A 141,997-nucleotide genomic window follows, 5' to 3' on the forward strand; every position below is an offset into this window, starting at 1 on the left:
AACTGATTTGTGTAGTTTTGAAAGTTTAAAGGTTCACCACTCACACCTGATACATAATTCCAGCTGTCCATCTGTTGTTCGGGGCATGTTTGTTGTATTTCTTTTTTCATTGAATAACGCACCAAATGTTTTTAATGGGTCACAGGACTGAACTCGAATCTAGATAACCCCTCTCTTACTTACAGGTTCATGCGGCCAGAGTATGTGTAAAGGTTTGGTGCTGAAATAATACAATATATGTCCCAAACCTGAAAATAATGTTCACCAATAATGGGGACTTCACATGCTACGGGCACTAGGTTTACCCCATACCCAGACAAATGCTGACTTATGAACTGTCCAGATTTCCATTTTATCTCAGTAAGTCTTAAACAAGACTTGGCAGAGATCATGTTGGTATATGTTATGCCAGTTAGCCAGATTAATAGTAACAGTAACAGAAGGAGTTCTTTATTAGCATCTGACAACTCTTTCAGTCTTTTTGTTGTTCCTCCAGCAGCATTAAAAAAGTGTAATTGGCGCTAAATTCAAATTATGCTTTGCCTCTCTTTTTTTATGTAAGCTTCAAATAATCTGCAAATCATTGTTTTTCACAGCATCCTAACTTGTTAACTAAAATGTATATAGCTGTATATATCTCTGATGTAATAAAAAAAAAATTCCGTTTATTTAAGTCAGACAAACCCTGAACATCACATAATTTTATGTCACGTGTAAATCTCGGCTCAGTCTTTCATTCCATAGAGCCTGATTCTCGGCCTTTCACTTAAACCTTCAGTTAGAGAACGCTTTTAGTCCTTAAAGGCGAGAATATCGAGCTTTGCATTAGTCGTCCGAGCATACACACACATACATGCACATATCCCAGAGCGCTGTTGGTGTTAAAAGGTACTAAATTAATGGTGTGCTTAATAATGGCGACCGAGGCGCTGTCCGTGGTGCTAAAATTACTGCCGGTGTAATCTCAGCAGTGCGGCGAACAGCACCGCGGACAGCGCCTGGTGTTTGTGGGGCAGCGGGTGTGCAGCAACACTTTTAGGAGGTGTGACGACTGGAGCCTTCTAGCGACTGTGAGTTTTATCTCTGGACTTTTCATTTAGCTGTTGGTGTTTTTAAAAGTCGCAGTCAAAGGCAGATGATGGCTTCCGTGCCCGTTTTTTTCGATGGCTACTTTTGTGCGCCGCTTTCCTGCTTCACATTAAATAAAAGTACACCGATGACTCCCCAGCAGATGGTGCCAGTGGGTAGTTTATCTAATCAGCTCTTCCCGGACACATTTCAATAGGTGGCGCTCGAACCTCGCGTTCACGTTTGAGTTGTTTACATCTGTGTCGTGGAGGTGACGTTATTTGTTGTCCTGGGTTGTGCACGCAGACGGTGATGCGTACACGCGTGCACGCTTGATGAGCTTGGTTTGTTTATAGCTTTCGTGACCTTCGCTGTCCCTCAAAGACACAGAGGCTACCAGCATGGGACAGTGTCAGTGGGTTTGAAGGTATAATGACACGCACACACACACACACGGTGTCGGCATGACGCCACTCATTTGTTTGTGAAAAGGGTTAAAGGAACAGCTCCCCCAAAAATTAAATATATCCGTTTTCCCTCACACTGTGTCCTGTGGTCCTGTTTAACCATCTAGACTGGATTGATGGCAGCAGCCCAGTTTCTCTGCCCTTTCTTGAACAAAATCACGTGATGCTACAAGTGTCAAAATTACATTTGAGCACATGCTTTTAAAAAAAGCACTGCACGAGTGAACTATATAAATAATTAAATAATAAAATAAACATCAAAAGAAGACAGATGCAATTTGGGTGATGATGTGTGTGTGTGTGGGGGGGGGGGGGGGGGGGGTGAAAAAGCTATTTTAGCCATGTTGTTGCAATTAATAGCACTGCCACTAGGCTGGGATTAGACTTTAGACTGACTCGTGTAACTGTAAATAGTTGTCTGTAAAAAAAAAAAAAAAAAAGAGAATATCGAGTCTGCGTTTGAAAAGGTCAGATTCTGGGATTTGTTTATTTATTCATGGATGTACGTATTTATTTAATGAAACATGGCACACACACACACACTTCACCATATTACCATTTGCAGTTTCACTTGACCAGAGGGAAATAACCTAAACAGAAATATTTAATGTTCCCTCACTCTCGGCCCTGATGTTGTTTCCCCCTCCACAGCAGGTCACCCCGCTTTCAGAATGGCGGCCTCTCCTGCCTAGTAACAGTATCCAACACCACTGTCCTCCCGTCTCTATGGCAACAGAGAGCCACCCCTTTCCTGTCCTCCTTCCCATTGATCCAAGTTGAGCCAAGGTGTGTGCGTGTGTGTCTATGTGTGTGTGGTTGAGTCCTGGATGACCGTGACCCTTGCATCACCCGTGCTTTTCCCCCATCAGTGAACTTGAAGTATGGCCGATTTGGCATTTCTTGAAAACCAAACTTTTGAACTTCTGAAAGGAGGCAAAAAACAATCACAAAACTAAACAAAACGATGATAAACACCATTTAAAAACGCCGATATCCACCCCTGAGATCCACGGCTCAGTGCTGCAGACTGACTTATTATTATAAGCAAAGAGAGCTGCTTCCTCCCAGATATATTTGACTGGTAAACAAACACACCGCTCTCCCTTCAAACTGTTCACACAACCCAGCTCGCAAGTGTGCGTCAGAGCGTATGGCGAGCTGAGATGAGAGGCGCTTTCAAACGCGGCTTCAGAGGCACTCGTTTCTAACCCCTGTCCATCTCCACTGATGTCAGCGCTGTAGGCAAAATCACGCTCCACTCAGATCCGCACTGATCAAAAAACAGAAAGAAAAAAGAAAAGAAAACAAATGCGTCCCCAGGAGGATAAGCTGCACCGAAATGATTCAGGGCCCTGCGTGGTTTGGTTTGGCTCTGCGCGTCCAGTGGCATCGCCTTAAAGGTGGACGAGGCCGAAATGTCACCTGCATGTCAGATTGACATCTTTGTGTCCCATTTCACCTTAAGGGAGGGAAGGAAGGGGGCATTGTTGCTCTGTGAGCAGCGGGGCCTGTCCACGTTGTTTTTCACTCGGCTGAACAACAGCCTGGCGGTAGCTTACGCGCTTGTGCCAGCAGCAGGAGGACGCTCTGTGTCTGAGCTCATGAATGATTAAAAGACGGCTATTTCGCGGCTGCAGCTAAAATTGGGAGTTAGCCCTGCCTTAGCTATAATTAGAAAGCAGATGGAAAGCGTTCATTAGCGCATAGGACGGTTTAGACGTTTTCAGGTGACCATGCCCCGTGTGTGTGTGTGTGTGTGTGTGTGTGAGTGAGAGAGAGAGAGAGAGAGTAGAGGGGGTCTGCGTTGGGGAGGTAATGTAAGCGCGTATCCCGAAACTTCCCCCACCCCCGCACCCCGTCTGCCGTCAAGGTCAGACGGAGGCGCATCCTTTTGCGTCAAGAACCCGGTGGGGAGAAATTAAACTCCAAATCAATCGCCCTTGAGCCGAAGGCGAGCACGCGGATACGCCCGCGTGCCACTGAGTCTCGTTTGTTTTGTGAACGTGTGAAAAAAAAGAAAGAAAAAGCAGCCGAGCGTGGCTCTTCTCTGCTCTTCTGCTCATCTGTCCATCCTGGCGCGTGCGTGCCAGGAGCAGATCACGGGCCATTGCCGTAATTGCACAGCGAGCGATATACGGAAGAGAAGGGGGGGAGGAGCAGGAGGAGGGGGCATTCTGAACCCGATGAAGCGCCCTTGGCTGCACGGCAGAAATTCAAGAATGACCGAAATAGGCGAAGCTCGAGCAAAGCGGAAAGAAGAGGAGAAGACGCTGATTACTGACGCGCGCCCGGGCACGCTGCCGGCAGCGCCTCGTCTGTCACTCAAGAGGGAGAGGAAAGGAAAGAGAGGAGGAGATGGCTGAATGGGAGGAGAGTCACAGTCCCACTCCCTCCTCCCCCTCCTCCCCCTCCCCTCCCTTCCTCCTTATTTTCATTCATGGCACAATCAGTGACACATGCCTACACATATCTCCCCCATGCAGTGCCTGGCTCGCTCTCTCTCCGTCAAAAGACCGCTCTGTCTCTCCCCTTTACACACAAGCACACACACACACACACCGCACACACCTTAGCATAGGAGAACACCCCTCCCCTTTTTTTTCATTTGTTATCTAATTTTCTCATAAACACCAAAACACACTGCAGCGCCCCCCCCCCCCCCCCCCCCCCATCTCTTCCTATCACAGTCTTTCACACTGGGATTTTGGTCATCTCTTTTCATACGTGAGTAAACACAGAGAGTATGTCTCTGTCCCCCATTCTCTCTCGCTCTCTCTTACACACACACACACATATTCCAGATAATAACAAACGACAACAAACACATCCAACCCAAACAGGATAAACAAAAAAAGAAGGACACAACAAAACAAACACAGACACGGGCAACTGCACACTGAAAATTGCATATTAAATTCTCTCTCCTTCCCTTCTGCACACACACACGCACACATACACCCATACACGCACGGTTGTCTTTCCAGACACACATGCAGCTTCCTCGCCACCCACTCAGAGAGAGAGAAAAGTGAGGAAGGGTGGGAGCGAAGGGAGGGAGGGAGGAGAGGAGAGGAGGAGGGTGAGCGAACCTGAGAGAGAAGGCTTTGAAGCTGCCGCTCACCCTTTCTCTCTCCTGCCGAGTACCTCAGAGTGCAAGAGAGAGAGAGAAGCAGGTGGTCCCACAGCTCAACCACTCCTCTCCTTCCTCCCATCAGCACATCAGCAATCTCTCTCTCCCTCTCTCTTTCGCTAGTCCTGAAACACAAACACACACACAGGGCGATAGCAATCACCCCACACTCACACACACACTCACACACTCACACACACACACACCCATCTGCTCTCCCTTGCGCACACATTTCTGAGTGGTGACTGTCAGACAAGCTCCTGGACTCCCCAGCAGAGGCTGCAGGACCACGCACCCCAGTGTCCCTCCAACCTCCCTCCAATGCTCACCATTGACCCCCCCCCCCCCCCCCCCCCCAAAAAAAAGCTAATTCCATTATACATTCCCGACTGGTAGGAAGAGGGCCGTCTTCTAATTGCTTTCTTATCCCCCTGAGTCCCCCTCACTCTATCCTCCACCACCACCACCACCACCCCCCCCTCCTCTTCTTGGCCCGCCCCTCGCCCTACGTGCACTCGACATGGCAGCAGACAAGCAGAGGAGGGAGGCGAGCTAGAGAGCAGGAGAGAGGGAGAGCAGGAGAGAGAGAGAGAGAGAGAGGCAGGCAGGCTGCTGCTATCAGGGAATACTGGTGCCATTTTCAGCATCGCAGGCTAAAAGGATTGAGCCTCGCCGCTGTACGCTTGGCTCGGCTCAGCTCAGCTCACCTCAGCTCAGACCAGCTGAACAAGAGGGGGACTGGAAGGGCCAACAAAAGAAGGAAAGAACGGCTGACCCCTAACACAGGTACCACGCTTCTCCCTGACATTTGCATCTCTTCTAAGGCAGGATACAAGTTGAAGCGCAGCACAGTGCAGATGGAAGTGTGAGCAAGGTGTATTGGCCAAGGGGGTGTGTTTGTGTCTGTTTGTGTCTGTTTTGTCGATGTGTACATCTGTGTGTGCCTGTGTGTGTGTGTGTGCCTGTGCATGCTGAATAGAGGACAGCAGGGTCTCTCGTGGGACTGCGTTCTATTTTCATTTGCTGGGTGGTTTTTTTTTTTTTTTTTTTGGGGGGGGGGGGGGGGGGGGTTCAGAGAGGAAGAACATTTGCCTCCCACATAAACACACACTCCCAACACCTGCTTCAACCCTGTTTTCCACCAGCATCTGTCCAAACAACAGGCACCAAAAAAAAAAAAATTAAAGCCATATCTGCCTGCAAAACACATGGATAACAAGCCGCGGAGGCATGAGCTGCAACCTCTCTTTCTGTTTGTCTGGGGTTTGTTTGTTTTTTTTCCTCCCTTCCAAGCTCCGTTCAGCATCCTGCGCCTTAGGATGTGTTACGTAGTCTTCTAACAGGACGCTATGTCAGAGCAGCGATGTGTCATAGCACGCTGTTTACTCTGCCTATTGCATAAGGACAAATCTGAAATACACACATCAATATTAATCTTATGAAACCAGTGATGAGGTCAGATTGTAAAATGTGTTTAGTTTGGCATACAGATAAATTTTTCTAGATCGTTGTATTTTGTTTGTGTGTCTGCATGGAGTTTAGGCACAGCGTGTTAAAGCTCATATGCTATTTTTAGTATGGCATTGCCTATTTCCTGGCTCTGGATTCATGCTGTACGGTACATATGCACACTGATCTATATGTGAGTGCCGCACGTCCAACATGCTGCATAGCTCATTTCTGAGGTGCCTTTACTACAGCGTGTCATTAAAAGATGCACCGAGACTGCAGTGTCACTGCTGACTGAAAGTGATGCTGCCGACAGCTTCGTTCACCCCGAGGAGAGGGAGAGATGGGATGAGGTGGACAGAGAGTGTGCGAGGGAGGGAGGGAGGGAAGAGTGCTGAGGGAGAAGGTGTGACAGAGAGAGAGAGAGAGAGAGAGAGAGAGGGAGAGTAAATAAAGCGAGGGGGGAGGTGGAGAAAGATACGGCAATGTGTGTGTGTGTGTGTGTGTGTGTGTGTGTGTGTGTGTGTGTGTGCGTGTGCGTATAGGTCCGTTTGTGTTTATGTGCTGGGATAGGACGAGAGGGAGGGAGAGAGTGCGCACAGCGGGGGAGGAGGGGTAACGACACGATAACGCAGAGAGGGTGTAGAGAGGTGTCAGGGAGAGAAAACAGAGGTGAGATGGAAAACAGCAGTGGCGTGTGTGTTTGTGTGTGTGTCAGGAAATATAGTGACAATATGCACACAAGAGGAAGAATAAGAGAATGATAGAGCGGGAGAGGGGAAGTGATAAGAGAAGGAGTAAAATATATGAATGGAAGATGAGGCCGATCCCCTATAGCGATGCAGCGGCTTGATTGTCGTCAAGCGCGTAAACAGTGTGCGTGTGCAGAAATGAATTTTTTCCACGTAAAAAAAGTACAACAGCAATGAATGCACCATATATCTACAGTTACAAATCTCTTTTCCAGCAATACGTCTATAGGATTCTGAATGTGTGTGTAAAAGAAAAACTTAAGTCAAGAACTGCCCCACTGCTTTGCCAAAACATGGCAAGGCACTTTCCCTCAAACACACAATCACTGCTAAATAGACGGCAGGCTGTTGCACGCAATATGCAGAAACACACGCGAAAGCACACAAATCGTCTGCTCTCCTTCTCCTGTGACTCTTTCTCCTTCACACACAGACTATACACTGGCTTTCCTGCATGATGCAACACAATGAAAGGAAGCTGATTATCATGGAGATTGGGAGTCATGTGGAGAGCAGGTTTCTGTGTGTGTTTGTGTGTTTGCGCGTGTGCGTAGGTGTGTGCATGATGGCCTGTAAAGGGCATACTGAAATTGGCAACTCATTGTTGTGGTGAAATGAAAGGTGAAAGCTTCCCTCTGTTCTGTGTCCCTCTTGCTTTCTCCTCCTCAGCCCTCCACCCCCTGCCTGTCTCTCAGTCTCAGACCAACACAAATATGTGAGGTCAAAGAGAGGAGAGGAGACAGAATGGGTAACAGAAGCACAGATTAAAGGTACATACCAAGGACGACAAGACACCATCCTTGTTAAAGACTTAAAACACCCAGCGGTTGTCTTTCTCTTCTCAAAGTTTCTTCTCCTTAACTTTTAATCTTTCTATCTCGGCATTGATCCGTCGCTTTGTTTACATCGGATGTCTCAATTACTCCATAACACCATTTTTAACTAGGCTGTTTCGGTGTGCACGTGTGTCTCTGTGAGTTTCCAAGCAACACACTATAAGCCCCAAGTGCCCGTCTAATTGCCCCGGAGGCTCATGGTTATTTACTGTGAGGGGTTATTAGGCAGAGAAAGAGAGAGTCGGGGAGAGAGAGAGTGTTTGTCCCTCATTAAAGAGAAGAGGCACAAACACAAGCAGGGCTGTAGCAAGCAGCCAGACCACAGCACCATCATCAGCTAACGAATGTGGACACTCCACCTATGATTCATAGCATGTCATTTGTATTCATACTGAGTGACAATTTCTGTTTTCTCATATGAAGCAGCCGTAAATCTTCCCGTAACCTTCCCATTGCTGTCATGATTTCTGTCAATTATCGTCAATGATTTCTCAAACACGATGTCCTCTGTCAAGGTCTGCAGTAACTGTGTGTTTCAGCAGCACCTCAGCAGCTTGGCGTGAGCACACTGCACACAGATGTTGTGCGCAGGGATGAAATTACCGGCTAAAGGTCGCAAAAAATGAGCTGCAGGTCCCTACCTACTCTATCTCTCATATGCATTGCCTGTGCCATAGCGGGAATAGCTTGTGCCACTGTGTCACAAGCTATTCACCACACTGCAAGAACCGCAGGGTTCACTGTTCAACATTCAGGTTTCAGACCAGGTTTACTTATAATGTAGTCGCACATTAAATAACCGCACCACAAATCGCATGTTTATGAAAATTATTACACTACCTGGTGGCGAGTTGTTTGCTATTTTTTAATCTGAAACTTCAAAGCATGAAATCATGCTTGTCCTTTTGTACACCTGATTTGATCCCCCACGGGCTCTCTAACACATGAAGCACACACGCAGAAACACACATGTGCTCATGAAAGTATAGACACACAGTGTGCGACACGACGCCGCTCTGAAATCCTAATACAAGTTCAAACCCAGGCGTACGTTTCCTCTCATCACGTCTGCTTCTGCACTTACACACAAGCCTGAAAAACTCTGCCTGCGTGGACATCATTAGACCTTACACAAACACACAAACACACACTGTGTATTTCCAGGAGCTCAGTTTGAGTGCAGTGTGATGGGGTGGGTACATGCTGTTCCAGTGAACATTATACGACGGCTGCTAACCTAGATCTGATTACACACAGAAGCTCGCTATATTCACAACTCTGTGTGTGTGTGTGTGTGTCTGTATGTATGTGTGACTTACACTTGGGCCTAATGGAGTTTGCAGGTAATATGTTTTTATTGGAGCAGCAGCTAGGACAGTGTCGGTGTAGTGTGTTTGTCGAGCGATGGCTGATGTATTTCTCTCCACGAGAGTGAGGAGCATCAAGAGATAGAGATGGAGAGGGAGGAAGTTGGGGGTGGGGGTGGAGGTGTGTGTGGGTGGGGGGTGGGGGGTAGCAAGAGGTTACCGCAGGAAGAGAAGACAGGGGTTGTGATGAGAGAGAGGGAGAGAGATGGCAAGGAGGAGGGGGAAAGGAAAGGCTCATCTGTATGCTGCTTACTGTGAGCTGCTTGTTTGATCTGGAGGGAGTACTTAGTGCTGGATGGTGGGATGCTGCAGAGTAGGGAAGGCAAAAATAAGGTTCCTGCAAATGCGTGTGTGTGTGTGCATGAGAGAGCAATTGAGAGAGAGAGAGAGGAAGAGAGAGAGAGAGAGAGAGAGCGTGTAATTACGTGTGAGGTGTTGGGTGCAGCACTTTGCTCATTAAAAGGATCTGGCTGCTGTCCAGCTCCGCGCAGTTTATCAACTGTCCTTCATGTCTCTCATCCTCCTCCTCCCCTCTCTCTCCTTTCCTTTGCTCTCCTTCCTTCCCTATCCATTTCTTTCCTGCTCTTCTCTTGCCCCTTTAGCTTTCTTCCTCTCCCTTCTCTGCACTTCATCCTCCTCTTCCAGGATTACTGCAACAAAACGCTGCTTTGCAATGGTGCTGATAGCCTGGGGGGGGGGGGGGGGGGGGGGGGGGGGTGTCTTTCATCACTGATGGATGTTTGTGCCTCATTAGAGATGAATAAAAGTGTCGGTGGAGCATCAGAAATGAAGACATTTACACATATAGCGTGAGAAACATATATAAATGTAGGGAAAAGCGTTTCGTAACAAAGGTGAGACCGACAGCTTGTTAGCACAATACACCCATGGGGTGACTGCTAAACATTCAAATTCACATTCAAGAAAGAATCAGCCGTCTGCTGCAGTGAGAAATAAAACACTCTTGTGCGTTGGTGAACACCACAGACAGGCGCCGCCTTCTGTATGTGCCCCACTAATGGTAAAGAAATGCATAATCAGGGCTTTCTCTCAGCATCAGCGAGGGTAGGGGTGATTCTGCTCGCGAATACAATGACTTCACTCACGCCTTCCTTTCTGCAAGCATATGGAGAATGATATATATGCTTGTTATTATTAAAGTTTTTGGGTGAGTTTGCAATTGTGGGACTAAGTTTTCTTTGCCTGCACAGCTGTTCAGCCCTGTGTGTCCAGCAAGCAAGGCCTCAGTTTTGGCTGGAATGTATATTGTGTGTGTCTGTGTGTGCGTGCAGGTAAACGAGTGCTGCTGCTGTTCAGCTAAGACGCGTAATGAAAAATAGAAGAATCAAATCAGGCAAATAAAAGATGACAATAATGCTGGAAAGAGTAAAAAAAGCGAAAGAGGCAGATGGAGAAAACAAGAAAAGAGGGAAACAATTGAAGAGTGATGGTAAAGCAGAGATCAGGGAGACGTAGGAACAGAGAAAGACAGATTAGGGAACGGTAAAATGAAATGATAACCATAACGCAATATGGAACACTTGAGCAAAATGGAGAAACGGCTACAAGTCAGGCGGGGAGATCGGTCGCGTGTGTTATGCGAGAAGGAGGAAGAAAGCGCATGAGATGGGACCGGGCGATTGTCAAGTATTGTAGCGGAACCAGAAACTGTCACCCGTTTCTCTCCTGTGTTCTGATCAAGGAGCAAGAGACACACTTTGAAAAGTTTTCTACCCACCTACCCCCTTCCTGCGTCTTCAAACAGCTGCTGGAGTTACATAACAGCGAGGTGAGAAAGAACGAGAAGCGTGAGAGAGAGAAAGGGGAAGAAATGACTTACAACGCAAAACTCACACATGCTTACCTAACAGCCCGAATTAGGATTTATTTGTCACACGAACACAATTCTTTTCCCTTTACTGTTTTGACAGTGATGTTTCTGAAGTATCTTTGCTAAATTTGTGACAATGACAATTAAGAAAGACAAGGGTAGAGAAAGAAAAGGTATAGGAGAGAGGTGGATGTGTCTGTGAGCATACTGCAACTTGAGTATATGAACAGAGTGTATTTAGGTTAAGTTGAATGTATCAGTGATGCCTGTTGTTGTTGGTAAATGTGGGTTAGAACACAGAAGATTCTCTGGGGTGAGAACTTAAGATACAGCGCACCATCAGTCTGACAGAACTTCATTTCCCAACATTCAGTATAACAGACAGCATGAATATGAACACATGCAGACACAGAACCTAAAACATTACTTTGGAGACATATTCCTGGATAGCTGTGAGATGGGTAACATGAGTAAAATTCTTCATTATCTTAAAGAAATAAGAAATAAAAGCAGCACATTTAAAGTGTCTCAAAGTGAAAATAAACAAAACAGATCATTTTTCTTGCAATTCTTGCCTCTATATGATGATAATGATAATGGATTATATGGTCATCTCACCTGTGTGTGCACAGGGGCCCAACCCACCTGCTGCTCCAATCCTTTTGTTTATGTGAGGCAGCCAATCAGAGGAAAGCTAGCTTAAATATACGTTGGTCCTAAAGAGAGATGAGTGAAAATGGCTTAAATAGCACCGATTCACCCATTAAAAGGTGAATAAGAATTATTTTGAGTTGTGAATCCTGCCGAGCTACTTTTGTAGAGTACTCATAGTCATAGCGTTTCACACTTGTATTTTATTGCTAAACCTCTTCAGTTCACCACATGCCATGAAACAAATAACCATGTGTGGCTGAGGAATGCAAGTTGAAGTGCCTGCATTCATCTACTCAACAGGGTTAGGTTCAGCGGGCTACATCACTTAGGTGCAAAAGCATGCTTCCCACACATATAGTACATATACTTATGTTTCAGCGATGTTGGGCCTGTCTGACCGATTACAGCACAGCAAATTGCAAACGCAGGTAAAAAACAATGCTGCGGCTCCTCTCCAGCGCCCGTTGAGTACATCAGCCATGCCCCGCATTCAGTGCTGTTGCCAGGTTGCATGCTTGTTTGCTTACACGCACGTGTGCGTGGCTGCATGTGCCTGTATGTTTTGCTTGACTGCCTCTGTACTATGAACACAAAGTGAGTTCTCTGCCTGTGAATTAGCCTCCATAGCAACCAGTGCCACACAGTCAGCCAGCCATCCAGCCAGCCAGGCGGTGCAGTGAATGAACGCCATTCTGCTTGCGCGATCAGAAAATGGGTACAGGCCTGGTGCCAGATCTGGGTAAAGCGGGCACGTCGGTATGCCGATGTGCAGAGACAATGGGCCGTTGCTCTGGTGATGGGAAGGGCTGGTCGGGTAACAATGAGCACTGGTATGTGGATGACAAACAATGTCAACAGCAACTTTCAGCCACTTTGTTTGTTTTCCTACTGTTTCTCTTTTTGTCCACCGCTATTTTTTGTTTGTTGCTTAGCATCTACCTACCTTTCATCCCCTGATCTCTCCCTGTTTGCTTTCCTCCTCTCTTCTTTCTCTTCTGTCTGTGTCTCTATGAGAAAGAGGTTGCGGCATTGCGGAGGTGGGTGTTGAGCGGGGGCATAGGAGAGTTTTTTGTTTGGTTTTGTTTTTTTATCAGTATGTTATTGTCAGAGCCGTCCCATCACCTTGGATACACACACACACATATATGCGCTCACAAATACAGACACGTGAACACACACACACACGCATCTTAGACGTCAAACACACGTCAGATGCTAATAACTGACAGTCAAGCTCAGAAGCGAGCCCAACAGTACACAACTCACATGGCAAGCTGTGCTAAATTGACCAAACTGTTCCAGACAAAGATCTAAGTATAAACAAAACAATCATGGCACACACGTCACACATACGCTTTATGCTGGCTTCTGATCTAGATGGTAGCCACGTCCCAAGGTGCGCTGTTCAACCACCAGACAGGATGAGGGTGAGCAGGGGCATAGTTGGGACCTAGCTAATTGCTGATGTTCTCATGCAGAGAAAACATGAGGGAGATGCTAATGACCTCTCACTCAGATGTGTATCGACTGGCCCAGGCGTAGCCATGGTAGCCAGCCAGAACACATACACATATACACACACAAAACGCAAAATTACCTGAGGCTCAGATGAGGGATAAGTGTAAGCCAAATTTTTGAAATTAAATTATAATTTGATATCATCAATTATCTGACTTGTTAGGATGTCTTACTGCTACGTCGAGCTAAACATAATGAGTGCTGAGAATGGAGCGACTTCGCTGTACTGCACATTGATATTGCTTTTTATTATTCCTACCATTTTGGAGATTAAAAAAAACCTGTTTATTGAGCCCAAAAAAGGATATAAAGAGAGAGAAGAAGGGAAGGAGAGTGTGAGAGTGAAGGCTGCTGAACAGCCGACGCACCTGGTACAGGATAAGAATAGTAATCAATCATGCACATGCACACGCAGATGCAAACATGTACAGAGCACAGCTGGGCTGCAAAAAAGCCATCTGTATTACCACAATATAACACTCAGTGTGTACGTACTGTGTGTGTCTCCGTGTGCATGTATACGTGTGCATGCAAGAAAAATCTAGATCAGCCACCTATTCGCTCAACCATGTCTGTCTTTACGATGGAGAAACACACTTGCACAAGCCGGGATTAACATGCATGCTCACTAATATATGCAGACACCCCCCACCCCTCACACACACACCTTCACACAGAGACTCATGCGGAAGCACTGACTTTCACCTGCAGCCATAGGCTACATAGCAATGCATACTAAAAAGACCAGGATAGAAGAGGGGCAAAGTGCAAATAGAGAGATGGATGAGACAAGTAGGGGTGGGGAGGCTGAAGGATGGATGGGTGAAAGAGGGGAGGCTGGTGACGGGGGTTTGTAGAGCCGGGGAGATCTGTAATGAGATCTCGGTGAGTCAGACAGGATGCTAAACTCTTATTCTGACTGGATAACCAACAAAGCCAAAGCGGGAATGCATTAGAAAGCATTAGCCTAGCTGGCTAATAGCAAAATCTGTGTCAATGGTATTAGAATGAAGTAACATCCATGGAATCACTCTCAAAAGCATTGATCTTCTTCTTTTTTCTAAAAAAAAAACCAAAACAACGAGCACAGGCATCCGGGCGGTGGATTCAGCTAAGGCTGGCAACAATTCACAGCTACCTAAGCAGTTTTCCCCTCAGCATTAAATTAGAATAGCTTAGCGTTGACCCACTGTTGCTTTTAGCGCGTTAGCTTGTATCAGAGTGTGAGTCATAAGCTTTGCTGGGAGAAGCCACAGCACAAATTTAAACATCAGAGCAGTCAACAAACCCTGGGCTATCTCCGTGGCCATATTTATTCATGCGGTGTGACACCCATGAACATGCACATGCACGCACGCACACACAAAAACGCACACATAATGAAGGCACATGCTGAGCTTGGGTACAAACTAGAGCAAAAATAAGCAAATGCATCAGATTTATGTAGGAGAAAGACGGCAGTATTAAACATTTTTCTCACTGTCAACAAATCCTGCATAAAAGGCCGACACAGAGAATAACTTGGTCCAAAAGGCGAGCGTTTTCTGTGCACCCAACACCAGAGAGCTACGGCGGTAAGAAACTATTAAAAGCGCATAAATGAGCCACTGTGTTGCATCGGGTGACACTTTACTTCATTATGACAAACTCCAGGCTAGTTTATTTTGAGCGAGTCTTTCATATACTGTCCTGCTGCAATGAATATTAATGCGTATTAATCCGCAGCGGAAAATAGACCCGTGATAAATGCAATCTTTACTTCCAACTGGGAGATATTGTCGAAAAGCTACACTGCCCGGCAGTTTCAGGAAATTATCTTTGCCTTTCTTAGAGAATAAAACATTATAATTGTGAGCAGCTTCAAAAATTTACATTAGCTGAAAAAAAAGTCCTGCCCTTTCTTATCCTTTAGGACAAGTTAGTAATTCAGAAGTGGCAGTAAGTTATTCTCTCTTTTTCCATGTTTTTCCTCTCTCTCTTCCTCCTTTGAAATTTCTCTCCATCCCTCTTTGTACCTCCCTCTCTTCTCCGTAACTGCTCCATCTTTCAATAAAGCATTCTGCTTTGCAGCTTCCTCCCTCCTTTGAGTTATCCCCATCTCACTCTCTTTATCTTCTCTCAGAGCCTCCATCTTTCACTGTTTCTCCCTGCCTCTTCCGCTAGCCATCTTTCTCTCCCCGGCTCCCCTTTCTTTAACCTTTTATGCTCTCCTCTTACTCCTCTCCCCCTCTTTTCACTCTCTTTCTCTCGCAGCGTGTGTGTCAGCTCCCTGTTCCAGTCTTTCCATCACCCCCCCCCACCCCCCACCCCCCCCACGCTCCATCAACATCCTATACACCACACCTCCTCCCTTCTCACTCCTGCCTCTTTCTCTTTCCTCCTTCCGCCTTTTTCCATCTTCAGCACACATCTGCTAGTCTAACACCAATCGTCTCCCTTTTCAGCATGCTATCCTCACACCCATTACACTCTTCCCTTCTCCACCCCTCTATCTCACTTTCGGGTTATGACGTGTGATTGCATATTCCTGCCTCATTCAAGCAGCCACATGCTCGCACATAGGCGCACGCACCTTCATCCTCGTTAATATATTCAGTGTGTATAATGTCATCGTCAAGGTTAACAGCTGAGGTGCAGTGGTAAGAGGAGCCAAGGGTTACTGGCAATGTAGGAGCCACATTGTTGTTATGGGGTACTCTTACTGATTAATGAGTTTCACAGCTCAATAATCAGCAACATCTAAGTATTTTAGGGTAGAAATTATGTAATCCAACGACCTTTCATATACATCATCAAGGAATGCATTGAAGGATAATTGAAGATCCTCTAATCAAATGGTAATTATTGTCATAAATGTTTGGAACTGAAGGCAATCAGAGAATTTCATGCTGTTTTAGCCTCAGCCCCCATCCTCCATCCCCTCATTTATGTTCATTAATATGAAGGACTGCCATTGTTCCATGGATAATTCATTGACATGCATGGCGGCAGCGTCCCCGTGTTTGTTTGTGTGTGCGTGCGTGTGTGTGTACATTCACCGCGGCGGGCGAACAGATGCAAAAGGCATGACAAGAAAATAACCTTCCATCCTTCGTCTCTCGCGTTGACGAGACGCCTCTATTGCGCTCTTACCACGCCACCCCACACCCCACGCCCCTCTATTTTTATCGTTTTTGCACGGTCCCTCCGTCTCTTGCGCTCGCTCTTTTGCTGTCTGACTCTCACTCTTTCAGCCTCTCTGTCCTTGGGTGTCTGCAGCCAGCTGTGTTTTCAGGCCATTAGTGCCCCCCCCCCCTCCCTTCCATCCATTTTCCCCATCACCGATTCCTCCAGCAGACCTCACCCTCCTCCTGCCCCCCCTCCATCTCACTCTCCCTCTTCCTTTCTCCTCCTCCTCCTCTTCCTTTCGCACTCCTCTGTCCCCATGACCACTGGGGCTCCATTGTCAAAGCAACTGCTGATAACAGCCTCGTGTTTGGCCCAGCGTTCTGTTATGCCACTGCACCAAAATATCAGATGTCTGCGCACATCCTCATCTGTAAACATCCACAAGATACATATGAATGTGTGCTTGTAACAGGAAAAAAAATACTCAATAAACGCCTGCACCAGCAAACGCACGCATTATTTTTATACACGCATGGCTGTTGCAACATTCACACACCCGCATACAACAACAAATCTACCCAGTCAGCACCTTCCCCTTTATGTAAACATCTTGTTGTGCTGCTAGCCTCTTGCGGTTGTTTCCCGTTATGAAAAGTTATTGCGCTGCATAGTGCCATTTACTTTTCTACACCCACCCTAACTCACTCATCATAATAAAAACGTGATTAATCTACTTTCCTGGTGGCTTGCTGATGCTTAGAGAGTCTGGCCTTCGAACGCACAGCGGAACAGAGGGAGCGAGAGAGAGCAGGTTGTCTTTGAGAAAGTGGGCCACGGATATTGCGTCCCCGGTGGATCTGTGCGGTCAGCAGAAGAGGGCTGGCCCAAGTCACTCGTGATGCGGATGATGATTACTGTTTCATCTTCTTTTCCAAGTGGCTTGAAATTAGTGCAGAATCCCAGTACCGTCGATTCCTGGATCACCAAAGTAGGGCTGGGGTTAAAGAAGAAGGGCGTTAGTCTAGAATAGACATTACATGACACTATGACACATAACGCAGCTGACTCATGAGGCTTATATCACTAGTTTCCTATCTTTCTAACTTGAAGTCAGTTACAGATAAAGCTAGATCTATTTGCTCAGGCTGCTAATAATAGTCAAAGCAATACGAATGTTCCAACCAAGTAAATATAGCCAGGTAGAGCACACATATAAAAAGATTTACAGCATCACATCAAAATATACCATGCATCAGTAAAAAAAAAAAATCTCAAACCAGATTGGATCGTCCTTTTCTGACTGAAGACAATCAAGGCACTTCTTTTTTGGCCTATAATCATTATAAATGAATTTGTACTACCATATTTCTGCTATGCCACTGTGTCTGTGTGTGTGTGAATGTTTGGTGTGTGTATGTGAGACACAGACACACACACGGAATTCATTTTCGGTTCCCTTTAACCACTAGAGGACAATAAAAATGGGTCGTCGTAAAAGAGGGGGGCATGCACACACTCACACAAATATACAAGATGATGGCCCGTTGCATCATCTGCATCTCGTCTTCCTGTCGGCTAACACTCCCTCCTCCTCCTCCTCCTCGTCCTGCTCCTTCTCCTCAGTCTGTCCTTCCTCCCATCCATTATGCGCACCCCCCCACACACACACACACACACCCCACCACCACTCTATTGATTGAGCCATTCAATTTCCGGCCGTAATTCAACTACACTGTTGCACTTGAATATGTAAATGAGCCCATGGGGGTTGCTGGTGCTGTTGTTGTCATGGAAACCTCTCATCAAACGCGCATGAGAGACACGTGCGCACTCCCGCACGCACAACGGCTTCCTTCGGGGGTTAGGAAGGAGAGACAAGGTGAAATGAGCGTGTGCGCGTGCTGTGCTCCTGTGAAACCGAAACTTTGACAGAGGCTGAAATGACCTCACCGCACCCTTGCTTGTGTGTGTGTGTGTGTGTGTGTGTGTGTGTGTGTGTGTGTGTGTGTGTGTGTGTGTTGGTAGGAATCCTGGATGTATCTGTAGCCTTGCGCTTTTTAAGACCACCCCCCCACACACACACACACACACACATACACACACCCACCATCATCTCCTTCACCTCCCTTTAAATTCCCAGCCCTATCTCCCTCTCTCTCGCTCGCTCCCCCCTCCCACCATGTTAGTGCAGCCCTCTAATCGCACTGACAGGAGAACAGCGCTCTGTGTGGCTTCTGCCACCATGCATGCACTGAAACACACACAGGGAGCATAAACACATGCAGAATTAATACATCCTCCGTGTTTTCTCTTTCTAGCTCATGCACGCCACCGAAAACTTCCAGACACGAACAACCGCGGTGCGCATCACTCACAGCCTCTCGTTTAGTCTCGTGTGTCATTAACGTGCTCCTCTCCCTCTGTGCTGCTTCCTGCTCCCGTGTGGTAGCTTTTGGGACGTTTTTGGGTCACGGGGATGCCACGCTGCTCTCAGTGGGGTTTTTTTATGTGTGTGTGCGGGGGGTCAGGGAGATTCAGGGACAGTCTGTGATCATTGCAATATATCTTTGCATTGGTTATTGTGTGTTTGAGGCATATGTCTGTGTTTTTGTGCATGCAAGACATGGGAGGAATTAATTTTAAAGCCCCTGAAAAACACCCACAAGTTTTTGTTTGACACGGAATAAAACATTCAGATTTAACCAGCAGTGCAGCCAAAGCTGAGCAAACAATACACTTCAAACACTTCTGTGGCTGCTGCACTAAAGTATGTGTCATCACCTTTTTCTAGATTAGCTAAGCCCACTTTAAGCTGGCAAAAAAAGGAAAAACAAAACTTGTGTTTTGTTTTTCTTTTGGTTGTTTTTTTCCGTAGGTTTGAAGTGTGTGTTTTTTCCTCCCTCCAAATTAGTATAACAGAATGAAGGCAGCTGTTCAATTCATCACTGCAAAGCTCCCTACAGATAAATTATTAATGCAAGTCACCCAAGCAAGGGCATTTATCCGAGCAATAATAAGGCATTTGATGATGTGGTCGGGGTTAAAGTGTTCAGCTGGCAGTTGAGCCGCATCCTTGTCATGAACAATGACACTTCAATTTGGCAATGAATCAAGAGGGAAGCATTTTCTTACCCCTGGAAAAAAAAATACAAATCCAACAAATGTCTCCCACAGTGGTTTTGTTTGAACTCAATTTTGGTGGAAAGTGGAAGACCTAGTGGGCATATATGAGTGAGGGCTTGCTCGTGTGTTCACAGGCATGTACATGTGTGCGTATGCATGTGTGTGCACACTGCTAGGCAAATGAGCTTGTCAGTATGCGGCGCAGGCCTCTCTCTGGTGGCAGGCAGATGACAGTGCAGTGATTGGGCTGATTTCACTGAGGACGTGAGGGGAAATCTGAAGGCTGCCTCAGGGCTCAGGTGCTTATCACCTCCCCGCACACTGACGCGCACATGCGCACATGCGCACACGCTCGTGCACAGATTCGGACGCGTGCACATACACACAGCTACCTTTTACAGCCGTCTCTATAGACAGACGCGCACATACAGATGCATGGACAGACGCATGAAACCAGAGACATGGACAAGTGCTCACCTGGGTGATACACACATGTATGTACTTAAATGCACTCTGTCTCTTCTACTTTATTACAAAGTTAATTATCGAAATCTCTTGCGAGAGTGCTGCACCATACCGTCTGTGTGTCTGACCACCCAGTGCTAGCAACACATCACACACACACACACACACACACACACATCTGCAGGATTCTGTGCAAGAGAGAGCAATAATTATAGCCCAGGGCAGGTGGGAAAGGGGAAATTAGAGTTTGTGTGAAGGTCTGCATGCACTTCCTAAGACAATAATTGACAATTTATTACTGCACACGTGGCAGTTGGCATTTTACAATGGATTTTTCTTTCTTCTTTTTTTTCTTTTTCAAAGGAATGGCTTTTTAGATTTATTTGCATGTCTGTTGATATCATTATCTGATAATTACCTTTCAAATATTTTTTGTCATAGAAACAGATTGTCTTTTGACTGTTTTAGTCCCTCTCTAGTCAACGGTTGCAGTTCAGTAGTGAACTGCTTGGTTTTGGTCATTTTGATCATCATGTTGTGCCCAAGCTTAAATCCCGAGCATCATATGAGTCAGTGTGTGTTTTGCGTTTCACGTTTCTATATAGTTTGTTCAATAAGACTCACTCTCCTTCCCTTCTTCTGCTCTTGAATAAACTTCAAGAGCAGCTGTAGACATAAAGCGCTCATTTACACATTTAGAAAGGCCCTTTGCTAAACAGTATCATTCGATCTGAGTCAGAGTCTTGTTGGTTTAATTAATTTTTAGATCTGAACACAGCATAATCCAGCTTGGTTAGCACTTTTGTCTCACAGCAAGAAGGTGCTGGGTTTGAATCCAGGCTCTCTGTGCAGAGTTTTTTCCCTCCTGCTAATATGGCTTCCTCCTACAGTCCAGAGACATGCATGTCGGTTAATATGTGGTTTTAAAATGGTCATAGGTTTGAACAGTTGTCCGTCACTGTGTGCTAGACCTCTGATAGATTGGTGACCTGTCCAGGCTATAGCCTTCCTCTCACCCTATGACAGTTAGGATAGGCTCCTAACTGTTGTGGGATCTCAATGAATTGGGTAAGTGGAAGAAAATGGATGGTTGAACACAGCAATAAGACGAGGGTCTTGATCTTGTTACATATGAAATCTGCATCGGTTCATTTTATGATGTAATCTGCATGCTTGGAGCTCTTCTAGTCAAGCGTATTCTGCACACCGAGAAACAGATTAGCAAAATTAACAGCTGCCAGCAGCAAGCTGGAGAATGAATTGAGGTCTGACCTGGACAAGCAATGGAGTACGCTGCTTCCTCCATATGTTAGACCTTATTTGTGTATTTATTCCTCTTCCCTCCCCCCCAGTCCCTAAGAGTGAACACCGCTGCGTGGCTTTAGGTGATGCATTATGGTGCGTTTGAAGTCATTTCTGGTGCAATGCAAAAACTACTGCTGAGAGTGCACTAGCAGCTGAAGTTATTATCTCTCAGATTAAATGCCGTGCCGCTCTAAACTGGGTATGCGCTATAATTCATGTAGCATTGCCAAGATAACGCGAGGACTTGCAAAGCTAGTAGCATTAAACATTACACAGTGTCCTCCTTCTCTGTCACCTGAGTGATTTTAGTGCTTTGGCGGATTGTGTGCAACTATATCTGTTGACTGGGGGTTGTTTTTCATTCAGCTCCAAAAGCCATTCAGTAATGGTAACTTGTCCAAACCAATGCAACAATGCCATTTTACTTCAGTTCACAGAGGTGCAGCAATTTTCAATGAATTACCTTTGATAGTTCACAAAAGATTGAAATGGGAAGTGTGAACGAGGGTTAAGGGGAAAAAAGTACTCACAAATGACAAAAGATAAATTGAGGGTAAGGGACTGTGAGAGGTTCAAGTCTTTGGTCTCACTCCACTTGGTTAAAAAAAAGTGTCTCAATAGCTGCTGTCAAAGAGAAAGAGATGTTAGACAGCCTTTCTATTTTCAGTTTGTCTGTCTGTGTGTTCGGCTGTCTTTCTGCTTGTCTGTCCATGTGCATGTTTGTCTCTACGTCCGTCCTTCTGTCTGCTTCTCTCCGTATATTTGTCTTTCTCCAAACTCACAAATCTGTCTGCAGCAGGAAAGACTGTAAATTAAACATCTAAGATTTTCTCTCTCTCTGTCCTTGGCTGTTATCCCTTTGCTCTGTTCCTCTCACCCTCCTCCCCTGTCTTATGCGCTCAATCGGCCCTCCCTGGCTCGCCCCCGACTGTATTTCTTCTCCTTCCTTTCATCTCTGTCCTTCCCTGCTCTTCTCTCTGGGCATGATAGAGAGAGAGAGAGAGCGAAACAGAGAGCAAGTAAGGGATGGAGCATGGAGGCGGAGGACTGGGGTGGGTGGAGATCATAGAGGCGATGAGGCCGTGTGGAGCGGATGGATAGACAGATGCATTGATAAGGGCTGCCGACTCCACAGCGCACTTGCTGCATATCCAATCTCTCTCACCCTGTCTCTCTCTCTCTCATCTCTCTTTTTCATTTCAGGACTAATGCTCCCCTAGCCTTCAAATGTCAGTTCAGTATGGCAACCTATTAGATGGTTAGCCAGAGTGGCTGACAGCTCTCTCCCTCCCTCCCATTCTCTCTTGGCTTCTCGCACACATTCAGGACAGAATTATTGTCTGAGGTTTTTGCAGTCTTTCAGAGCTGGCAAGAAAGACATGAGACAGACAGATACTGAGGGAGTATTTGCATCTCAGCCGCTACTCCACCTCCCCGCTGCTGGAGTACATTTCCTCATATAGGTCATTGTATTTAAAGCTATCATAATGAACATTAAATACCAGCCAGTGACGACATGACTACTTCCTTGTGAAAGAAAATGGTTGTCAACCCACCAGTTTCCTTCAGCTTTATGTTTGAAAGCTTATCGCTGTAGTTTTAAAGCCTCAACTTTACTGTTGTCACTCCCATGTCTTGCATGCACAAAAACACAGACATATGCCTCAAGCACACAATAACCAATGCAAAGATATATCGCAATTGTCACTTTCATCGTTCTAGCTGCCAAAAACTTATTAGGAACGGTTTTAGTTAATATGACTCTTTTGATATACAGCGCTCCAGCCAGGATCTGTTTGGCCAGAAGTGGGAAGAGCCACAGCAAGAATCCCCAAACACAGCGGGCATCAATGACCACAGACATGGCACTGATTAAGTCAGGCACAGTATGACTTAATCAGCCAGCCTACAGACCAACTGTAGCAACGTAACGTAAACGTTACATGTGGAGAAGGGTGTCTGCTCTGCCATCAGCTGATGTGTGACGGCATTAAGATCAGTTTCCTGTCTCGAAATTGTGTTTCTTTTCTTTGTCCTTATAATTTGCTACATTTTAAAGGAAAAACAGACATGTAATGGTGAACTTTTGCTTTGGATCATTTAAGTACACCCAGTTCATAAAATTACAAATGAATAAATGATAAGAGTAACTGATATTTTCACTTGTGTAAAAATGTAGCATCTGAATACTCTTCTGAGCCATCGCAGCCTCACTGTGAAAGCAAGTTTCAGCAAAAGAAAGGTAGAGTGAGCAAGAGAGAGAGAAAGCGAGCGTGTGCAAGAAAGAGAGAGAAATATATAAATAAACCAAAAAAGAGAGACAGAGGAGAGGCATGAAACAGAGGATTAGGGGCTTAGTTAGCCTGCATGAAATCCCCTTTTCCTCTCGCGCCCTACAAAGGGAAGAAGGCAATTGGCCACATTATACAAAAAGAGAAGGCGAGGGAGGCGTGTGGGGGGATTGAGGAGGGAGATGAAAGGGGGGGGGGGGGGGGGGGGCAAAAAAAAGCTTTCTGAATACTTTGCTGTTTTTCACATCTCCAGTCTTTCCACAGTGCCACTCAGCATGGCTGCCACCCCACCTGTGACATCACATATAGCAATACAGGAGGTTTTTTTAGGTTTGCCGTTTTTTGGCAAGGTGAGGAGGTGGGGGGTGTGACATTGGCCTTGAAACCTGCTATGGTCTTGCCTCCAGGACAGACAACCAGGCGACTCAGTAAGAGAAAGAGAGAGAGTGATCACAGTGAGAATGAGGGAGAGCTGGGAGAGCAGGGGGGGACACGGTTGCCATGGTGACTTGCTGAAAGATGCGAGCACGCTTGTTTATCTGTGGGCCGGGCGAGCAAGCACGGCGGGCCCTCTAACCGAGCAGATGTGTGTGCGCGCGCGCGTTTGTGTGTGCATGTGTTTATCAGCATGTGGGTGAGGATGCTCACGTGCAGACACACTCCAAGACCCATAAACTGACCCTTCCACAGCTTTCTTTGTAAACAAACCTGCACGGACAAACACACAAACACAGCCTCACTTAATAGAAGCCCACCTTACCAGCTCGGTATTATTGAGCCAACAGGAGTGGGCTGATAGAAGCTAATTGGCCTGGTGTGAGCCGAGACTGAAGATAAGAGGAGGGACAGAAACAGACTGAAGGGATAATACACAGGGTGATAGACAGAGAAGGACAGAAAATGAGAGACAAAGCAAAAAAAAAGGATGAGAGGATGTAATGGAGTGGGCAAAAAAAAGAAGAGGAAAACAGCAGATGCATAAGACACATTAGAGCAAAACTGAATGAGTATAAAAAAGAGGTTTGGGAGTTTTCAGATAATGGAAACAATGAAGATAATGAGGGAAAACAAATGAGAAATGATTATGAGAATGAGAGAGAGTAAATGTGACGTGATGAGACGTCTTATGATGTGATGAGATTCAATGCGACGTGTGCAAGCGGGGGCATGCTTCCATGCTAGCAGAGAGCAGCCCCAGTCCCATAGGGCAGACACTGCAGGCGTCGTAGTACGTCAAATGTCACAGACCAGACATTAAGCTGCAAGGCTGCATGACCACTGGTTTTACACGCATACACACACACACAAATGCACAAACATCGTCATATGCAGATTCCGCCACAGAGATATGGAGACTGCTTAAATATTTGTGAAATCTGAGGTCATCACACAGAGGTAAAAGCTGCAGACTGTGAATAGGCATAGCTGCACACAGGGTCACATGCATTTGCACATAATGTTCTCATGGGCTCTGTGACACTATTTGTGTCATCTTGAGGTTGATGTGATGTTGTGAACACGCACAGTGTGTTGAGCTTGCCCCATTACCTGCGACAGATAGACTTATAAGGCACTGTGTTAGCTGGTATGCCATGTGCTGGCAGCTTAATTTGCACAGAGGTATAAAAAATACTTGTGTAGGTGTGACTGTGTCCCTATTTATTCTTTGTGAGGTGAGTGCCAGAGTCACCCTCCTTAAAATAACAAGCTACCCCTTTCCCTTAGGACAGCAGACAGCCATCCATGCAAGCTGCCTGATCCCAAACCGCCCTAGTTCACTGCTCGATCCATCTCCGGCTTCTCCCTCTTCTCTTCTCTCCATGTGCCTTTGTCTCACTGTCCATGAATCACACACACATAGTCAGTGATGGCCTCATAAGCTAAGTTTCTCTTGGTGACTTTTTTGTTTTTCTCTCGCCTTGTGCAACGTTGTGAGTGGAACAAACACATAAAAGTAAGGCCGGTGTAACCCACAACTCTGGCTGAAATTCTAAAACATGCAGAAGGTGCACTGTTTTTAAGATAAGAGATACACACACGCACATATCCTAACAAGGCAGACCACCTTCACCTCCAGCTATGCTTAATGAGCTCTCCCCCGGCTAACTGGCCAAGAAGAAGCAACGGTCAGCTGCCCAAATCTATCCAGCTTGCTCTAATTTTTTATCAGACTCTGCACTTGAGTGGCTGAGCTCTCGGCTCTGTCTCACTAGCTGTGCGGGATAGGCTGGGACAGAATAGGCCTCGTTCACTCAATTAATAGCGCTCTGTGTGTATGAAATGAAGCTGAAATGCATGCAGTGCCAAAACTGGAAAGAGTAGATAAATAAAGCGGCAAATGGTTTTAAGGACTTAGCAGTGTCTAATTTGCCACTAAAATGTGTTTTTATTGCATTTAAATAATGATTATAAACACATTTGTGGAGATATTCCACAGAAGATGGCGGGGAAAAAAATATAGAAGGGGCAAAATCTCATTATACCCCCAGATGAATGTGTGTCTGTTGCAGCGTGAGTGTGCGAGAAAGCAAGCGTATAAATTCTTCATGCGCCTGTCTTCCTTGACCTGTATGTTACTAGATTGGGGAATGTATGTGAATGCCTGTGTTTGAAGGTGTGTATGCTTCCTAACTGCTTGTGTTTGTGTGTGTGTGTAGATGCAGATATGAGGCAGTCTGCAGGCTGCAGGGCTGTATGGAAATTAGGAGATACACTGCTGCGAAGCAGGTGATGGAGGAGGGAGGGGGAGGACAGGGATGAGGGAGTGAAAGGAAGGAAGAAGAGGAGAGTGGTGCAAGGGGGTCGGATAATGAGGACTCTGATGAGAGGGAAGGAGAGCCCTGAATAGAGATGTCTCAGTGTTGGAGAGAAGTTTAAAAAAAATGGGAGCATGAGAGAGGGAGCGAAAGGATGCAGGGGTTATGAATGGACAGGGAAATGTGAAACAGCTGCCACTAGTGGTGGATTGTGGAAGTAAATAATTGATGTAGGAGGGGGGGAGTAAAAAGGAGGGAGGAGATGAAAGGAGGATATGAAAGTGAACAACAGACAGAAAAGTGGTTTGGTCTGAGGTGGAAGGGAAAAAAGGAGCGGGTAGGTAAAATAATAAAAGAGACAGACTGTGATAAAATGTGGTCTCAATAAGACAAATGGACCACATGAGACAAAAGGGATATGAGAAATTAGAGGAGGAAGGCAGGTAGAGGCTCAGCTATTAAAAAGATGTGAGGATGAGAGGGCTGGGCAGAGTGGTCACAGGCATTAAATGAGAGGGAAAAAGAAAAAAAAAGGCAGCACGCTGGGGAGACAGAGCTAAAGACGAAGCAATTTATCCAAAACAGAGAAAACGAGAGATGGGGGAAAGAGCGTGAGCGGAGAGATAAAAAACTGAGAAAGGATGAAAGAGGAGGAGGAGGAGGAGGAAGGGGAGGCCAAGAGACTGATACAGAGAGAGGAGGGACAGAGACGCTGGCAGTAGGAGGACACGGGTGCAGGCGTGGAGACTGTGGCATGCAGCTCAAGTTGGCATGGACTCTATCACTCAGTCTCAGGCCTGGGCACGGGGCCCTCAGTGGCACAAAAACACACACGCAAACACACACAGACACGCACGCATAGATGTACACGCACAAGCAGATCAAACACAAGGACGTTCGCGTTTTCCTGAGTCTCTTTATTATACACACACACACACACACGCTCACAGCAGACAGAGACAGAGAGAAAAACACTGAGCTCAGACACAGCCTGATGCACACATGCACTCAATTAGTCTCAGCCACACACACACACACACACACACACACATTTACACACGGAGGAAAAAGATGGATGGATGAGCGTGTGCATGAAGGTGTGTGTATGTGTGTGTGTGTCTAATTGTGCCACCGCTTGCAGAGCAGAATGAGGGATGGTGTCTCAGAGCTGCTGCTGCCGCTAATAGCCACTGACTAAAGGTGACAGGCTCTCTCTCGCCTTCTGCCTCACTTTTCCTCCGGTCTCTCTCTCTCCCTCTCTCTCTCGCTTTCCTCCTGTTCTCCATCCAATCAGCAGTCAGCACATCTGTCCTTCCCGCTTTTCCTCAACCCAATTCGGCACATCCTCTCCCCTTTGTTTCTCCCTCATCCTCTATCTCATATGCCTTCTTTGCCCTTTTACCTCAAGCCCACCCCCTCCTCACACACACGCACACACACACACACACACACACCCTGCTTTCATCTCCACTCTTTACCCCCTGCCACCTTTCATCACTTTCTCTCGCCCCCTCCCCACCTCTGTCCTAACCACCCGGTCCTGATAATACACAGGAGATGGCTCACGCATGAATGATCGCATTGGGGTGCGTGCACCGCACAAACACAAACATTTAAAGACCGTTATCAGCGAGGCAAGGTTTGTGTATGCAGCGGGATGGGTGCTGTATTTTGTATGTGCGCATGTATTCGGTCTGATAATGTGCACTTGTGTCGTAGGAAAGTTATTATTCCTGGTGTGCTGCAGCATTTCAGGCCTGGGTGGAAAGATCAAACAAAGAGCAGAGGACGAACGCACACTAACATAGATACACACAAATACACACAAACATACATACACATCTACGCCTGTACCCCTCCTATCTCCTGCTGCCTTTTCATATCCCCGGCTTCTGCAGTTGCCTCACGTCTGGACTCTGTCTACAGAGAGACGAGAGACAAGAGAGAGCACTGTTCTGCTTTCTATCTCCACCAGGTTATTAGACGCATGCAATTAGCGAGCTCGATCAGGATAAATACGCCTGTTTGTGTGTGTGGGTGTGTTCGGAAGTGTGTGTGTGTGCACGTTTAGAGGGCAGCTGGAGTGTTTGTGTGCAATCAGGGACAGATTGTATGGGATGCATCTGGGTTGGCCTGATGTGGAGACAAGGAGGGGGAGGGATGGAGGTTGTTAATACGATAGTGGCTGCTGGGTGTCTGTGTGTGTGCACGTTTTGCGCCTGTTTGAACAGGTTTCTGTCGTCCCGAGTCGTACTTGTTTATCTGTTTTTAACGTCTGAATATAAAGAATTCTGTACACTTTTCTCTCAGTTTATCTCTAGCATTAAAGACACGAGGACGTCCTGCTGTATTTTTAGTGTCCCTGTACATATTTAACGTGTATGTGTGTGCACATTTGAAGGGGAGTGGCCTGTCATGGCACGTCCTTCCTAGAGGGAAAGAGCTGGCCCCGCAGGGCGTACAAAAAGGGGGGCTTTACTTCACAGCCAATCAGTTTATCTCTGCTGAGGGAACCAGCCATTGCCACCACAGCAACAACAACACCAAGCCAGGCTGCTGCAGGGGATGGATGGGCGATGTGTACAAGCTCCTCTGCTATATTTATCTATCAGTTATCGCTCGGTTGCTTTGTTTTTTCTCCTTCTTTTTCGTCTCGCTTAGCCCACGTTTCATCCAATCTTTTACCAGTTATCTGCTCTGTTTTACCATCTTGAGTCTTTCTGTCTCTCGGCCTGATATTTCACGTTAATGGGGTCTTTGCGGGAGCTCTCTAAGGTGTGACCTAAAGGGCGAGAACAGAATTGAAAGAAAGAGGGTAAAAAAAATGAGGGAACGAGAGAGAGAGAGAGGGAGAGGTTGCGCTTGCAGTTTCCCACTGAAAGGGCTCTTTTTCATTTCTTTTAATCAGCAGCGGCCTGCCTGCATATCTCACCTCTCCTCCTCTTTTTTTCTCTCGCGCACAAATCCCCTTTCTCTTTAGCTCATATGTATGCAAATAAGGCATCCTATGCAAATGAGACAGGTAGGGATGGGCAGCAAAGAGGGGAAAGAAATGGGCAGGGGATGAAAAGAGGAAGCAGTGAAGGATAGAGAAGGGGCGAAAAGAGGAAGTGATCGCTGCTCGCATGCTCCGATCAGGCACTGATAAATCTGGCTTTAACACACGAGGACAAACATTTCCGCACTTTACAAGTTCGTAGATTGAATGCAGAGGAGCTCTAACAGCTTAAAGTTCTTACATTGTTTACAGTATAACTTTGAGGCTTAAAATGTAATTGATGCATTTATGATCAAGTCTTTAAAACATCACAAAACCTCAAGCAGCCTTGTTGTTAGATGCACTGCTTTTAAAAAAAATATATCCCCACGTTTTCCACAAGCCCCGCTTATTCTGCTGACAAATAAGATGTGGCTGCTTATACCTCCTCCTCCTTTCCACCTCCTCCTCCTCCCTCCATATGCATTTGTTTTCTCTTTCTTTTTACTGAAAAGAATAAACATCTTGGAAGGGATTTTTCCATCAGCTCGTCTCTCTTTCCACCATCTGCCATTGCGAGAAACTCAGAATGCTTCAGTTCTCCGCTTCTTTTTTTTTTTTTTGCTGGAAGAGGAGCAACTCTTTCTTGGAGTAAAGTGGGCCAGCACATTTTCTGTGAAATTCAACCCCGTTGCACACATTGGAAAATGCAGCCAATCTTCTCAGCAGTTTGTTTATCAGCGGTACACTAATGTCCCAGAATTAACATTTGTTAACGGTTTATTGATGTTGAAATGCTGCACAGAGTGAGACGCCTGACTGTCAAAACACACTGATACTAGATGGCAGAAGCAGTTTTGTCTTGGGTGTTTACATGGGTCTACGTTAAGGCGACCAGATCTGTGTTGCAAGGAAGGAAAACTTGGCAGTTACTGGCTGTAGATTAGTTGCTGGGTGGAGCAGGTGATATAGATTTATTGATGTTGACATTTGGACCAGAATCTGGAGCCGGTAGGTTGAGGAGAAACCTTTGAATGTGCATAAAGGTGTGAACAGAAGGTGTTGAAGGGAAATGTCTGGAAAGCCCAATAAAAGTCCAACAAAAAGGAAAACTGAAAGTCATTGAAATAACAGTGAGCGAATGAAATCAACTGGGGAATGAGTGAGGACATGGCTGGAGAAGCGAACAGGTGGAGACACAAGACAAATAGACAAATGGATGGCTAAATACTCGTGAGGACCTAAAATGTAAACAAGGAGCAGGGCCCTATTCCAAGAAGCGTGTTCAACAAACTCATAGTTGTTAGCTGAACCTGCTTCCTGGAATAGGGCCCAGGTGAAACCAATGTGAGCGGGGAAGACAATCCCAAAGGAGGGGAAAAATACAAAGACAGGAAGTGGCAGGGTGGAATTAACAAAAATAAAACAGGAAATTGCTAAAACAACAATCGTAAACACAAACAAAGAGGCACAGACAAGAAAACACAGGAGATGCAAATGGAAACTTTGACCAAATCCACGTAAACAAATTCTCTTTGTCTCAATGTCAAACCACCACCTATCAAATTGCCCACATTCAGAGGTGATAAAGCAACCAGACACCACCCTCTGTGCAGATGTACATGGGGGGGGGGGCCTTCTGCTGAGGGACTTGGGAAGATGCAATGGCCTCATTTGCTTTTCACGCTTTACTGGCGTGGTGAGTCTGCGTAGGTTCACTCGAATTTGCAAGTTTACGCATTCGCTGTCTGTGAATCCTCACGAGCCGAATGCAGGTTCCTAAAGGTTTCAAAATGTGCGTGTTTATAACTGACAGAGAGCGAGAGGCTGATGCTCAGCGTGTGTGTGTTCAAGTGTTTCCAAAGCAGTGCGCATAGCTGCCGCTGTATCCCCTCACCAAACTGCTTTGTGGCAGAGTGTCAGCTCAGCTCCCAAACACACACACATACCACTAACACACTCATACCACTGTCTTGTGAGCTTAATGCAAAAGATTTAAGCTACTTAACATATGCATTTTGATGGATCATTACTAAAGTTCATATTTGGAGTCCATGAGTCAAACAGAAGCTCTGGGAAAGGATGCAGTGCAAAGCAAGCAGGCAAAATGAGCATAGAGTGTGGATACATGCAGGTCGAGGAAACTAAGATGAGCAACACTGAAGTCTGCAGAGATTAATTTCTGTCATTCACTTGCTTTCAATGTTTTCTACCTTAGGCTTCATTAATTCTGTGTCCGTGGCTCTCTTTTTTTCCACTCTCTTCCTCCTTTCCACAGAGCAGCATCCCTTCACACCCTCTAACTCAGTCAGCTACACTTAGTCCCAAATCCCCCTTCTTTCTGCAGGAGGGATGAAGTCATGCACCGCAGGCATAGTGCAGATCCCTCCTCGCTCGCTGTGCCCTCCCCATGCCTGCCACTCAGTCAAAAAGCATATGGGCACGTTGTTGTGCCAATGCCCCTCCCAGAACACCTGACTCTGTCTAGTCACGCATGGCGGGCACTGCACACACACACTTGCAGAGAGGACAGACACACCTGCTTGCGCACAAAAAACACACACCACCATCCTTGCATGACGGGCATATCCTTGATTGTCCCCCGATGTTCCCCACTGCGAACCTCGCCACCAGCTGTGGCTAATACGCACAGTGAAGACACCCTTCAGCGTAGTGCTCCGAGACCTGACATAAACTGTGACACGTGTAGTTACTCTCTCTTTTGTTCCAGGCCTGGACTTAACTGCACAGATGACACCAACAAGCTTAAAGGTTTTAATTCCCACTGGCGAGAGCTAGGCTGAGGAATATATGCGCTCTCTGGCATCGTTAGGTAGTTAAGATAAAAGCGTTCACCGCGTAGCGTATGCTCAGTTCCCTGGTCCTGCATTAGCGCTGCAGTATTTACTTAATAATTTCATCCTGGGATATTGCAGCAGCAGTAGCAGCAGTTAATCTACAAAATGGGGCCTCTATGATGGCTAATTTGGTTGAAGTCAGCCCCACTCGCCACCTGCGTGTGGATTAGAGGAAAAGATCGGCCTTAAAACACCGTAACAGCACTAAGAATGATCAATGGCGCTGTCACAGTTTGATGTTTCATGCATGGCCGCGCTCTTTACTGTTTTCAATGAAAATTAATCTCTTTCTGCATGTTCTGTCTTATCGCTTTAGCATTCTAAATTGGTTAGCGTTGCATATTTTTTTAGCACATGTTCTACCTGACCGTCATGGTTCTTAGCTTATGAGGCATTCTTGGAAATGCATCTACAGAGCAAATTAGAAAGCGCGCGAGACGTCAACCTCGCCAGTCATTAGTGAGTCATGTCTTCATTTCTCTGTCCTCTGTGACCTCAACTGTTGCTGCCGCTGTCCAGGCAGGCTGTATAGCTGCTGCTGCTGATAAGCGTATGTGAACTGTAAATGTGGCACGTTGGAGCTGTTTTAGGATTTCATGTCAGTATTTTTTGCTTGCCAGCGGATCAGTGATGCCATCCACAGAAAGACGCGCGCGCACATATATATGCACACACAGACTCTTGTGCATGCATACACACACAAGCTGAGAGTCAGGCTTGGAAAAGAGGCAGGTAGGAAAATGGTGGTAATTATCGTTAGTTCTTTGTGATTAACCAAGTGACACACACATGCACACGCATGCACTGCTGTGCTGCCCTCTGCTGTGTGGCACAAAATGGCGGTGTGTGTGTGTGTGTCCTAGCAGAGGCTGCGTCTGTAAGAGAGAGATGGGAATGAGGCCAGGCAGAGGAGAATGCGAGGACTTGGCTCGCAACAACTTTGTGTGTCTGTGTGAGTGTGTGTGTGTGTGAGATAACATTCAGGTGTGAGAGGGAACATTAACTAGCTCAGAGAGAGAGGTCCCAGCTGACTGCTCCATTTACAGCCCTGGTGTCACGCACACACGCACACACACACACACACACACACACACATAAACAGCACAGGCATAGATGTTTGCTCATATAAATACACAAAATCTGATGACAGAGGCGATACAGGAGACAGAATCAGGGGGAGTGTAAGAGTTTTTTTCTCCTACAGGTAGTGTGACCTTCACTCCAACTCTCCTTGCCTTCATCTGTCCATCCCTCCCTCTCTCCACGTAGCCCCGTAATTCAGCGCTCAGTTGCGTGGCAGGTAATTTGTGCGCTATTGGAGATTAAAGTTTAATTAGTGAGCGAGGAGTCATTTGGGTCTAACTTGAGTGGAATAAGACAGCAGTGTGTGCTCGCGCATGTGTGTGTGTGTCTGTGTGTCCCTCCTCATTCGCTCACCCTAACACTTCAAGGCTCATCACCAAGAGAGAAAGCGTGAGTGGGAGTAGAGGATCCAATTCCTCCTTTCATCAACGAAGAACAAAGGAAGGAGTCTTCCCCTCTTCTCTTCATCTCCTCTTCCTCCTCCTCTCTTCTTCCTTTCTCTCTCTTTCTCTCTCTCTCTTTTCCTCCCTCCCCACTCCCATGCTCAGTTGGCAGAGTTCCACAGCCATATTCACACTTCCCTGGTCCCTGGCGAGACACTCTCGCACACACACACGCGCACACACATCACCTCTACTGCCACCATCACACTGCGCCACATGCGGGGAAAGAAAGGAAGGAAGGAAGGGAACGAGAAAGACGAGGGCCCAACTTTGTCTCTCTCCATCTATCTCCGAGAAATGACCGATAGATCTGTCACCTGGAGTGAGAGGCGTATCACCTGAGACGTCGTGGCCAGATCACTTCTTTTCTTTTCTTTTCCAGCCTCTTTCTCTTTTCCCATCATTCAGTCTGCCATAGTCTGCTGCTGGTCTCTGCCTCAATATGTTTTAGCATCCTGCAATCTGTTTTTGTCTGTCTCTCTCCCCCACAAAGTGCTTAAACTTTGTCATCTGTCTCTCTGTTTTGCTCTTTACTATTCCTGGCCCTAATCATATGGGCAGCGAAGATGCCATATGGTCACAGACTAACATGGATGCACGTGCGCGCCGCACACTCGGGTGTCTTAAGAGCTCTCTTTGCTAATGACGCAGGAGTCTGCCTCCTTGTACCGCTGTTATTCCACTATCCTAATGCAAATCAATAGGCAGCACGGCCCCGCGATAACAATCTCTCCTCCCTGCGTCTCTCCATCCCCCTCGTCACTCCACCCGTGCCCTCCTCCCTCACATCCTCCCTCACATCTGCCTTGATCTTGCAGCTTCAATCTATCTCTCCCTCCCACTCTTCCTCTCCCTTGTCTCTATGCCCTCAGTCTCACATCCTCTTCCCTCACCACTCCACTTCCTTCTTTACATCGCTCCTTCTGATTCTTCACCATGCGCACCTTTTCCTCTCTCCCACTTTCGCACTGTGTCGCTTCTCCTCAACTCTGCGCCTCCATTCACATCACCCCACTTTCCCCCCCTTCACGCCACACAGCTGTCTTTTTACTTCCCCCTCTTATACTCTCGTATCATATTCCCCCTTCTTTCACTGCCTTGCTCCCATTTTCCTCACCTTTCCCCCTGCTGCTCTTCCATTTCTTCCAATATCTCCTCATTTGTGCTTTGCTCTCCCATATATTTGGGCTGCAGTGCTTCCCTCATCTCACTCTCTCTCTCTAACGATCCCTTCTCCTCTACCTCAATGCTTCTTCTTTTCTCTGCCCTATTGGATCAAAGTCTTCTCCTCGCTCTCTGCTTTGTATCCTCCTCTCATTTCACGTATCTGCAATCGCTTTATCGGTGGCTATCCTGCTTTTAGTGTCGGCCTGTCTGTGTCTGCAGATGGAGGGAAGTATTCCCCAGTCTGGCTCTCAGGTAACAGCTGAGAGAAGGGGAAAGCAGAAGGAAAAGGAGAGCCGGTCATCAAGGACACCTTTTGGGAATTACGAGGCACAAGTACAGACATGGGTATAAAAAAATCAAATGAAATCATAAAAAATGATCCAGTAGAATGAATTCTGCCCTGTGAAACTTGAAGATGAGAGTAGATATAGATAGATATAGACAAACACACAGTCACATGCATGCACGCACATCTAGAACCCCTAGAAAGCCTGTGTCAGCCTTTAATTTCCTATTGAGCAGGCAGAGGGAGAGATGTGAGACAAAGATACTCTGTGAAAGCAACAAAACCTGGTTCCTATGAGGTGTTTTGTCCCCTGTCACCAGCACTGTATTAGGTGAAGATGGAGCAGTAGATGTGACAAACCTCACCGATAAATTAAGCTTGCAAAGCAATAACGCAACTTATTGATCATATTAAGGCAGTTCAAAGCCCTCAGTGTCACATAAATTCACTGACATTTTTTAATTGGCGCAAAATGAGAACCTCTTCTTTTTCAACCTTTCTTCAGTAACAAACTAATCTGGTAGTATTTGTCAGTACAAGCACAGAGACCGATATTACAAATGAAAATTGCACGTACCTAATTAGGCTCATTTTAAGCACAATTTGCCAAGATGAGATACAAACAGATGCATAACCTGAAGCTAAACAGGAAGGTAGACTGGCTTGCGCAACATAATATTGGTGGTTCACATCCTCCAAGTCATTATGAGGATTAAATCCTGATTTTAAGCCTGCTTGTATGGCATTTCTTCTGAAATTACGAATGCAGGAACAAGTCAAAGAATTGGCTCACCACTGAAAGCTCTCAAATATCATCCCCACATCACTCAAAAATAAAAATGAGTTACTGCTTAATACTTTACATAAAATCGAGGCGACTGCGCACAAAAAGACACTCACTCCTCTGCACTCAGTAACCCAAAGAGCAGTCAGCCCAAGTCTAAACTCAGACAAGGTCACGCACACACAACACAGGCAGGCAAATGCACACAGACACGAAAAGCACCAGCAGCAGCTGCACTGTAGCTAAAGGGCGAGAGCAGGGACAGATAGAGGACAATGGAGGACAGGGTACAACTTGGAGGTTACAGAGACAAGGAGAACAGAGAGGAAGCGTGTGTGTGTGTTTGCATGTGTGTGTGTGCTAGAGAGAGACAGCAGGAGTGACACAGCATCATCAATTAGATGAACCGAAGTGGCACAAAGAGGGAGCAGGTGCAAATCAGTGTGTGTGTGTCTGCATGTGTGAGACCAAGTGAATTTGCGTACATTTACACATGTGTGAGTGAGCGCATGTGTAAATGAGCGGAGGGACCAAAGACATGGGAGTGGAACGCATCACGAGCCCCAACCGGGATGTCACACCAGACCTGCTCCAACTCAGTTCCCTCTGCTTCAGTGGAGCACTCCACCCCATTACCTGGAAAGGACGGATGTGTGTGTGTGTGTGTGTGCGTACGTGTGTGTGTAAGTGTATGTGCGTCTGTGGCAGAAAGATGTGCTTTGATGGGCCAAACCAAAATGGGTCACTGCAAAATATGAGCCGTTTCACATCTGTTTTTCAACCTCAGAAAGCAGCACATTCGCTTGAAGCGAAGGTACGTTACCTCCCTGCGCCTGCTTTTTGGGCGAGCCAAAGTGGATTTCAGCTCTCGTATATGAGAACTTACCCGACGCGCTCGTTCTTGATTGCTTTGCTTTTGTCCTCTTCTCCCGTGTATCATCTTTCTCCTGCATCGTTTCTTTCCCCTGCTCCACAATCCTCCCTTGCTGGAGGATTCTGATGGAATACCAAGTAGCTCTGCGGCCCACTTTACAGGACCCTAACTCCCTTGTGTGTGTTGTGAGTGCGTGAGAGGGAAAGGGAGATGGAGAAAGAGAAACCTGTAGACAGAAAAGCAGAGAAGTGTGTGGGCATGGGTGAGGTTACCTGCACTGTGGGAGCATGAATCCACATAGTGCTTCTTTCTCTTTATTCCTTTTATTCTGTGGCTCTATCTCTCACTCAATCTGCACCCAGCAAGGTCATTTAGAGTCCACCAGACACAGACGCATATGTGCACATACACACACACACACACACACGCTGCAGGAATATTGCAGTCAATCAAGCCTGATCATTAAGCTCTATCCCTCTTTTACACACGAATGTATTCATGCTAAGCGCTTGCACATATTAGTAAAGAGTTCCGCAAGCCAACATTGACTTTCGTTTGTTGTCTCCCACCTACACACTGACAATGACTCGCTCACACAAGAGCACAAAAACACCAGGACACGGGTAACGAGCAATCAGGTTTATTTTTCCTGATTCTTGTCACAGGGCCTCGTATCCAAGACAACCTTTGCACCAAAAACACACAGCCTACAAATGCGTGCTTGATTGCATGTGTGTGAATGTCGCCCTCTTTCGCTCATCCCTCTCTCCTTCTCCACTCGGACTCGTCTCATCACCCCGTTACCATGTCAACAAAGCCAGGTTTAGTCCTTCAAAGGGCAACGCACGGCAGCTGCCCAACGGAGGTGACCGTGCTGAAAGACAGAGCGAAAGAAAAGATAGATGATAGGAAAAAGAGATAAAGGAGAGTTGTGCAGAGGAGCAGGAAAAGGGAGGGTTCGATGATTTTTGGGTCAAGGCTATAAAAAAAAGAAGAAGATATTAAAAGAAATAGGTGTCCAGGACTTATCCTTTCACAGCCTGCATGCTCATTTTCAGCCTATTGTTCAGCAGGGAAGTGAAGCAGTTTATTAATAATGAACAAAGTGATATAAAAAGAAGTAGCAAAGTCAAATCGGGGTTGATTTGCGAAAGAGCTCACAGAGCTGACTAAATGCTGCTGGTTTGAGTCTGAATCGTGTCGAATTGAGCACACGGGACTCTCTTTGTTTTTCCTCTCTGTGAGGGATAAAACAATCAATATGTAGTTATCAAAGTGCAAAACAAGGAAATCTCTGCACAACTTGTCAAAGTATCACATACAAACTGGGAGCCCTCTACTTTTCCAGGATGCGATTAAAAGCGAAAGGCCGTCAGGTTATGGCTGCAAATAGAAAATAAATGAAGACCCTGTAAAGATATCAGTGCACATGTGCCTATGGCGTGTGAATATGGTGAAATGTCGGCGTCATAGTCTTTAATATCTGATCACATAATATTGTATTGTTTTTATTGAAAAAAATGCACAAAACTAACATGTGACTAATCTGTGTCTGAGTGTCCTGATTTTCACTGCTGTGTACGCACTCACAAGGATTGCCTGTGTGATTGCCTCATGCCACTCAAGGTTTTCACTTCTCTGATTGGCTCTGTGGTTACTATGGTGACTGCAATCCCTATTGTTGTTGTTTATGGCCTAACACGTCCCACTGTTTAGTTGTTCCTGTCAAAAAGGTCATTGGCAATCACCATCTTTTCGGCCAAATAAGGGAAATAGATTGACACAGATGCACATTTGGGCACCGTCCAACTGCTAATGAGTAGAACGTCTTTGTTTTCATGCCACAGACAGAGAGACAGAGGAAGAGAGAAAGAATGATATTTTATAGGCTAGTGGGATAACCTCTGCACTCTGCCTTAAGAGCCAGATAGGGATTCTGAGCCTAAACCTCCCAGTAGATTGCTGTGGTGGCTGATGCATTTCTCTCTCGCTTGCAGACAGACACATCTGCCTCGCTTTGTCTCTCTGACCTTTATTTATTCTTTCCCGCTGAACCTGAAGCGGTGTGCGTGTGTGTGTCTGCATTTCTGCAGTCAAGAGTTTCTGCTTCGATTCTTCCAGTTCCAGGCATTTAAGTAACTTCTGTGAAGAGTGTGTGCGCTTGCTGTTCACGAGTTCACGTGCGCATGCAGACATTTGTGTCTAGAGTCATGTCTGCAAATGCCGATGAGTCATCCCCAAACCCCAGAGACAAGACGACATCTCGCACACGCATGAACTCCAATTGCATCAAATGTAGACCTCAGATTAGCTGGATTCCTACGTGGAATCAAAGTCATCTCCAAGATCAACCTAAACAAGACTCACATTTAGATGATATGGAGGCATTTCAGCCTTAAAACGTTGCTGGATATGAAATTGGTTAAACAGGGAATTTGGTGACAGACTAGTTAGGCAGAGCAGTCCAAGATGGGAAGAGCAGTTCCTAATCAGTCTGATGCGTTTTCACAAGAACACTTAGATGACATCTAACAGTTTTTCTTTATTTAAATGATCTGTATTTCCATTGTTTTGACATAAAATGCCACAAAATTTCTGGATCTACATCTGGATCCGAACCAACCGTCAAAGTTACTCACGTAACTCACAATTCGTCCTACAGCACATGTAATACTAGATTTTTCTACAGTGAATACTCCAGTTTCAATAAAGACCAAAAAAAAAATGCCATAACACATGAAAGAACCACATCTGTAAAAAACTCAAATCTGCCTCTATTGGCTGTGTTATCTCTGGCTCCCCCTCCTGGCTGAAACTTAAATTTGGGTTTGACGTGAACATAAACTCTACACTGTTAATTAGGAGCTTTCTCCTTGCTTCCTCTAAATCGGCCCTTCAAATTAGTCTCAAACAGGCCTCAAACACTATCTATCCATCAGTCTGCCCGTCTGTCTATAAGTGTCAGTTGCAGGTCTCCGCCCCCTTCTATGTCTTCTCCAATAATCTATGTGACTGGCTGCGGGTGAACCCCTGTGACCTCCAGCTGTGTGTCATGACAGTGGGCCACAGACAAATGTCAGAGCAGATATTGGCTTCTTCCATCTTCTAAGCGTCTCCTTTGGGAAGGAACCCACCCACACTGTCTGGCCAGACGCTGCGCAGGAGAGGAGGAGAGGAGGAGAGAAGCTGTCACTCAGACTGACCACCTGTCCAGTGTGTTGAACCTGAGGTGATCGAGTTAAAGGGCAGAGCATCCACAGAGAGAGGGGGAGGGCACGCACAGGAAATCTGAAGAGGCCAAGTGATAGTTTGAGGCATCTGAACGCTCTGCGTCGTACTGAAGTGTGTGTAATTAGGGAGGGGATTGCGGCGTACTGATTGGGAGCAGCAGCCGAGTGGGTTGCTGTGTTATTTTGGAGCGTGCTGTGTTAAGCAGGGTGTTAAAGGCAGATGTGTTAGACATGTGTGTGTGTGTGTGTGTGTGTCTATAGTGCAGCGAAGGGAGGAAGGGGGTGCAGGGAGCATGGCATGTTTGGGTTATTTTCAAATGCGTTGTCAGATTGTCGAGGAGCATGTGAGCCGAGCTTTGGCGTGCGTGGTGCTAGGTTGCGTTGTGATGATTCCGGTGGTGGTGGTGAAGTGTGACTTTTTGTGAATATCTGTGATGAGATGCGTGTATATGTTTGTCTGCGTGTGAGTGTGTGTGTGTGTGTGTGTGTGTGTGCGTTTCCTCCCAGGCCGCTCCACCTCCCGAGCAAACTGCCTCTGCATGCATAATTAACTGAGATGACTGGGGAGGTAAACACACAGGGAGACGTCCCATCCCTCCACTCTTTATGCCGCCATTTTTTTTGTATGCGTGTGTGTGTGTGTGTGTGTGCCTGTGTGTGTTTGTTTGTGTCAAACAGACAGAGTGCAAGGAAAAGATTTGAAGCAGAAGTGCTTCAGAGTCACAGTTGATGGAACGAGAGAGAGAGAGCTGTCTGTATCTCCCTTTGTGTGTGTGTGTGTGTGTGTATGTGTGTGTGTGTTTGTGTGTGTGTGTGTGTGTATGTGTGTGCGTGCGTGCGTGCAACAGAGAAAGGAGATAAATCCCATCTCAAGCTGCCTCTGAAGATGATGCGATGAAAGCGAGGGAGAGAGAGGATAAAAAACGAATGAAGGCTGTAACCAGTCACAGCTCTGCACATTATGAACCATCCAGCGGAAAAATCCGATTCAGCCATCTCTCCCTCCCTCTCGCTCTTTCCCTTCTGTCTTTCCATCCTGAATGTGTTTTATTTGGAGACCGACGCATTCTAATACTCGAGATGGGACACTCCTGCTGTGTACGTCCTTTTAATGCATATGGAAAGTCATACTCAAGGTGACTTCATGGTTTACAAATCTACAGTAACACACCAAAAAAAAAGAGAAGGCCTTGAGGGAAGCTTTCTCGATAAGAAGTGGAGAAGTGCTCCGTGGTAATCAATCACTTGTAGCAGCTCATGTTTGTGTGTGAAGCTGAGCATTTGGCTAATTATGGACCTGCATAGTAAGTTTCCACACATCTACAATTTTGCATGCATTGGACCCCGGTGTGTATGTGCATCTGTGTGTTTGTGTGTGATGTTTGCTGGAGCTCATATTTCCCAGGAGCCCAGGTTGTAAAGCCCACTCAGTCAATCATCGCTCCTCCTCTGTCCTCTGCATCCTCATCCTCAAACTTATCATTCTATCACTCTTTTCCTGCTTTTGCATCCCCCACACTCAATTCCCCCCCCCACCCCCACCCCACCCCCCGATTTTGCTCGGTCTCGTTGTCTTTCCCCTCTTGCTGCCATTCTCCTCTCTATTCAATGCGCGCGAGAGAAAAACAAAGAGAGAGAAAGAGAGAAAAGGAGAAGAAAGAAGGGAGAGATGATGGAATAATGGAGGAGATGAGCACCTTCCCAGCACAGATAACATTGTGTTGAGAAACGCAAGAAGACAGTCTATTTAATAAGAAGGAAGAGAGAGCAAAAGAATTTGCATGCCTCTCCGTGTGTGTGTGTGTGAGGGACAGCGGGCAGTACGTGTGTTTGCTTCACCTTCATCCTCCTTTCTCTGCGCTCAAGCACCAGCAAAATCAATGTTAGCACTACCTCACTAAACAGACGCAGGTGGACTGATAGACAGCTAAACCAGGAAGATTTGGTGATCTCAGCATGCGTCCTTCATTCGCTCTCCTCTCTGACCCCTACCGAGGCTGTGGCATAGCGCAACCATAAATACAGCAGTCGGCCAACTCCACAGTGCCAGGGTTCTCTGTGGAAGATGGCTATGAAAGGAGGAGGCGCAGCACAGAGGTGGAGGAGAGACGTGCCTGGAATGTAGACACTGGCATATGCACGAGTGCATTTGGGTACAAGAGAAAAGACTGATGGAGGTGAAGTAAATTGATTGGGGAAGGCATTCCTTTGGTTTATTTGCTTCTTAGTGTGAGAGAGAAACACACACATGCACACATTTGGTTAAAAGTCCAATTAATCCTTATTGAGAGTGGACTGTTGAGGAGACGAACAGAGACAGACAGACATCAAATGCAGTGTGTTTGAGGCCATCTTATTCACTGTGCTTGGTAGGCTTGGTCCTTGTCCTCTACAAGCATGTTATATAGGTCATTGTGTAAACAAGTGTCCTACTCACACACAAACACACATACACACCACCTCAGGTGAAGCCACAGTAGGCTGCAGGCAGAGAAGAAGGTAGGACAAAGAATCTCAACGGGAATCTGCATCTGTGTGCATTTGTGTTTGTGTATAATTAAGCAGTACCAACATCTGTACACCTACACTGTACAGCACAAACCTACGCCAATAAAATCACTCACAAACATGCAAGAATGTACGCAACATTCGCACACAGCTTTCTCCTATCACACGCGCACACACTCCGTGTTTCTGTGATGAATAATGCTACTGTGCATCTGGTGGGATGCACCACTGTCCCCGGGGTGGGTTGAATGCAGGGATATTGTGCTGAAGCTCCCCAACAAACACACATATACACTCAAATACATACACACACGTTCACAGAGGCTCAGTGCTCTGTCTCCAGGTGACGCTTTTCCTTTTTTAGATCAAGAGCAAGAACACTTTCCACCCCTCCTTCCTCTTTTATATGAATGCAGGAAAGCACCTCCCCTCCTCGAAAAAAAAACAAAACCACAAAACAATCACCCCCCTGCACCTCTCCATCACATGCACACATACACACATTACAGGCAAACATCCCCTCATTCGCTCAGATATACCATACTCCTTCTGGTGTACTGAGAGCATGCACACCAACACAGAGTGTAGCACTTCCTGCTTCCCCTTGGAGAAAATTGGAGTTTGCATCTGTGCGGGAGAAAGCAGGGAGAGGAGAGGCGGGGAGAAAAAGAGGGCTTGGATGTACCTTTCATGAAATGCTGCATCAAAAACAAGCCAGAAAATATTGCTTCACAATGCTTGTTTATGTAAGAAACTGTAGTTTCTGGAAGAGCTTGAGGAAAATAAGGAGAAGAAGAAGTTTGTGGATCGTGTTTTGAGACCTGAAACGGTTACAAATAATCTCCTAAAAACGTTAAACACACATTGTTATTATCCCGCCTACCTGCAGTCTGTGAACATGTGCCTGGCTTCGCTTATGCACGCCTGCATCTTCACCCACACCCGTACAAACATTATTTATTTATATGATAAATAAATAGCTGATTTCAAAAGTTCAGTGCGACACCTTTCATCGTGAAAAGACTGAAAAAAGATCCAGGAGACACACAGATACATGCACATTTCTTCACGTATGAACAACAGTTAGCAGCTGGTAGTATTCTAAGAAATCTACAACACAGTTCTTGTTGTGTAATCATCAGTGATGGGAATAACGGCATTACAAGTAACGGCATTACTAACGGCGTTTCTTTTTTCAGTAATGAGTAATCTAACTAATTACTATTCCTATCGTTACAACGCCGTTACCGTTACTAACAAGAAAATGCGTCCGTTATTATTTTTCAACAAACAGGTGCTTACCGCACCTTATATCAGTTGCACGGAAGTAATCTGGACGCTACAGCTTTAAGCAGCTGCGCGCGCTCCCGCGGACCAATCACTTTCTGGTAGACAAATCACTTTTAGCCCCACTTTTGGCAAGGGGGAAAACAATCGCACCTCCAGTGCTGCTGTTTGACTGTGGAAGAATATAGTAGTCATGGTAAGCCAATAACATGACCACTTCAAGATGACAAAGCAACAAGGTGATCTATATCAGTTTTTAAATTGTGTCGATAGGCCAGGTAAAACCAGAGTCATGATAAACAATATACCCGCGTTTTTTCCTCAATATTGTCATTAAGTTTGCTGTCTAAGGACAGCGCTAGCAAGCACTCTCTGCTTATGACCAAAAAATAAAACAAAACAAAACAAAAAAAACGCCCGTTCGTGTTGGTGGAAAAATGCACCATGCCGACCAATCAAAAAATGATATGGCCACATGACATTTGGTTTAGGGAAGAGGGGGGAGTTTTAGGAGTGACAGCGAGAGAGAGCAAGAAAGAGCAGAAACAGAGAGAGAGCGAGTTTTGAGATGTGAGAGATTTGTGACGTTTAGCGTGTTTGGAGTGTGTAGTTCATGTGTTGTCTTGTGTAGTTAGTGTGTAGTGTTGTGAATAGTTTTGTGTTGCGTGTCAGAACAATGAGGTGACTGCTGTCTCCAGGTAGAAAACAGGAGTGATGCACCTGCTGCTGTCAGACCTGCAGGTATCAGGCTGTGATGTTCTCCTTTATAGTGGACAGAAATTATTTTTTTGGAGTGGCACAAATAATTTGTGTGGCATCTTATTGAATGCAGAACAGCTGATTGTTATGTTTGAAATGGGTATAAAAAAAAGAGTAAAAGGTAAATGGCTGCAAATAACTTGTGCATATGATTTTAAAATTCACAATTTATATTTGCATTTAAGGTTATGAAATATGATTCATTGAACATGTTTGTGGTTGTTTCAGTGAAAATATCACTTTTTCTACTCGGATTTGATGTTTTTGTCTGATTTTAGATCAATTGTGTTAATACAGTATATCAAAATGAAAACATAACTGTAAATTCAGACACGTGAGGTTGTGCTGAAAAGAATGATACCAAACAAGGCAAAGTAAATAGTTTTTAAAGGTGAAATGTCAAGGTAAAATCAAAAGTGGTTAAAATGGCCAAATATACCCTGGACCCCAGAGGCAAGTAACGCAATAGTTACTTTTCAAGTAATTAATTACTTTTAGAATCTGGTAACTCAGTTACTAACTCAGTTACTTTTTTGAAGAAGTAACTAGTAACTATAATTACTTGTCCAACACTGGTAATCATGTTATGGTGATGAAGTGAATATATTTAAGGAGTGAACGGTGCATGTACCTGTGTCTGTGTGTCTGAATGTTTGTGAGCCGGAGTACAAAAACTGTCATCATTAGTTTCTCATAGAAAGGGAGAACTTTCCTTTGACTCCAGGTGAAAGTAAAAATAGATTTAGACACTGAATATCAAAGGAGAAGATGCAGAATAGTTGAACTCCAGGCTCAGCAGCACTAACCCTCATCATTTCTTCTTTTTCTCACTTTTCCCTCTCTCCCTGCCTCCAGAACCCCCAACCCCCCCTTTCCCCTTTCCCGTCTCACCTCACCTCCCCCTCCCTGCTCTGGCTACAGACGGAGAACGTTATGCAGTCCTTCCGTGAGCGCAGCGGTGGTTACCACAGCAACCAACCCTGCTACCAGCAGGAGCCCCATGAATTATCCCGCCTGGAGACCTACCGGCAACACCCGCATCATCCCCATCCACAACACCCGCACCCAGGACCCGGTCCACATCCAGGCCCAGGCCCGGGGCACACCAGGTCAGGCTACGAGGCACATTCCTTGGCAAACCCGACAACCATGCCGACAACTGGAGGACCAGGAATTGGAGGCGGACCTAAGGACTGTTACAGCCAGCAAGCCTACGCTGGTTACCCAGGAAATGGCGGAGGAAATGGGAGTGGAAATGGGGGCTCAGCACCCTCACAAGCAAAGAAATCATTCAGAGGAAGCAAAGTGCCCCCACCGAATCCCAGTCAGCACCTGCAGGGTCCCGGGGGCTACAGTAATCACATGGGCCCAGGAACTTATTCAGCCCAATATATGAGTGAAGGCCACCTCCAGCAGAAGTGGGAGGACCCAGCCCAGTTAGCACAGTATGAGCAGGAAATGGTAGGACGTTTGGAGTCTAGTGGTACTCCTGCACCTAGTTCCTCCCAGTACATGGAGCAGAATATGCTGGGCCACTCCCAGACCCAGTGCCACCAGCCCTCTACCCCTGTCTATACCAGCCCCCACCACCAGCCCCATCCTCCCAACCCTTCCCCTTCACCTCTCATGTATCCCCAGAGTCACCTACACTATCCGCAGCACTCACCCTCTCCATCTACATACATGGAAAAGTGCAGCCCTATGCCCCACTGTTACAAAGGGTACAACTTGCCTCCAGGTTCTCAGTATGGCAGACAAATGAGCAGCCATGGCAATCTGAAGCAGGGGGCCTACAGGTCGAGCCAAAACAGTTACGGATATCAGCAGCCTCCCTCCAGAGGTTACGAGCAGCAGCCCATGACCAACCCCCAGGAACCCCATCCAAAATACCAACATTATAGCCAAGCCCAACAAAACTACTGTCTCTCAGAGTTGCCTGTCAGGTCCCCAGAACAGTATTATCAGACTTGTAGCCCCTCCTCGAGCCACTCCCCAGCCCGATCTGTGGGGCGTTCCCCTTCATACAGTTCCACCCCTTCACCGTTAATGACCAATCCAGAGTCATTCCAGTATAGCCAGCCACCTATGACCCCTGGAGCAGCCTCCTCCTCTTCATCATCTTCAGCTGGCATGCAGGAACAAGCCAGTGCCAACACTATGTTAATGCCCCCACGCTCACACCCCTCACCCAGCATACCGCACAGCTATTCCACAACACCGCAGGTCCCCACGATGAAAGAACGCTTCTCAGAGAAGCTATTGTCAAACCCCAGCTTGTGGAGTCTGAATGCTCTCACCTCTCAGGTGGAGAGCATATCTAATAATGTACAGCAGCTCCTGCTTTCAGAGGCCCTGGTTGCAAACAAAAAAGGCAGTAAGCGCAGCAGTGGCGGGAGCAACAGCAGTGCTGGAAGTGCAGTATCCTCCAAAAAGGGTGAGGAATACAAAAGTCCTCCATATCCAGACAGTGGTGGCAGTGTGGGTGGGGGACCTATACAGGATGCTTACTGTACCCCACAGCATCAACCACTGCCCATGGAAATCCATGAGGGTGGCTACTCCAGCAGCAGCGATGAACCGCTGGAGAGGGGCTACTACTACTTTGGCCAGGGCAGAAGTCCGGCCCAGGCCCATAACAACACACAGCTCAGCGTCGACACAGCCTCTTCATGCTCCATGGCATCTCCCGATGACATGTCTACCAGGTCTGGCGACTCAGGTCTGCACAACCTCACCCCTGACCCTGCTAGATGTCAATCAGGGCAGGGAGGAGATGGCATGAGCACTCCAGTGAAGAGCATTAGTGACGAGAGATCTCCAACAAGCATTACAATCCCCAGTCCCATGAAGCAAGAACAAGATTCTCCCTCTGATATGCAGCACATCAATGAGCCTGTCAAAGAGAATTTCGAAGAATCGGCCTGGACAGAGAAATCTTCTGATAAAGAAGAATTGACAACAGAGAAGACGCCTGACCACAAGAGTGAGAGAGATGTGGACATGACAAAATGTGGAAAGAAGCTAGAAAAATGGTCAGATGAAGAGAAATGTCCAGATGTTTACAGCAAAATAAACAAAGAGGGGACAGGAAAAGCCTACTGCTATGAGGAGACAGTGTACCAGACTAAATATGAACCTAATGCAGGAGACTCGGTTGAACAGTCACCGGCAGCTCTGTCTGATTCCAGCCACAAAGATCATTTTGGCCAGGAGATGAAATCAGAGACATACAAATCCGAGTCTCCAACTGCATCTGAGAGCTCAGTGAAAACATTGCCATTCATTTCCAGGGGTGACCTTGAGCAGGATCAATACTCCACAGGGAAGGAGGACAGCTCAGAAAACACGTCTCCAACTCCTCAAGTTGAGGCCTTGGAAGACTGTGTCTCAGACAAGAGAGACACAAGAGACCTGGACAATGAAGGAGAGGGTGAAGAGGAAGAGAGAGAAAAGGAGAAAACCAATGCAGAGGAACAAAAAGAAACAGAGAAACAAGAAAAATGTTCCCTTTCACCACCTCTGTCTGTAGAGGTGAGGGAGGAACTGGGGAAGGGTGGGGAATTGACCGAGTCATTGAATGAGGAGCACATGAATAAAAGAGATGAATTAGAAAAGATGTCTGGGGATATTGGCAGCAAGACAGAGAGCCAGACTGCTGAGCTCCATTCTGACAATGAGTTTGCAGGGGGACCTGCCCATCCAAACTCAGCAGCAGTAACGGCCGCAGCAGATGCCTCTGAAATGGAGTCAGCAATTGGTGACACTGCCCCTCAGCCTCAGTCTGCTATGCCAGTCTTCTCCGCTCTCAATGACAAGGCAACACCTCCATCTCAGGCCAGGGATCATATTGATCACAGTGATGCTAAAGTGCTGGAGCCAGACTCTCCTCAACTACCAGGGAAGTCAATACTTCCCTCAGCCCCCTCCTGGGCAGACACTCCACCTTCCCCGAAAAAAGGTGATGAGGACATGGAACCAGGCATCAGCTGTTCCAGCGCTGTAACCCCTTTGGCCAAACCAGAACCTGTGGCTCCATCTGCTCAGCCGAGGGCATTTGGACGTAAGCATGCCAGGGGCAGAAGAAGAATCATGCATTCAGGTGTGGGAATCAGGCAACAGCTAAGCTTGGAGAGGGAGGGGGAAAAGGAAGAGGAAGGAGGCCACTCACACACACAGAAAACAAGCATGCCTCCAAGCAAAACCGAGCTATTCTCAGATCAAATGGATCTAGCCCATCAGGAATCTATTGTGAGTCAGACTCCCAAAATGCTAAGTGATGGCTTTCGTTCACGAATGTGCACACGCTCATTCAACGCACAAGATTTGCCACCTAAAGCCGAACCTCATGTAAAAAGAAAACCAGGCCCAAAGCCAGGTTCAAAGCCTGGGCCAAAACCAGGGCCAAAACCTGGTGTAAAGCCAGGGTCAAAACCAGGTGCAAAACAAGGGCCTAAACTAGCCCAAAAACCTGGCCCAAAACCAGGGCTAAAACCAGGACCAAAACAGGGACCAAAACCTCTGCCAAATGAACCAGAACTGCCACCGAAAATTGAGACTCCTATAAAACGAAAACCAGGACCCAAACCAGGTTCAAAGCCTGGACCAAAACCTGGGTCAAAGCCTGGATTAAAACCAGGACCAAAACCTGGTCCAAAACCAGCTCTCAAGCCAGGTGCAAAACCAGGACCTAAGCCTGGACCCAAGTCTCCAGGCATTTTGTCCCACACTGAAACTGCACCCATCAAGGCCCCAGTGGGCCGGCCCAAAGGTTCACTTACTAAACCTAAATTGTTGCAGCAGGAAGAAACCACTCAGCCTTTCGTGGGGCCGCAAAGCAGGAGTAGGAAGAGCCTGAAATCTACAATATCACAAGTAAACCAGGGAGCAACACAAGAGGAGCAACAAGCACACCATGAGCTAAAGACGCCAGAGAACGAGAGCAAAAATATGGTTTTGAGATCCAGGAAGCCCTCCCAGGAAAAACTGTCAAAAGAAAAAGAAAAAATAATGGGTGAAGATATTCTCACAGAGACAGTCACAGAATTTAAAGCCAGCGATGTTTCTCTTAAAGAAGAAGAGCTCATAACTGTGGAGCAAATGCTCTCCCCCATTCAGACTGCAGTCACAGATAATGAAGTTACAGGAGACCCACCCACACCACACATACCACCTGAGCAATCTGAGGAAAAGATCCCCCTTCCACTAAAACGGAAACCTACTTCAGAACTTTCTACACCATTAAAAAGAAAGAGGGGTCCAAAACCCAAACCAAAAACGTTACCACCTCAGCCCGCCCAGCTGGAACAGGCCGTCCCAACACCTAAAGAGAAGGTCACACGCGGCCCACGAAGAAAGCGAGGGCCGCCTAAGAAAGAACCTGTGGTCACTCCCATAACCAAAGACATTCTGGCCAACACCAGTGGACCTGACATCACTAGTGACCTGCCCGTGGTGCCTCCTCAGTGCCCCACTAAAACAAAAGTTCTCCCACCACGCAAAGGCAGAGGACAGAAATATGAGGCCATGGTGCAGAAGATTACATCTCCTAGCTCAAAGAAACACCTCCCAATTCCCCAGCTAGACAGCAGTCTGACTGATGACATGACAACCAAGGCTTTGCCTGAGCGTATCTTAAAGGAAGGTGAGACGTCTATTGTGACGAACAGCACTGAGGTGATAGAGTCTCAACAAGATGGAGAGAAGCAACTTGAGGTGGGAGAGAGGAAAGTGGAGGTGACACAAGACAGAGAAAAGCAAGACATGAGTCCAGAGGCACCAACACTAGAGGGGGTGAGACAAGGGCTGGAAGAAGAGGTTGTAAATAAAAATGAAGCAACACAGGAAGATATTAAACCAGGGACAGAGCAGGGTGTTCTAGCTGATAATGTCTGGAGTTCAGAGGCCGCAGTAGAAGGCAGCGCTCCAGGTGAGTGGATACCAGAGGCCTCAGAGGGTGTATCTACAGCTGCCGCCAAGTCTGTGAGGACTAAAAGGAAGCGATGGGCCATGGTGGAGAGTACAGATGCCTCAGTGGTAGCATTGGAAGCAGGGAGTCTAATAGTTACAACACCAAGACTAGCAAAGCAAAGGGCCATCAAAAACAACCATGAGATGCACCTGAAACAAAGGAGGAAGAAAAGAAAAGGCCAGTCCTCTTCAGAGGAAACAGATTTAGTTGAGGAGGCTAACACTGAAACAGACGAGCAACAGGAGAGTGTGGAGGACAAGGTGAACCCCACAGAGCCCACAGTACCTCTGCCAATCAGCACAGATGACATCATAGAAACTCCCCAGGTTACCAGTACAGACCTCATCCATAAACCTCGAAGAGGCAGAAAACCATCAGCAAGCCCAGCTAAAAGGAAAAGAAGCAAAGCCTCAACAGAGCCGATTCCTGGCAAGCCAATTAAGATCCACAAAAAGCCCGGGCCAAAACCCGGGATGAAAGATGCCATCGAGGTAATTGAGGCAGTAGTGAGGGCAGCCGGATGTGAACAGGAGGAAAAAGAGGAGAAAGAAAGACATGAAAGGGAAAGAAAGGAAAAAGGAAACACAGAAAACGAGGAGATGTGTGTTATCGGTCCTGTAGTGACAGTATCAGAAAAACGGACTGAGACCATTTCTGTGAAGAGGATCAGGCGTAGATGGGTCCATCAAAGGTCTAAACTGTCTTTCTATCCTTATGTACGGATTAACAACTCAAGAGACTTTTCTTCCTGGTGTGCCATAGTCAACAAGGCAGAGGATGCGGTCGTATTTCAGAGACGCAGAAAAAAGGGCATCCTCAGAATGAGGAATCCTTTCACCGTTGCAAAGGTAGTGCCACACACTGCTGCCATGCTGCAGGGACCCACAATAAATAAAGATCTTGTTGGGAGGTGTCTGACATGTTGCCTGTGTGGGAAACCGGCAAACTACAAAGACTTAGGTGATTTATGTGGACCTTACTACACGGAGGACGGGGTTCCACGGAAAATCTTGACGATTACACACACAGAAGCCTTCAGGGAAGAGTTGGACAAGACCAACGACGACAACAGCGGCAGCAGCGAAGAACCGGGCAACTCCTCAAAGAGTGATACTGAGGGCACCCCAGAAACGGAAGGAAATACAGAAGCAACCGCTCAAGAGGGAAGTGTTAGCAGTAGCAGCAGCAGGCACCACTGGCGTTTCCGACGGGCAGAAAGAATGGAAAGACCGGGTCGGGAAGGTGGCCTACGAAGGTTAACTCTCCGAGAGAGGTTCAAGAGGATGAAGCAGCTACAGGCCGTCAACACAGGAGCCCCCACGGGCCAAGTGGGCAACGAAAGCTTGTTCCAAAGGCTACAAATGGAGGCAGAGGCTAAGGAGCACTGGGCCCATGAAAACTGTGCCATCTGGACCAAGGGGATAATTATGGTAGCTGGAAGGCTATACGGACTGAAGGAGGCAGCCAACACCTCAGCCCAAACGGTATGACAGCAGTGATCATCAGTGAATCTTAGACCAATCTGACATGTGTTTGGATGCTAAGAAATATCTTTCAGAATTGCTGAAAACTTTTAACATTTTCCCCTCTTTTCTCTCCCTTTCTGAATGTGCCTCTGTTGGTCAAACTGTGTGTTTCTTTACTGGTCTTGGTCCATATGTCCATCTGTCTTACTAACCCCAGAGCTGCTACAAGTGCCAGATTGTGGGGGCGTCCCTCAGCTGCTGTTGGAGAGGCTGCTCTCATAAATACCACTATGTCTGCGCCAAAGAGATAGGTAAGAGACCACAGCGAGAGAGGGAGGGAGCAACAGGGGGATAAAAAGACAAGAAAAAGCTAAGAAGAGAAGGGAGAAATGAGGAGGGAAATTGGGAATGTGAATGATGAGAGGCCAATTGGGAGGGAACAATTGTAGAAAAATAGGTGGGAAAAAATGAAAAGAGAGTGCAGGGGAAGTGGTTGTGGTTAAATGAGAGTGAGAGGGGGGGAAATGCATCAAGGAGTAGCATTATTGAGTGCGAGAAGAGATGTCTGAGAGTGTTAGGGCAGAGCAGAAGAGGAAAAGAGAGAGGGAATGAAGAAGGGAGCTTTGAATACAGGGAATGATGAGAGGAAAGTGCAACCCTGGAGTGTGCAAAAAGGAGAAAGCGAAGAGATAGAGGGAGGAGGCTGAGCTTGCATGTATGTGTGTGTGTGTGTATTATTGACCACAGCCCCTGTGGCTCCATCCATCCACGCTGCTGCTGTCTGGAGGCTGAGCGTGCATGTGTGTGTCTGCATGTTCGTGCCTTCCTCTCCAAATGCTTGCCAGAACACTGCCATGCACACCTTATAACAACTTGGCCAACGTGCATTTCCATCAGCGCTCGTGTGTGGTTGCTGTTAATACAAGAGAGTGTCCATGTGCCAGCATATGTGTAACATGGTTTCCCCCTTATATTATCTCATGCCAAGGAAGTACAGTGCGAGGATTAAACGGTCTGCCACGTCTGCCGAGCCAGCACAGGGAGCAGAGCGAGGCCCTTTTTTAATCCCGCTGAGTGCACCAGCCATATCTGACTGCCTGCCTGCCTGCCTGCCTGTCTGCATTGCAACGTATCCACTCAGTCTCCCTCTTTCCTCTGTTGCTCTCCCTCGCCTGCATCGCTCTTTTATTTAGCTCAGTTTTTTTCCATTCATTTGTGTTTTTTGAGGAGAGCTGTGGGTTTGTTTTGTTGTTGTTGTTGTTGTTGTCAGGATTAGCCTCCTGGTATGGTTTTTATTCAAAGTAAAATGTGAATCTGAGATTTCACACCTCATTCTGTTGTTCTTTGCTTTTTCTCTTTCTGCACAGGCTGCACATTCCACGAGGATGACTTCTCCATCAAATGTCCTAAACACGAGGTAAGGAGAAAAAACCCACTAAACTAGTGAAAGCATGCTTTATTACTTCGTCCTGCTTTAACAGTTAGTTTAACAGTTCCCCAGCATTTCACAGGCAACATCAGACATCAGTGTTTACACATATGCCTAAGCACACAAGTTCAGTTTTTCTTTCTCCTCACCTGGCCTCCCTTTCCATTCCGATCCTAACACCAACGCCGCCAGCAACACCCCCCACCATCCCCTGCCCCTCTCTTTATCCACCTCCTCAGCACAGGGATAAAAAAAAAATTGAATTCACACATTTCTATAACAAACAGCAGCACCTTGGCTGAACAGATGATATGGTGCTGAACAGGAAACACAACCGTCAGTTCCTGTAAAGCAGAGAAAAAAAAAAGAAAAAACACAGCTGATGTTCATTGTAGACTGGCATAAAGTACCATTTTCTCTTTGCCACATGAAGACTTCAACGTGTACCCAGTGTACCTCGGCGAGTTAAAATCACCACATCAACCGCCACGAGCGCCCTTCATTTATTACCGTCACCTGCTACTGTGACTTCAAACTGCTGCATTTGCAGGGTCACTGTTCTCCGAGTTCATTCGAATGGTCTCCTCCACGTCCAGTTCTTCCTTGTAGGGCAGATGCCATCTGGTGGCGATGCGTTTGCATGGCAAAAGGAGGAAGGTCAAATGAGGGAGGGAGTGTGGAGGGGGAGGGGGTGCTAGAGATGCTGACATTCAGCAGGGAGCAGCGGTGCATTGAGGCAGCAGTGGCAGTAGCCTCCCATCCTCCCTCCCCGCTCTGCATCTCTCCCTCCCTCCTTTCCTCTTTTCCTCTTCCTTTCCTGTTCTCCTCTGTGCAGACTGACAGGGATGAAAAGCTGGCTGCTGATCAAAACACCCCACCCACCATCACTGCCTGCTATCTTCCCCACATGCTCTCTCCACCATTTCCCTCTCTCTTGCTCTCCTTTCTCTCATTATTTCTCTCCCTTCCTTCCTTTTTCCCCCCTCCGCTCCCCTTATTTTGCTTCGCTGCTACCCTGCTGTTCCAGCTCTCCCCCCCCCTCCAGTCTCTCACTCTGTTCACCTCTCATCTCCTGCGAGCTCCCTTTTCCGTTTTCAGTCGTCCTCCCTTCATCTTTCCTCATCCCATTCTCCCTCGTTCTTTGTCATCTTCTCCACTCCTCTCTTCACCTCAACTCCCACGTCTAAGCAGCAGAAATAGCGTGTGAGAAACGGAGAGAAAAGGAGAGCGAGTCAGAGAGGGATAGATTGTTGTTAGCAGGCTGAGGCAGAGCTGTCATCAGCTGAGGGATCTGAAGGTCTGCATGTGTGTGTGTGGGGGGTCTGTGCCGTGCCAATTTACGCCGAGCGGCTTAATCAAAGGGAAGAGCAGAGACACACGTACGCACACATACAGACACAAGCACACAACCACCCCACCCATGGGTCCCCCTAAGAAATTCTCCCTTTTGCCTGCGTTCACTTGCTTTTAGGGCTGAGGGGAAAAAAATGCACACAAACACACTGCCTGCAGCTGTGGATTGTCCAGTGCTAACGGACACACACTGTGAGACTCCACGCAGGTTCATTAACAGGTTGCCTGGAAGCTCGCACACATATACACATAGTGAACGCAAGACAGACAGGCAGAGAGAAAAACAGAGCGTTTTGTGCTGCAACTGAGTGGGAACAAAAGACGAATGGGGGCAGTTACATCAGAGAGTGGCAGGCTGAAAGAGACGGAGATAGAAGGAGAAAAAGAGGGCAACAAGAGAGACGAGCAGCAAAGGGAGCGACACTCTGTGATAGAGAGGTGGGGAGAAAACAAGCGGGACTGAAGGTGTGAAGGAAAATGAGTTGTACCAGTGAGGAAAAAGCAAAAAAAGGAGTGAGAGGTAGGCTTTAAGGAGGGAGGAGAAGGGGGGGGGGGGGGGGGGGGAGTAGAAGGATTGAAAGTAGAAAGATAAAACAGAGAGAGCAATGCTGCTGGTCTGAATCCAGGGCATAAGGATGGGCAGCTGGCAGTTCAGAGAGAGAGAGAGAGAGAGACAGTGGAAGAGATACCAGGGGATGCAGAAGAGTAGAAGGGGGAAAGAAAGTGCTCAACCACCACACCAGCACAATTTAGAGGTGTTCCTGCTGCGTCTTTCATAGGCGAGCTGGTTCACTGGTCAGCTGCATCCATCTCCCCACTCCAGCACACCAGAGCCAGCTTGCTTTAATGCCTTCACTCTGCAAATCTGCACAGAATCCCTTTCAGCATTGTATTATACCAACATCTGCACAGAAGACGCCTACGCTTGCAATTTACCTGTCTGCACATTTACTGCAGCTTTTGAGAATTTAGGTGCTTAAATTCGAGCACACAAAAGCCTCACAAGTCACAGGAAATGATGAGAAAAGAGCTCGAGAGTTCTGGGCGAGGAAGGAAAACTTCTGGCACACCTCACACATTTGTATCCCGATTGTGTTTTTGACTTTGTGTTTACATCTGTGCACTTCCTTCACAGGACCTGTAAGATATTCCTGTGTATCACTTTCATCGCCAACACCATCACCTCTCCGCCAGACAACACCGATCCAGCGAGGCAAAATCCACTCCCTATTCCTAAAGACACGGTGACGACTGATGACGAACAGGCACGCCAGCCAGCGCGGCTGGGGGAGGGTTAAAAGGCAGCGCTGAAGTGGAGCTAGGAGCAATACAAACAGTGGAAAAACAGCTCTGCAGAGAACAGCTGCTCCTTGAAGCCGCCCTAGAAATGTGCTTTCTCAACTGAGCCCCTGACTGCAAGGCAGAAGGCAGTGACACTGTTTAACAGGAGGGTAGGCTGCGCTTTAGAGACTGTGCGCCTAAGGCCAGTGCACATGGGGACCCGTTTGAAATGCAGAGCGAAGAACGCATGTGTGTGTTCTGCCTTCGGATGGGTTGCTATCATATTCAGACACTCGGCGGACACTGATTGGACAGGGACATCCCTCTGGCCACCTTGTCTGTGGGCCAAGAGGTGCATATGTGTGTGTGTATGTGTGTGTGTGTGAGAGTGCGCGCATGTGTTTGTATGTGATAACCATAGAATTGTCATTCTCCAAGCACACCATCAGTGTGTTTGTGCATATGTGTCTGTGGGAGTATGAAGAATTGCTTCTCTAACTCAAGATGTCACGCGTCAAAAAAAAAGAAAAGAAAAGAAAAAAACAGCAGCCAACCCCTGGATGTATCTCAATGTGCGTGTTTGTGTTTAAAACAAGAGACAAAATGAAACAGGTGAGGATGAGGAAACCGTACAAGATGATGATGATGATGATGATGTGCTTCACAGGCTCAAAATATTCTGATACTGAAGAGTTGAGAAAAAAAATGGACGCAGTATTTTAATATAAGGCTCTTATCTCCGGAGATGTATTTTGATGTGCATTATGGCTAAACATCATTGCGTCACCCTTGGTATATGTCCAGCTTTGTGCTATTCAGAAATTAAAATATATATATATAAATATATGAAAATGAGAAAAAAAATATGAACTCTGTTTAAGAGTTTACTTCAACTGTGCGCACAGTCAGTATGTACAGCAGACACCACCATCATCACTCGACAAGCTGCAGACGAGGGCTCAGAGGACCCACCGGGAGTCAGTCCATCCACTTCATATCTATGTACAGTTCAAGAAGTATTACCTGTTAACAACATTTCGAGATTATTTCGCACACCACAGCCGCGAGGAAAGACGTACACACACACCCATCTGTTTGTGTATCGAAAAATGTAGCCTCTTTTCACTCCGCCATGCTATATAACAATGCCCCATGCGGGGCGTCAGTTAAAGTACCGGTCGTTTTCAAAAGGAGACATATTTAAGTATTAGGGCATAAAAGAAAGTGCAAAAATGCCACACCAAACTTTCTCTTTTATGAAGCTCATTATTTAATGGTGTATATAGGTATTTGATGCTGTTTAAATGTAAAATGTGATGTACTAATATAATTGTGTATAGTATTTCCTAGAGATGTTTATTTTCTATAAAATGGAATATGTTATTGCTTATAAAATGTTATTAAAAGAATCCATTGATGAAAAAAAAACAAAACCTTTTTTGGGAATGTCACTTGTCTTAAGTGGGAGCATGCCGTTTATTGATTTTCATGTCTATTTGTTTGGACTTGATGACACAGCATCACTCTGTTTGAAATGTTTTTTGTAACGCCAATGTTAAATATACCAGCACCTTTCAATGCTGCTATGACCAATGCCTGCTCTTTTTGTCTTCACTCAACACGCACTGACAGTAAGACATGTAAATTGTGGTTTTGTGCAGAGTGGCCACTCAAGGGCGCAAATTAGAAAGAGGAATAATGACAATGCTTAAAAAGCCATATTTTAATACAACTAATCCTTAACATGATAAGAAATCATACAGAAACATTCTGCTATTTATTATAATTAACAGGACCCATAATGCTCATCTTCAGCTCCATACGTTTGTTCTTGGACTCTGCTAGAGTAGCTTTGCATCAGTCACATTTCAAAACATCATCTCAACCTCTCACTGAAACAATAATTAAGTCAACTTTGTTCTGATTGGCTGCCCCTCACAAACAGAAGGTTTAAACACCAGTTCTCTGGGCGAAAAGGTCTTCTTGACGCTGCGGGTCAGAGGAGTTATAGGATGGCAACACTAACTCAAATCACTCCTTACAACTAAGTTATGCAGAAGAGCGTCTCTGAATGCACAACACCTCGAAACTTGAAGAAGATGGGCTACAGCAGCAGAAGACCACACTGGGTGCCACTCTTGTCAGCTAGAAACAGGAAACTGAGGCTACAGTTCACACGGGTCACCTAAATTGGACGACAGATGCCTGGACTGATGGGTCTCAATTTCTGTCACGACATTTGGTTGGTAGGCAAAAACAGCATGAATTCATCCTTCTTTATAATTATGATTAGGTGATGGTGTAATGGTGTGGGGGAGATTTTTGTGGCACACTTTGGGCTCCTTACAAGCAATCATGCATTGTTTAAACACCACAGCCTACCTGAGTGTTGTCGCTGACCATATCCAGCCCTTTATGACCACAGTGTACCAACTCTGATGGGTCCTTCCAGCAGGATAACATACTGTGTCACAAAGCTCAAATCATATGAACCTGGTTGCTTGAACATGACGAGTTCACTGTATCCGAATGTTTCGACAAATCTACAGCAGCTGCGTGATGCTATTGCACCAATATGTACCAAAATCTCAGAGGAACTTGGTTGAATTCGCCACAAAGTAATAAACGGGGTTCTAACCCAGTATTAGGAAGGTGCACCTAATGACGTGTTCCAACACATTTATTGGCAAGCTTAAGGTCACTGGTTCAATTCCAGCTGGAGACACAAATCCCCTTTGGGGTTTTGTCAGGAAGGGAATCCTGCGTGAAACTCAACCCGAAAAATGGAGCCTTTGCTGACATTAGTCCATATCTGAGTTAGAATTTCAGCCAGACACAATGCAGACATCCTCTCAGGTTACTGTAGGACTTTTAATTATTGATCATTTTTCAACCCGTATTACCCAGTTACTTCAATTACCACAGGAAACGCTCATTTCTTCTTTACAAAATATTTTAATATTTACATGACGAAAAGGAATAGATGAAGAACAAGGAAGAGATGAAAGCATGTCAGTGAAAGGTCTACATCAACATTACCTTCAGACATGGTTGCATCACTGTCATCTTAATCCCATGTTTTTCAGTCTTTCACATTAGTCACATGCTATAAAAAAAATATACTGGTCCTGGGACATGTCAAAAAATTTGTTAAAAAAAAAAAAAAACCCAAAACAATCCTCTTAAAAATTAAAACATGGTGCTTTCTCTATGAAAGAAAGCAATAATTGAAAGAAAAAGTAACATTACAGCTACAAAAAAAGAAGATTTCTCACAGGTTTTCTTTGGAACAAAAGGAAAAAAAGTTAATTATTTCAAAACCTTCTGCATGACATACGCAACTTTTTGTAGTTGTACAAACTACAAAAAGTTGTACCAACAGCTCATGTTTAGCTTGAGCTGTTGATTTACAACTAACCAGTGCCTACGACAGTCGCATGGGTATGCAACGCTAACCTGATACTGCACAAGATAACCAGATATGCGGCGCCTAGTTTAAAACTGCAAAATAAAGCAAGATTAAAAAAGGAAAAACAGGCATTAAATTACTCTTCTTATGCAAAATACTGCTTGATCAAAGATCATAAGATTATAAATACATATTAAAATATGTACACAGCAAAACAAGAAGGAAAAAAACAAACAAAACGCGACCTCTATGAAAATAACCTCATAAAGCCATAATATTACTTATCTCACTGAAATCAGCCTCACGGGCTTAATGCAGATAGAGAAACGGGGCTCAGCTTGTGAGGCATGATTTTTTTTGTTGTTGTTGTTTTGTTTTTTTTAAATTTACCTCAACAGTTACTGTTTAGTGCTTTCCCACCACACAAGCCCATGCACTCAGACCAATCCAAGTTCTCGTTTTTCTCCCACAAACACACAGATGCCTCATTCTGCAACCAATCAGAGCAGCCCGCCACTCCAGCCCACTAAGCTCTCCGCTAATCGGGAAAAAAAGAAAGAAAGAAAAGTGGGGCGAGTGGGGATACGCCAGTAAACGCAGGGCAAAAACCACTTTCATACTTCTCACCCTCTCCAGTTTCCATTAGAAGGACACGACAGCTCCTCTTTGTGGGCAAACTGTGGCACTGCAACACTCTCACCAAGTGATTATTTTTTATTTTTTTTGACAAGAGGAAAATCGTTTTTTTAAATAATCCGCAGCAACAAGAGTGGAAACTCGACAAGTGCTTTGTTGTTTGACTGGGGTGATGGGAGGGACAACGCATGAAGAAAATCCAGTTTGATATGAATCTGTACAAATCTGTTCGATAGCTGCTCACCAAAGAGAGACTGTATGGTTTTGTCTTCTGTCTGTCTGTGTGATTTTGTATGTTACAGATGTTTTTATATATATATGTACACAACGTCCATGCGTGTCTCTCAGCACCCCCCCTCCCCTCTAGCTGTTGGTGACGGTGGTGCCGCTGCCCAGTTTTATGATCATTTGCTGGCAGTCGTGGAGGGTCCTCTTGTCTCCCAGCTTCTCCAGGGTGCGGGCAGCGTCGGCCAGCATGCCCACCCTTTGGCCCGGAGCCGAAAGAAAGGATGGAGGAAGGTAGCGGCACGCCAGCATCACAGCCTCCGCCTGCTCCCGCTGGCCAGGCCGCATCTCACACTCCTCTGCACACACACAACACACAAAAACAAAAACAGTTAGTTACTGTGGCATTTCGGGTGAGCTTTTTGATGTCGTTAACCAGCAACAGCCAAACAGAGTTTAATCACTGATCTGATTTATAACGAAAACTGAAATGGCCTGCCCTTCTCCAAAAAGCCTCCCACCATCACTTATAAACACAATGACAAATCAACAGCATGTCCCAGCTTCTCTGTCTGCCACAAAACATGCTAAATGAATGGTAAATAAAGCAAATACTAAAAAAAAAAAACTAAAGTAATTAAGTCTAACAATCCATAGATTGCTTTTAGTATAAAATATATTAAAATACATTGGATTTCACCTGTTTATCCATTCATCAAGTATTCTAAAGAACCTTAGAAAATAATGTAAAGAATTTGTTTTCTAGCAATTCAGGAGGATCTCCGAATGTCTCAAACAGATATATATTTAGTTTAATAAAACACAAGTCAAGAAAAAGCATCACATCCCCAGAATGTAGAAGCTGCACTTATTAAATGATGGCCCTTTTTTGACTAGACTTAATAAAGAAATACATTTTCAAAGCAGACGGATTAGATAAGGACCGAGTGACATAAATATTCAGAGCTTTCTCTGTTACTTCACCAAATTAAAAATATCAACAGGAGTTATTAAAACGGAATCTTCCTGCAGACAGAATCACCAGTGCAGACTGAATGAAATATCAAATCCACAGTAATATTGTACACACACGCACACACACACACACCTGTCTTGGCTCCGGGTGTTGCTCTGCGCCGCAGTGAGCGATCCAGAAGCTGATGTGTGCGGGTGGGACTGGCCCCCGCCATCAGCCTGGCCGTAGCTTCATGGAGAAACAACTGGAGTGCAAAGAGAGAGAGAGGTGAGAGAAGAGGAGGAGGAGGAGGGACGACAGCGAGTGATGATGACTCACACATAATGCTCGGCTCTACCTCTGAGAGACTTTGAAGTCTTGTGAACAATGCTGCTAAACGCTTGCCTCAGGGTGTGTGTGTGTGTGTGTGTGTGTGTGTGTGTGAGCGTGTGCTGCAACACCTCCCAACCTCACAGAGAATTATATATACCCTGCACTGCCTGCAAATACGTGCACTGGATTATATTTGTATCCATTTCCAATGTGCTGCTCTGTGCCAATGTGTGCCTTTATTAAGTGAAGAAATTCTATTCTTTTTAATTCACTCATTCACGATACATATGCAGCAGATTTGTGTTTTACACTTTCATTAAAGAGCATCTTAAGATTCATCTACTGAAATAGTTTTCAGTTGAGACACACTTTAGATTTAGCACAAACTCTTCTCTCATATTAGGCCCAGCACAGAGCTTTCATAAACCAAAAGGGAAAACTTAAAAGACAGAATGTGGTGACAAGGTTTTACATACTCTTCGCATCGCAGGTCTGAAACTCTGTGCCAATTTGCGTAGCGAGCTGAGGTCTTGCTGAAAGCCCACGAGCTCTGGTGGAGAGGCCTGCTGAATGCCCGCAGGGCCGCTGGTCCCCGCTGAGCCTTGCCCCGTGGGAGTGGCCCCTTGTTGCTGCAGACGCCAGACATTTGTCCTCATAACCAGCAGCAGATCGCACAACAGCAACTGGACAACCTAGCGAGAAATAATTAGCTTTAGCGCTCAAATATTCTCAACGTAAAAACAAAAATGAAAAGAAAAGGGAGAAAAAAAACCCCCCAGTCTCCACTGACCTCAGAACTGGATACTGAAGTATGATGAATATGTCATGTTTTAAAAAACACCAAGAATTAGACTAAAAAAAAAAAAATGTTTGCATGTTTGTCATACAACACCGCTTCCAGTTTATAAAAACAAGTAATATCCATCACATTTTGCTCAGGACGTTAATCTACAAATAGTTTCAGCTGCTATTATTAAAACAGTCACTTTCGTAATGTTATGCATCTCTAATCGACGCTAAAGGACATTTTCCACCTGTCCTACGCGAGTGTGTGTTCTGCTGTGAGTGGCCCAGCTCTGTGTTGCACTGCAGGTACATTGCACTCAGCTGAGACACACATGCAATGCAACTACAATGCACTGCAGCTCTGGCCATGCACATACACCGCTGTGAGCTACCTATCCACCAGCATCACCATCTGCTGAGTGCCAGAGGGTAGGACACTGCAGCATCGCAGAGTGGAGATGCTGCGAGGGATTCGCTGTCTGGTGAAGTGTGTCGCTTTGTACTGTGACAAAGGTGTATGTGTCTGTGTGCGTGTAAAATTTAATCACTTTATAACTATGTAACTATTCCCGACATTTAAAGTATTCTTGTGCATTTTTTTCTCTCGTGCAGATGTTGTCACCTTAATGAAATGTCCCTCATAGGTGTAATAAACAGCACTTACGTGCACAAATCTGAAGGAGATTGTGCCTTTCTTTGTGCGTACCTTGTCTAAACTGGAGCTATGACAGTGTGGTCCCAGGTTGAGGCTGTCTCGGAGCAGGGCGCTGGCCTTGTCACTGTAGCTCAGACTCAATTGGCAGTTTTCTGGCTTGGACAGCAGAGCTCGCACTGCTCTGAATGTGTTCAGACAGGCTTTGGGCAGAAGACTCCTGATAGAAAGAGAGTGGTGGGCGGGCAACAGACAAAGGACACAGGTTAAAGTGGTGCAAGTGTTTGAGGGTGGGTGGGTGTGTGTCCTTAGCCTGGCATTTGCAGGGCAAAGTTCCAAATTCACATCTTTATACGTCTAACTTACTCTGCGTTCTGCAGACTGCGGGGCAGGTGCTCAACAGTCGGATACAGTCTCTCTGCTGCGGCATCATCTCCTTGGAGCCAGTTGATGATCACCACAGTGATTGAGGACCACCACTTAGAATGAGGGTCACAGCCTGGATATTAGAGGAAAAACAGTCAAAGCTGAGACACCCTCAGACAGAAACAAACATGCAGATATTTAAATCCCCGAGTGTCCACTTTCACATTTAGCATGCATGGCGGTGCACCCGTGCAGACAGCTGCTGTCTGCATTTTGACCTCTGAATCAATCTGTTTCTACCCTGGAGGATTTTGACGACTCCCTCACAAGGAAAAAGTACTCCATTTAACACAGGGCAACACACACAGACTTCTAAAACATGTAGCGAGTAACCTGAGGCTCCGCCAAGAAAAGTCTCCTATTAAAATCCCTGCACAGTCTCTCATCCCTCCCGCTCCCTCCTTCCTCTCAAGGTGATCACCAATTTGACAGTGCTGAAGATAGATGAAGCAATCTAGCAAATGCCTCCCTTTCACCTAGCCCTCTCTCGCTCAGATCAGTGATCGGTAAGGACAAAGGAAAGCGGTGGGAGGATGGAAGTCAAAGGGAAATCAAGCTACTTGATCTCTGTAGTGTAAAAATGAACTTTGTCACACAGCTTCTTATTCTGCACGCGCAGTAAAGAAAGAGCAGTGTGCAGAGAAGGCTAATGCAATTATTGCAAAAAAGATAAGTAGCAGTGAAGTAAGGAGTACGCATCTAGACGTGGAACTGCTTGATGTACTTAAGCAACAGAAACATTTAGAGGCAAGTTCTGATTTTTCTAAAAGCACATTTTAACCAGATTAAAAAGTCGGTACCATTAGTGATCACTAATGTTTTTAGCGCTGAAGATACACTGTCAAAGATTACTTTTCAATATAAATATTCTGCATATTGTGGAATTTGAATAGGGGTGGGTTTTTATAATCGATTTATCGATTAAAATCGATTCTGGCTTGGATTACGTAAAATCGATTCATTAAAATCCTGAATCGATTTTTTAATATAAATTTATTTTGCCCGAAATGCCAGAATCTCAGGTGAAATCTCACAAAATTTCAACAACCACCAAACAGCTAAAACAGTAAATGAGAGCAGGAACACGGATTCTGCACAAAGACTTAAACACACAGCGCAGCCCGCGGATCAGAATCAGTTAGATGTCGAATTTCTCACAGTTGGGGCTGAAAGCCGACAGCCCGCTGATTCTGATCTGTCGGCGGGTCCGCGCTTTGTGTTCACGCCCTTTATGCGCTGATTCTAAAGCTGTTAGTTTGATGTCTCTCCAAACAATATTGACCGAACCAGCAGCAAAAGAGGATCCAAACTACGCTTCACAAAAACATCGTCAAGTATTCACTCTTACTTTCTCTCTCTCTCTCTCTCTCTCTCTCTCTCTCTCTCTCATTCGCTTGCTTATTACACAAGTCTACCGTTGTTTACAGCGCTATCGGCCGACTTTTTTTTTTTCTGTTTTATATACTTCCGAAAAGAAAACCTAATTTCTGCCGTTCAATGCTGAACAAATTTAAACTTTTTAAAATTATGCAAAATGCAAAATGCTTAGCCGTGTCTCTAATAAAACCGCTGTAACTTCAGAGGTAATGTTCATGTGTTGATTAATGGTTTTCTTTCGTTTTTGATGTACTGCAGAATATTTTTATAAAATCCAGGCCAGGAAAAATCACCTTCATGTGTTTCTGTGTTTTATCTTCAGCTACTTTGACACAAAGGCATCTGCTGTGACGCTCACACCTCTGATAAAGTCTTGCGTGTGTCAGCTTCCTTTTTATAGATACAAAAATATGTAAACGTACTAATCAGAATTATAATATTTCTGACTGTCAAAATTTCCCATATTCAAATCGAAGTGAATCGAATCGAATCGAATTAAATCGAATCGTGGATCGAATCGATTCTGGACCTTGTGAATCGGAATTGAATCGATTCTAAAAATCAGTGACGATACCCAGCCCTAAATTTGAACATATTCCACAGAAATACAAATGAGACCGCAAACAGAAACAACAGTTGCCACAGCCATACCTGTGACAGTTGCCATGTTGGACCCAATAGCAAAGGACTGTGAGGTGGCACCAGCCGCATCTGAAGCACTAATCAACAGCTGGAGATATTCCAGGGCATCGGCATACTCGCTGAGGACACACACACACACACACACACACACACACAATGAATGGTTATTTTGCCCCACAAATCATTAAAATAAAACACACCTACAAAAGGTTTTTTTTTTTTAAATACCAAATTTAATTCTGCGTTTATTATTCTCATTCCTTTCTTTGTATGTTGGCGACTCTATGAGAAGTAAACCGTAACTTGTTGCCAAGAAAAGCAAACGAACCAAAAGTTACAAGAATCGATTATATGAAAGCGCGTCTTGATTTCTCACCCGTCTCCCGGACTTGTATTTTTCTCTCCACGAGGCTGGGCCACACAGTACAGAGCCTTTTCCAGGAGGTGTTCTCTAAATGCCTGAGTCACCTGAGCCAGAGGATCCACTGCAAGGGAAACCAATAACAATAATAATAATAACAAATATAAACATCAGAATATGCCTGCATATTGTAGGCAAGAGGATTCCAAACTAGGTATTGTAAAAACACAGTTATACACTGAGTGCAAACTTTTGCTTTCACTGACCAGTGTTGCCAGCTTGGCTGTAGATGCTTTCTTTAGGGGTGCTGCGAATAGCCCAGTCCCCATCCACGAAGAAGCGGTGACCTAGTGGGTGACAAAGCCACTGCATGGCTGGGGGGACACTGCCGCTGGAAGATAGGCATGCTTGACGAGCACTGCTCAGGAACACACGCTATCAAAAGAAGGGAAAAAAAAACGTTTTGGTTCGTGTAGTTTAAAATATTTCACGTTGGGACAGATTGCAGGATCTTTAATCACCTCAGTGAATGTTTATTAACCATGAAAGATAAATTAAACAAAATGTCAACTCAAAACTGGTTGTTGTTACATCATGTGAGCACAAAAGAAACAGAGTCGGGGTAAAAACACTGCTTATAAATGACTGAGCAAGACGCGTATGCTTGTGCAAACAACAGGGACTCACAGAGGTGAAATGCAGAACCCTCGGCAAACTGGCTTTGACTCGTAGAGCCGCAGAAACATAGATCTCAGCCAGCGAGGCCACAGGCAGGCATGAGCCAGAACACTCTGCAAGGTTCACTGCACTTAAAGACATGTGCACTGCTGAGAGGTGGCTGCCATTCAGTTTACCTGCAGGCACAGATCGAAGACAAGAAAATAATTAGGTTTTTTTTATTATTCACAAAAAATATTTAAACTGGAATTTCTCTTTAGACAGAATCTTTTTGCACAGCAAAGACTGCAAAGCTTTTTAAACCTTACTTCAAATGTTGCTGAGTTGCTTTGAAATGAATGACAATTCACCTCCTAATGTCCAGCGTGTCACACTGATCTGATCTAAAAACAGGACTCTTATGGTGACCAACCTGTCATGTGAAGCTGGTGCAAGCGGTGGTAAACCAGGGCGGCATCACGGCTGCTTTTGCAGGCATCCTCCTGCAGGGGGCGATCAGATCGCAGCCCTCCTGCCCTGGCAGCCAGCCAGCGGCCAACCCATAGACGCTGGAGGCAGAATCTCAGCAAAGACCAGAGTGCTGCGCAGGCCAAGTCCAACTGGGAGGTGGGTAAGGGGCGACCGAGAGCCTTCAGACAAGTCCACAGGTTGTGACTGGCTTGGGCAAAATCTCCCTGTGAAGTGTAAAAGATAAACGGTGAGAGAAAACAGACAAAGAGCCACTTTATAGATTCTGTGAGAGTTCAGAAGGATTTCTGATTTAAATATGGTCAAAAAAAAAGAAAAAAAGAAGCATACTCTTGCCAGGTCCAGGTCGGCCTGTTTGCGATGCCTCCAGAACAAGACGGATGATCCAGAATGTGGTCTGGTTACAGGTTCTCCATACACCAACAGGCGTATTAGAACTCCTGATACCAGAATACCATTCAGTAGCCACACCAGTATAGTCGGGAGCATCCAATCCATCCAGCCCCACGAGTCACCTATAAACAACACAGAGTGTCATTTAACTGCAAAGAAAATCTATTTATTGAGAGCTAATTATGTGAAATTTGAATCACTGCCATCTGTCTCCCTCCCAGCATTTTCCCCCACTCTGTACCTGCGACATCCACACCCAGGACGGTCCTGCCCGCATGATGGGTGCTTACAGCTTCAGTATTTCCAGATGAGCTGCTACCCGATGAACAGAACAGAGCAGCCAAAGGGTTGAGTGAGAGGAAGAGAAAGGTAAAGGTGCACAACGCCATACGGGAACGGTCCAACATGCCAACGGCACTGCCACCTGCTGTCGACTGGTCCGGCGTGCCTATATTTGGCTGACACACGAGAGAATCCAGAAGGACACATTTGTGATTATTCAGTTTATTAATTCAGGCAGCAACATCAATCTGACAAAAAGTATGAGTAATTAAATTTTTGAGGTGTTATAGTGGTTGATTAATAGTTGAGCGCTGTACACAAGCTGTCAAGCATCACGGGTGTTCATGGAGAATTTTTTCGCAGCCAAAAGAATCACGTTTGTATTTTTTTTTTTTTTTGTCCATTAAGACTGACAGTTGCAGTGTGGTCAAGGTTTCTGTTGGTAACAGTTTCCTAGATTGTTCATGGGAGCGCCTGTGAAGGAAGTTTACTAAGGTTTTCTTTGAGGTGCTTTAAGCCGTCACCATGGCACCGACCAAACTCCAATTCACAAAAATCAGCTGATGCCAAATTTTATCACCAGAGCACATTTGGGTTAAAGGAAGAAATAGGCCGAGTCCGTGTGACGTCACTCCTGCCGTGACGTCACTCCAGCAAGCACACACGCAAGGCAATGGCGGTGTGACGAGCCAAAAGCAGACTCAGGCGAGCTCACACTTTCAGAGCTCGGCACAGACAATGGTCTCTCCCACGTTTGTAGTGCAAAATGCAAAGCTGGAAACGGCAATGCATCTAATCTGAGGAAACGCCTGGTCAAACGCAAAACACAGCTCGAAGAATGCACCAGATCTGATAGCCCGAAAGCCAAATTCACAATCACTGCAGCTTAATTTAGCACATCTGTCACCAGTGTAGAAGAGTGTGAACCAATGGATGATGACGATGATGAAAAATCTTCGTCAGGTAATTAATTAGTAAGTCGGACACGTTGCACGCAAAAAAAACAGAACTTTTTTCACTGTGTTGTTTGACATTTTAACTCACGTGCGGTTTACGGTAAACATGCACGTCATGTGAGATTGTATATCCAAAGCATTGGTAGATAATCGCAACTAATTATAGCTTAGAATTAATATTAAATGTGTTATAATAATAATAATAATAATAATAATAATAATAATAATGGATTGCATTTATATAGCGCTTTTTGGGGCCCTCAAAGCGCTTTACAATACCACTATTCATTCACTCTCACATTCACACACTGGTGGAGGCAAGCTACAGTTGTAGCCACAGCTGCCCTGGGGCAGACTGACAGAAGCGAGGCTGCCATATCGCGCCATCGGCCCCTCTGGCCAACACCAGTAGGCGGTAGGTAAAATGTCTTGCCCAAGGACACAACGACCGAGACTGTCCGAACCCGGTGTTCACTGCCAGACAGCGACCAAAGCATTAAATAACAAAATGTTTCAAGTGAGAAGTTTGGACTTATTTTTGTAAGAGAAATCTTGGATTTATTATGTCACAATGAGTAAAATACCGAAAAACAGAACCAAAGCCCAGGTACAGGTATCTGTATCTATTCAAATGTGAAAGGTAACCAAGGCTTGTTGTTCCAACAAACAAAAACAAAAAAAATCCCATACAGATGGCACCATATGCCTAAAGGAATAAACAAAGCACAGCAAAAACAGGTTTTAGCTAGTTTCATTTAGCCATATCTCATCTTCTATTTTGAGAATATGCAAATCATTAAAGCAGTCTATGGAAAAAAAAACTGTTGGTGATTCATCACAGTGTGAAGAACTGTGTGGACAAATACTTCCAACAATTTAATGTATCTTCATTTTCATTCCCAACCCATCAATTCACTGCATGGGCTCAAATGAGTCCACTAACCAGTGCTGTGCTGGTGTCCCTGCATCCATAAATCCAGAAAAAAACATATTCTAAACATTTATTCACAGCTGCTGCCCATCTTATAAAAGGCACCATTAACACTAACATATGCTACTATCAAGACAATGTCTTTTTTTTAAATGAAGGCCACTTTGCCAGCACACTACCAAATTGCATGCATCCATCTGCAGAGAGCCTGGCAGCTAAACTGACCTGCCTGCATTCTGACAGGGCTGTCACCCACAGAGGCGTCCGTTGTTGTGTTTTTCTATTCACAATGTGCCAAATGTTCAGACTGCTGAGCAGCTGAAATCCTATATCAAGCAAGCACAGAAAAAGATTGTGCTTTCAGAACTACAGCAACTGGTCTCCATGGTTCCCTCGCGCCTGCTTAAAGGTGACGTAAACCAGCGGGAAACATGCCGGTGTACCTACATTTGTCTTTAAACGCTTTGCTTTTGCTGGCATCGAATTGAAAATAAGAAAGAAAACTTTCAACATTTGAAATGTTTTCTTTGCATCATTTTCATGTCAATGCAGGATTTGAATGATTTGCAAATTCTGATTTTTCAAATATATATTTTACAGAGTCCTAACTTTCATTCAAACGCAAACCTAATGGGAACAAACCATCTGTCCTTGCATCTCTATCCCGAACCCTCATCTCAAGTGTTTAGTTTAAATGAGCTCTGCATACCTTTGTGTCCTCTCCCATTGGACTGTCAGGTTCTGAGTCACTGCCACAGTGAGAGAAGGACGTTGGGGAACCCACGTCAGAGGCTGGCGGGGTGGGCAGCTCGCTCTTCACATCAGCCTGTCCATCCACCTCCATGGCAACCAGGTCCTTAAGAGACTCTGTAGAAAAGGGGTTTAAAAAAAAAAAAAGATGATGAAGTAAGTAGAGGGAGGGTCAATCAAGGGTACAAAAGAAAAGAAAACCCTACAATACACTTTATTTCATTTCATTTTATATTTGTCTTTTCAGGATTAAAAAAAACAAAAACAAAAAAAAAACAGCAGTCATTGTTGTTAAAGGTTACCAGAATGATTGACTTTCAAGAAATTGAAATAAAATGCCAAGAGGCTGTTGACGAATAAAGAAAAGGGACCATTTTAAGCACATACTGTTTTTCTGGGCTGCCATTTTAAGAGCCATGTTCTCTTGTTTGAGCTTCTGGTTAGTCTGCTGCAGGTAACGGATGTAATCGATGGCTTTTCTCAGTACTGCAGATTTATTGAGCTAGAAATGAAAGAAAAAGACCAACTGAATTATTAGACCTCTGCTGTTCATGAAAAAGACAACTGGACAAAAAAAAAAGAAAGAATATGGCATAAAAAGTGTGGGATGCTTGTAAATACGTGCTTCTTACCTTAGCATCAGTGCCCGCCACCAAGTCTTTCAGCTCCATGATTTTGTCATTGATGGAGGAGCGGTACCGCTTCTCAATAGCGTTGTGGGCCGTGCGCTTCTCCCCTTTGTGTGGCTGGCCAACCGGCTTACCACTGATAGCGATGCGGTTGATGGGAAGCTTTTCAGCATCCACCATGACAGGCACTGTAGTCAGGAAAGTACCACCACCCATGAATGCCTGAGAAAACAGGATGATGTAAGTGCCAGGGTTAACATCGTGGGTGTAAACTCGACAGCGGTGCACTGTGTGACTTCAGTATTAGGTTTGAGTTCATATTGTGCATCTACCTGCAGCGAAGTGCTCTGTGCTGGGGTGGTGGTGGCCAGGGACGTGGGAGAAGCTACAGTAGTGACCATGCAGGGGTCGGGCTTCAAAGTGGTCAGCAGTAGACTCTCGGCCTTGATGAACTGGGGCTGAAGCAACACCTGAGGACACCAGGGCAGATAGATGCAGCGAAAATTCATTTACGTAAACGAGGACTGCAGTGCATTCGTTTTTCAGTCCATCCAGGCTCGCTCAGAGAGCACCTTCACACACTTACGGGTACTTGCTGTACGTGGGCTGCGACAGTTTGAACTGGAGGGCTTGTTGACGTGGTCAGGAGAGGAGATGCAGTTGTCAGCCCTTGGAGCTGAGCCTGAATGGCCACTGGCTGAATGCTCGGTGGTGAGGATGACAAACTGGTGGCAGGAGTGCTCACACTGCTGGGACTGCCAGCTAGAAAAAAAAAAAAAAACACATTGATGCCAAAAAGACTTATTCAGACTTAAACCACGCAGTTGAAATCTGAAGAAAAATCAGAGCAATTCTGACTTGAAATTAACATTTTTATATGTTAAGTATTTGGTGGTTTGTGTTAAAATTTCCGTGATCATTTAACGGTTTAGTAGCACACTACCCATTTCAACATTTAAGCTTCCAAAAGAACCGCCAGCTTTAAAAGTAAAAAACACCTGAACTCTTAATTTCATCAAAACTGCATTCGTTTTAAGACTTTGTAGGCAAAAGGTGAACTATGGACTCATTATAAATGCGATATTCTCCAAATGATATGGCCGCTACTTTCGCTTATCTCCACCAAGCTTTAAGAGATATGGATAAAGATATGCACATGCAGTGGACTGTCTACTGTGTACGCACCAATGTTCCACGTCTTGTCCACACACACAAATTTCATTTCACTCGCGGACTCTTACGCAGCTGAGCAAAGTCTATTAGATTACGACATTAATTAGAAATCATCCGAGGTTAAATAACCTAGTGTCCTGATAAATGCACGTGAACAGCAAACTTGCAGGGCACTGGGTATCAGCTGCTAGATTCCATGGTTAACACAAATGTGCTTTATGTAAACCACTAAAAACATCCTCGGCATTTAACAGAAATATAAATAGAAACTTGGAGTTTTTTTCCCCTCACAGATGACAATTTGTCATTCTCCCCTTTTTTTCCTTTAGAGAAAAATAACGCTGGTAAATGAGGTTATGTATCTCTATGAGATTCCATTTGTTTGTATTTGAAAAGTCGGTAAAACAGCAGTGCATGTATTGTTGAAAAGAAGTCTAACGACTGAAAGGTTAGCATCACATATTTTAATCAAATCACAATTGACAAAAATTAGATATTAACATTTTCCTTAATAACCCATTTTTTCCCCTCACTAAATACCTGACACAAGAGGTTTGTCATTTTCACTGTGCAAAAAAGGTTCAAAAACCTTGAACTTTAACTGTAAATTACAGAACAAAATAAACTGGTTAAGCCAGGTTAATGAAAGTTGTAAAAAGTTAAAGACAGCAGGAAGCTTGCTGTTGAGACCATTTTGTTCGGCGATGCAGACAGAATTAGATTAGAACGATCCAACATCAGACATGCAAAGTCAAGGAACTTGTCTCTATATGAAGAAACACACTACAATAACATCACAGTTTTATTTTCATCCTTTCCTTTAAAGGTTTTGTTTTTAAAGCACAGTTTGATACCCCCTACCATCTAACTCGCACACAATCTATGACTCAATCATCACCATCAGAGAGGGCTTACCTGTGTAGCTGTTTGGGCTGCTGTAGTTGGTGCGGGCCTGAGGCTGTGTCTGTGTCTGTGGTGGAGTCTGGGGTGCAGGAGAGGTGAAGAGCGCCTGAGGCGTTGAGCTGAATGCTGGGTTTGGTCCTGGGGAGCCATTAGGTGAAGCTGCCTGGGAAGGAGCAGACGGGCTGAGAACTGGTTGGGGTTGCTCCACTTGGGTCTGTCTGATGCTTTGAGCTTGTTGTGGGGAGGACGGCTGCTGCCTCTGGGTGGAGCTGGGTACCTGGGCCAGGGGAGACTGCTGGAAGGTGGGAGGCTGGAAGGCTTTGTCTGGGGTGGACGAGCTACGAGTAATAGGAGGGCCCAGCAGTGCATCCAGATGGGGGTTACTGCTTAGGATGGAAGATGAAGATGGAGGTGTGGTAGTGGTGGTTGGGGGAGAGGCTGAGGTGATGGTCTGAGTCAAACCATGAATCTCTTGCATGGGAGGAGCTGTGGTGTATGGAGGGGCATCAAAGAGTCCTCCAAACTCCACGTCCTGGTTGTTGATGAGCTGGAGCATGTCTAAACAGGAAGACAAATCACAGCCACTGTGAATGTTATTGTTCAAGTAGAAAATTTATAGCAATTTGCCAGCTTTAAACAATTAAATATGGACCAAGATAAAATCTATAGGAACTGTAATTTTCTCGAGAAAACTTGTTTAGAGATTGAATTACTATCCATTTCAGTAGCAAACTGCACTTTAATTACCAATGAATCAACCCACATGTAAACTGTGTTTATGATCAAACATCACTGGCAACAATTTCAGTCATGCTAAAGAAAATAAAAACGCAAGTAACCATATATCTAAGTATTATTCTTAATATATAATTGCAGTGTAGAGTGGGAATGCATAAAAATGGATAAGGCCAATGTGATGCTCAAATAGAAAGGAGCAAACCCTTGAAGTGTGTGTTGGTATTGGTAAAAGCTAAATGGCAACAAACAAAGTTGCGTTAAAAAGAAGGTTTTAACGGGGCTTTATGCAGTCCTGTAAAAAAAAAAAATTTTTTAAAAATACGTTTAACTAATGAGTCATCATATTATCAAACCAACTTTAGCAGCAATAATAACTTGAAGTAACTCCCACATTGCTGTGGTGGAATTTTGGCCCACTCTTCTTAACAGCGTTTGCTTTAGTTCAGACCTTTGCAGGCATTCGTTCATGCACAGCTCTTTGAACCCTCTCAGGCTCAAATTAAACTTTTTGTTGCTAATGCACAACCAAGTCCTGCAGTGGTACTTCTGAGTAAAAAAAAAAAAAACTCATAAAATATGTATGTGGGGTAATCAGGCTGTTAGTTTTTAACTGTTGCAAATCGGCAACGCCTGCCTGGAGAGGGTTAAAGTGTCCCCACGGCATTTTCTTACCGCGTTGATGTCTGGACCTCAACTGGGTCATTGCAACACCTTGACTGTTTCCTTTTTCAGCCACTATCTTGTATATTTGCTGCTGTGCTTGGGAGCATTGTCCTGTTGCATGACACAATTTCGGCCAAGCATCAGCTATAGGACAGATGGCCTCATACTTAACTCTAGAATACTTTGAAATACGGAAGAGTTCATGGTCAACTCAATCAATGCAGGGTTCCCGAGTCCTGTGGCCGCAAAAACAACCCCCAAGTCATCACCATTCCATCGCTATGCTTAACAGTTGATATTAGGTGTTTATACAGATATGCTGTGTGATGTTGTGCATTATGAATTATTGCTTTAAAAGTGTTCTGGTTTGTTTAGCTGCAACTTTGCTCCTGCATGTGCTTTTTAAAATTGAACCCATATTTGTGTTCAGTCTCTTTCTAACTTTACTGTCATTAATGTTAACATTTAATATGCTGTAGATTATGTAGCTCATGTGTTTTTTTGAGGTTTCTCTGACCATGAGGTGAATTTGGGACTTCCACAAACCCATGTACTGCGAACCAGAAAAACTTCTGCTTTTATAGAGTCCATTCTTTTTCACATGACTGTAAATGTAGTACATCACATGTACTTATGACTACAGTGGTTTAAATTTGCTAAAAACTAAATTTTGTTTTGTTTCATTACATTTTCCATTAACACTCAAAAAATTACTAGAAAACTACTTTAAAACATCCTAAGCAGGAGATAGGGTGTCTTACGCAGTTTAAAAAACACACTTTACAAGAAAGACTGCCTCTTGTTGCGTTAGAAAACACAGCAAGAAATACTGGGTACAGGTTTACAGTACATTTCACACTTTAAGTTTATCAAGCCATTCATCATGTGCGTGCAGCTGTAGGTCCAAGAACCTAAGAGGTATATTATTATTAATGAGTTATTAATCTTAATTTGTGCTCGTGCACATATGGACTTGTAGGTTTTCATTAGCATGATCTAAGATATAAAACATTTTAATATGTATCTTTTCCAGAAGATTTGCTAATTACAAAGATTTAAAACTGACAAAAAAAACTTTACATGAAAAAAAGTGAGATGGCACGTGTTCACTAATCATTTTTTTATTCTAGGAAGCAGTGTGCTCTTGAAAGACATAAGACACTGAAATAATTTTCACAGCATTTTTTTACAAGGACAGTTGACCGCGTTTAATTTCTCTGTTAAGTGATTCTGAGTTCATGTTGTGTCTGCAGTACAAAAAAAGAAAAAACGAGCAGCCTGGATTTGTGAAGCAGTGTTGTGTATGAGGTGATCGCTCTTGGCCAATCAGAGCGCATCTCGGAGACTTGCTATGCCGATCAGCCCAAGACAGGAAAAGAGAGGGAGAGCTGCCTGTGGCAATGAGTGTGAGGTTACCATCGAGCAGTGTCACAGAGGGTTACTGTCGGTCAAAGTCAGGGAGATGGAGAGCCAGGCCGCAGGATATGAACACTGTTTACGCACTGCGTGTTATCTTATTTACACGTCGCCCCCTATCATAAAACACATACTGGCCAATTTAGGAAGACTGACAGAAAACTCTAAATCTTAACAATACTCGAAATACTCTTGTGATTTCGATGGAAGGCTTAAATTGTTGCACGAATTTTAAATATGAATCATTGTATATATGCTGTTTGTTTTTTGCAAAAACGGGCACGTGGATAGCACTATATTCGCAAGAAAACAAATAAAGTCGTCCAAAGAGCACATGGCTAGATTAGTTTTCGGCCGATTAATTTGGCATACATAAATGCATTATATTTGTCAAATCGGTCAAGTGAGGCTCTGTGAACCCAAAAAGAGAGGAATGAACGACAGTAACCCCGGTCTATGGAGCACGCTGGGGGCGGGGCGCACACGAAGCTAGCTGTACGTTGGTGTCACATATTCGCCTCACGAAATGCGCTTCTATTTTTCTATTGCACAGAAAGACACACAGACGACTTCTGATATTGCAAGAATCATAGTTATAAATTAATAACAAAACATCCCAAATATCACTTCCGGCTAGCCTCCATATACTTGCTCACTGATAGTTAGCATGTAGCTAACAGTGGATGATGAAAGCTAGCTCTAAGCTTTTAAAAGCTTTATTTTTTTAAAGGTGTCTTTGTATTGAATGTCGTTGTAAGTGATGTTGTTAGTGTGATTATTACATGCAGAACAGTTAAAGAATTGATATGAAAAGGAATGATAACACGTACGGTGTTACCGGTTTTAGCAACTGTTTTAAGCCAGCAGCAACCATTATATTTTCTTACCATCAATGTCGCTTAGGAGGGCCGTATCAATATCACTGGGGTCGTTAAGCGACAGTGTTGGATCCAGATTATCCAACGAATGATCGTCAAAAGACAGGCTGTTCATCTTTACTGTCGTGTCTGGGCTTTCCAGTGTAGACTTGACTGACTGTCGGAGAAATCGGAAACTTCTGAGTCCTTACATTTGACAAAAGGACCAAGATCCCTGTCCTTTCGTCACATGCGCAACGCGAGCTGCAACTTTTCTTATTTTTTTTAAACTTTTGTGTCAACTAACTGCTCACTACTAGCCCCATCATCATCCTGGGAAACTTGTCAAACCAAGCCAAACACCGACGCTCATTCACTACTAACGTGCTTACAGCGGTAGCCGGAGAAACCCATCCAACCGATGATGATTGACAGTTGCGCCAGCCAATCACCCTCCTTTGAACTAGATTCCCACGTCCCTGTTTCTCAGGCTTGTTTTGATTGTTTGAGTAAATGAGTAAGGGCATGTGGTGTATACGGCCACGATCTAACACAATTTACACACAAAAATCAGATAATGTACAAAAAACAACAAATAATTGCAGTAATCGAAGAAGTGATGCCGTGGCTAGAAAATATTTATATGGTTACATTCGATGGGTATGTAAAAAAAGCTAACTACAGCATAAACGAGGTAAGTTCTGATTCCAGAGCAGGTTAATACAGTTCTGAATATCTTTTATAATATTGATTATAAATAATTTTATATTTTTTCCTCTTTGTATCAAGCATGGACATGTTTATTGTGGGCTTGCCACCAATAGCCAATCATAATCGTGTGGGGCGTGCGCTTAGAGACAGCCAAGCTTGTTTGACTCGAATTAGCGACTCCTCCTGTAGAACCAGTAAAACCGTCCAATGAGAAGCTCAGAATCAGAGTGGGGTGATCTGACGTTGCATCTTTGGGTCTAGCGATTACATCATGTGTTTTAGTGATGGGATTTCCGGCTCTTTTTAGAGATCCGGCTCTTTCGGCTCGACTCACTAAAAAGAGCCGGCTCTTTCGGCTCCGAACCGGCTCTTCAGGTTGTTTTGTTGCTTTAATTATTTAATCATTAACAATAATATAAAATTATGCAGAAAAGGAATTACTAATGTAAAAAAAAGTAGTTTTATTTATATATGTTTATATATGGCCCCTAGAGACAAAGCACGTACAAACTCTAAAGCATATACAAACTCCAAAACACATTTCTAGTGTTAACTGAACTTCCAAAACAGAGCTACCCAGATCACTTAAATTACACAACTGAAAGCATGTGCGTATTGTTTGTGTATTTATAGACAAGCACTCATATTTATTCAAATAATTTAAAAAAAAAATCATTTACCTGTTATTACCACACACCAAATCCGGTTGTTGATACTTCCTGGCTTGTGTAGCCACTAGGTAACAAACGCTCAACACTGCGCCCTAGCATCCTGGAGCACTTCTGTTGTCTTTTGTACGTGATTCTGAGTTTGTACGTGCTTCTTAGTTTTTACGTGTTTTGGAGTTTGTACGTGCTTCTGAGTTTTTACGTGTTTTGGAGTTTGTACATGCTTCGGGGTTTGTAAGTGCGTCTGAGTTTTTACGTGTTTTGGAGTTTGTACATATTTTGGAGTTTGTACTCCTTTGTCTCTAAGGGCCACCATAAATATACTTTATTTATTCACTCCACATAAAATGTAATAAATAAATCATATAATACAAAGAACAACTATTTACATTTTAAACTTTTAACTATTTAAATTTTCAGCTTTTTCCTTTTAAACAAATTTAACGTGAAACAACACAAAACACTGCAAACCACAACACAATTAAATATAAATTAAAATATTAAAACAAAAAGAAGATGCACATTCTCTGTCATATGGGCCTGTATGATTTCTGAATCCTTTATCATCTGCAACTAAAAATAGTGGATGATTACTATACCTTTCTAATGTGACGTTGTTGTCCCTCGCTCTCTTTCTCTCTGGCTCTGTTCCTGTGCTACTGCAAGTGTAACTAACGCCCCTTCCCCCTCTGCCCAGCGCAAAGTACAGGCCGCGCGTGCGGAGTTTAGTGGAAAAAAGGGCGAGAGAGAGGGTGAGAGAAAGAAAAAAAATAAATCTCACGGCTCCCAATAAGGGGCCGGCTCGCGTCGTTCACTTCAAAGAGTCGGCTCTAAGAGCCATTTCGTTCGCGAACGACCCATCACTAATGTGTTTCGCTCCTGGAATGATGGAAGCAGGAGGAAAATAAACTGCACAACTACATGTAGCCAGAAGGAAATAAAAAAATGAGCACATGTATTTTAACAAAAACAGTTCCTGCAACTCTTCGTAATGGTGGTTTACACTACATTTTTTCTCTCTCTCCTATAATAATTAGTAACGTAAAAACAGGCAATGCGGGTGTTTTTGTTCGTTTGTTGTTGTATCCCTAAGACATCATTTGAAACACACTCTTTCACAATGTCTATGTTTAACGCACTGTTATAGTAACATAAAAGCAGAACCCCACAACGGTATTGTAGGAAAATAGGTCAGTGACCTAGGGTAGCACTGCTAAGTTGTCAGTAAAGTTTGGTAAGATTATATAAAGTCCAGCATGGTTGGTGGTCAAGTGTGTAACAATAAGTCTTGTCCGTTTGTTTGCTGGAGTTTGTAAAGTTGGCTAGTCTTGATCCTCAGGTAAAGGAAGGAAAAATGATTCTTTTAAGGATCTATGTTGTGCAAATGTCCATAAACAACCACATGTGAGAGGGTGAAAGGCTCATTTCACAATGAATGACCAGTACAGTACAAGATTGAGTCTGGGTTGCATCAGCATGTACATGAGAAAAGAGAGACTAGTCACAGATCCCCTAAGTGTAAAATAACCACAAACAGTTATGAGGTAGAGGTCACACACTGCTAGTGTTTTATTGGGCAGTTACATACGTGCATTAGGTCAAATACAAATCTGACCATTAGTCATGGCAGCAGACGGCACAGCCAGAGAGACATGGAGCACCCACCGATAGAAAACAAGCCTCAATTCCATGTCCACAAAACACGAGCTTAAATATCCCACGTCGCGGGTATTAAAGACATTCAGTTACCACTTTAAAGATAGCCAGAATTTAGAGGAATACATGTTGCAACCAGGACTTAAGCTTCATAAGAGCAAGTTAACACAATACACTCTGTTACAGATGCAAAGTTACAGAACACACAAACACAGAAAACTGTCAAAGTTCCCTTTAAAGAATCTCCTGTTACATTTTTAGTAACCGTCCTTGTTCAACTTGCATGGTAGATGTTTTTATATCTGTTATCTGGCAATGATAATAAACCCTCAAAACCAAGTGTAACCATACAGCATGAAAGAAAATTAAAGCTCATTATCATTATTATTTTTTTAATCTAAAATACATTGATTACACAAATACATTTTTAATGTCACCTTTGCATCTATGTTAGCAAGAAGCTTTACAACTGAGGTGCAAATGGGCTGCCTCTGATTAACAAGGCTTTTGGTCTTAAATGGACTGAAAGGAGAAATAGAAAATCTTTTTGAAGCGCAGAGCATGTTAAAATGAACTGGAAAAAGAGCTGCAAATAAGACGGGTTTTCTATTTTGCCTCGGATCAAAGACAAAACCTTTCTCTGCAGAGCAACTCTGCTGAAATCAGTCGGTCATAGAAATGCTTGGCAGCAGCTCCAATGAGAGCAGATGAATCATAGCAGGTTGAAAATGCACAGGAAATAAAGTGTAATGTGTTTGACTGCACGAAATCAAAGAAAGCAAAATTGTGCTTGCTTCCCGCACGGTTCAACCTCGGCCTCAAAAACATCCATTGTTCGTTTCCCCTTTGTTGTTTTTTAACCATGAATAATAAAAATACAGAAGGGGAAAACAAAATAATACTTTCAGTGATCCTGATATTATTATGACCCAATGGATTTTTTACAGAAACCACCGTTTCTGTATTTTGAGGTATATTGATTAAATACTATGGAGTATGTGAAGATTTGCCTGTGTGAATACATCTGTTACCACAGCACACTTGTCTTGTAGATGATTATGATGCCAGTGCTAAGCTGACATTATCATTTAAATCTTTATTTCTGTGTTGCATCTTTATGTAATTTCCAACAGTCCAATGGTCCATCTATCCACTTGTTAGGCAAACAAGCGCACTAATTACATAGTTAGAAAAGTTATGTGCAAAATGAACTCATTCTTAAGATCATTTCCCATCCCCTAGAAAAATAGTAAGCATCTTGTAAACACAAAAGGACAAAATACAGATTTTTCTTTTTTCTTTTTTTTTTTGCTTCAAAGTGCACAGACATTAACGCAGCGGGGGGAGGGGGAAGGAAAATTTTGACAATCCAGCAACTTATTTTGAGCATGTGAATGTCACTATTTTTCGATTGGTAAAATGAAGAACTAGTTGGTCATTAAAGCATCAATATTCTTTGGAATGGCTTAAAGTGTTTGCAGTTTGCGGCACTTTTCTACATTAACTTCTTGTAGCTTTTCAATGAGCATCTTCCTTCCCCTTAGCTATCTGAAATAGATACGAGATAAGAGTGAATCCTAACTAGTACATTTTTTTGATTTTTATTATTCTTAATTCCCTTTGGTTAGAGGAATGCTGGCATACACATTTTAAAGAGATTAGCTAATATTATAATCTTAGTTTGCAAAATTAGCCTGCTAATATGAAACTGTTCATTACAGTGCCTTACGCAAACTGGGTAATAAGAGGCGCTGCCCTGCCACGAATATCTCAGTATTAAGCATAACTAGAAATCCACAACTCTTAACAAATGCACTGATCGATCAGTATATAACACAAAAAAATAAAACAATTAATGCATAAATAAGCATTTAGCCGAAATGTAGTAAAATAAAACAATATACTCCTAATAAAATGCTTCCATACTGACTCTGTGAGTAGACCTTCAGAGAAATTTCCCAGTAATCTCACGGTCAGGTGTCACATTTTTAAACCACATGTCAGTTAAGTGAAGTTGTCCTCCTTTGGTGGCGAGTTATGGAATGAGATGCGGGGCTGCGAGCAGTACATCCCACACTGACAGATTAATACATCCATATACAGTAAAACATAACGCAGTAATGTGCAGTAAACTTGTTGGACCTCTGATGGTTAGAGCGACACTCTGGCAAGATAACAACAAGGAGATGGAGATCAGTTGCTACACCAATGCCAGTCAGCAATGAAATGGGACTAGGAGGATTGTTTTGGAGGGTGGCGGGTGGGGTCATTTTGGGCCAAGACCTTTAGATGCCCTGGAGAGAAACCGAGGTCCTCTGAGAACAGTCTACAAGGCAAAGAGGGCATCTTCCGTCCGTTCAGTCTTCTTATGGGAGCCACTCGGGGCACGGGCAGGGTGGGAGAGGTTAGCCGGGTTAGGTCCTGGGGGAGATGGCAGAGTGTCTGCAGCCTTAGCTCGCTCCTCCAGGAACTTATCAAATTCTGAAAGAAACAAATTGATTTGTCAGAAACATAGAAGCTGAGGGTCACAGTGTTAAGACTCTCAATCATTCCCACACACATTTGAGCTAACAGAACACACCCATAGGTGTGAATCAACTGACTATACCTTCACTAGTTACCCCTTCTTCAGCAGCATCACCTTTCTATTAAGAAGAAGAAGAAAAAACATGACATAAGACACAAATTTCTATAGAAAACTATCAAGAACTGAGTTAATTAATGTGAGTGTAAAATCGACAACACAAGCGGCACAAGTCAGCTGCCTGTAAAGTTCCCACAAACTCCAAACCGAGTGGCTCATGAAGGATCCGTCTGTCATGCATCCTCCCCACATTTTCCACAACGAGAAACCTTCTAGAGCCCCACCACAGCCACCACATGCACAAGTTAAAGAAGACCATTGCAGCTGCTTTAGGTTAATTATCATTAGCACTGTTTCCACATATGTCTCACCTCATGACAAACAGTTATGTAAGTGATTGCTGGAAATGATTAAGATGAATGATTAAGGTAAAGATTTTAAGTAAAAAGAAAACCAAGGTCACATGTATGCAGTTATAAGAAATGGTTGGATGAAAAGTGCTTTAAGGGTGGAAAAGAGGGAGAAAGAGAGGGTAGAAAAACAAAAATGTTAATCAAGGTTTAAAAAAAAAAGAAAAATTAAAATCTCACCACGTCAGTACAGAGCCACTCCTCTATGTCATCCATGACAGAGGACTGCGATACTGGGATCTATGGAGCAAAGCCATGGACAACAACGAGGGGTAGCAACAAAGCCACACGACAACAAAAACAACGTAACACACGCACACACACAAAAACAAGAATCACCAGAGGCTCAGGAGAAAAGATAAAAAGAAAAACAATAATAATAATAATAAAAAAAATGCTTGAAAGACACACTCAACCTCTCTTGATTCTGTGCCATTATTGTTTTATCATGTGCAACGACCTGCTGCCGAGCACTCCTCTGTATAAGAAGAGGACTTCTCGGCCTGTGTATTGTTCTCATTAACTCTGTACTGCTGACATGGCTTAACAGCTGCCGACTAATGTCACACACAGCCGTGCTAATTATTCCACATCATTAGTTAATTAGCAAATCGCTTGAACGTGATTAAGAGATTGATTGGTTGGGAAAGGCTGAAAGCACAGGGACTGTCGAGAGGCACGGCAACCCTGCACACCCACACACACACACACACTCAAAAACACAGGGCGCACAGAGCATGAGCATCGCTGCATGGCATGTAGTGACACTGGTGATGGAAGCCATGTCAGACTGGATGGTGTCCATTTATGTTCAAGGTTGTGTGAGCACCAAATAATCAGAGCGATTAAGGAGTTTGAGGCATTACAGGAGGAGGCGAAAGTGAACTTTAACCGTGACTCAAGAAACCTCCTCTGAGGAGTAACTGGTAAATTTTTTAAAAGTTACTTGAACCCTTTAAAAATTAAAGTCTCCAACATTAATTTCACCTATTTTGACAAAGTTAAAGACCATCGCCCAGTTTCAAAGTTAACTAGAGAGAACAAAACCCATTTCCTAAGGCCTTTACAGACACTAGAAAAACACTGGTGGGGTTTCCTTGTGAGATCACAGGTTATGCATATCAAAAGATTGGCCAAGGCAGAGTGGCAGTGAAAAAACTGCATGCAGCTGTGTGAACAAGGGGAGGAAAAAATAGAAAAAGAGCACAAAAAGAAGTCTGTCCTCATTATGACTCACAACAATAACACTGATATAACTTCAAAGTGTATAACATTGTGCTGAACGTTTATAAAATCAACATATCATCTTATTCTACATCTACTGCTTCATCTGTTAGTTGGTTTATGTGTTAGAATGTGAGGTTATAGTGAACTGTATAATATCTAAGATCCAGAGACCATTAGAGGACAACTGACAAAATACTCACCAGTACACAGCAAACCACAATCACTTTTAATAATTTTCTTATGCTTGGCTGATATTTCATGAGTACTGATTGGATTTTGCTGTGTAGCAGGAGCATCTCTACTCCTCCGCTTTTTTAGTGAGTGACTGTTAAATGATGATGGAGCTTGGTCAAAGTTCCTAGCGACCCATCAGCCTCATTTTAACATCCATGGAGGGGTTAATGTGAGCACCAGTAATGAGTATAGTCTTTAACGCTTTGGTCAATAGAGTACAATAGAGGTGGGCAGTATGGATAAATAAATAAAATAAATAAATAAATAAATTCTGTATTAATATGCCAACCAATTTGGGAGCTACAGTCAGGGTAAAAAGAAAGTACCCCTTTGTCAATTTTACGGTTTTACATACAAGGTTATAATAAAAAACAAACAAAAATCATCTAATTATTAACATGTTCTAAAGTGATTAAATTTGATTTAAATTTAAATTTAACAACCGCCAGTGCTACTCCTCCCTCAGCCTCGTGGTGGAGATGCTATCAATTTCAAAATCCTACATTGCCTTGTTCTCAAGTTATTGTCTTCAGAAAGCTTACTCTGACTTTGAGGTCAAAGTCGCTGAAAATCAGTTTGAAAATCCTACGTCACCTTGTTCTTGAGTTACCGAATTCACAAACTTGGATGCCCACACCATTCTTTTTCAGTCATTTTGTTGTAGATCTACTGCTGTGTTTAGGATCATTGTGCAGTTGCATGACCCAATTTGGGCCAGACTTTTAGTTGTTGTCCTCATATTTGACTCTAGAAAAGTGACTGCAAGGTGTTTATATCCTGTGGCTGCAAAACAAGCCCAAATCCTCACCACTCCACCACTGTGCTTGACACTTTATCTGAGGCGTTTTTGTTGATATGCTGTTCGGCACTTTGAATTATACCCAAATATCTCCACCTTGGTGTCATCAGTCCAAAGTACATTGTTGCAGAAGTCTTGTGGTTTATTCAAATGCAGTTTTACAAACACGCTGCTGCATGTTCTTTTTAGAAAGAAGACACTTTCTACTATAAACCACACTTGTTCAGTCTTTTTCTAATGGATTTAACATGCTAACTGAGGCCTGTAGCTCGTGGGTTTTTTGCAATTTCCCTGAGCATTGCACAGTCTGACCAAGAGGTGAATTTCCTGGAAAGTGACACGGTGTAATATGCCATGTTTTGTACTTGAGGCTGTATTTACCTCATTTTAAGACTTGCTAGTTGTTTTTTTATGACCTGTTATGTAAAAACTTTCAGCTGAAAGAGGGTGTGTTTTCTTTTTATCATGACTGTAAGTATAACTCAGAAGAAGCAGATTCCAAAATAAGCCCTAGTTTAAATATCTGTAATGACACATTGCCCAAGACTACAGTACAATATCTAAACTAGGCATGGACATGGATGTTCTTAGAAGGAAAAGCCACTTGGAAGTAGGACTGTTGGGAGGATTTGGGAAAAAGGTTAGATGAGGCTGAAAATGAAGCGCAGCTCATGAGGATGATGGACAATGCTGGAGGAGGCTGACATGAGGTGGACATGAGGGAGGGGTAGGAGGACACACTGTGGATAGAGTCCTCACCATTCCTTGGGTAATAAGCCAGCTGTCTATGGGCAGCTCCTGATCTGCTGGGTTATCATCCCCTTTAACCCTCAGCTGAATCAACAACAGAATAACACCTTACACAAAAGAAGAAAGGCCCCACCACCACAGCATAGCACAAAGTGCAGAGAGAGAGACAGAGAAGAAGTCAAATGTGCAAAAGACGACTGAGAGAGGACGGAATAAATGAGGCCAACATAAGAAAATGGCAAAGGATCACTGCATAAAGATGAAAATGAGGAAAATAAAGAAGGAAAAAAGAAGAGATTTAAAACTCAGTGAAGTATACGTTCTAAACAAGGAACAAATCACCTAAGGCAACTAAAGAATGGTGCCACCTTTTTATGTATGTGTACCTAGAGATAGCCAAGCAAATATACTGCAATGTGTGCTCAGAATGAACGACTAAAAATCTTGAAGCTAGTCAGTGATTTAGAGTTTCTGTGAGCACTGACTTTAGAGATACGCAGATTAAAGGAAGAAGAAAGACATCTGCTTTGAAGAACGAGAAACCTAAATGCATGTTTTTTTAATAACTGGGAGAAGTGCTGACACTAATGGCTAAAAAGTACCAGTGGTTCAGATACAGTATAAAAACTCCCAGTTAGACTTTGCTCCCATCTTCTGTATATAAAACTCATTTATATGCTTATGACTGGCATAGACACTATAGACAACAGCACTATATTTGAAGTATTCAAAAATGAGAAAACCTCAAGCCTCTGTTTGCTCAAAGTTCAAGAAGCACTGCATCAGGACAAATGTCACTGTAAAGTATTCAGTGTTATAAGCCATCACATGCAGAGAGCTAAAAAAAAAAAAGCTCGTCAGCCACGCTTATTTGTACTCACCCCTCCTGTATTCTGTTGTCTAACACCCAAAGCAGAGGCCAGGCCACCCAGAGCCTGAGGGTCTTCATATTTTACACTGTGTACAAAACCAGAAACAGATTAAGAAGAACTAAGCTGTATATGAAAAAATTAAGAGCAAAGATGATGTCTGACAGCTTTTTTTAATATCATCTCTGTCCAAAGAGAAGACAAGCAAGACATTTCTTCTTAAGAAAGAGAAGAATAAAGTGCAACAAAAGTCTTCAGTTCTGTCCAAACTAGGGATTTTGTTGATTCATGGCATAGACCCTTGAGCCAAAACACACCCCAGTGGACCCCTTCGTTCACAACTTGCATAAGCAAAAAAACAGTAACATTCAGGTAGTGGAAAAAAATGGGTAAAGATACTTATTTATTCACACTGAGTAACACAATAAACTAGGGAGAAAATACCAGATTAACATCCAGCCTGTCCCCATAGGAATTCAAAAGGCACTCCAGGAATAATAACCGGATATCAAGCATTTCAGAAATGTAGTGAGCACATTACAAATAGCTATTTATCAAAATCAATTACATTAAGGGAGCTAAATTAAATGTAGACCTACTTTTTGCGCTGTTCAGCCAGAGAGCTCCCCCTGGTCTGTGCGAACATGTCAAAGTCGTCAGGGTTTTGGGCCGATTGAGACGACGGGGTGCCGCTCGCGCTTTCTGAGCCTACATCTGGATCAAGAGGGTGGCAGGAGACAGCAGAACATGGAGAAGAGCAAGGATTAAAGTAAAATGAAAGAGGATGAAAGAAGTGGCACAGAGAAATGAATTTAAAATTAATGCAGCAAAGTTTAAGACGTCCTAATTATAGACCAGACTTACAACACTCCAGTTTGGCAATGTGTAATTACCATATATTACTGCACAAAATATAAGAGGTAATCCCTCTAAGGTTGAACCACAACACTTCAGTGAATTTTACTGCAATTAGTTAAAAACAATTAGCTACAAATTTAACTTTTGTCATGTGAGAACCAGCAAAGGTCTGCAGGGATTCGAGAGGACAGGAAGCTCCAACGATTTCTAAAAACATGCTTTTACTTTGTCTGTATGGATCTCGAACGGATTAATAGGAAAATTTAAATTTTACAACAATATAAAGGTGCTTCTTGTGCACCTTTTATTATCCTAAAAAATAGATTTCATTATGTTTTATCCTTACCAAGTCCAGCTAGAGCACTGGATACGGATGCTGCAGTGGGGTTGCGGGCAGGAGAAGCCATGGCTCCAACAGTGGAGCTAGGTGGAGGGCTGGATGTGATCCTGGGTGTTACCACAGCTGGGGATCCTGGGCCCAGGTCTATCAGGTTGTCCTCTGTGGCTTCAGTTAACATCTGAAAAGAGGAGAGCAAGTGAAATATACTCGTTAACTACAAATATAAAACAATGCAACTATGCAGCATTTGTGACACCAAGTAAAAGATTAAATTATTGTTTTTTCCCCTTTTTCTAAAATCAGAAGAAATGCTTCTAGCTACAAAAATGCTACACAATTTCAGACAACACTCTAAACCAGCAGTCATGGATTGGCAGCTATGCAAAGGAGCAATAATGGAGCTGAATAAACAGCTGCAAGAGATTACAGATGTGTGAGAAGGAACACCATGAAAGGTGGAGGGAAGGGAATAAAACATCTAGTTTCAAACAGTAGAACACGTCACAAGGCTCTAAACACGAGATTCATATAACAGACGTTTTGACAGTCATCACTCAGTTCATCCCAGCACACTGGCTTGGACTGAATGTGGTCGTGGTGTTATACTTGCCTCCATCAGCTAGCCACAACACAAACAGACAGAGCACACAGAAAGATCAACAAGCTGCAAACACAAACAGCTATGTGGGATGTAGTGAGAGATGGCCCAGTCCATTGGCAAATGTCTCAAACTGGCAAATGTGCACTTTTTAATGGAAGTTTGGCAGCGCTCAGCTCGTTCAGTTTTACAAAGCACTAAAATGCATTCCACTTGCATTACAAATGAATGCTGCCATGGTAAACAGTTGAGGGGGATTATTAGTTCAGATAATGTTTGAATCATCTCTCACAGCATCCATAATGTTAGGCAAAGGTATATGTAGTGAAATGTGAAAAAAAATATAATAATGATACGTGCAAAAAGAAAACATGCAATTTCAGCCATTAGGCCTCTGTTCTTTGTTTCTAGTCTTTGTTGATGGTACTCACCCCATTGTTCTGTGCAGCTCTACCTGACCTGTACCTCTCATACCTGTGAGCAACATGAAAAAAAAACAAAAACAAAACAATTAACACTTTGCCACATGCTCTCTGAGCTTAAACGCTCTTTTAACACAAACACGATGAAAGAAAAGTTTTAGCATTTAGAGCCCACAGAGCACATAAACAATCCACAGTGCTTTACCGTGCAATATCTGGACAATCGCAAATCTCGATTCATAATTATTCAGTTATCTTAACTGATCTGACCCACTTATGTAACCTTATGAACTACAGTGAGTCCGTTTAACCTGTTATATCGCGATCTGTGTCATGCAGGTTTTTCTTTTTTAAGAAAACCTGATCAGCTTACGTCTAATGATATCTAGAGATTCATCTTTAAAATTGTGCTCGAGATCTTGCCAAACCAGAAAAGCAAAAACTAACAAGCACTAGTGATCGAGGTAGTAACCAAAATACACAAACAAGTATTTCTTTTTGTGACACGAATACAGTTTGATTGAATTCACCTCTCGTATCGGAGGAAAATGTTGTTGAGGTCATCATTTGCGTGTAGGAGCTCCTCGGTCACTTCCTCATTAGAGACGCGCGAAATCAGCTCGACCACTCTCTGCTGCATAGCTCGGCATGTTCTGTTCAGCTCCTTGACAGAGTGTCACATGAACAGATTGATCAATACATTAAGTTATAAATCAATTTGAGAAAAAGTGATCTGCAGAGAAACTGACAAGCTGACACATACTCAGACAGTCAAGCGTGTGTTTGTCTGTCTACTGATGACTCAAAAAATCCTCTATAAACCACTCCATTTGCCAATACATAAACTGTTATGCTGCTTATTTATGACTCACGAATGGGTGGAGAGCTTTCTATAAATATAATACAAAAGGCTTTTAGTTTTAAGCAAGTCAAAAATATTTGCTAAACTAAATTCTGCTACAGTTTTCTCTACATTACCTGAAATAAATAGCAAAGTGAGTCAGGTACTACATAACAATTACACTGGCACAGGCTCTTTAGCCCGGGGCCAGATACTTGGAGCCGATACAAATACCTGAGGCGTTTCTGGCCTTCAAAGATTAAAATCTGCATGAGCTTGCATGAGAAAATGTTGCGATTTGACCTGTTTAATTGCCAGTTTAAGGAATTTTACCACAGAAAAATGGCCCTTGGCAGGTTAGCATGAAAACTTAACCCATAACACCCCCTGGTGGCTGCACAAAATTACAACACTTGACAGTTAAAAGCAGTGTTGGAAAGAATTTGGCTTTCTGAATGCACATCATGCATGGGGGTGTATACAAAGAAAAGAATTCACAGGAGCCTATAATAAATCTTCTGATAAGAAAGAATGTGACAGAAAAATCTGTGATCTTTAAAGACTTGTGCTTCAGAATGGCAAATGTCTTCTGATATGCATAAAGAATTGAATTAAATTTATGCCAAGTTGGATTTTATTTTGTTTGGATTTTTGTTCTTTTTAACTACAATGAAGTTGTACACAACACAGGCAACTACTGAATGCATTATAATGACATTCATGGTGTATTAATCTAACCTGAAGTAGTTCTAGGTCAGAAGCCTCTTCCTGACCTGGGACCATCTCAGTTAGCATCTCCGACATGACTTTGACGTTTCCTCGCACTACGTCCAGCTCACTACGCAGCCGGGCAATCTGAAAGCACACAAGATCAAAGGTCAATGAAAAACATTTGGACTAATTTGGTATCAGCGGCACAGCAGTGTAAGTTGAAATTGTACTTAAGTTTTAAACTCACTAAATACTGAATAAAGCTTTTTTTATTCAAAAATTATTTAAAAAAAATGCTGTGTGAATTAATTTAGCTGAACAAAGGTTGGTGTCCCTCACCTGTTCAGGAGTTGCTGTGATGGGGTTGGGAATTTCAGGGGCCTGTGTGGCAGGGGGAACGGGTGAGGCAGGTTTAGGAGTCGTGGGATCAGGTGAGGTTGGGGCAAGGTACTTGACCATGGCTGGATCTACCTCTGGTGTGCCCTATGATAAAGATAAATACATAAATAAATAAAATTAACAAACAAACAAAAACCCCAAAAAGCAAAACTCTAGGCCAGTTTATTAGGTGCACCTGTTCAATGGCTTATTAACACAAATAACAGATCGGTCAGTGGCAGGAACTCACTGACCGATTAAATCCAAGAAGGGATGGTCGACCTGCTAAAGTTCAAACCGAGCATCAGAATGGGGAAGAAAAGTGATTTAATTGACCTTGAATTTGACACTTGTTGTTGGTACCAGACAAGATGGCCTGAGTATTTCAGAAACAGCTTATCTACTAAGTCCGGTATTTACAGAGAATGGTCTGAAAGAGAAAATATCCAGCAAGCATCAGTTCTCTGGATAAAAATAGACGCCTCGCAGATGTTAGAGGTCAGAGGACAAGGACCACACTGCTTTGATCTGACAGGAAGGCAACACTAACTCAGATAACTATAAGCATCTCTGAACACAGAGTACATCTGAACATGGAATTGATGGTCTACAATAACAGAAGAGCAGTGATGCTACAGTTTGAATGGGCTCACCAAAATTAGACAACATAAGATTGGAAAAATGTTGCCCCTTCTCAGTTTCTGTTGGAACATTCAGATGGTAGGGTCAGCATTTGGGATAAACAACATGAAACAGGAGATTCCCATCGTGGATGTGCAGCTGAGAAATTTGCAGCAACTGTGTGATGCTGGGATGTCCACATGAACAAAAATGTCTGAGGAACGTTTCCAGCACCTCGTTGAATTTATGCTATGAAGAATTAAAGCAGCTTTGAAGGCAAACATTGGTACAACCCAGCACTAAAAAAAGTGTACCCAAAAAAGTGAATGAATGTATTTGTGTATTTCTTCCCTACCCTCTGTGGTGTGTGAATTGGAGACAGTGCATCCAGGTCTGCCATTGGGAACTCAACACCTTTCCTTTTCAGTTCCTCATAAATATGCACCACCCCAGTTAGATCAGGACTACTCCTGAAGGCATCTGCCCAGGCCTGTCAAAACACAGACAAATTATTTAGTATGCTCTCAATTCTTGGTATTAATAAAACTAACTAAAATTAAAAAAAACAACAACAACTGAATGAAAGCACGTAACATTACTAGTACGGACATTATTTTGCTCCAATGCTTAGGGAATTTCTTTTTTTTTTTAACTAGCCAAATATCTCTACAAGAAGGCTATCCACAGGATCTCCTTCAAAACGTTCCTATTAATATTTAAGGGAGCGCAAAAAGAGAAATGGAGAACACCATCTGTTGGCTGAGGTGACCTCAGGTAACCAGATAAAATCACAAAAGGCTGAAGCTGTTGTGCAACACATGTGAAGTGGCACATGTTGTTCCCACCTGAATTAAAATTCTGCAATGGAGTGTGTTGGTAAAAGCAAAAAAAAGAAAAGAAAAAGAAAATATGTTGCAAAAGAATTTATTATTAAAAACAGCAAATACAGAGAGCGCTCCAATACCTGTATAAGAGACAGCACTTTGTCTTGTACGATCGTTGGGGGGTTGGCTTTGGGGGAGATGATCTTTACCAAAACACCATCAATAAAATCTCTGTTGGCCACCTGGACATGAAACCTGTGACCACAGTTCTTCACACATGTCTCCAATACCTACAGGAAGAGAGAGGATTAAACAAAAAAGTTTGTGTGTGTGTGTGTGTGTGTGTGTGTGTGTGTGTGTGGGGGGGGGGGGAGCAGCAGAGAAAAGGCAGACTTAGTCAGTATTTTGCTGTACACAGGGCCTTCCAACTAGCAGAGCTATCAAAGATGTGGGAGGACATAAAGACAGCTCAAAGGGCATGGCCACTGTAAACAAATGGAAAGAAGAGGCAGAAAAACACAGGCCATGCAGTGGAAGGCAGAGGAGACGCAGCAGAATAAAATGACCAGGAGCACAAGATCAGTAGTGTTTTCCCTTTAATGTGACATTAAAAACCTACACACTAAAAAGCACCAACACCATGGGCATGGCCCAGTGAGTCATTTTTGTCTACCAGTGCCTTGCTCATATATTCAGCGACTTTATTCCTAGTTTTGCAATATAGTTCCAAGAAGAAGTATGAACTTACGGTTAGTGCGAGCATAACTTCTCTGTAGTTCTTGTTGCCGCTCAGTCTCTTCTTCAGTGCCCGCATGGCATCTTTTGGCCTAGACAGGAACAGCAGAAAGTTACAGCTGCACACAGTACCCTCTGCTTATAGTGAGCGTAACGTCACCGACTTTGATGGAATAAACTCTCCTGTGTGCCACAATAACAGATGCGATTCAAGTCCGTCAGCATATCTATTTGACTAAAACAGAGAAGTACTGTCACACCATCTGTCTCACTCTTTTCTCTCTGTGTGACTATACTGTAAGTCTGTCCCACAGCAAGATCAAAAGCTGCCCATGCATGAAGAGTTCAGATTGGCTGTCGGCCTAACGTTGTCCATCTTCATTGCAGATGAGACGGTACGCTTTTATGGACTACCTACTGAGCTACAGTACATTTACAGAGTCAAGGAGCTGAAACAGAGAGAAATGGAGGGAAGCATATTGCCTTATATATATATATGGTCCCAGACAGCCCTCTGCACATGACTGAGTTTACTGAATATAATCTACCCAGCATTTCTGATTCTCTCCACAGTTCCCTGTTGTTTCCTGTACATGTATTTTCGCTATATCTCAATTTAGTCCTTACCATCTGCTGTGAAACTTTCATAATTAAATGCACACATTAGCATGTGTTAAAACATCGCACAAATGTTTGTGCTGCATTTCAAACTCTGGAATTAAGGAGACTCGATCTATCTAGCTGAACATCTTGAAGACAATAAGTTCTGTGAAGCTGAACTCCCTCTCTCATGCCTTCTGACCCAGAGAGCGCCTGTGTCGCATGTCAAGACAATGAGTGTGTGTAGGCATGAAGAATGTAAAAAATAAAGTAGAAGGGGAAGCAAAAAAAAAAAAAGAGTACATATTCTTCCACAAAAAATACATTTTGCTATTTAACAGAAAATGGAAGTGTCTGATTATCATGCATCAATGTCTGTAACAGGTTAAGACTTTTTCCTGAGATAAGACATGTGATCAAACTGTTCTGTTAAAAAAAAAAAGTACAAAAAGGTTTTTCTATTTATATTAGGCCAATAAACCCGTCAAAATGGTCTTTTCAACTGTTTCATAAAAGTACTGTCATTTTCTGTGCCCTCCCTGAATTATTTTTTTTAACCACTAAATGGGGAAGAAAGGTGATTTACGCGACACTGAACATGGCAATGTTGTTGGTGACAGACAGGCTGATCTGAGTATTACTACTGCGATTATCCCACATAGCCATCTTTAGTGAATACAGAGAAAATATCCAGCCAGTTTCAGTCTTCTGGGTGAAAATGCCTCGTTTCAACTAAGGTACGTAAACAGCATTTCTGAACACACGTGTCGAACCTCAAAGCAGATCAGCTTCTGCAGCAGAAGAGTACACCAGGTGCCACTCCTGTTGGCTAAGAACAGGAAATTGAGGCTACAATTCACACGGGCTCAGCAAAATTGGGACAACAAAGGACTGGAAAAAACACCGCCTGGTCTGATGAGCCTCAATTTCTGCTATGACATTCAGATGGTAGGGTCAGAATTTGGCATAAACAACATGAAAGAGTGGATCCATCCTCCCGTAATGTGTGTAATGGTGTGGGGGATATGTTTTCTTAGTGCCTTCCTTAGTACCATTTGAACTTCATTTAAATGCTACCCGACAATTGTACGCTACCGAGTTAACCATGTGTCCCTTTATGAACACAGCAAATAAAAGTGTAAAGCAGAAGTAGTAAACCTCAAATTATAACAAACCAGTTTCTTGAATAGGAAAATGAGTTCTCTTTAGCTGAATGAGAGACAACCATGAGGGGAAGCTTGTCAAAAAATGTCAATGCGGTTAGTAAGTATGGTTTCAGCCTTTTTGAGGAATCCTGGAACTTTCTGATCACACCTTGTACATTAACTACGAGCCAGTGTTTTGTGGTAATTAATTCTAATATTATGGGCTTTTCTGCATGGCAGTTATAATCACTATATTATGCAAAGTAGAACCCGATTAATAACAATATTATTAGTGCATTCTGATTAAAACAGTCATTCAGATTTACTTATTTGTGGCCAAAGGTCTAACTCAGGGGTCTGCAGCCTGTAACACCCAAAGAGCCACTTGGACCCGGTTTCCACGCAAAAGAAAACACTGGGAGCCGCAAATACTTTTTGACATCTAAAATGAAGATAACACTGCATATATTGTTTTTTTTACCTTTATGCTTTGTGTGAACAACTAAAGTAAGTAAGTAAAGTTTATTTATATAGTGCTTTTCACAGACAGGCAGTCACAAAGCGCTGTACACAAATATTAAAATAAAAAATACAATCAATAGACATTATACACAATGTAAAAGATCAAATGTAAAGAATGTAAAGAATGTGAAGAATATCAAATACGTGGATCAACAAAAGGCTTGTTTGAACAGCAAAGTTTTTAACTGCTTTTTAAAAGAATCCACCGAACAACTAAGGTGTATTGCTTATGAAATCCATGAAGTGCTACAGAGATTTTTTTATTTATTTATGTAATTAACACATTTTTAACTCTTAAAAAAATATATTAAAAAAGAGGAAAGACACCCAGCTTAACTAAAATCACCCATGTAGCAAACAAAAACTGTTGTGAGCCGCCACCCTTATATCGCCTTTGGGCTTTTGGAGCCTTGACCTGACTTTTAAAAAGTAATTGGAAAAAAAGCACTATGCTGCTAAAAAATGAAAAATAGATATTTGCAAAATTCTGCCTAAATATGTATTTTACCTGGTTAATGTGTGTGGCGGGGCGTGGTCTGCAGTGCCGCTGCATGGGAGGCGGACGCACCTGAGCGGCACCCGCAATCACGCCTCGCCGCCTTAAAGTCTGTGCTCTATCTGCTGTTGTGTTGTCGGGCTGTGAGCTGAAAAGCTACAGCCGGCTGTATGTACCAACCATGTGTGAAAAGTGGTCAATAAAGAGATGCTGAAAAGCATGTTCATGGAAACATCATCGGGTCTGCCGTGAGACTTCTGCTCCTGAACCTCGGCGCACAGTGTCTGCAAATTGGGGCTGTACGAAGTCACTTTCATCTTTAAGCAGGACTGTAAGCTGTCGTCTGTGAGGCGTGAGTGGTGTTTGTTTTTAACATAGTTCACGGTGGAGAACAGCTGCCGACCTAATGTGGATCCAAAGATCAATAATTGGCCTACCTGGGGTTGAAAGTCTCGATAAATGCACGTTGTTTCGGCGGGTATACCGGCTTCCGCGAGTGTAACGCTTATTTTGAGCGATGAAAAATAATAAAATTATTTTATTTTATATTTCAATATCACATTAATCTTCCAATTTAGAACTACAAGTTAAAAAATAACTAGACACAAATAAAATACACTTCAGCTAAATATTTCTAATTTATTTCCCCAAACCACGCGGAGCCACAGTATAAGGACTAAAGAGCCGCAGGTTGCCGACCCCTGCTCTAACTGAATTTCTCCATGCCCAGATAAAGCTTTCCATGTTAGTAATAATAAACTCAGATTTGTATAAGCTCAATAAAAGAAAGGCCAATCGTTGTCTTGTTTTATCTTGTTTTATGGCTGCAAATCTATATAATTTGGGAGACTTGTTCACCAAGTGCAGGCTGGGTATTTTTCAGTGTGGGAGGCTGACATGAGAATCTATTCATTCATTCACTCATTCATTTATTCAGACAATAAGACAGTTGGTCAGTCATACCTAAAGAAACAAAAGGCCATGTGTAGTAGAGTGTCTGTCAGCAAAGAACAGTGGGCAGTGTATTATTTGCTCGAGCCTCTCAGTTAGCCACTGTGTGATAAAACAATGAATGTTTCATTACAAACCACAGCAGGAACTTGAGTCATTTCGGGTTAAATACCCTTGCTAATCCCACTTGATAAAGCAAATTATAACCTAATAATAATAATGAAGGAGCTTACCCTTCATCGGTTTCATTTATGATATCGCAGATCTCCATGTTGAGGGTCCAGTCCTCATTCTGTAGGCCTCCATCTGTTGCCCTCTCTGGAGGAAAACACAAAGAGTTCAACTGTTATGTTAATAAGCTAACTGCAGTGTACGGTCTATGCAAAAGGCAAGGTTTGAGTGACACAAATGATTGTTAGGATGTCAGTTAAAATCAGTTACCACTTATAACAAGAGACACATCAGTATATACAATAAGTTCAGACTCAGTTGTGCAACGACACAAAATGTGACTATTGCAGAATAATAAGTTGTGGACATTAACCAGCGCTGGGGCTTGCACCGAACGAAATGTTACTTTTGATGGTTTGCACAATGTCAGCTGTCTCATGTGTTACCATGGTGCTGCATTTTAGCCAGGCTCAGTTGTTCTCAAGCTAAAGCACACTGATTAAAGCAACCCCTCATTTACATAACATCACAAGCACACTTGTGTAAATAAGCCAGCATGTGGTCGCAGACTTGTCCATCCATCAATCTTCGATTGCTTATCTGGATCTGTCACAAGGCAGCAGTCTAGACATTCCTCCCCCAGGGAAACCTCCTCCAGTTCGTCTGAGGTTTCCAAGCCAGCTGAGAGATATAATCTCCAACATGTCCTGGTTCTGCATTGGAGCCTCCTCCCATGCTTGAAAGACCTCACCCTCCACAAGGCATCCTAGTCAGATTGCCTCAACTGGTTTCTTGCAATGAGGGGAAGTAGGCCATATCCTGAGCCCCTCCCGAATGACCATGCTGCTTAACCTAACCCCAGCCACCTCGCTTGTATGCATTCAATTCAATTTCATTCATGTAGTGCTAAATTAGGGCTGTGCGATATGACCAAAATCTCATATCCCGATATAAGAATTCTATCGTCCCGATAACGATATAAACAGTGTTGTGGAGTAACGGAATACATGTACTGCCGTTATGTATTTAAAATACAAAATATAAGTAACTGTATTCCGTTACAGTTACCGTTTAAAAAGGTGGTATTTAGAATACAGTTACTTTGTTGAAATAAATGGATTACACGGCGGTACTTTCCTGTTTCATATTGTGGCGGGTCAGGCCTGTTTGGGTTTTGTTTGACAGCTATGTTCTGTTGTTCCAGGTGGCAGCGTTACGGTTGCCATGGTTACAGGGTGACGCTCTCTCTCTGCGTGTTTCCTGGGTGAGAGAGCGCCTTTTTGTTGTTGTTGTGCTAAGCTAATAGGCAGAATGCTACAGGTATAGCTCTAAAGAATGTAGCATCATAGGCAGTGTAGTCCGTGCTGCAGGGAGAATGGACTACCATACCCGTTATGTGTCTGTGAGCGAGGGAGGGAGAAAAAGGAAAAGTACGAGCTGTCATCGAGCAAAAACGGGAGCTGGAAGCATGTAAATATAATAATAACCACTGCAGCCAAGAAGAGTGCCTGACGAGCCCAGTTGTAAGTAACCTATTAAGACTCGACTGTACGCCGTGTTCGTGTTTTCCTCCAAAAACAACAAGTTCTGTTGGAGCAGCCTTTCAACACCTCTCTCTGTCTCTCGCAAGCAAAGTTGACCCAGACAACAAAGTAAAGCTATTTTTCGGCTACCAGCCGACACAGAACCCACCGTATTAGCCAGAGGTCCCTTTACTACGGTTCGGAGCCGCGGACCTTCAGTAACAGTAATAAATCACAGCAATAGTACATTCACGTAGTTGTAAACAGCATGATAATATATTAAGTAATCCAAAGTATTCAGAATACGTTACTCTCATTGAGTAACGTAACGGAATACGTTACAGAATACATTTTGGGGCATGTATTCTGTATTCTGTAATGGAATACATTTTAAAAGTAACCTTCCCAACACTGGATATAAATCACAAAAATTTAACATTTTCTGTAAATTCTGTGAATCTCGGGCAGCTCAACTTGCGGGAAGTGTTTCCAGCTGCGCGTCATGTAGCTGGAGTCGAGTGTTTTAACCGATGCATGAAACGATACATTTTTAGACATAAGTTGTAACAGCTGCCGTTTTCTTTGTGAGTATTTATTACACAGCGTGCTGCGGGGAAAAGCCTGTTCTAACGTTTGAGTCTATTTTTTTAGCACCTGGCGGCTCTTTTTTACTTTTCATCCGTAAATAATCTGCATCTTTCACGTGATTTGGTTTATTTTGAAAAGTCTCAACAGGATCTTGAGCTTTATTGTGAAAGGTTTATGTGGAACATAAACAAGCGGACATGCGATGGTGTTACCGTCGTTGTTGCTAAACATAACGCATAAAAACAGGCGCTTGTCCGTCCGTAGTGTGGTTATATTCAATATAAGAGAAATAGAGAACTTAATTAATATAGCCACTACAGTGACCATCAAAACGATGAAAAAATATTGCCGTAAACAGTCACCTCAAGACTGCAATCTCATTCTTTCATTCACTACCCAGAGCTCATGGCTCATATCAGTAGAAATATAGATTACTGAAATAATAAATAGACCAATGGAAAATGTGACCAGATTTAACTCAGTACTACTTTTAACTGTTTGTTTTTGCAATTATAAATACAGATGAAAAGGCTATTAAGTTCCCTTTTTGAGATGTGAGCACTCTGTGCAAGAAAGCACCATAAATATAGCCAAACGTAAGAGTAATCTTTGTAAGAAGAGGTTTGGATGAAGTCTTGGATCCGTAATCACGAGACTACCATTCTATTTCATTTTCACAACGCTGCAGTTTCCAGCTGTCACGGTAAACCCAAACATGCAATAAAATTTTGCCAAAAACATGCTCCTCCAAAGCCTCCAACTCCAGTAAATTAACTGAAAAGAGCCAAGAAGTCAGTTGGGAAGTGGAAAGCCGAGATCTCAGAGGGAAAGCCACACTGGCTGACAGTGAGTGATCCAGCTGTGTACTCAGTTTTAACTATTACAACATGCCGAAAAACAGAAGTTCCAATGACCGGCTCTCGCCTTCACACTCCACCCTTTCATTTAATAGCATTTTGGCTACAAGGAGGAAATAAGGAAGCCAGACTGTGAAAGCTGACAAAGATGAACTGGCTCTGCATTCATCACTGTTCCCCGCTCCATCTCCTTCTTCTTCAGCGGCCCTCCAAATCCATCCATCATGTCTGTGGAAGCTGCCGTTTTATAGAAACACAGAGACTTAGAGCAAAATTTTTAAAAAAGAAAAAAGATTTTCTACTGAAGCAAAATACGATACAGGTTCTGACTGCATAGATCGTCATTAGATGAGTCCTGAGTGTAGACAGGAGATGTTCCTCTGCGGGAAGCTCAGAGGCCCTTAGCAGGATGTCATGCCAGAGCCAGGGGTCTCACAGGACCATGCAACCACTGGACATGCCTCAAAACCATGAATTATTCATGCTTTAACTCCCCTCTGAAATCAACTTTTCACAGGCTGGGCAGCTTCAACAAACCCACTTATCTACAAAAATAAAAAGGCATGCAGTGAATTCAAACATGAACAACACTTAAAAACACCTCTGAGTCCACTTTCTGAGTCTACAGCATCCAGAGCATGAGTTTGAAAGATTTAACCAGCTACTTCTTCTGGGATAACCCATGTAATCTTCTCAAGTGGATTGTCATGTTGTGGCAGGGCAAAGCACGGGCAGCAGAGGATAGAAGGAAGGCATGCCCCCCTAAAACTCCGATCTATTTCTGTGACACACACTGTAAGCACACTGAACATGAGCCTACTAATGGAGTTAAATGCCTGCTAAGTGCATTAATTCACGGTGTTGTGTCAAAGCCCCCACCCTGGCCCTGAGAACTGACACCACACAAGTGAAACCAGTCGATCACATGGCTTTAACAGAGGCAAGCTGTGCCATGCACTTGGCAACAAAGCCACAAAGTCCTTCTCTGGCTACAATGTGAACTTTTAAGACACTTCTTTAATTCCTGCCTTTTGTTGTCTCCACTCTCACATATATCCTATTTGTCCCATGCGTTTGTCTTGATATTATTCGATTCATTTCCTCTCATACATGTGCCACGGTCATAGTAACAGCTGCCAAAGGTTGGTTGTCTTTATTAAATATGGACACAAATTGTGGTAATGCATTGGGCTCTTACAGCAATTAGATTTACCACACATCTCCACTGTCAGGCTTGAACTCTCACATTCCCTTTGTGTCTGGTAAGATGATACTTTGCCCCTCCACTGAGGTGTACAGATCACTACCGCTGCAAATGACAGCTGGGTGTCAAGCCACAAACAGTGCAGCAGCTCAACCAGAGAGATCTGGCAGGAGACAAGGCCAATTCTGTGATGGAAGGGGGGATGGGGGTCCAAGACATGCTGCATGCAAAAACAAAAATGCATCTGGTTCTGCCCAGTCGAGAGCTTGATTAAAGCACTATATGGCTCTGCAGAAAGTAAAAACATGAGTAATTCTGACACTTAACCAAAAAAACAGCAGCTGTTGCACTTGGTCAAAGGCAACCACAAACAAACAGTGGGAGAAATTAAAAGTCTGGCACACATCTGTTTTGCAGGAGTAGTTTGCCAAAGCATTAACTCTTTTTCACAAAAACAGCGAAAAAAAGTAAAGTTCAATGTACCTACGGCACCTACAGTACAATCCTACTTTCACATTCTTCAAGTAAACATAAATTCTTATCTTTATACTTCGTAAAACAGCTGTTATCAGTAGCCGGTTCATCGTCAGTTATAAAGGCATGGTCAGGCCTTGGTACCAACTATTATGAATCTCAGCTTGCTTTGAAAAACAAAAAGGAAAATGCAAATATTGATGCAACTACACCAAAGGGATGCTGCAGCTCACGTATATGTCCTCCCTGGGGAGAAAAAGCACCACACCGTATCGAGACTGGAGGGAAAAAACCTCCAGGCTGACCGCACAGTTTGGTCAACTATTGTTCAGAAACTAAGGAAATATGGAAGTTATCTGGGTCTCTCTTGAAGACACTTTAAGTCATGTCAATACAATAGCGTCAATTTCAGTTAACCTGATTTGAGCTTCTTAAGCTGCAATCAGTGTCTACACATATGCATGGCTATTCAACTTAATGCATTTCTTGTGATTACACCGGACTAAGTTATGGGTTAGCTGGCTAACATTAGCTGAGAGCCCATTCCAGGCAGATGACGTTTGCTACGATGACACCCGTTAGCTCGCTATTTCCACCTTTGAGCCCAGTAGTAAACAATATATGATGGCCCACATTCAAAGTACGTTGGGGGAAGGAAGCAGCAAGCCTTTAAAAAATAATTTCAGGTCTAACGTACCTATACACTGGCCCACGGGAGTACTGTACGGATTTCCAAGTAAGAACTCCATCTTGACAACAAACGATCCGCCCGGGAATGACAGGCTTCGGCCCAGAGGCAGTACTATCACGTCCCGCCTACCAAGGAATTCTATTGGTTCAAAAAGTTCGACACGTACAGAGGTTTTTGGACACGTGTGGCTACAATCGATGTCAGTCACAGTTTGTAACTGAAGCTATGTTCAACAAACCTTTTCTACGTGCATGCATTTTATTTATTACAGAGGGGAATAATAACTCTAAACAGCTAATAAAAAACAATGCAGATAAGGATTAAATCCTTGAAATATAAAAAATGAACGTTCATTGTTGTTGACTATAAATAGCTCATATCTTGAAAAAGCCACCTACCCCCCAAAAAAATCACAAAATGTGTGATCCCAACTAAACACAATTTCGACTTGTGGTGCTTTTATGAATATAAGACATACATGCACATTACAAGATAACCTCAGACTTAAAAGACAGAATTTATGGTTAAAGCAAAACTCTTACAGAGTCTTGTCTCAGGTTGATGCCTTTTTCAACGGGATCAAGTACTTGAATGCAGCTTAAAATGAGCCTGTTGCTATGTAACTGAGCGTAAACAAAAGGGGTAAGTAGCGGCATACTGAATTTATCGATAACACCAGCTGGTTTTCTGTATTTTTAAGCGTTTTACGGGGACAAAAACAGCAGTAGTTAGGTTTTGCTTTGGCTAAATTCATTTATTTATATCTTAGAGAGCCAATGACGGTGTTTGGCAGTATATTCAGAGCAATACCCTCAAATGTGCATACAATGATGTGAAAAAGCATTTACCCCGTTCCTGGTTTCTTAAGTTTTGTTTGTTTTTAATGACATATTTTTCTTTCCTTTCTTTTTTTTTTTTATCAGAGTGTAAAGTGATGCCAAGTCTGTCTCCGGTCACAAAACAGCAGCATGAGCTCGGAATATATTATCTCTGAGCCCACGTCGATGGACAAAGAGATCCTGCAGCATGCTGTGCAGGAACAGTTTAAACCAGATCACATCCTGCGTTTTCCAGATGCGAGCCAAATCCACTTTAATGAAGTCGAGAAATTAAGACTGGAGTACAAAAGTAAGGGAAAATCATGAAGGTGATGAGGAATGTAGCAATGTTTAGCATGCTGATTTTGTTTGAGTGAGAGGATGCTTTTTTATACATTTTCAGACATCCTGAGGATTGATCACTTATGGGACTTCTCATCTTTGTCCAAACTTGAGTTAAATAACAATGCTATAGAGAAGATCCAGGGACTGGACCATCTGATTAATCTGACGTGGCTTAGTAAGATACAAAGTTTGTTCTTGTTGACCAAATGATGTGTAGGCACTGCCATCTTATATCAGCTCAGAATCTACTGGTAATAATTAGAGTCATTTCGAATGTGTCCCTCAGATCTGTCATTCAACAAGATTGAGAAAATAGAGGGTCTGGAGTGTGTGCAAAAGCTTGAAGTGCTGAATCTATCCAACAACAAAATCTCTGTCATTGAAAATATGGACACACTTGAGAACCTAACTCATTTCTTCATTTCAAACAACCTAATTGGACAGTTGGATAATGTAAGAAACTGTTCTGCATTTGCAATGCAAGTATGGGGAAACATTCATATGATAATGTTTAATTAACCGAATGCATTTCAAAGGTGCTCTACCTCAGGAAGTTCAAGAACCTGGCAGCGTTCAACCTGTTTGGAAATCCTTTCCTAAATGAGGGTGATTACAGATTTTTCATCGCTGCCTACTTTCCAAAGTTGATGTTCCTAGACTCCAGAATACTTGACCAGAAGACAGTAAGTGCAAACCCAATCTACATTTTGTTCTACGCTTACCTTTAAAGTAGCATTTACATACATATTTACAGAGTATGAGTATACCCAAGCCTAGGACATGTATGAGGACAGTGAGACAGTGGTGAGGTGTGCAGAAGGAGTGACAAATTAGTTCAAGATGGGGATGGGATTACACCTGAGCCCCTTTTTGTTTGCAGTGGTGATGGACAGGTTGACTACGATGTTTGCAGATGAAAATGTGATCCGTAGTGAGAGTAGCGAGCAGGTGGAAGAGAGTCTGGAGAAATGGAGGTGTGCTCTAGAGAGAAGAAGGAAGGTCAGCAGAAGCAAAACAGAGTATGTGTGTGAATGAGAGGGAGACAGATGTAACAGTAAAGCTGACTGTACCCAAGCTTGTTTGAAAGTCATCCTCATGTGCATTTATGAATTGCTGGTTGATGCAGAGTAACAAAATTTTATTTCTGTGTATGTACAGAGAAAGGAAGCAACTATCAAATATCACTATGTCCTTGAGAAAATGAGACTTGAAGAGCTGGGGCTACACCAGGCTGATGAGGCTCGACAAAGACACGAAGCTGAGCTAAAATTACACCGAGTACTATCTTTTTTTTGTGAGTCATCTGTTGATTTGTATACATACAGTCTGACACTTATGTTTTCTTTTTTGTTGTTTTTTGTGCAGGATGCCTTTGTGGAGTTCCTTAATGGCTCTTCTCTGTTTAGGACCATGTTTAAAGATGATCCAAAAGCACAAACACTGCACTGTGCACCAGGAGTGGATTCTCTGATTCAAAGATATCTTTTATCATCCTGGTTTCCTGCATGCGTGCATTGTTATTATTGTCGTAGTACAAGCTAAACCAATCATTCCTTTTGGTTCCTTGACCTTGCACTTACATTTGAGCACCAAATGGGAGAGCTGTGTACACAGTTATTTGAAAGGGGCTTGGCTGAGCACAAACGAAGGGAGACAGAGGTGAAGTCTTTCTTCAGTTGCCAAGAAAAGGCTGTGACAGACTGCCAGGAGAAGGCATCGCAGATGTTAGCAAAGTTTAATCATGAACACAAAGAGGCAAGCAGGGAGCAATCGCCTTTTCCGTGTGCACAGTGATTTACATGAATGCAATGACTCGGCATGAGATGATATCTTGTGTTTTCTCCTTTAAAGCGGACAGAAGAGTTGCAGCAGTTATCAGACCCAGAAGTACGCAAAGTCAAGATTGACCACTGCAATGATGAAATTAACCGGCTCTGTAAAAACCTCATGACACTGGAGTTTCAGCTGGTCAGCGAGATGGAGGTTAGTGTATGCTAGAGTTTGTACACTTGTATAATTTGTAAAATATCTCAATAAAATCTCATGAAATTTCTTATTTTATAAATTATGTTAAAATACTTGATATGTCATGAGACTGTATGTCTGTGTTTCACATTTAATCAAAGTGATGCTGCTTGGTCATTTTAGGAGAAGATCAAAACTTTTGAGAGCAGAATCTCAGACATGGTTAAACACTTCAGTGAAATCGCACAGGGGATATATCCTTTTTTTTTACAAGAAAATAACAGAACTGCCTCAAAAACATTCTAAAAACACTCATTACTGTATGCTAGTAATTATATAGTCATGAGCACTCCGACTCACTGGTGTCTCAACTGGATAAGCAGAAGAAAGTGGTTCGTTAACTCACCAGAGTGTCATAGCACAAATGTGGGTTTAATGGGGTTTAATCAAACAGATGTTTTCCTGTGTGAGTGATTTCTTTAACAAAACAATACGTTCTCCCACTGTCGAGATCTTGAAGATGACTATTATCAGAAGATGCAAATAGTTGCTGCTAAAATCTTGCAGACAGGGGCCAGAGACGCCCGGAAGGAGGACTTGCCAGATGATGTTATAATGGTCAGTGTCGTCCTTTATAAGCCAAACTGGTATTACAAAATATATGGTTACAAATATGTGGCTGAAAAAAAACCCTTGCAAGTTTCTGTCTCTGTTCTGGTCTTTGTTAATCTAACAGATAACTGTGCATGAATAGAGGGTGCAGATCATTGCGTGTAGTTTTCAAAGAGTGAAAAAAGAAAAAGAATCAAAGAAAATAAAAAAACCGCATTATATTTTTTTCAATTCCAGATCAAGTATAATATATTTCTTCAGGTGAGCTTAAAACATGGTGTGCTAACAGTATCACTGGCCTCATTCTGTCACTCCTATGTTTTATATTTTAGCTGTTTGAAGACAGAGATGCAGTGATAGATGCACTGGCCACAGCCCATGATAACCACCTCCTGAAGATCAATGACCGAGAGACTCAGCTGACTACAGGCATCAGTGCCTGGAAGGAGGCCCTCATTAAGGGGGTAGAGAACTGAAATTACATTAAACAAACAGTCCAATGTAAAGTCGACATATAAATCTTGTACTTACCATCATTTCTTTATATGTTGCTTCCAAGTAACCAAATCTTTTTGTATTTTTAAGTGATCTTGAGCAGTAATTCTGTAGGATTTCCAATAGTGTTTCTTGAGAGAACAGAATCCAAAGAAGAGATTTGAATGTCCTTCAACTATTCCTGAAAACTACGACTAAGAGGGTTCAAACTGTGTTGAAGAATAAAGGTGGACATAATAAATACTGATTTTCAGGCTCTGCTTTGTTTTCCAATTGTTTTTTATGCATTTCAATAAATCACTGCATGCATTTCCCATTTTCTTAGCAAAATATAAAGAAATGAGAGGGGGACTCAAGACTTTTGCACTCTATTTTAATATTTCTTTGATCAAAGACTATTTCTTTGTTTGATGGCTTTGTTGCTTTTTACAGATACGAGATGAGGAACTGAAGCGGAACCGCATGAACATCTCAGACATCCACAGATATGTGGATAATTTGAGGGAGCAGCAGGAGGAGTTGATATAGTGAAAACCACTTGGCGGCCTCAAGAACACTTCAAAAACCACTGTCAGTTCAATTCAATTCAATTCAATTCAATTTTATTTATATAGCGCCAAATCACAACAAATGTCGCCTCAAGGCGCTTCATAGATACAGAGAAAAGCCCAACAATCATATGACCCCCTATGAGCAAGCACTTTGGCGACAGTGGGAAGGAAAAACTCCCTTTTAACAGGAAGAAACCTCCAGCAGAACCAGGCTCAGGGAGGGGCGGCCATCTGCTGCGACCGGTTGGGGTGAGAGAAGGAAGACAGGATGAAAGACATGCTGTGGAAGAGAGACAGAGATTAATAACAGATACGATTCAATACAGAGAGGTCTGTTAACACATAGTGAGTGAGAAAGGTGACTGTGAATACAGTTGTATTCACAAATGAGGGTTCAAACACTACCACTAAAAGAGAAAAAAAGATACAGAGCAAGAACCTATATACAGTAGCATGAGCTACTGTGCTGTGAAAAAGTATTTAACCCCTTTCTGATTTCTCTGTTTTGTGTGTGTGTGTATTTATCACAGTGGCTCTGTGATGTACTTCACATTCGTTCTGCAAATGAAAGGTTGCTGGTTCAGTTCCAGGCAGAGACACAAATCCCCTTTGGGGGAAGGAAAGGCATCTATACAACCACCTCTGCTCACAACAAAGAAAACTGCAGTTCACTACAAACGAATTCAGATGAAGACAACATCAATTGCCTGAATTTCTCTGTAAAAGATTCATTTATTGGTGAAAAGGCCAAAACGACCAAGGAAAGATAAGCAAAACGGTGGAGTGTAAACAAGGAATCTTAAAATCCAAAAGCCCTTGAAGAAGTGAAAAGTGGAGGTCGTAGGTCAAAGAAATTGAACAGAAAATAAAGAGAAGAAAGTTATAAGTGCAAAGCGGGAAGTGCTGAATGTCAAGAAAGCACAGAAAGGGAAGAAAAGGAGAAAGCAGCAAGCAAAAATACAAAACAACTGTTGGAAGTGCAGAAAGCATTTGAAGAGGAAAAAAGTGTAACACTTCAAAACACAAAACGGGAAGCGGAAAATGCCAAGAAAGAATTACAGGAAGTCCTTAAAGCGCTTGAAGAGGAGAAAAGTAAAATGCAGGAGGCAACAAACGAACTGGAGAATGCAAAGAAGGAAGCTGAACAGCTAAAGAAGGAGTTATTGAATGTCCAGAAAACACTTGAGGAAGAAAAGGGGGTAAACAGGAGGCAAGAAATGAGACTGAAAATGTAAAGAAGGCATTGTTAGAAGCTCAAAAAGCACTTAAGGAGGAGAAAGAGACAGCAAATGCAATGCAAAATACAAAGAATGGTGAAAATATAGAGATCAAATTACTGGAAGCCTGGAAAGCATTGGAAGAGGAAAAATGTAAGATAAGATAAACCTTTATTAGTCCCACACGTGGAAAATTTTGGTCAGTGTGCAATGTAGTAATGTATTCACATGTTTGTTTGTTGATGTTATTTTTTTGTCAGAGACTGTTTGCAAACATCTCTTGCTTTCATCCCCCTGACCCCCATCCCTACCCCTGCCCCATTTCTTCCCACCACCCTACATCATCCACTGATATTCCTCTACTTAGGAAACACCCAAGTGGACATTTTTTACATAGAACCAAATGTACTGATGAAGACATCATGGCCACAAGCTGCCCCAGACCATCCACACTACCACCACCATGTTTGACTGTTGGCATGAATAAACTAATATATTGGTATAAATCAGAAAGGAGGAAAATAGTTTTTCACAGCACTGTAAATGAGCATTAGTCTAGAAAAGACGGTGGTATATGTGAATAACGTGTCTTCTTTTTTCCATCATGGATGTTTAACCTGTATTTGTGGACGGCACAGTAAATTATGTTTTTTTGGAAGCGTTCCTGAGTCCATGCACTGGAATAGCACCTGTGTGTAATGCAGTGATTTTGAGCCTTGTCTCTTAGGCAGAGATTTTCTCTGAATCTTTTGATGATTTTATGTGCCGTGGATGAAGAGATATTTAGTCTTTACAATTGCATGTTATGGAACTGAAATTGCTACACAATTTGTATGCACTGGTTTTTTTCCATATTGGTGAGCCATTGACCATTCTGCTCTTTTGTTTACCCAATTATGTTATTGAACTGCTGTGATTTAACCTTAATTGATCTCAACACTTTCTAAAATATTGTATGATTCTATGTGTGATTTCAGCACTTCAGACCCATATTTTTTTTAAATATACTAAATCATGCAAACGTGAGTTGGTCGCTGTCTGTGTTAAAGTGTATAAATAAAGCTACTGTTAAAAGAAAAAAAATCTTGAACTGCGTGAGATTTGAATACAATACCCAGAATGACTTTCGGCGCCTTTTCCAATAAGAATCCAGCTGAAGCAGCCGCGCGCCAGTTCCCAGCCAATCAAATTCAGGGAAGGGGCGTTTGGCAGAAGCGAGTTCTCGGACTAGGTTTTCATTTGAGCGAAGTTTTGGAGCTCTGAGAATTTACGTAGCTGACAGGCCCTCCTGTGTCAGCACTCACTTTTTCTCTCTGCAACTGCGGTGTTCCCGGTGACAAAGCTCATGACGGTTGCTGACGGTGGCACCTTATCGCTCGTCATGCCCGTCCGAGCAGAGTACCGCGGCACCACCCGATCGGCCTGCCCATCCTCGGCCTCTCTCGTCCCCCCTGCCCCGATCAACACCCACCAGCCGGGGGTGGCCACCTCGCTTCTGTACAGCGGCGCACAGTTTCGTGGATACCAGAAGAGTAAAGGCAACTCGTACGACGTTGAGGTGGTCTTGCAGGTAATTTTGTGGTCCTGTATAGTTATATACAAAGTCTGCATATGAGTAGACTCTGTGCATCCATAGTTGCTAACTTGCTATCTTTCCAGATGTTAGCTGCATTAGCTCGTTTTTTGTGTTTTGTTGCTTTTCGTACATGTTGAGAAAATTTTGAGCTAGCTTAGATGACCTTATGTCTTCTTTTGGAGTTTGAATTTGAGACAACTTGGCTTTAAAAACTGATGTTTCACAGACAAGTTGGCGTTTAACCCCCCCCTCAAAGCTACCTAAATTGCAGTATTAATATAGCAGCTGGTGTTGACACAGCTAATATAATATTTCCCATCTCGGTGAGCTTTCCCACCAACTTACAGACAGTCTTCTTGTTACCATGAAGGATTTTGTGCTTGTCATGTGGAACCGTCAATAAAATGTGTTCTGTCTTTCTCAGCATGTGACTGTAGAGGACTCGTATTTGTGTGGCTACCTGAAAATCAATGGCCTGACTGAGGTAAGTCTCCAAGCTACATCATGAGTAGTAAGACTTACCTTTATTCTTTTGAAGTCGATCCACTGACTGGTTTCCGCTCGCTTTAAGCAGGCTGCAATGTGACAGAGTACATTAGACCAGTGGTTCACAACGTTTCCACTTCAAAAGCAAAAAATCTTAAAAAATGTAATCAATCAACTTATGAGTAAAAGAAGAGCCAAGTTTAACTGGTTGCATCAGCCAACTTTTTTTTTTTTTTTTAAACTTTCCCTAGAACAATCCCATTCATTCAACTTAAGCAAAGTAGATTTGCCTAGATGTGAGGCCTTTAGGGCTAACCACACATGCTTAAGCTCAAGTGTCAGCTGTATACCCATTACATTATGTAACATATGGAAGCAAAAAGGTCAGGGGGATCTTGGGTTAAAGTTCAGCTTTGGCAGAGCGAGTGAAAGATGAGAAGTCAGGTTGTGAGTGAAGGAGTTGTATTAAAGCTCACCTGGTATCCATGAGAAAATTAAAGCAAGGGAGCATTCCTCTTATTGCCGCTTTATTATTTTTATATGTTATACAGTACCATATTTTAAGAAATTGTGAAAGCAGCCAGATGAAAAGGAATAATACACTACATCCATTCTGCTGATCCTGAAGCTTAAGCCCTGCCTATCAACATGTAAATCACAGGAAATCTGGACATTTGAATAAGCTATTTGCACAGTGCAGGATAAATGCAGTTTTAAAACGAGTACCAAATCACGTTGCAAACAGTCCCGTTTTATCTTTCCCTCCTGATTCATTCTGTGTCTGGCAGGAGTATCCAACTCTAACAACGTTCTTTGCTGGAGAAATGATCAGCCGGAAAAGGCCATTTTTAACTAGAAAGTGGGATGCGGATGAGGATGTGGATAAAAAACACTGGGTAAGTCCTGCTGATTTTTAATTTACTTTAACTGATGCAGGAAGTGCTGTTAATAATTTTGCAATGATCAAAGAAGTAGTGGTTGATCAATAAAGTGCATGAGAACGAAAAACGTGCTTTTAGTTTTCTTCATCATTGATTTTTAAGTTTTTGGACATGTGTCAGTTTTCTCTAGCTTGGAAAACTGGATACCATGACACAGCTTTTTCTCGAAAGGGCACAGTTAAAGTCGCCACAGCGCGTGCAGCTCCTTATCTAACCGAATTTCCCAGAGGAACCCACCCGAGGGATTAATAAAGTTTTATCTTATCTCTTATCTTAGTTTGAGGGCAGTTTGTGTCCTCATGTCTTTCAGGAAGGCCTTTCCTAATGTTGTGTGGGGAGGTCATTGCTTCGCCATTCCTGATTTTTCATTTTTCATAACACCTATTGTGTTATTTAACGCCTATACTACTTTATCCCCTACTTTATCTTCTGCCATGTAGAAGATAAAGTAGGGGAATCAAACAAAGCCTATTTCACAACAGTTTTGTTTTTTTTGACCTGATATTAAGGAGTATGAGTAGCACAGGTGTTACTAATGATGCAGTGCTTTAATTAATGTGATTGCTGACACCTGTTTACCAACTCTTTTACAGCCAAATGGTTACTGTCAGAAGATCTGTTGCAGATGTTGGTATTTATTTCCTGCTCTTCTGTTTTGTCACCAGAGCAAGTTTAAGGCTTTTTGCAAATATGCCAGGAACTTCAACTCTGATGACTTTGACTATGATGCACTGGAAAACAGTGACTATATCTTCATGAGGTGGAAGGTTGGCACTCTGTCATTCATTTTAGCTGTGAAATTAATTTGTGCGTGTTCTCCGCTTGGGGTCAGACTTTAACCTCCGCTTTTGTTGTGCACTCAGGAGCAGTTTCTAGTTCCAGACCACACGATCAAAGATATCAGTGGTGCCTCCTTTGCGGGTTTCTACTACATCTGCTTCCAGAAGTCCACAGCCACTATTGAGGGTTACTATTATCATCGGAGCTCAGAGTGGTAATTACTAGTCATTAAAACAGTTTTCACACATGCACCTCAGCCGCGTGACTTTGCATCCATGTGTTTGTTGGAATGTTGTGCAAAATTTTGCAAATCATAAACTTTTATTCACAGTAGTACAAATAAAACAGATCAAATGTACCATTTTAAGAAAAATATTAACTCATTTGTAATTTGACGCCAGAAACGCGTCTCAAAAGTTGAGAAAGGGCTGTGTTTACCAATGTGTAGCCTCCTGTTTTCAGACATCCACAGATATGTGGATAATTTGAGGGAGCAGCAGGAGGAGTTGATATAGTGAAAACCACTTGGCGGCCTCAAGAACACTTCAAAAACCACTGTCAGTTCTTCTGTAAACTACCTGGAACAGACAAGTTCAGCTGCTGGACTTTCGTCTTCATAGAATTTAGCTGCCCAACAGTCCCGAGTTGGCTTTGTTGTACGTTTTGTTTCACTATGTGCCAAATGTTTTTAGTTGGTGAAAGGTCTGGACTGCAGGCAGGCAGTTCAGCACCTGGACTCTTCAGCTATGAAGCCATGCTGCTGTAATTGATGCAGTATATGGTTTAGCATTGTCTTGCTGAAATATTGAAGGCCTCCTGTGGGGAGAAAAGACTTATGGATGAGAGGACATGTTCTAAAACCCGCATATACCTTTTAGCACTGATCATGCTTGTTCCAGATGTACAAGCTGCCAATTATAGGCACTAATGCACTCATATACCAGAGAGATGCTGGCTTGTTAGAGTATTGCCAACAAGCCAGGTGGTCAATCTCCTTTTTTGTCAGAAGGACCAGCTTTCTTATTTTCCAAAAGGTATTTCAGTTTCCTTGACCTTCAACACAATCTGAATTAGAGAAGCAGAAACAAATGGATTGATGATTTGTAGTCTTGTGTGCTGATTTCTTCAGATTCTCAGTCTTTGATATGATACTGTATATCAGATATTCAGTCGTCACAATTCTGTGTTATGAAACGTTTTTCTGAGTTTGTTCAATAGTTTCTAGATGCGGTTTCCTGTCGATTGCTAAGCTCCAACCATCCTTGCTTCTGGGAAACTTTGCCTCTCTTAGATGCACTTTTCAGACATGTTGTTACATCAACTTCAAAATGAGTTAATGTATTTAAGTGTTACACTTGTGCTGTTCAAACACTTTGTTCTGAAATTTACAAATCACTGTTAGTTTTGTTTGTTTTTATTCATTTGTACAAGTTTTTTGGTATTGGGATTGTAAAGGAGAAGAGTAGCAGTGGTAATAAATGCTCTGCTACTGAAAGTAAGCCAGGACTATATGGTGGCTGTAATAGCAGAAAAATATAAATTGGGAGGTGGTGCAAAGTGGGAATAAATTGGAACAGTGTCAGGGTTATTATCTATCACTAGAGGGAGTCATCCCAATTTGAATAGGTGGACTCACACAACATTGATATAATTCCTGAAGGTAATAATATTTCCTCATGTTTACTTAAGTTTTAAATTGCTTTCAACAGTCCTTTGTATTCTTTTCTATCACTTGTTATGGCCTCATATTGCTGTCATTTCACTCATGTTACTGCCTGAAAGCATTGTAAAACCTACACAAGTTGTAATGTTTCTAATCTCTCTCTGTGTGAAGCACATTTACTGTACTTAGAACTAAATGTGCTATATAAATTGCCATTTGTACTATTAACTCAGTCAGCCGAAGGACTGATGGGCTTATTCTATCCCAAGGCATCAGTCACCCGCAATTGACAAAAATGACTCCTCCTCCTACAGGTTTAGAAAGAATTTAGTCAAACGTGCAGACAATGATCACTGTATGATTCTTTACCCAAACCATGCTTGATGTTTAGGGCATAGCTGCCATTTTACAGGCAACATTCTTAAACGCTGATACATTATGGTATAATGTGCAAAATGTTTGGCTTAATTATTGCAGCAGATGAGATCAGGAATGTGTTTCCAGAAGTGTCTCTCTCTTTGCCAGTTGTTTACTTTTTCAAAGTAAAACTGAATCTGCACCATTTGCAAAAACTTTGTTTTCTGAGTCTTAAAGTACCCAAGTAGTGCCGGTTACTTTACAATGCCAGTTACTTTAGCTGGATCCTGAGAGTATAAAGGAAGCATGTTGGTGAGACCTTGTCTAATGTCAGGAAGGGCTACTCAGACGATGCCTGGATGAGATTCTTCCAACTTTATCTGGAGTAAAAACAGCTCAAGTTTGCAGTTTTTCACATTAACACATGTCTGATGATTGGTTTTGTTTTTCCAACTTATTTTCTGCAGGTACCAGTCTTTAAGCCTGAACCATATTCGAGAGCACAGTATGCCTATTTACGAATTTCGGTGACATGGCTGCACGGGGATGCGGAGTGACATAAAAGAAGGTTCATGCTGCCCTGTGCTTAAACGGGATGGAGAATCCTTTAATGCCAAGAATGGAGGTGACCCATTTTCCTCACTGGCAAGGAAAAACACAGCTGGTCAGACACTCTTCTGCTGGACTGATGGAAAGAAGGCACAGATGAAGAACCATAAGGAAGATCTGTGAGACGTGGAATTTTCTCACAGTTGCTGCGGCAGATTGAAATTTTTTTTTGGTTTTTTTTGGTTTTGTTTGTTTGTTTTTCCTGCACTTGTAAAAAAAAATCCTCAGTAGTTCAAAACAGATTTCCTCCATTTGTTTCTGTTAAGACAAAGTGTTGCTTTTAAGAGTTGGGGGGGAAAAAAGAGTAAAGCTTAATATATTTATCTTATTTGAAAGATACAAAATCTTTGAGGACCTGTGATGATTAACGAGTTAGACGCGCCACAAGCAGAGATGCATGAGAGCTTTTATGCAGGTTCTATATGATCAGGGATGGTATGCTGCTGTAATGTTCAGGCAATATGTATTTTAGTAATCCTGATATGGATGAGCTGGAAATGAGTGAAAACCTTGTTTGCAAAAAGCTGCAGCTTTTTGAAAAATCATCTCAACTTTGTAAAGTGTTTATCTATGCAAGCCAAAGATTAATAATGGGTCGAATTTCTTACACCACTTAATTTTTGTTTTTATTTTAATTTTCAGATCATATCTGTTTAAGGGTGATTTATTTATTTTAAATCAGGAGTAAAATGTAAGGGGGAGGGGGTTAATTATACTAACCATCAACCTGAAGCACAGCAACCATAATCAGTGACTCATAATCTAGTTGAGATTGAGGGTTTTTTTGGGGGGGGGGGGTTTGTGCCAAGTAAAATATTTCTGGGAAGAGTTTAGAAAACGTCAGATTTAACACAAGAAAATGAACGCAGAGCTCTGACTGCAGTGTAACAAATTGGAGAATCAAATAATGTGTTGCTGTAATGTTTAAAAGCACCTGTGTGTGGTTGTGAAAGCTTGATGGAAAAAAAATAAAACCACCTTTGATGCTTTAGGAAAAACCTGCTGCCTTACAATTTTAACTGTAACGCTCCTTCTGTTGTTTTTAAGATGGGTGATAGTTTAATGTTGCTTTATTTGAAATCATGAACATTTAATGAGAGAAACTGTGTGTTATCTGGCTAAGCTAAAGCTCAGATCTCGGGTATAAGTTGATATGATGTGCGAATGCTATTCACACTACAGTCTTAACTCAAGCGAGGAGATCGCAGATTAACAAAAACCTGTAAAATGTGCAATGTAGAAGAAATGTTTATTTTGGAGTCTGTAATTAAGTCATGACAGAGAAGTCCTGCTTTATGAAAGATGGTGTATTCTAACTCTGCTGTGAGGAGAAATAAATAACTTTGATACATGTTTGTATGGTTGGCTGCTCTTTAAAGAGTGTTTTATAATAACAGAGCGATTATTTGGTACAGTCTGGATCACATGTCACAGCAGCTAGCAGTAGCTGACCACACAAACCAAACTGCTTTTCTCTTGTGACTATCTCAGCTGATATCAATACTGTTGTTTAGCTGTTTGGGCAATAGTCCCGCTTTGTAGTCCCTCTAACATGCTGGAAGTGCTGAAAAGTCAAAGTTAGCCATTGTTTGAGTCTCACCTCTGTTTCAGCCTGCACTGAATGAGGAAGTAGTCACTAATGCTAACTCTGTATCACAGAGACCATGAGAAAGCTATTTATCAAGACTTGCTCAACTAAAAGAGTTTTGCATTGTTAAACATTTCACTGGTTTGATCTTCCTTTAGTGTTAAATGCTAAGAGAAAATAAAATATATCTATGTTGAGCTTCAGCTTTTATTTTTTTTAAACAACATTTAACCGAATGAAATGGGCAGAGAATATTTTTGCTTTGGGGGTTATCCGCAGGCTGCTGATGGCAATCAAAGAACATAAAAGTCTAGAAAGAAAATGAAAATTGTCACCACGCTGGCCTACGTGCTACAGATCAAAATTCCTCAGAAGAGAGGAAGAAATATTTACGGCCCACAGAGGAATTTTTTCCCTCACTAACTTCCTCATCTGGCTTTAACAACAGAATAGAATAATCCTTTAATTGTCCCACAAGGGCAAATTTGGTTGTAACAGCAGCCAAAAAGACAAATATACAAACAAACAGTACACAGGAAACAATGGTGGTTTCTTTCTTAAGAAATTAGTTATGAGTAGTTGTCTGCAGCAATACTTTATGATCTGTCTGGTTTTAGACCAACAGCAGGAAATCCAATAATTACTCACGCAAAAAAAACTTTCATAGGCGTGCATAATAAATCCATATTTATATATCAGTCAAAGCTGTATGGATTTAAAAGAAGTGGTGCTCTATATTGTCAGGTATTTTTTGTCAATTAATAAATCAAACAAGCAAAGCTACCATTACAAACACTCGTTATTCTTTTCATTTCACCATATGTGTCATTTGTGCTACTTCATTATCTTCATGATCATGCAAATTGATCCTCTAATATATAAAAAATTTTTTTGATCATTTCTGTGTTTAATTTATTCAAATAATGAGTGCTACACAGAACGAAACATCACACAACATATTATCAAACAAAATTAACATTAAGCTTTACATTTGGATTAAACAAAGTCTCCAGGAAATTAATGTAAGTCACTGTCATGGAAATACAACTGTGTGTGTGTGTGTAAGACAGAAAGAAAGAGAGAAAATCAGGAGTAAATTCTGTTCTTTTCAAAAATGAACACTAAAAAAACCCAAAAACTACATTTTTATATAAATATCAATATAAATTAAACTTTTTGTGAAAATATATTTTGTGTGATATGCACCAAAGCTAATTTGCAAGAATTTCCAGCATGTACACAACTGCAGATTTCCCCCCTCTTGTTGCCTACGTAACCAGAGCCACACCTGCTCCGGTGGAGGAAGCATAAATTTACCTGCAGAGCCTCACTGCCTCAGTCACATACCTGGAAAAGGCTGAGCTAGTTTCACTGCAGCTCCCAAGCACCCATCTGTGCTGTCATTATGGAGGCTAAGCAGTATCCCATAAGCATCCATCTAGTTGGAGTACTGCAGAAGGAAAAGACCAAAGTAAGCAGCAAAGGATTTTTCACTTTCCTGGTTTTATGTGTGGGTGTTTTTATTAAATAAAATGCATGCCTCTCCTGAGAAAAGCTGCCTTTTCTTTTCCAGTTTTACAAGACTTCTGTGCTTTGGTCCGACGAGAGCAGTGTTGTGATTTACAGACGTTTTCGAGAATTCATGAAAATGCACGTGAGTATAAAACACCTTCTTTCTTTTGTTTTTTCCAAGTTGCACATATCCAGGTAACTTTTGTTTTTGTTTGTTTTGTTACTCAAATTATTTCTCACAGAAACAACTGAAGAAAGCATTCCCACCTGCAAACAAGCTGAGAAAATCTGACAGAATTGTCCCCAGATTTCGAGGTATGTTCGGGTCATGTAGACCACACTTGCTGCTTTACAAGAATCGCATGGTTCACTTACACACCAATGGGATTGTAACTAAAGTCGTTCTCTGGGATTTCAGAGGGGAGGGTGAAGCAAGAAAGTCGAGGGAAAGCCCCAACCAAGTCACTGGTGCGCCTGAAATATTTGCAGAAATATTGCAATGCAGTCCTGTCCTGTGACCAGCGAGTGTCTCAGTCTGCGGAGCTCATCCAGTTCTTGAACCCTAAAGAGCAGGACCTGCAGCCAGACTTTGCCAAAAACGGGTACGGCTAAACATTTATTACACAATAAATGTTTTATAATAGCTTTTAGTTCAAGTTACCCACACAGATCTAATTTAGGGACTGTAACATTTGCAAAATCTTGTATCTGCAGGTTCAATCTTCTGAGTGCACGAGTACATAAATAAATATGTATAATTCAAGATGAATGCATGACTCTGACATTGTGCGTGTCTGTGTTGCTCTTCCTCCTCAGCATCATCATCATGCCCCCGGAGGATGAACTCAGAAGCGAAGGACTTCACGCAAACGCCGGTGAAGTGACCCAGCCGTTTATCACAGAAGCATACACGTGTGTCGCCCCGTATGAGACCAAAGACTTCAAGAACAAACCTTTGAAAGTGGCCATGGGTGACAAACTCGATGTGGTCATCAAAGACAAAGGAGGTGAGCCGACAGCTTTCAGCTAACACGGATAACTCAATGTGAGCAGTAAAATGCATGTTTCTGGTGATTCAGGATGGTGGCTGGTGGAGACTGAAGACAGGCGGATGGCCTGGTTTCCTGCACCCTATCTGGAGAGGACAAATGATGATAATGAAGATCATGAGGAGATTCCTGAAAAAGGTACACATATTTACAGTTTTTCTTGTACCCTTTCTCACGACATTGCACTCTCATTATGTATTTGTACATGTGTATGTACAGCTATGTACAGTGAATATCATTCATATTGCAAAGCATTATGTGTAATCCTTCATTCTCTCTCCAGGAGCACTCTACACTGTAGTCAAGAGCTACAAGGCCACCAAAACTGACGAGGTGACCGTAACCATAGGTGCTGTGGTGGAAGTCCTGCAGAAGTCTGAAAATGGCTGGTGGCTCGTCAGGTATTCTAGCCTGGGCTGAAACTTTTATTTCAAGTTATTTTGTTACAGATTCTTGCAAGCCATGAGAGTTGCAGCCACCCAGATCTTTCTCTGTGACTGCCAAAAAGCCAGAAACACAGGTTGGGTCGCATGAACATTAGTACTCAACGATGAACAGCTGATAAAAGAAAAGACAGGCTCAGTGAGTGTCACTGCCCTGTCAACCAATCAGCAGAGGCAACTCAAATGAGATGAATAATCTATTTTAAGCCCAGACAGTTAATGACTGATTATGTTTTCATGGTAATTTCCTTTGAAAAAGAAATTTAAATCTCTTCCTAATTTAAAAAAGAATAAAAAGCAGAATTTTGTACCATTGCACAGCCTGCTTTTACTGGATTTCTTTCATAACATCGGTTGTCATGGCTTAAAGTAGCACAAAAGGCCTGACACTTATGTTATGTAGCCATGTATGTGGAAATAAAAGAACTATGCATGATTTCCAATTTTAAATTACTTTGATTTCTTCATTCTTGTCATCTAACAGATCCAGTGGAAAAATGGGTTACATTCCCACCATGATACTGCAGCCCCACCGCTACCCTCATATTCATAACGCTTCCCATCACCTGGATCAGCGCCGCCACACTTCCCTTCTCGTTCCATCCTCGAATCTGGAACAGCATTCCCAACTGAGCCTCTCCCAAGGAAGCCTGCTGCAACATCCCCCCATAAGGTCTTCGTCACCTCTCCTGATCTTGCCGGAGAGTAGGCAGAGGTCTGTGTCTCTTGAGGTTTTGTCTGAACAGCCTCATGCACAGCCTGCTGCAAACAGTACCAGTGCTGCTACCGATATCTCCACTTCACCCACCTCTCCCTCTCACCCTCCTCCGCCCATAATCACGGTGAAGATGGATGGAGAGGACGAACAACGCGTCCTCTCCAGGAGTCAGACAGAGGATAGTGAGGATAGCTTTATGAGCGACAGCACCGACTTTAGCTTCAGTGACGACTCCAGCTTTAACTCGGCCCTGAACCTGTGCCCCACTGCCAATGATGAATGGCTGCGTCTCAGCCGCACGCCTCCACCGGGGACGAGCAACACCCTCAGCCCAACGAGCGGCTCAGGGGGGAGGCTGATCTCGAGTGTCTCTGATCCCACGCTCTACAAATCACCCAAAAAACCAAAGGTGCCACCCAGACCGGGCGCCCAGGAGATCCTCTCCCGGTGTACTTCTGTCACCCGCAAGAATGCAGCAAAAGGTGCTCTGTCACCCACACAAGCTGAGATCATCAGCCGATAAAGTTCCTGTTTGAAAAATAAAGCTTTATTTTTGTTACTGTTGGAGTTATAAAAGTACAGAACAACTGTTCTTTTGTTTTAGATGATTAGATGAATATGTGATAGCTCCTGTATCATCACCACTTTGACCAATCGATCATTTAAAATGCCTTGTTTTATTTTCCATACTGGAAGCCTTGTGTTGTGCCTTATATGCATATAGTCTGTGTAGATTCCACAAACGATGGCTCATCTGCTCATTTTGACTGCAGGAAAAGTAAATGTTTGTCTGCATACCAGTGTGTGGAAGTTGTTTAAATTCCTGTTGAAAAACCTTCGCAGCCTATCCCGCCGCCTGCATGTGTGGATAGTCAACACAGAACACACACTTCATTATCTGATCTGGGTGCACTCGTGTTACTGAGTAGCTGACAGCTAGTTGAGCTGGTTTATTCAAGACTGACATTTCCCATAAGGGAACTAATAATACACCTTTAGACATCCTGCTTTTGATTTCATACCTTCAGCTGGTTTTACACTTTCAGGGGCCTGTGCTGCAAAAACCTGGATGAACCAGGAAGATGAAACTCTATCTAAACTAAAGGACATTTTTCAGCCGTTTTCCATGCCGAGCATAAATCCTCAAGAACTGCAGTCCTTATCTAAAGCCTGCCAGGAAACCACAACTCATGCTGGCGCTCACTCACATAGCAGATGGACTGGTTCTTGTGCATTTTAGGCACTTTATAAAACATGCCTCATTCACCTATTGACACAGATTAGTATGAATGTGTGTCAATAGGTGAATTGACACACTTTTTTCTACGCCTGTGCATCAAGTGAATGCCATGGGTTCAAATTTAATTTACTCCCTTTGTAGCTATTTTATTTTAATAAAAATGTGACTCCTTTTAAATCAAACATTGTTGATTTTATTAACATTTGCAGTCACAACCTCTTTAAAAACAAAACAAAATACTCCATGGTTATATGAGGAAACTGCTGTCTGGGTTACATAAAAGTGTGTTCAAATAGTTGAGCTAGTAGATCAGGACATTGCACTACTGCAGAGCAACACACTGGCATGTGGTGAGTGTGAAGATGGTCCAGGTTTCCTCCTCCTGCACGTCCCCTTTTCCTCTTTTTTGTCTGAAGAAGTCAGGGTCATTAAAATCTGCATGGAGGAGCTGATGCTTTGGCACATGACTCAAAGTCTGTAGAGAAGCCGTCCTAACAAATGTTATCATTTCACATCTGAACTGTCTCCAGCTGCCAATAATCTGAGATAAGAAAACCTGTTGTTTCCAAACTGATTCCTGTCAGCTGGCAAAAGTCTGGCACTGTTGAGCCGAAGAAACTGGGAGACCTTTTGTCTTTTTAACTGTCGTTTCCTCCTCCTGGTCTTCCTCTTCAGAGCTCTCCTCGCTCTCAGAGTGGTGCTTGCTGTTAGTTTTGGGGCTTGCTCCGTTTTCTACTCGCCCGTTGTCGGTGGAGGCTTTGTTGGTGGCACTGACATCCTCGAGCTCCTCTTCATCTTCAACACAGGAATCTGGATCTTCGTCTTGTTCACTGTCGCTGTCGTTGCCTTCGTCTCGTCTCTCGTCGCTGCCGCTCTTTTTCTCCTTGTCGATCACAAAGAAAGGCTGAGCCTGTGCCAGAGGTGTCGTATCCATGTCTTCATCTTGGCCCATACTGGAGAAGATATAATAGCATAAATTAGGCTGACAAACTAAAAATATTTTCATTTAATAACCTCACATAGCTAATTACACAGAGCATGTTTCCAGCTATGGTTTAAGGCTGCTCCTGCACCACATCTGGAGAGCCAAACGGTCAAATATGCCGTTAAAAGTTGACACCTCATTTAGACAACTGTTCATGTCAGCGGTTCTTCATTCTAATTAGATTGGAAAACAAAACAAAATAAACACAAACCTAAATCTGATTTTGTGGTGAAATTTTCCTTTAATATAACAATTTGCTTTGAAACCACAAACAAGCAGCACGAGAGTCGATATTAGAAAGGTGCCAGTGTTGTTTCGTAAACACCGGGATTCAGTCAACATTCAGCGCGGTGATTTGTCAAAGCGTTCAGAGCGGAGTCTCACCTGGACGGCGCTCCGGCCACTCTCATTTTCTGCCACATGTAGTTCAAGAACATGGAGGCCTGCAGCAGACGCCCAATCCTCTGCATGTGTCTCTCTGTGGGGAAAATGACCATAAATAAATAAAAAAGAAAGTAAAAGTCAGTCTGCCCCAGGGCAGCTGTGGCTACAACTGTAGCTTGCCTCCACCAGTGTGTGTGTGTGTGTGTGAATGGGTGGATGACTGGGTGTGTAAAGCACTTTGGGGTCCCTAGGGGGGACTAGTAAAAGCGCTATACAAATACAGGCCATTTACCATTTAAAAAGTCTGTTAATTTACAACAGTTATTTTTTCCATGTAGGAAAATTGATTGTACTCATGTATATCATGTTTAATAAACATGGTATAAAGACCAAAACATCCTTTTTTCTATTGTCTATCCAGTTTCTCTAGTTAACCACATACTACAATCAAACCCCTGCAGTCTGAACTCTTTACATAACATTGCACACACCTAATTTTCACACAACGCTACAAGGAAAGTGTCACACTTGCAGATTCTTGTCATTGTTTTTTGTTGCAGTGGGAAATGTAACAAAATATATCTATCCATCTACCCACAGAATGGAATTTATCTTTAATTTAGCAAGCTATACCAGTTTTCATTCCTTTAACTCTAGTGTTGTATTCCGTATATGAGACACTTATTTGTATGTTTCTGAGTGTTTCTAAAGTTTAGATCAATCTGTGGCCACTTTGACTAAATAATCAGAGTAAAAGCTTTTTCTTCTTTTTTGTCTGATGCCGTTTTGGTCTCTGTTCGTCAAAGCACTCGTCCCCCCTGCTAACCTGTGTATGGAATGAGGCCCTCAAGGTGTGATCGGGCTCCCTGGTACTGCAGCAGCTCTTCGGGGGGCAGGTGTGTAAGGAGCACCTGTAGGACAGCCTGGGCATTCAGGCAGTTCCTGGCGTTGGTGTTCCACACCACACAATAGCGCAGAAGTGACTCTGAGTGGATCAAAGAAAACAGAAGAAAGAAAGAAGGAAACTTCTGTATTACTGTCTGAAATGACAGGTATTGGTATTGTGTAAAAAGGCAGTCATTCGCTTTTTAACAGGCTACCTTTTTGATCCTGTCGAAGCTTCAGCAGCGTCTTTTCCAACAGCTCGGAGCTATTCTCTCCTTCACGGATCGCTGGAAGCAACATGGAACAACTAGTCAGAGTCAGCAGACAGTCTGCTCATATAGGGTCTGACACATGGACTCAGCAAACTCTCCCCAGAGTCCATCCATTCAGCTGTGTGGATAGCTCAATGTTTGTCTCACTTACGGCTGTTCTTGGCAATGGCACAGTTTTGTCTGGTGCCATCTGAATGTCATGATTTCTCAAAAAAACAAACTTGCAGCCAGTGACATGAAGACACCTCCAAAGCAAACTGTGAAACACCAACTATGAACCATTTTATTTTTGTCCAACTATCCTGGTGCGTTCAAATTATACTATAAACAGTGGAAGGATTAAACTACCAAACAAACTAAAAAACTCCCTCTGTGGAAGCCAATCAAACATGATGTGAAAAATGAGCATTGCTGTTACAAAAACAAGACATTTTCTTCCATTTCGATGAAATTGCTTTGTACTAACACAAATAAGTAGTGCAGCAAGTCCAAAATACTGAGACGTTACAGCTTCAGATTAACAATATGTCACTGCAGTTTTAACTACATGTCACTAAACAAAAGAGAATGAGCGCAGAAACAAGGTATGTGTTATTATATGTTCACAGACCCACTGTTTGCAAGAGCTGCATGCGTCAGTGCTCGAGTGACTCAACGTTTAAAACAAAGCAGCCGTACAGAAGAAAAATAACAACATTCCAGGTAACCACAGGTGAAAAGCTAAAGGACAGGCGTAGATGAGCATCTGATTTGGACTTTACATGCACACAGCTAATCAAAGTTAGACACTAAAGACCAAAGTGTGATAGCTCTGTGTGACAGAGTCGGTACCTTTGATAACAGTGAGCACGGTGTGAGGCTGGTCCAGTGAGATGGCGAGACCCAAGGCCTTCAGATATTTCTTCCCGTGGAGCAGATTGGACAACTCTTGCTGCCTTCAGACACAACAAACATACAGGTGTGGGTTCGTAGGCAGAGACACAAACACACGCGCACACACCTGTACATACTGCAGGGAATTTGTATCATGATCACTTATGTTTATTTCCCATTAATTCAATAAATGTGCTGATATTTATTCCAGTAAAATTCAACTTCAATTCTTTTTGTTAATGATTGTAGAAATAAAAGAGAAATGAATTGTCAGTGACCCCCTGACAGCCTGTAGGCCTCTTTTCCCCATCATAACAGAAAAAGTTATTATAGCTCACTGCACAGACTATCCATTTACCGTGGACTCAAACATAGGAACTTTCCTGTCATTTATTTATTTTTCTGTCAATTACTTTGGAGTAATATGAATGGACATGAGGGAGGCAGTCTGTATCAATAGGGAACATGTAAAACATAATAAAGAAAGAAAATATAGTTAAAAATGATTGTTTCAGATAGTTGATGAACTGTGGGCCGAAATTTGTGGGAATTATGCAAAGCTACTTTAGCAAGAATAAAAACATGGAGCTGAAATGTCTCTTTAATGTACTCTTTAAAAGTACAAATTAACATTTAATACAGAAATAAATTCTTTATTGTTTCACATACTGCAAACCTGAAACCCTAACGTTTTTTGTGCTTATCAGAATAGCAAAGCACGCACTCCCACACTCATACTTTACTGACAGCTTTGACCTGCGAACCTCCACAGCCAAGCAAATCACAAAAACCATCTGAGGGACTTGCTGACAGGCAGGATGTCAAAACAGATGGAAAAACAGAAGCAGATCATGTCTGAGTGATGTTGAGTGATCCTTTCCACACGCCTAAAAGCAAAACAAAGAGTGTGTCCACCCCTGCAGACGGAGTGGAGAGGAGGATGGATGGTGCAGGTGTGCCTGTTCTACGATAGTAAATCCCTCTTTTTGCTGTCAGAGATGTCGTGTGCAACTTACTTGAGTATCTGATCTTCCTGTTTCGCCTGCTCCTCTGCCAGCTCTATTTCAGTCACATCCTAGATGTGCACAACAGAGAAAACTGTAGATCTACTGAACACACATTTTTTTTTAAAACACAGAAAGGGAAAATAAATTTAAAAAAAAGCAAACATTACCACCTAGATAAGATGTGCACTGAATCCCTCTTAAGGGATACTTCAGAAGGTAAACTCCCTACTGTGACAACTGTCACAGCTACCTGACTGATCACTTGGTGCAAATGGTGATAAAAAAACAACCAAGGAGTGAAGTTAAGTGCCTGCTGAACATGTAAAGTATTTATTAACTGTTAAAAAAGCCAAAACAACTCTTCAAGTTAAAACTTCCTCTCATTGTCCATTTCAATCTTTATTTAACTTTGTGGATTACACCGTGAAATCCATTGTATAATTGTGATGCAGTTTTTAGGTTAAGTCATAGAGAAAATAGCAACACTAATGGCAAAACAAGTGAAACTCTTCGTTTTGGTGGTCAGTATTTGTTTAGAAGACTGACTGCTAAGTGTTTAAGGCCAAAGTTATTCCGTTACCTTCCCTTCTTATTCCCTATCCAGCTGGAGGCTAGCAGCCGAATGCTACTTACCGACCACACGGTGATGTTAGAGTCTGCTGAGCCAGTAACCATCTTGTCATCCTTGCGACTGGCGTGGAGACCCCACACTTTGTCCTGGTGGGCATCTAGTGTCTTCACACACTCATTGGTCTTGATGGTCCACAGCTTCACTAAACCATCGGAGCCACTATGGAAAACAATTATTAATTACTGTGTGGAAACCAGACACAGCATGAAAAACTGACATAGCTACCATTATGTCATTTGTTGGGTTTCCACAGTCATGCTTTGAAGCCTTGAAATGAGCATGTTGCCACAGTCAGACCACGGATCAGGATACGTCTGACTGTGAAGCCACTGTCTAATGATTTGTTGATTACAAGTCATTCAGCAATGTATTTATAATATGTGAGTCTCCTTTATGAAACATAGTATGACCAAGATTTAAGAGGCAAGCTAGATTTTTTTTTAAATAATCAATATGACCCAAAACATGTGAGTGAACCCACCAGACCTGATGTTACTGATTTACAGTCCAGTTCTCGTGTAATTTGGCATACGTTGTCATTTTCTCCCCGTCTCCCTTCCTTAAAAACAGCTTCTTGACACTCTACCCTTCCACTGACCATTTCTGATGAGACTTCAGTGAACAGTAGTTGGATCAACTGAAAGGCCAGTGCATCTCACAGATCCTGTGTCCCATATTTGCTAAATTTTTCACTTCCCTCATCGACCTGACTTTCAGATACTGCAAACCTGCTGTAGATAGATTCTTCTGTCCTCCACTTGTTTCCTCACTTTTTTAATGACTCACTGCAAATCACAGCAAGTTTTTAGCTCATAGCACTTTGGAAATAAACTTGTTGGTGCAAAAGCACTTTTGTTTTTTAAACACGTGGTATTATATTGGTTCTCTATTATCTATTAGATATAAATATGAGTTAGGTGTCGTTTTGTGCTTGAATTATTCATTAGGTCAGTGTCAAGTGACTTTACAAATTCATTGTCTTACTATATATGAGGAAGCTTTGCAAACTACGACAGATTCATATCTGAAATAAGATGAGAAAGTCTGGATTGGGCATTCACATTCATCCGCAGCGTGGGTGTGTATTTGGTTTCGTGTTTGGTGCGTTTACCTGGTGAGCAGCTGAGTGCCTCGGCTCACAAAGATGACCTTAAGAACCGATGCATCGTGGCCCTCAAATGTCTTTAAAAAAGTAGTAAGAACAAGGGAAGAAACAATGAAGCAATATAGCTACAAATTAGACCTCACTAATGTCTGTACATGATTACTTCTATGCAACACCACGAGACTGCTGTGATTCTGACACGTGCATAGTAAATGTCCCACCTTGAGGCAGCTGAAGTCTTGCAGGCTCCACAGCTTGGCTGTGCCGTCTGCAGAGGTGGTGGCCAGCACTTGGTCCACAGGAGAGAAGCAAACGGCCCAGACGCCACGACGGTGGCCCCGAAACACCCCCAGCAGGCTCACCGTTCCCTCCCCCGTCAAGGACCACAGCTTGGCTGTGCGATCCTGGGAACCTGAAGCCAGCAGCTTGTCATTGGGTGATACGGCAACACTGTTTACATCCTGAAGACATGACGTGGAAGGCAGAGGAGAAAAGCACCAGACGTTTTAACAAAACTGATGAGCTTCCTATAAATGAAGGTCTGAATGAGTACATTTATTTTTTTTTAAAAAAGACTGAAGTAATAACTGAATTGGGATCAACTAATGTGATAAAGTTTCCAAAGAAATTCATGATCTTCACTCCTGTTGCCACACCTGCAGTTCCACCTTACTCTTGAGTAACCAATATCCTATTTTGGTTTAACCTGGTATGAAGAAATAATAGCACACTATTAACTGGCTTTCAATTGTTCTATTATGCTGCCAAGTAAGATGAGGGCAGGTGTAGCAGGAAAGATTACTTTCCAGCATCGTACTGGAAATCACGCCCGAATTTTTCTGCATTTCCTTATAAGAAGAGGCCAACTTGTTTAAAGCTGTTTACATAACTGGTGGCTGACTCACCAGTCTGTGTGTCTTATTATACACAACATCTGTGGAGTTCTTTAAAAAAGAAGCATCATAATCTAAATTCTTCTTGTTTTAAATTATATTTAAATAACGGTTACTGACTCGCAGTCATATGGCTCCTCTAACCTTCCTGAGTCAGGTGTTTTGCAAAATTTGAAGATGCCACAGTGAAGCCTTTAAACAAAAAGAATTCAAGGGATGAGTGGGTAAGTGGGTAAATAAGACATATTTACCCATTAGTCTAATACAGAGAGCTGGCCAGTCTTTACTCGTGTTTTCTTGGCTTACTGCAACTATAATATGAATGCTTGTTATAAGTCACAGTAATTGACCAAGTCAAAATGTTGAGTGACTAAAGTTAAATTGTACTTCTCAGGGAACCAGATAAATGAAATTTTATTTTGGGCAGTCAGCAAACCCTTCAAGCATTTTTTTATAAATCAGATTTGACTGGTGATTCTTTACATGTGGTTTTTATATCCTAGAGACCACTGATTATGACTCTCTCCTTAATTTATTTAGACCTAAGCTTTAAAATAGCATCCCAGTTCCCAAGATGGCAGCTACGTGGTGAACCTGTCCTGCAACTTTAATGTGCTGGACAAAATGGACAAGATGTTCTTGGACTGTGACCAGAACGTTCTGCCTTGTACCTTATCATGTGCTTTCTCTGTGGCACGGGCAGTTAGCTGATGGATGCCTCCTTCTGCAGAGCAGTCTGCAGGTAGATCCCACACCTTCACGGTACAGTCCTGACTACCAGTCGCAACGAATGATGCCTTCATCCTAGGCACAAGCACAAAGACAAGGGAAGATGCACATACAGTCATTTCCCCCTTCATTTTGTATCTGTGTTGTCACGTGTGTAAAGAAAACCAGCTTATTAGAAGGCTTGCAGGCGGAGTGTTACCTGGAGCAGGCGATGGAGCCCACAGCGTTGGTGTGGCCGGAGCCCTGAGCCACACATCGCACCTGACCACTGTCACTGTCCATATGCCACACACGCACTGACCTGTCCTACAGATGCAATATACAAATGTTACTGCTGACCTAATAAAGGGGGGATAGCAGCTTTTGGTCATATATACTTGTCAACACTTATATGTACAAAATGGCAAATAATTCTTCGTTCTTTCTTTTAACCGTACCTTTGCACAACTTGCAAAAAGAGATCCTTTTTTGAACACATCCAGTGTGAGGACCGTATCTGAAAAAGATAAGCAGATAAAAAAATAAGCAGAGATAAAAATCTACCAACCTGCTCAGCAAGTCCCAAAGCTGAGACAACCACATTGTGTCACCTCTGAATTCTTGCGCAAAAACTTGACAGAACTTCATTTCTGTTCTTCCAACCTTAGTTTAAAAACAGCTGTCCTTAGACTTTTACTTTCTTTTTATTATTAGATTTTGTGCTATACTACATTACGTACATTGTAAGTCTGTTGCAGTTACATCCCCTACAAATAACTATGATGACTTGTTGGCATATGGCAGAGATGTTAAACATAAGGCCTGGGGGCCAGAATCAGCCAGAGAAAGACTCCAATCCGGCCCACTGGACATTTTTGGAAAATGTGAAATCTTGGTCTTTAAACTGTATTTTGATACATGTTACAACTTGTCCTGCTGATAAAGACCTCATCACTGCCATCTGTATTATACCAGAATTACTACATCAGCATCTCTTTATCATGCAGAAAAACTGAGTCCTACAGTTGAAATTGCAATTATTGATCCTATAACAAGATATCTCAGGAATTAAATGTTTAGTTCAACTTAATTTACATTGAGAGAAAGAGCCGTTTCACTACTCAGGCCCACTCATAGTGAGCTATATGTGGCCCATCATGTAAAATGAGTTTGACATCCCTGCTTTAGTGCTTCTCTTATTCCATGTGAGGTGGTCACTGGAGCCTATCACAGGCTGCATCTTAAGCAGGTCATCAGCCAATCAAAGGCTCAACACAGAGACCGACAGCTTCACACTCACAATCAAACCTACAGCCAATTCAAAAACCCCATTTAAACTGACATGCATGTCTCTGGACCGTAGTTTGCTGTACATGAACACACATACTGTAGATGTTTCCACATGTAAGCATACACACACTGCCCTCTGCTGGCGACTCACCTGTGTGTCCGTAGAGGATCTGGCAGCTGTTGGTGAGCAGCTCAAAAACCTTCAGCTGGCAGCTGTTGGTGGCCACCACGATGTGACTGTCACCTTTTCCCAGGAACTTCACGTCCAGCACCTCATCACTGTAGCCCACAAACTGAAGCGGGAGGGTGAATAGAGCAACAGAGGAGAGAGTGACGGTTAATTCTAAAACGCAGATACACAGAACAGCAAAAAATAGAAACATAGTGAACCTTCTGAGATGATACCAATGCTTAAAATAAAAATTACATAGCTGGTGATGATATATTTTATTATTTTTGTAAGATTTTTTTTTACTTCTCTCTTTCTGTGTACCAGGGAAACAAACAATTCCATAAAATTGGATTTATTTTTAATGTGTATGTAAAAGTAAGAAAAAGACACAACTAACAGATGTTTGAAGCTGTAGTGTGATGTCATGTAAGTATTGGACCTAAGCAGTCCATTAAGACGTGACCCCAGTACCCACTTGCTGCTGTGTGGTGAGAGCAGGCAGCTGATACAGCAGTATGTTGTGCTCTGCAGTGACTGTGGCCAGTCTAGCTGAGGCGGGCAGGTGAAACAAGTATGTCAGACTGCGGGGATTGTCGTTCTCATCCTCCTCAGAGGAAGAGGGGAGGGTGGAGGGAAGGGTCTGCGTGTAGACACAACGTGCCGTGCTGGCCTCCCACACCCTTAATACACCTAGGAGAAAGAAAGGAGAGAAGATGAGTGACACAGAGGAGATAAAGGACATTTATATAAATATTTGAGGTGATTTAGCAGCCAGACCTTTGCTTCCAGCTGTAATGAAATGCAAGTCCTTGCTCTTTACTCCGATCTCAGCCAAGTCTGTACTTCCAGGAAGAATTACAACACCCTCCACAGCCTGTAAGATCACATACACACAAATAAAGCTCCAGTTTTTCTCCCCAAATGAAGAGCACAAAATGCATTTCAGTTAAAATGAATCTAAATTGACGAGCTTACCTCATAGACTGGAACAGTTCTCTTGGCTTTGCGAGTTTTCAGGTCCCAAACTGTGCAGATCTTGTCTCTGCCAGAACTGAAAGAGCACAGGACTTTAACACACAGCGTTACACAAACAAAAAGGAGTCTGAGGTTGATTTAAAATATCACAGTACCTGACCATGGCGTTACCATCGGGACTGAAGCTAAGAGATGTCACAGCACTGTAGTGGCTCTGCAGGACACACACACACTGGCTGGAGCGCAGGTCCCATATCCGGATGCCACAGTCCAAAGAGGAAGAGAAAAGCTGCAGCAGGTCGGTATTTGGGTGGAACTGGACCAAACTGCACAAAGACACAAAATATTTCCTTTGTTTCTAGTTTCTTCATATTATTGTTAAATCCTGCTACATATGAGCATTTGTAAAAATGCCAACAGCCACCAGTGCTACCTCTCAACCTCCTGGTAGATAAACCCATTGGTATCAATTTGAAACTTCCAAATTGCCCCTTTTAAGTTATCACATTAAAATAATTGTGTACTTACTGTACAACACCAGATGACCCTTTCAGGTTATGAGTGCAATACTGCTTCTCCACATCCCAAAGTTTTATTGTGCCATCACAGCCACCTGCAGGTAAATAAATAGAAACAATCAATCAATCAATCAATCAATATATATATATATATATATATATATATATATATATATATATATATATATATATATATATATATATATATATATATATATATATATATATATATATATATATATATACATACATACATACATACATATATATATATACATATATACACACACACACACACACACACGTAGCAGATACCAGGGAGAAGCTTTTCTTTTTAATAAATCATGTGGTAGCTGACCTGTGGCTAGCAGAGTAGAGGTGGAGTCAAAGGTCATAGTAGCTACGGGAACAGTGTGAATAGCCCTCCAGGACCGAGTGCACTTAGCCTGCCTCCAATCCCACTGCTTAAGCAGCAGCGCCCGGCTGGCTGTTACCAGCATCTGTGGAGAGACACGAAGCAAAGACTAACTGAGTCCTGTTGTACAGGGTGACAGCTGAAAATACTGAAAACACAAATGTGACTGATCTAATGAGAAGTGACTCAGGCATTTCTGTACCTCATCATCATAGCTGAGAGCAAATGCCGTGATGTCCTCTTGATCATCCTACAGGAGACAAAACAACAACAACAAAATATTCAGACAGGAAACATGGAAGTACATTTTATTCACAAAAAGAAAGAAGACTGATAAATCACCAGTGGCAATAGTTAGAATGAGGTTGTTGATATAAAGACAGTAAAGATGCTTTGTGGTTCACAAAATCGCAAAAACAACAAAAAAAAAACCCACCCCCAAAACACAGTATTTCATTCTCTGACTGGGAGTTTATGAAAGAGTGTTTGGCGCACTGCTGTGCTAATATGCGCTGAGATAAAAAGAAGCATTTGAGATCCCTCTTGTTACAGTTTACCTGGAGAGGTAAACTGTAACAAGAGGGATTGAGGACACTGAGGAAAATCTTAATTTTTCAGTTAAAAAGGTAAGCTGACAATTTGGACTTTATCTCTTTGGCTCTGGTGGAGAGCTGGGATGTCTGCGACACAACCTGGTTAGTCTTCTTTGTATATTACAGAGCAGCTTGCCAGCAAAGCGCTCACTGAAAGGCACTAAGACAGGGAGTGATTTCTTCATGGAGGTAACTGCACGCATAGGGTGTTTCTGCCATGGGACAAACTGGCAGGTATTACAACCGATGGCTATCTAAATGTGACAGGAACAATGACAGGTGAAGGAAAAGAGTGACTGAAATTGGTATTTTTGCACTGAATTAGACACCAGGAGGTGTTGTATAAGTCACAGCTACAAATTAACCATGTTTTAGATATAACTAAAATAGTTAACTTCCTCAAAGCAAAAGAGCTGAATCACACTGTGAACATAAATTCTGAATGATGGAAGTTTAACAAATCCAGATGATGCTCTGTCTGCTGAGATCACCTGTCTGCTGCCCTTCACATTTCAACCTTGGACACAGAACTTGACTGTAATGCACTTGTTCAAGTCCAAAACAAAACTAGATTTCCATCACTCAACAAGAAATCAACAAATGCAGATGAAGTTATTAAACTACAGCTGCAAGTTTAAAGTCTTTTAAATGTTGAACAAACATGCACATTTTGTTCACAGCCATCTCTGGGGATGTTGAATAAACAGTGACAAAATGTCCGTGCTTTTAGTTAACCTAATTCTCATCATTATTGCCTCATTGTAACATCTACTTTTACTGGGAGCAGTTTATACAAAATGAAAGAAATGCCAAGCTGAAGTCAGTTCAACTTTTTTGGCGCAGCCCTCCACAACAGACACAGGTTCTCATGTGGCCCTCTGGTAAAAATGAACTGCCCACCCCTGATGTTAGATGCTGAACTCACATGCTCAACACAGTGAATGATCTTGCCAGTGCTGATCTCCAAAACATTGACTCGAGAGCCACAGGTGCAAAAGATGTATTTCTCATCTTTGCTGATCTGAAACAAAAGGGGAGAGGTCAGATCTTGGTTATTGTCATACAGACTTAAAACAGATGTGTGAGACTCTGAAAACATCTGTTTGTCATGATTATCAAGAAACAAAGTCAGGACTTTCTTGATTTTGCTGCACTTCCTGTATACCTTGTGCAATTCGCTCAACTTTATACCAGCGCATTGTTACAAACGTGTCTAAAGTGTCACAAAAGACATTAATAGAAGCTTCACACACAGAGACACACACACATCAAAGCCGAGCACCCACCTGCACTTTTCCCCCTTTGTAAAATGGCTCGATCTTGTTGGAAACAGCATAACTGTAAAGGAACAAGAAAACGGCAACAGTGAATTCAACAACTTCATATAACAACTTAGCCTAGCTCGTGTTAGCTTGCTACATGATCTCCAGCTCACACGTGCAGCAAGTAAAACTCACTTGGTTTTGAACTGAAGGTTGGTATTTGCCATCTTGCCCGTGAGAAATGCCCCAAAAAGAAGTGATGTAGAGAGTACAGGCGGCGTATACTACTTATTTCTCATGTCACACGTTGGCTACAGTCAACACCGCCGTCCATCCCGCATGTTGACGGCAGGGTCGCACACGTTGCACGTCATCTGAGCGCACGGCGCGGTGATTGGTCAGACTTCTGTTGTCAACAAATGAACGCACAAACAAAAAAACTGGTGGTTTTTAAACTTTTAATTTGACAGTAAACTTTATATAAAGCAAGGGAAAATAATCAAATCTATATGCTTATACTTTATTTATTTATTTATTTATTTATAATGTAGTTCCTGAGTATCACAACAATAGCAGCCGTGTGAACCATGAGTTTGGTGCTAGAACAGCAGGGAAACGACGCTCTCCCATTATGGCTCCGATTCTACAGTTTAGCCCACTGTTTTCATCTGTCGTGCGCGCGCACACACGCGGTCCCTCCTTCGTTGTTTAGTCAGGAATGTTCACGTGTGTTGTATTGATAACGCGGGTGTGTGTTACTTGTGTGACATATGAGAGGATCGATATGCAGTAAAACCAGCCCCCCGGGTTATGGAAACACGCTAGAAAAATAAAACAGGAGATTGCCATGGTGAGTAGAGGGCAGCTTTTTGTTTTGGCGTGTGTTTTATATTTATTTATTTGTTTAATTGTTTGTATTTTAATCTAGATTTAGCATCTCAGATTTATGGACTGATGCTCAGTAGGTCAAAAACAGATTGTGTATATAGCTTGAATCAACTCTATTATTTGCTTGGTATTTGAATTGTATACTAATACATGAGTATTGTGGCATTTTTATTATATGTTGTACTTTAACAAAGTAAAAATACCACTGAGGATAATTTCAGATCTTTTTTTGTGATTGTTTAATGTTTTGTGTGTTAGAAAAAAAGATTTTTGGAAAGGGAGCAGACTTACTTGTTGTAATCATGTGATCAGTCATATGGCTTTCCAGAACAGCTCTGTTTTGTTGTCTCTCTTTTTTTATTTTGAGAATACTGTGGAGAGGTTATAGACAGTCACAGATCCATGGTTTTCAGTCTCAGCTATATCTGAAATATAAGATACTGTTTTTTCTACACACTGTGGCCACATCTAGGCAGACCCAGAGGTGTCAACACAGAGCGGGGGTTATGATGTGGAGCTGTTTGTGGACACTCCAGACTATGATCTGATCTGCACCATATGCCAAGGGGTCCTCAGATGTCCAGTAAGAGCTGCGTGCCACCACATCTTCTGCAAGAAATGCATCTTGCAGTGGCTAAAAAGGTACTGAATGTATCTTATCAATATCCTTGGACAAAAGTTTTACCTGGCTTTTTTATTTGGTCAGAGACTCATTCCTAGTTGTCCTTTGCAGACAGGAGACCTGCCCCTGCTGCAGGAAGCCGGTGAACCCAAGCTTGATCTTTGTCATGTTCAAGCTGAGCAAATCTATTGGACGCCTGAAGATCAAGGTAGGAAAGGGAATTTGAACACATTTTTACATGATTTTTTATGAGCCCTAACAGAATGGATACATTTGTATTTGCCTGATGCTGCCTGGCATTTTCATGTGTGAACCACTTCATAGGACATATTCTATAATGTCACTTTGATCTCTTTAAGGTTTGGCAGCACCTAATGAATACTTTTTAAAATTAATAACAGATTTATTTGTGACTGTTTTTATTAAGTTATTAATAATAAGGACACCATCAAGACAAATTCTCTGAGCCCAAGATGACTTATTTGAGATGGAGGAAAGCAAAAAATATAAATCCAAGCTAAAGCCACTGGATGTTTGACATTTTTGCTTGATAAATGACTGAAATGATTAGGTTGTGCATCAGAATTGTTTTGTTTTCAGTCGTCTATGGCTTGGATTAGCTTCTATCTCAATTCCTGCAGACTGATTTATAGCACATTTATAACACAAGTCATTTTATTAACTATATGATTTCTTCTGTGTGTCTCACAGTGCAAGAATGAGATCCGCGGCTGTGCAGAGACCTTTCCCCTCTCAGAGCAGTACTGCCACAGCATGAGCTGTTTGTATGAGCTAATCCCCTGCCCCTACCAGGGCTGCAGGGTACAGCTCCTCCGCAGGGACCTCGAGACCCATGCGCACCACTGTGAGCACTGGCGCCAGCCTTGCCACATGGGTTGTGGGACGATACTCTCCCATCGAACCCAGGCTCAACACAACTGCTACAAGCAGCTGAGGCAGGAGTACGAAGCTAGGCAGAGGAATCACAGGGCCATTGCCACCGCCCTACAGCGGAAGATGAGGAGGATGCAGAGCACCATGGCCCACATGAAAAGGCAGATAGGGCTTATCTGTGAGAGTCTGGAGGTGATGGACGATCTGCATGAGGTGGAAGAGGAGGACCTTGGGGAGAGTAGTGGCAGCTCCAGTGGGACTCCAAGTAGCAGCAGCAGCTGCTGAGGAAGGGAGTTAGTTGGTGGTGCTGGTTGAGCTACTGCTGTGTATAAATTCAGTCAGTATGTGTTTAATTCTTTGAAGGTGTGTGTTTTTGAGTATATGCAGTACTGTGAAAAAGTATTTGCCCTCTTCCTGATTTTAATAGTTTTTGCATATTTTGTTTCCAATAAACAAACACGTTTTTAATATTAGAAAAAGATAACCTGAGTGAATACAAAATGCAGTTTTTAAATGATGATCTCATTTTCTGAGTTTAAAAAAAAAAAAAAAAGCCAAACCTATCTGACCTGTATGAAAAAGTCATTCTTCTGGTGTTAATTTATGAATTCACTGTGATTAACCACATTTTTGTGAAGCTGAGGTCAATTTCAGCATTCACACAAATAAAGGCTCCAATCTAAAAAACAAAAAAACAAAAAAACTGCAAGAACAGAAACAAAGTCACTAACATGCATCAGTCTGGAAAGGGTTACAAAGCCATTTCTGAGGCTTTGGGACACCAGTGAACCACGGTGAGAAGCATTTTAGACAAACAGAGAAAACTCAAAACAGTGGTGAATTCCAAGAGATGATTGACGACTCATTCAAGAGGTTATAAAAGGACCGAGAACAACATCTAAAGAACTGCAGGCCCCACTTGCTTCAGCTAAGGTCAAAGTTGAACTTTTTGGAAGGTTTGTGTCCTGATACATCTGGCAAGAGCCTACCACAGCATTTCATAAAAAGATCATACTGACAGTCAAATACGGTGGTGTTAGTATGATGGTCTGTGACCCTTTTGCTGCTTCAGGACCTGGACAACTTGCAATAATTGATGTAACCAAGAAGTCTGCTCTCTGCCGGAAAATCCTGAATGTCTTGCCATTATTTCATGAAATGAAGCCTAAGCGTACTTGGGTTATGGTTATTTTTATATCATTTATATAACCTATTGTTATATAAACGATAACCTGGGTCAGGTTATTGTTTATATAGAAATTAATGTTAAAATTTGTTTGATGAGCCGGAACATGTAAGCGTGACAAATATCAAAAAAGAAAAAAAAAGAGTGAGAAATATAGGAATGAGGGAAAATACTTTTCATGGTACTGTAGGCATCTGATTAGTGTTTTTGTTTTGTTTTTTGCCAGGTTGCAATGTAACCTATTTAACCTATTTTGTAAATAAAGCTTTTACATTGTTATTATTACCTGTGCTGGTCTTATTTAAATAGATCAATTGATAAAGGTATTTCATTGAAATCTCACAGATGAACTAAGGCCGGGCTTGTTTTTCTAAATTTGACTACATAAGTCTCGGTGCAGGTCCACCTCCTGCACCGAGCTCTGGCTCACCTGGAGAAGCCTGGAAGCACTGTGAGGATCATGTTCTTTGATTTCTCCAGTGCTTTCAACACCATCCAGCCATGACTTCTGAGGAACAAGCTGGAGCTATCGGGAGTGGACCAACACATGTCCCAGTGGATACTGGACTACCTCACAGAACGCCCACAGTATGTGAGGACACAGGGCTGTGTCTCTGATACGCTGGTCTGCAGTACGGGGGCCCCACAGGGAACAGTACTGGCACCGTTCCTCTTCACCTTCTACACTGCAGACTTCTCCATCAACTCCCCACCCTGCCACCTACAGACGTTCTCTGACGACTCTGCCATAGTCGGCCTCATCACAGGTGAGGATGACTCAGAGTACAGACAGTCGACTCTGGACTTTGTGGACTGGTGCCAGCAGAAACACCTGCTGATCAACGCCGGGAAAACCAAGGAGTTGGTGGTGGACTTCCAGAGACGCAGACCCACCACACTGACACCGGTGAACATCCAGGGAGTGGACATTGAGATAGTGGGCTTGTGTAGGTACCTGATTGTTCACCTGAATAATAAACTGGACTGGAGCCACAACACTGATGCTCTGTACAGAAAGGGTCAGACCAGCCTCTACCTGCTGAGGCGGCTGAGGTCATTTGGAGTTCAGGGAGCGCTTTTAAAGACTTTCTATGACTCTGTGGTGGCATCCGTCAATTTTTACAGTGTGGTATGTTGAAGCAACAGTTTATCGATAGCTGAGAGGAAGAGGCTGGATAAACTCTTTAGGAAGGCCAGCTCTGTTCTGGGGTGCACTCTGGACCCAGTGCAGGTGGTAGGAGACAGAAGGACTCTGGCCAAAATAACATCTCTGATGGACAGAGTCTCCCACCCCATGCATGTAAATGTTGCTGAACTGCAGAGCTCCTTCAGTGACAGACTGCTGCATCCTAGATGCATGAAGGAGCGTTTCTGTAGGTTCTTTCTCCCTGCAGCTGTCAGACTGTACAATCAAAACTGCTCCCAACAAACATAGATGTTTACATCAGTGCTGTAACAACGTCAACTGTTATAATTGCACATTACTTTTCTCAGCTTATATATACACTAACTTATTGGAAGTTACATGTCTACTTTTTAATGCACAGGTACAATACACAATCTGCATTTTTTTTTAAACTTTTCTAATTATTCTAAATATTCTTAATTATTTAAACATCTTTCAGTATCCTGCTCTGTTTGCACACTATCTGTACTCTAATTTTAACAACTGTACTGTACTCTGGTAACTTTTGTCTATGAGGATAATATGTAAAAATTGTTTCTGTTCTGTGTCCTGTTCTTTTTTGTATATGTGTGTTTTTTGCTGCTGATACAACCAAATTTCCCCTTGTGGGACAATTAAAGGATTATTCTATTCTATTCTATTCTATTCTAATGTGTTATTATTACATTTCACTAGATAATTAAAAACCAATTAAAATATGTTTACAGAATAAACAGATTAATTAAATGAACACTTAAAATGTATTTTAAAAGAGTGCGTTTTGATTTTATTATAATTGATTTTTTTAGGAACTGTGTTTTTAGTAAGCAAATATAAAATCTGTCTCAGTTATTCGGTAGAGGCGGTAGAGGGTAGGTTTTCTCGTGGAGGAAATCTCGCGATAACACTTTCACATATAAGCCGGCGGAACCTCTCACAGGCCTTCTTCCTGTTTTATCGATCACGTAAGTGTGCTGTTGAGTTTCTCTTCCTAGTTTATATCCTTAAAAATCTCACGCATCGTTCAGTCAGACACTTCAGAGCCGATTATAAGATCATATATGAACATATTAAATTAAAATCCCAGACCTATTTAACAGCGAATTTGAATACAGATGGAAATATTTGTAGTTTGCTTGTATGAATATGGCGGCGATACTCGTGTCTCGTAAGACTGAATTTCGGTAAGCATGTCCGTATTTTGGGGGATAAATAACTAAACGTCTTTGTTGTTTTCTTGTCGTGTAGCAAATGGCGGACGACGCCGGTGGTAGAGGAGGTTTTCGCGGAGGTTTTGGCGCCGGTGGCCGCGGTCGGGGCCGCGGACGCGGCAGAGGCCGTGGCAGGGGCCGCGGTGCCCGGGGCGGCAAGTCCGAGGACAAGGAGGTAGGTTTTTGGATTAATAAGTATTTTGAACATAATCATTTAGTGTTTTGGCTTTTTGTAGTTTACTTGAGTTTCTTTCCTGTGATAGTGGGTGCCAGTCACCAAGCTGGGCCGCCTGGTTAAGGACATGAAGATCAAGTCCCTGGAGGAGATCTATCTGTACTCTCTGCCCATCAAGGTAACTACAGTTAGCATACATAAACCATCATATTTTATTAATGATGACTAGTGGTCTGTTATTTTAAAAGAAGTGTATTGTTGCTCTTTCTCTTAAATGGTTAAAGCCACCAGTTTGTGGCTCATTTTTAAGCAGTGCAGCTAGATTTGTATGAAAGATTTGTTAATGTTGGGTTGTGGTTGGAGTTTGTCATTTTAGAAGAGTCTGACATGTGTACTTGTCTTGTGGAAATGTCTGAATGAACTGCAGTTTGTGTTGTGATGTAAACCCCTCAGTGCTTACTCCTTTTCCTGTAGGAGTCTGAGATCATCGACTTCTTCTTGGGTTCTGGTCTTAAAGACGAGGTGCTGAAGATCATGCCCGTCCAGAAGCAGACCAGGGCTGGTCAGCGCACCAGGTTCAAGGTGAGTGTGGATTCCTTTGCAAAGGAGAAGGGTGGTTTTTTTTTTTTTTTGGTTTTTTTTTTTGTTGTTTTTTCTCCTTGTTTTTTTTTTTTGTTGTTGTTAATCAGCATTGTGTCTAAACTTAACACTAAGTTCCTTTTGCTTTTTGTCTACAGGCCTTTGTTGCCATTGGTGACTACAACGGCCACGTGGGCCTGGGGGTGAAGTGCTCCAAGGAGGTGGCCACAGCCATCCGTGGGGCGATCATCCTGGCCAAGCTGTCTATCGTCCCTGTCAGAAGGGGTTACTGGGGTAACAAAATCGGCAAACCCCACACTGTGCCCTGCAAGGTGACTGGCCGCTGCGGCTCTGTCCTGGTGCGTCTCATTCCAGCCCCCCGTGGTACCGGCATCGTGTCTGCCCCTGTGCCCAAGAAGCTGCTCATGATGGCTGGAATCGATGATTGCTACACCTCTGCCAGAGGCTGCACCGCCACCCTCGGCAACTTTGGTAAGCTTCTCCCAGGGTCATGATCTGCATACTGTATTTTTTTTTTTTTGGGGGGGGGGGGGGGGGGGGGGTTGTTTCTCCTCGCTCTGCCCAGCTTCACCTCGGCAGTGGTGTAGTTGTCGTTAAAAGGAGAGAAAGAATTGAGTATTGCACGGCAGGGAGACGTTTTAGTGGTCTTCCCTGTTACCCTTTTACAATGCTCGACATTTTTTTTACCCCCAACAAGACTGTTGTACTTTGTTACTGGAGCTCCATGTTACACACACTCATGCTTTTTAATTCCTTCCTCAGCCAAGGCCACCTTTGATGCCATCTCCAAGACTTACAGCTACCTGACCCCTGATCTGTGGAAGGAGACAGTCTTCACAAAGTCTCCCTACCAGGTCCGTACAGAGCCAACATGAGCTGTTATGGTTATGTCAGGATTTTGTGTAACCAGGCTTTCTGCTTTTTGTTCCAGGAGTTCACTGACCATCTGGCCAAGACTCACACCAGGGTGTCTGTGCAGAGGGGCCAGGCTGTGCAGGCCGCTGCCTCCTAAACTTTTTGTATAGGGAATCGTTGAATAAACATTCTGGAACACCACTTCTGTGTCTCGTGTGCTTAACTCACAAAACTATGTATGCTGCAAAAATGTGCAGACTTCGGTAACTGAACAAGACACAAGTGATATGTTGGACAATAGGAGAAACTGCATCAATTAATGCAGTCACCTCTACAGTAATACAGAGTAAAATTAACTTTATCTAGTCAATCAATATACTTTAAAGATACTGAAACCTTTAAAATGATTATTTGGAGCAGCAGATCCCTCCATTATTTAAACAAGTAGCCCTTAAGTATTTAATATTCATATGTTAAAACACTGAAATTTGTCTGTTG

General features: G+C 43.1%; 9 protein-coding genes across 13 annotated transcripts; 6 read left to right on the top strand and 3 right to left on the bottom strand.

Annotated features, from left to right (window-relative positions):
* Nucleotides 1–5,218: 5,218 nt before the first annotated feature.
* Nucleotides 5,219–55,866, top strand: rai1 (retinoic acid induced 1). Its single transcript, XM_006791521.3, has 5 exons — nt 5,219–5,451; nt 45,232–51,828; nt 52,028–52,121; nt 53,178–53,227; nt 55,728–55,866. Exons 2-5 carry the CDS (start codon nt 45,310–45,312, stop codon nt 55,734–55,736), a joined length of 6,672 nt encoding a protein of 2,223 aa, XP_006791584.2. The 5' UTR covers nt 5,219–5,451; nt 45,232–45,309; the 3' UTR covers nt 55,737–55,866.
* Nucleotides 55,867–58,808: 2,942 nt separating this feature from the next.
* On the bottom strand, nt 58,809–76,915 carry srebf1 (sterol regulatory element binding transcription factor 1). The gene is made up of 19 exons (XM_087839769.1): nt 76,543–76,915; nt 72,851–73,396; nt 71,349–71,524; nt 71,095–71,232; nt 70,766–70,984; nt 70,521–70,635; nt 70,093–70,250; nt 67,456–67,672; nt 67,152–67,336; nt 66,766–67,027; nt 66,363–66,529; nt 65,942–66,110; nt 65,691–65,799; nt 65,324–65,433; nt 63,236–63,368; nt 62,924–63,089; nt 61,908–62,123; nt 61,252–61,363; nt 58,809–60,502 (listed from the first exon to the last, which is right to left on the bottom strand). Exons 1-19 carry the CDS (start codon nt 76,646–76,648, stop codon nt 60,282–60,284), a joined length of 3,525 nt encoding a protein of 1,174 aa, XP_087695895.1. The 5' UTR covers nt 76,649–76,915; the 3' UTR covers nt 58,809–60,281.
* Nucleotides 76,916–79,431: 2,516 nt separating this feature from the next.
* On the bottom strand, nt 79,432–102,077 carry tom1l2a (target of myb1 like 2 membrane trafficking protein a). Of its 3 annotated transcripts, NM_001433690.1 has the most exon segments (16): nt 79,432–82,028; nt 82,156–82,192; nt 82,722–82,781; nt 85,561–85,635; nt 86,433–86,508; nt 87,020–87,134; nt 87,625–87,796; nt 88,648–88,690; nt 89,169–89,302; nt 90,218–90,334; nt 90,530–90,673; nt 91,545–91,679; nt 92,154–92,303; nt 92,762–92,840; nt 96,696–96,780; nt 101,977–102,077. In NM_001433690.1, coding segments are annotated over 16 exon segments (1,629 nt in total). In that variant the 5' UTR covers nt 102,029–102,077; the 3' UTR covers nt 79,432–81,873.
* A 503-nt stretch (nt 102,078–102,580) lies between these two features.
* drc3 (dynein regulatory complex subunit 3) lies at nt 102,581–109,133 on the top strand. Of its 3 annotated transcripts, XM_006791517.3 has the most exons (13): nt 102,581–102,612; nt 102,894–103,098; nt 103,192–103,308; nt 103,420–103,586; nt 103,670–103,816; nt 104,292–104,411; nt 104,499–104,611; nt 104,714–104,888; nt 104,985–105,116; nt 105,282–105,352; nt 105,593–105,716; nt 106,043–106,174; nt 106,638–109,133. In XM_006791517.3, exons 2-13 carry the CDS (start codon nt 102,939–102,941, stop codon nt 106,731–106,733), a joined length of 1,554 nt encoding a protein of 517 aa, XP_006791580.1. In that variant the 5' UTR covers nt 102,581–102,612; nt 102,894–102,938; the 3' UTR covers nt 106,734–109,133. The 3 variants fall into 3 exon arrangements, 2 of the variants coding, with proteins under 2 accessions (XP_006791580.1, XP_035763919.1); XR_015718983.1 differs by having other exon boundaries at nt 104,292–104,611; nt 106,043–106,432; nt 106,638–106,681; XM_035908026.2 differs by having other exon boundaries at nt 104,292–104,611.
* A 37-nt stretch (nt 109,134–109,170) lies between these two features.
* gid4 (GID complex subunit 4 homolog) lies at nt 109,171–116,039 on the top strand. Its single transcript, XM_006791516.3, has 6 exons — nt 109,171–109,543; nt 109,974–110,033; nt 110,824–110,931; nt 111,642–111,743; nt 111,840–111,970; nt 114,244–116,039. The coding sequence occupies exons 1-6, from the start codon at nt 109,319–109,321 to the stop codon at nt 114,305–114,307; spliced, it is 690 nt and encodes a 229-aa protein (XP_006791579.1). The 5' UTR covers nt 109,171–109,318; the 3' UTR covers nt 114,308–116,039.
* Nucleotides 116,040–117,322: 1,283 nt separating this feature from the next.
* noxo1a (NADPH oxidase organizer 1a) lies at nt 117,323–120,462 on the top strand. The gene is made up of 8 exons (XM_006791647.3): nt 117,323–117,444; nt 117,547–117,627; nt 117,728–117,800; nt 117,904–118,087; nt 118,302–118,492; nt 118,565–118,672; nt 118,818–118,935; nt 119,462–120,462. The coding sequence occupies exons 1-8, from the start codon at nt 117,379–117,381 to the stop codon at nt 120,216–120,218; spliced, it is 1,578 nt and encodes a 525-aa protein (XP_006791710.2). The 5' UTR covers nt 117,323–117,378; the 3' UTR covers nt 120,219–120,462.
* Nucleotides 120,463–121,123: 661 nt separating this feature from the next.
* On the bottom strand, nt 121,124–134,249 carry tbl3 (transducin beta like 3). The gene is made up of 23 exons (XM_087839770.1): nt 134,099–134,249; nt 133,928–133,979; nt 133,567–133,662; nt 132,251–132,298; nt 131,992–132,133; nt 131,644–131,728; nt 131,271–131,441; nt 131,116–131,191; nt 130,918–131,014; nt 130,616–130,830; nt 130,120–130,261; nt 129,137–129,195; nt 128,899–129,005; nt 128,642–128,774; nt 127,299–127,538; nt 127,084–127,154; nt 125,975–126,131; nt 125,351–125,409; nt 124,293–124,396; nt 123,405–123,476; nt 123,131–123,289; nt 122,305–122,398; nt 121,124–121,888 (listed from the first exon to the last, which is right to left on the bottom strand). Exons 1-23 carry the CDS (start codon nt 134,128–134,130, stop codon nt 121,516–121,518), a joined length of 2,784 nt encoding a protein of 927 aa, XP_087695896.1. The 5' UTR covers nt 134,131–134,249; the 3' UTR covers nt 121,124–121,515.
* Nucleotides 134,250–134,644: 395 nt separating this feature from the next.
* rnf151 (ring finger protein 151) lies at nt 134,645–137,239 on the top strand. Its single transcript, XM_006791515.3, has 4 exons — nt 134,645–134,753; nt 135,264–135,433; nt 135,525–135,621; nt 136,125–137,239. Exons 1-4 carry the CDS (start codon nt 134,751–134,753, stop codon nt 136,590–136,592), a joined length of 738 nt encoding a protein of 245 aa, XP_006791578.2. The 5' UTR covers nt 134,645–134,750; the 3' UTR covers nt 136,593–137,239.
* A 2,326-nt stretch (nt 137,240–139,565) lies between these two features.
* Nucleotides 139,566–141,700, top strand: rps2 (ribosomal protein S2). The gene is made up of 7 exons (XM_006791514.3): nt 139,566–139,623; nt 139,907–140,044; nt 140,133–140,222; nt 140,519–140,626; nt 140,782–141,115; nt 141,407–141,498; nt 141,576–141,700. Exons 2-7 carry the CDS (start codon nt 139,910–139,912, stop codon nt 141,654–141,656), a joined length of 840 nt encoding a protein of 279 aa, XP_006791577.1. The 5' UTR covers nt 139,566–139,623; nt 139,907–139,909; the 3' UTR covers nt 141,657–141,700.
* The last annotated feature ends 297 nt before the right edge of the window (nt 141,701–141,997 follow it).

The sequence above is a fragment of the Neolamprologus brichardi genome, chromosome 4 (genome assembly GCF_056152115.1).
Source record: "Neolamprologus brichardi isolate AB-2024 chromosome 4, ASM5615211v1, whole genome shotgun sequence".
Taxonomy (NCBI): domain Eukaryota; kingdom Metazoa; phylum Chordata; class Actinopteri; order Cichliformes; family Cichlidae; genus Neolamprologus; species Neolamprologus brichardi.

Coding starts and splice junctions, on each gene's coding strand:
- gid4 (XM_006791516.3), top strand. CDS start 109,319: ATGACGGTTGCTGACGGTGGCACCTTATCGCTCGTCATGCCCGTCCGA. Junction 110,034..110,823: donor AAATCAATGGCCTGACTGAG/GTAAGTCTCCAA, acceptor TGTGTCTGGCAG/GAGTATCCAACTCTAACAAC. Junction 110,932..111,641: donor ATGTGGATAAAAAACACTGG/GTAAGTCCTGCT, acceptor TTTTGTCACCAG/AGCAAGTTTAAGGCTTTTTG.
- drc3 (XM_035908026.2), top strand. CDS start 102,939: ATGAGCTCGGAATATATTATCTCTGAGCCCACGTCGATGGACAAAGAG. Junction 103,309..103,419: donor GATTAATCTGACGTGGCTTA/GTAAGATACAAA, acceptor TGTGTCCCTCAG/ATCTGTCATTCAACAAGATT. Junction 103,587..103,669: donor TAATTGGACAGTTGGATAAT/GTAAGAAACTGT, acceptor TGCATTTCAAAG/GTGCTCTACCTCAGGAAGTT.
- noxo1a (XM_006791647.3), top strand. CDS start 117,379: ATGGAGGCTAAGCAGTATCCCATAAGCATCCATCTAGTTGGAGTACTG. Junction 117,445..117,546: donor TGCAGAAGGAAAAGACCAAA/GTAAGCAGCAAA, acceptor TTTCTTTTCCAG/TTTTACAAGACTTCTGTGCT. Junction 117,628..117,727: donor GAGAATTCATGAAAATGCAC/GTGAGTATAAAA, acceptor TATTTCTCACAG/AAACAACTGAAGAAAGCATT.
- rnf151 (XM_006791515.3), top strand. Junction 135,434..135,524: donor ATCTTGCAGTGGCTAAAAAG/GTACTGAATGTA, acceptor TGTCCTTTGCAG/ACAGGAGACCTGCCCCTGCT. Junction 135,622..136,124: donor TTGGACGCCTGAAGATCAAG/GTAGGAAAGGGA, acceptor TGTGTCTCACAG/TGCAAGAATGAGATCCGCGG.
- rai1 (XM_006791521.3), top strand. CDS start 45,310: ATGCAGTCCTTCCGTGAGCGCAGCGGTGGTTACCACAGCAACCAACCC. Junction 51,829..52,027: donor CCAACACCTCAGCCCAAACG/GTATGACAGCAG, acceptor TACTAACCCCAG/AGCTGCTACAAGTGCCAGAT. Junction 52,122..53,177: donor TGTCTGCGCCAAAGAGATAG/GTAAGAGACCAC, acceptor CTTTCTGCACAG/GCTGCACATTCCACGAGGAT.
- srebf1 (XM_087839769.1), bottom strand. CDS start 76,648: ATGAACAGCCTGTCTTTTGACGATCATTCGTTGGATAATCTGGATCCA. Junction 71,233..71,348: donor CCCACGTACAGCAAGTACCC/GTAAGTGTGTGA, acceptor TGGTGTCCTCAG/GTGTTGCTTCAGCCCCAGTT. Junction 60,503..61,251: donor AACACCCGGAGCCAAGACAG/GTGTGTGTGTGT, acceptor GTGTGTGTGCAG/AGGAGTGTGAGATGCGGCCT.
- tbl3 (XM_087839770.1), bottom strand. CDS start 134,130: ATGGCAAATACCAACCTTCAGTTCAAAACCAA. Junction 131,729..131,991: donor CTCTACTCTGCTAGCCACAG/GTCAGCTACCAC, acceptor ATTTACCTGCAG/GTGGCTGTGATGGCACAATA. Junction 131,015..131,115: donor GAACTGTTCCAGTCTATGAG/GTAAGCTCGTCA, acceptor GTGATCTTACAG/GCTGTGGAGGGTGTTGTAAT.
- rps2 (XM_006791514.3), top strand. CDS start 139,910: ATGGCGGACGACGCCGGTGGTAGAGGAGGTTTTCGCGGAGGTTTTGGC. Junction 140,627..140,781: donor GTCAGCGCACCAGGTTCAAG/GTGAGTGTGGAT, acceptor TTTTGTCTACAG/GCCTTTGTTGCCATTGGTGA. Junction 141,499..141,575: donor TCACAAAGTCTCCCTACCAG/GTCCGTACAGAG, acceptor TTTTTGTTCCAG/GAGTTCACTGACCATCTGGC.